This window comes from Lagopus leucura, unplaced genomic scaffold (assembly GCF_019238085.1).
Source record: "Lagopus leucura isolate 7727_CA_CO unplaced genomic scaffold, USGS_WTPT01 Super-Scaffold_100015, whole genome shotgun sequence".
Lineage (NCBI taxonomy): Eukaryota > Metazoa > Chordata > Aves > Galliformes > Phasianidae > Lagopus > Lagopus leucura.
The window spans coordinates 9,907,086-10,050,709 of record NW_024962269.1 but is presented as its reverse complement, the minus strand read 5'-3'; the positions used below and the strand labels follow the sequence as shown (position 1 = coordinate 10,050,709).

The 143,624-nt window shown below is 43.8% G+C and overlaps 3 protein-coding genes and 2 long non-coding RNA genes across 8 annotated transcripts in view; 3 read left to right on the top strand and 2 right to left on the bottom strand.

Annotated features, from left to right (window-relative positions):
* The first annotated feature begins 37,590 nt into the window (after positions 1–37,590).
* LOC122182607 lies at positions 37,591–43,669 on the top strand. Its single transcript, XR_006179882.1, has 2 exons — positions 37,591–37,658; positions 43,070–43,669. It is a non-coding gene; the product is annotated as an uncharacterized LOC122182607 (long non-coding RNA).
* A 7,809-nt stretch (positions 43,670–51,478) lies between these two features.
* Positions 51,479–64,146, top strand: LOC122182751. The gene is made up of 4 exons (XR_006179976.1): positions 51,479–51,553; positions 51,643–52,239; positions 62,983–63,094; positions 63,765–64,146. It is a non-coding gene; the product is annotated as an uncharacterized LOC122182751 (long non-coding RNA).
* Positions 64,147–77,439: 13,293 nt separating this feature from the next.
* On the bottom strand, positions 77,440–97,480 carry MTHFS (methenyltetrahydrofolate synthetase). Of its 2 annotated transcripts, none has more exons than XM_042875958.1 (3): positions 97,322–97,480; positions 93,881–94,145; positions 77,440–78,164 (listed from the first exon to the last, which is right to left on the bottom strand). In XM_042875958.1, exons 1-3 carry the CDS (start codon positions 97,463–97,465, stop codon positions 77,941–77,943), a joined length of 633 nt encoding a protein of 210 aa, XP_042731892.1. In that variant the 5' UTR covers positions 97,466–97,480; the 3' UTR covers positions 77,440–77,940. The 2 variants fall into 2 exon arrangements, with proteins under 2 accessions (XP_042731892.1, XP_042731894.1); XM_042875960.1 differs by lacking the exon at positions 97,322–97,480 and adding an exon at positions 94,921–95,066.
* Positions 97,481–99,939: 2,459 nt separating this feature from the next.
* BCL2A1 (BCL2 related protein A1) lies at positions 99,940–102,408 on the bottom strand. Its single transcript, XM_042876123.1, has 2 exons — positions 101,940–102,408; positions 99,940–100,450 (listed from the first exon to the last, which is right to left on the bottom strand). The coding sequence occupies exons 1-2, from the start codon at positions 102,357–102,359 to the stop codon at positions 100,346–100,348; spliced, it is 525 nt and encodes a 174-aa protein (XP_042732057.1). The 5' UTR covers positions 102,360–102,408; the 3' UTR covers positions 99,940–100,345.
* A 23,299-nt stretch (positions 102,409–125,707) lies between these two features.
* The window catches only part of ZFAND6 (zinc finger AN1-type containing 6), a 33,994-nt gene continuing 16,077 nt past the window's right edge, over positions 125,708–143,624 (top strand). Inside the window, exons 1-2 of one of the 3 annotated variants that reach the window (XM_042875915.1) lie at positions 125,708–125,813; positions 127,798–127,892. The gene's annotated coding sequence lies outside the window, so the exon portion shown is untranslated. Of the gene's footprint in view, positions 125,814–127,797; positions 127,893–131,601; positions 131,691–143,624 lie in introns of those variants that run through there. The other 2 variants (XM_042875917.1, XM_042875916.1) reach the window with 2 other exon arrangements.

The window sequence follows — 143,624 nt, the reverse complement described above, 5'->3', positions numbered from 1 at the left end:
AAGAGAATGATTCAGGTAGGGCCAGGTTGTTGTTCTGCAATTGCAGCATTGCACTGCTGTGTTTCAAGAAGAAAAGGGGAGAATGATTTTTGCATTTGAAGCCATATAAAGGGACTGAGGCAGACAGCGTATAATTACCTTTGCTGGAGCAGTGCCAGGGGAAAGGATCTGTAGCTCCCCATCTGCACCCTCATTTTTAGCACTTCAAATGAGAGATTGCATGGGATGCATCAAACTGAATGAAGCAAAGTTTGTTTCTATTTGGACATCTCCTTCATCACACCCTCATTAGGCACAGACAGCTGGTCAATATGGCTTGCGCCGTGCTGCTCTTCCAAGGCTCGTCTTGCAAACTCCAATGAGGGCAAGCAACCTTTCCCATTCATTCAGGTGAGTTGTGAAGCAGGCCGTGAATGTGCTCGTGTTCCAACAAAGGCAAAATACGTTGTTGAGGCAGACAATTTCTACCTGTGACTTTCCCTCTTATATTAGAAACCGTGGCCTTAATCCAGAAGAGCACTTTAGTGGGTGCTTAACTGGAAACTTGTAGCGGCGCTGCTGATTTCAGGGGATCAGCTCTCCTGCTTGCGGTTAAACATGAGGGGTGGGAGATGGCAGCTGGGTGGATGAACACGATTGCCCAGGGCCTCTGTCTTATTGTGTGTGATTATACAGGCTTAGCGTTTGGCTGGATCTGGGCCCGTTGGAACAAAGCAGCAGGATTAGCAGGCGTGCAAATAGGGAGCAAAGCCAGAGGGGTCCGGCAGTATCGAACACAACTTTGTTACTCTGACAGAATGTATAAAAGTGAATGAAAAGGCTGTATGATTGCTGTTGCCATCCCGTTAATTAGGCTGAACTCATGCTTCATTAGTGCTACAATATGCTTCCATCTTAACAAAGCCCTGTTGGGTGTATGAAGCCACTTTACTATTAGTAATGTGAGCCCTTATCAGAAAGCCCTGTAATTCATTTCGTAAGACATGTCATGACATATATTGTACTGAAATTTCACTGGAGAGACAGATTACTTGCTTAACACTCGCTTTCCTAATGAACAGGAAAAGATATTTTCCAAACCAAGTTGTTTATTGTGTTGGGAGCTCCTCTGACCTCATGCCTAATTATGTCTCACAGTCCTGCAGCAGGGTTTCAAGTACTTAATAAATAACACAAATTGAACTGAGCTGCTTTTCCTCTTGCACATTCTCTCAGTGGCACTGTGAAAACACAGCCAAGCATTTAAATCCCTGTTTGTTGCTGTCATTGTGGGGAAAAGAGGTTTTTGTGTTTAACGAGTGCAATATCCCTGCAATAGGAATGCAGCAGAGACGTTAGCACAACCCACATTCCCACACTGCCTGCTTGCAGCAGCACTGACTAAGCAGCATAGTGAAAACTTGGCACAGAAGCCAAGGAGGTTGTGGATGCCCAATCCCTGGAGGCATTCAAAGGAAGGCTGGATGTGGCTCTGAACAGCCTCTAGTGGTTGGCAGCCCTGCACACAGCAAGGGGCTTGAAACTAGATGATCATTACGGTCCTTTTCAACCCAGGTGATTCTGTATGATTCACTGCCTCCAAGAAGACAATGCACTCTCATGACACAACTCTATTGTGGGCAGAGGGTGTTGTAGTGGTGTTGGGATGGATACTGAACTGGCAGTGGCTTTCCTATGGGCTCCCTATGCAGGGAAAGCAGCCTGGATTGAACCAGAGCTTGGGTCAGCATCAACCTCAACTGAGGAGCTGACTTGAGTCAGCCCTGCTCTATCAACCACCATTTCTCAGCAATGCCGGTGAGTTTCTGTGGCTGCCTTTGACACCAGATTTGTGCTGACTAGAGTATGTAAGGGCTAACACCCTCAAAAATTCTCACTGAGTTTTTGCTGACCTTGCTTATTCTACCTATCCACACAATATTGCATACGGAAGCTCTCAGCAGTGTGGTCAGTACCACTGGATCACAATTGTCATGCATGGGGAGAGAAAGAGCAAACGGGGAAGAAAGTGGATGTAAGGAGGAGTGACATCTACCACTGAGCACATAACAGTGGAATAACGTAGTCAGTTGGGAACTGAAAGTGGATTCTCAGAAGGAATACTGCTTAGTGGCTAAGTAGAAATCTTTCATGGAAAATGCTGAACTATAGTAAATTCAGAAGATCCTGAAATATTTTATCCCAAGAGGGAATAATGCCTTTTTTGATGCCTTAGGGCCATCATCACTGTAAGCCACACTTCTTGAGTGTTGCCAGGTTGGTTTAAATTCTTCTGGTGGAAGAAACTGCTTTCATTGGCTTCAAGCAATCATGGAATTGTGGTATGAGACAAGTAGTTGTCTCATACCAATCAATGCTGCTTATGTTGAAGGATGGACCTACAGCTATTTGGTGACTTAATCATGTGGTTTCCTAAGCTCGTTTTCATAAAGGTTACTCATATAAGTGAAAGGGAATAAAGAAAACAGCAAGAAACTGCCAACTGCCAGCTGATGCTTGTGTTTTTTTCTCTACATAAGCCATAAGACCATCTAATTCTCCATTCTTGTCTGGTTTTGTAAATGAATATAAAATAAATGATCCATTATTAATGCATTCCCACAGAAACTACTTAACAGTAGTACAAGCCGTGCAGTTCATTTGCAAATACTTAATCCATTGTTGTGTTTTTTGAGTTAGCAGCTGTAAGGTGAAATAGATGCAATTTCAAAGGCGATGATCAAAGTGTAACGTACTGATAAGCACAGAATGCTCTGCCTCCATCACTAAGCTTGTGATCTCAGTTTGCAAGGATGGTGGTTGCTATGTGTACATATTTGGCTTCAGCTGTCCTATGCCTTAATTTGCCACCATGTTTTGCATCTGGGTCAGTATTTTTATCAAGCATTAACATGCAGGAGGGATCTCCAGCACTTTATAAAAATGCTCCCGAAAGCTGCGTTCTTCCACCTCTTTACTGAAGCGGATTATATTGTGTTTGAGCTGAAGGTACACTCGTGTGAAAACTGTTTTATTCATAACCCACGCCCAAGCAATAACAAAGAGCTCAGTTAATGAAAATCAGTCAAAGGGAATCACTGCTCACCCCTCCCAAGATCTATTAGGAAGATAATTCTAGCTTCCCCAGTGCTGCCACACTGCTGCTGTAGTGTGCAACTCCTCTTCAGAAGGCTGAGGTAGGAATCCTGAGAATATTGTGTGATGAACAGCGCTGAAAAAACGGAAAAAAAAGAAAAGATTTATTATGCTATTATCACCGAATTCCCATGGCAAGAGACGATGCTTGGATGGTTTAAATAGGTAATTCCCCTGAGGCATGCTTTGAACCGAACACAAGGCTGGAAGGGTTGGGACTAAGAGCTGCTGCCCAGAGGTGGATAGGAGCATTGGGATGGCTTTTTCAGACAAAGGCCAGCAGAATTATTTCCCACAGGATACCTTGAAGTGTACCTTGGTGTGGCATCCTAGTCCTCAGTAGATCAGGGATAAGATGGAACAGAGAAGAAAAGTTCCTTTCTGGCAACACATCAGAAAATTTGGATTTTGGCTTCGGCACAGTAAGACCACAAAAAGTGGAGTAACCACTGGATATCAGGGAAAATTTCTTGTCAGAAAGAGCGTTGAGGCACTGGCACAGCTACACGGGGAGGTGGCGGAGTCACCATCCCTGGAGGTGCTCAAGAACTGTAGAGACGTGGCACTGAGGGATGTGGTCAGTGGGCATGGTGAGGGTGGGCTGGCGGTTGGTGTGGCTGATCTTAGAGCTCTTTCCAAACGTAATGATTCTATGATTTTAAGAAATACTTTGGGTAGAGAGAGGAATCTGTGCCTGTAAGCACTGCAGCACAGGCAGACCCATGGCTGCTGTGACATGGTGATACTTTAGTGGATTCAAGAGACATAGGGCAAACTACACCAGCTGAGAGCCTGGCTTTGTTGTTGCCATCCTAGTTTTTAAGTGCGTTTGTCCTGCTTTCCTCTTTCCTCACTTCTTACATCTTGAAAGCAACCGATTTTTCTCAGGGATTTATTTTCCCCACCGCATTGGAAAATGACCTGAGCTTGAACAATGCAGAGCTGAACAGTAGAGCTTCTTAATCATTGGCAAAGGTCTGCAAATGTGAGACTCTCACGTTTATTGATAATGAGAAACTGCCAGAACCGTTCTGAATATTTGTCTGATATTAATTGGTCTGCCAATTTTTTAACAATGTGAAAAATTAGCATGGCCAAAACATTATTTTTGTTGCAAAAATGCACCAGCCCTTGAAACAGCGTTAAAGAATTTAATTAATTGACTTACGCAAATGAAAAATGTTCATAATCATTTTAGTAAATATTTCATTTAGTGTAAGCACAGATCCATTTTGTACTGCAAACATATGTAAAGGTAAGATTTATTTCAAAGAGTACACAGCACAAAGAGCCTCTGCATTTTTTGAGTGAGCCTAACTTCTGGAAGCTAGAAAGGAGGAGGGAGAAGAAAACTGACCTTTTTTCCAATGGTCAGGACTAATTTGCTGAATAACTGCTTTTTGCTTATTACAGCCTTGTTTTAGCATGCAGCACAATTCACATACCACACTTCTAAGGGAAAAATGCCCCAACCCAAATAGCTAGGAAGAGAGAATGGAAATGCTAATCTAAGTACTCCTGTGTTTAAATGAGAGGATCTGTGGAGCGCAGCAGGAAAAAGGGAGGCCTGGGTTGCCTCTGAGCTAAGCCCTCCCTCCTTGCTCTCTCAACACACAATTCAGCCCGACACATTAAGATGCATTAGTTTGGCCATGCTAATTCCTTTGAAATATGTTTCAGCCCATTGTATTCCCCAAATCACAAAACGGTTGATTTAGCTTTACGTGCTTACGGTGTTGGAAAGATACGGCGTTTCTTATTTGCCTTTGTAACGTTTGCTAATCACATACTTCAATTTTCTTGTCTGAGCTGTTAATAAAAGCTTATGAACTTCTGGCTTGTGATTACAATCAGGAAATGTCTTTTTTAAACACAGAGGGTGCTTGGTTTTGTCACGCCAGAAGGGGAAACTTCCAATAATTCCCTCCAATGATAATTTTTATCTTTGCTTTGCTTGCTGCTTACGGCCACCTCCGTCAAAGAGTAAGCAGACCACTTCTGCCTGCAGAATGCTAATGAGTGCTCTGTGCTCTCACTGGCTGGAAATGGATTTACACCCTCATTGCTGTCCGTGGCTGTCGATTCCACCTCAGCCAGACAGGAGTCGTAACCGAATGGGATGTGGCAGTTATGGGCAGGGGCTGCCCTGTGCCAGCACCTTGAGCTGCCCCATTGCCATGCTGAGCCACAGGGTGCTTTGGGGAGTTTGCGGCCCTCTTCACCACGCTACATCCATTTGCCCACACTCTCTTGTCCTTCTCCTACTCCAGCATTTCATTTCCCATGTGCTTGTTTGTAAGAACCTAATCTCCTGGAGGGATACAAACAGGATCCATCATCCCCAGCACAGCCCCCTTGGGATTCTACTCTCCCATCTAGAAAAAGCATGGTGGTCTTGCTCTTTACTGTTGTGGTTAAAAGCTCACTGAAATCTATAGGCATCATCAAGATTTTCAACAAAATATTTGTTTTTCCCAAAGGAAACTGGTCAAAGTTCTCAATGAACTGTATTCTTGGTCACTCTTCTGGTAGTACCATCAGCCAGCTACAGAAATAACCAGAAAAGTTTCATTCCTCAGATGATGGGTAGTGGTGGTACATCCTGGAGAGGGGGTAGATGTGAAGAGGTGTGGGGAAGGTGACCTAGGCTTGCTGCCTATTGAAGTCAAATGCACTGGTAGGCTGTCCATGGATTTCAGAAATAAAAAGCAAAGTAGAAGCTCAGCCGACACCTGGGATTGTTAAAACTCATGTTAATAGCACGTTAACTCATTTTGTCTTGGAAAATCATTTGTGAGGGTTTCAGATCTTGTTGGAGTCCCCTTGCTCTTTCAGAAAACTAAGTGCAAGTGTACAGAAAAGTGCATCCTGGGAATGGATAACTCACCACACTTTGATTAATCCTGGGCATTGAAATGGCATGATCAATACATGGTTAATTCTCAATAACCACACACAGTGAAAATCCAATCTTCCAGCTGGGTCTGAAGCAATGAACAATGACGACAGCAGCGCTTGTCCCAGCCACTGAGCCAGCAGCCCTCACCCTGTGCCTGGCCACGATAAACCCAACTGCACACAGAACCTCCTGCAAAACCTGATGGCTGACATGAACTGCCCAGGAGATGTCAAAACTCTTGGGGATTTTAAGGAACTTCTACAGTTGTGCGTTCATAAGAATAGATCAAGGTTTATCTCTGCAGTGTCAGAAATATTGGGAAACCTGAAACTGCAGGAAACTCCCTTGGGTTTGCTCTCTCTCATATGAAATCTAACCTTTGACTCAGCTGCCAAGACACTGTTTGGATTTTACAGTAGTTTACCTTGTAATTGGATGAAGCTCAGCAGTTTTGGCTGAGTTTCTGGGTTCAATCAAATCTTCACAGATATGAACTCAGAAACTTAATGTGAAGCACCTACTGGGAATTCACACTGCAACCCCAAATGCAGTAAAGCATTCTCAGGAGGAGTGTTGAATTGGCACCTTGCACAACTGCCGGGAGGAAACTCTTAAATCTCTTCTGCTACTTCTGATGTGGTGCAGCTCTTTCATCCTTGTCCCTCTGTCTAGATCTCAGGTTTGGATTGGAGCATCTCAGGAACACCATGTATTTGCAGGAAAAGCTTGTTACTCAGTTACAGGACTCAGCTGGGAAAGGACCTCGTGAAGCCCCAGCCCAACCTCCTGCTCAAAGTGGGATCAGCTGCAAGCTGAGGGTTTGATCCACTTTCCTCAAGCAGAGCAGTAATTTGCTTTCCTCATCAAAAGCTACGTGAGTATCCTTGTATTCATGTGCTTGAATTACCTCTCCTTGTTTATTATTCTGCTTAATGAGCGTAAGAGGAACAGCAGGATGTGTATCCCCAAAAACCTCCAGTTTTCAATAGCATCTTTCCTATGTCTCAAGCAAACCTGCCTCGGGCCTGCCCTGCATTTAATTTCTGCATGGTTTCCTCATGTGTGTGGGTCATCTGAGGAGCTCTGGTGAAGGGAAATACGTTAAATTTTTCAAACTTGCAATTGAGTTTTTAAGAATCACACTGTAGTCTGTCAGGAAGCAGTTGCTATTTATGTTGCACTGTTTGTTATTCAAATGTTCCTACAGAAGCTTTTAGTCATCTTTTTTTTTTTTTTTTTCTTTTCTTTTTTTTTCTACTCAGTTTTAAAAAAAAGGAATTGAAAAATATCTCTGGGTCAAATATTGTTTTCACACTTGGACTCTGTGATGGTGATAAGGCATTTCAGTATTTGCATTGCTTGCTTGCAGCTAATGCTGTGCCCCTGGATGTTCTCTGAGTGGAAAGAACATTTTCCATGCAGGAGCTGTATGTGTGGAGAAGATAAGATTTGCAATTGCATATGTATTTTTTTAAACAAACTAACAAAAGGAGAAAACAAGCAAGCAGAAACCCAACCCAACAACACATGGGTTGGTCTAACTCCTGTGTTAGTGAGCTTCCTTGTGACCAGACTCAGCTTGCTGTGTTTATGGAAGCATGGCAGCTCTGGTGATTGAACTGCTATTGAATGATCAGCAGGAAATATCTCAGGTGAGAGGCAGGAGGCACAGGAAAACCTTGGAAGTTTATTGAGTGCAGTGAGATTTTTCTGATTATTTTTGCCCCAAAGAAAAGATTTTGCAGGCAGTGTTAATTTTTTTCTGAAAGTTTTAGATGAGTCACTGTGTTTTATTTTGGTAAAGGACATTAGAAAGCTGCTCTGGCTCTGTTCTCACCCTTCTTTTCCATGCTCGGAGCCATGAGTGCAGTGACCCAGGAGCCTGCAGCACCTCCCACCTGAGCACTGGGGATGTTGCAGGCTGTGACCTTGGGATGCTCAAGGTGAGATCTGCTTGCTGGCTGTGTTTGCTATAGCAGCGCCTGCCATTAAGGGTGGCTCCATCTTGAAATTACTATTTCACGTGTCACCAGTCAGGTTGCAAAGGCAAAACGGTTCATGGACTGAGTGAGGTTTTCTGCACAGCAGCTTCTCCTGAATCACTGGAGTTGAGCCATGGCAGATGAGGAGGCTGAGCTGCCTGGGGGTGCGCCATTTGGCACTGCTGTTTGCAACGCAAAAGCACAACGAGTGCTTGAGACTGTATGTGGTGATATGAGCTGGGCTGAAGTTTCCAGCTCGTGTTGTGAGTTTGAATTACCCAAGCAAAATAAGTGGTAACCACAGGTTCAGCTCTCTGAAAGGGCATCTGAAAATCGTGACATGCAAGGTTGCTGGGGGACGGATTTATGTGTTTTCATTGCATGCCCCATTCCTCTTCCACTGTCCTTTGGCCAGCTCATTTTCTGAGATTGCTCTGATTTAGGATACAGATTGTGTGCTCCCCTCCCAGTCACTCCCCCACTGACAGTGACATGCTTCTTGAGAGAATACCTGGGAACACAAATCCATCAGGAATTTCAATGAGAGTGGCTTGTTTGGAAGCAGCAGCTCTGAGTTTTGTACATCTGCCTCTCCATTGCGTGCACACTTCCATGGGTACAAAAGGCAATGCTTCCTTGGGGAGGAGTCCTTGCAGATAGCTTGCTCCTCTGAGCTCTACAACAAGCAGGGTGAAATTCCCAGATCTTACAAGTCAATGAGTATCTGTGTTAACACTTCATTTCTACTTAATTTCTACTTTATTTCCACTGTCCTTTATTCAGGTCAGTATGATGGTAATACTTTTGTGGTGCCTTGTCTGAAATCTGTTTCCTGCTTTTCCATCTCGGGGCCTCAATGCTGTGAGGTTGCTTCTCATTTTCACAGATGAGAACAGCTAGATGTACACTGAAGTATATATATATACATATTTTTTAATAAATTCAGAAAATCAATCCATGCAGTGGTCAAGGACTATTAGATACCCCAGGCTCTGCATGCAAGCAGTGAATCCATCTTTGTATCCTCGGTGTTCTGCATAGCATCTCCTGAGCCATAGCAACGGGCAGGGAATGGATAAGGAAGGGTTCCCTTGGGTTTCCCATATGCCTAGAGAAACCCATAGAAAATGCTGGAGAGAGATATTTCTGGTCTCTTCTTATGCCTCAAGTCCCTAATCTGGGGTGCTTATCTGGTTCTCCTCCCAATCTCAGAGTGATGGTTCATTGCCACTTCCCAAATAACTTGTATCATAGAATCATTAAGGCTGGAAAAGACCTCTAAGGTCACCCAGACCGACCATCAACCCACTCCACCGTGCCCACTGACCACATCCCTCAGTGCCACATCCCCACAGTTCTTGAGCACCTCCAGGGACAGTGACCCCACCACCTCCCTGAGCAGCTGTGCCACTGCATCACTGCTCATCACCACTTTGCTAACAAAAACGTGTTCATTGAGGCTAGTTTTGAGAGCAGTCACTCTGAACTCAGGAGACAAAACCTTGAGCTCTCAATCCCTTTAATTGGTGTATCCTTCAGGATGGCAAGGGAAGAGGTGTGCTGCTAAATACCATGCTCATCCTCCACGAGAAATGAGAAATGAAGTATGGTTTGGAGAATTTCTCCCTTAATTTTGGTTAACAGGGAAAAAGAGCTGGCACAGCTTGAAAAGTGCAACCTGTGTAATGTGGGAAAGACCGAAGTTGCTGTGGGAAGAGTTAAACTGCACTAAGTTGGTCTTGTTAATGTGATTTATTGTGAGCAAAGGCTCTCCAAGTAAAACAGCCGTCTCGTAGATTTTTGTAAGAGATCTGACAACTGTTTTGCAGGCATCTGATAACATTTAAGAATATTTAAAAAGCATATATAATTGCCTCCTTAGAGAGGCATTTGTTCTGTAGAAGTCTAGACAGTAAAAAGTGGCAGATTTGATGAATAACAGTAGAGAAAAGCTGAACTCTCAGAAATGACATTTTGAAAGTGATGCCTGAAGACTATTTCCACACTGGCAAAACTTTACACAAATATTTAGGGAGTAAATCACTTGTTTTGAAACTCAGAGACAACATTTCTCCAGCAAATAGATGCACAAATCTCTCTGTTTTGTAGCAAGTCCTGGACCTTTCTCCCTTATTAGGACTCAGGGGCAGGGAAACAATCAGATCTTAATATCAGAGATGGGGGAACAGAGTTGGACAGTGGTTTTATTTATTTAAGTCTACTTTATCCTGAAATTTCACAGAAGCTTAATTTGACGTTAAAGAATGTTATGATCAGGGTGCATCTGTTTTATATCCCATCCTTGTGTTCCATGTGGAGTCGGGGCAGGGGTGTGGGGAGCACCTGCACATAGCACAGCCCGCTTTGTGTGCTGCATCCCAGCCCTCCTTCACTCAGCTCTGGCACCAGCCTTAGGAAAAAGGAGAAGGAAGACAAGGAGAGCATGACTGAGTGCCTGCCAGAAAGATATCAAGTGAGAGAGGGCCATTTTTTATGTCACTGCTTTGCAGAGGAAAGTCACCTTTTCCAGCAGCTTTGGAGGCAGGCAGGCAGGCTTCTTTATGGAGGCTTGGGTTATGTGTGCTGCACTAGCACCTGCTGAGGGCAACCAGAGGGGAGGACAAACCTTCTGTCCTCATCTCCTTGTTTTTGGAGGCATGCAAAATGTTCAGCTGGGAGGTGAAGCTGTGGGGGCTGTCACACAACGTCTGCTGCCTTGGCCCATTGGGAATTCTTGCCAAAAGCTGGGATTGCACCTGCAAGGCAGCCCCAGCCTCAGATGGCACTTCCCAAAGTGAGACAAAGATGAGTGCAGACTGGAAGGTGCTATGTTGGGCTTTGCTTTAGGTCTGATGGCAGCAGGGTGTCCTTGGGACACAGATTGTGGTGAACTTAGATCCATAGAATCATTAAGGTTGGAAAGACCACTAAGTTCATTCAGTCCAACCTTGAACCAGCTATTGTAGGGTTTGAGCAGATCCACCACACCTGAAATGGGAGATGCCTGAGGTCCTTCCTTGGAGCTGTTAGCCCCAAAGGGGGTCTGCACAATAACCTGACACCAGCTCATTTTTTTCCCCTAACAGTTAATATATGCAGTTTCTCACCCATTGAATTTCAGAATCCACTTACTGCCAAGGTTCTGGTGTGTGCTAATTTTTCTTGAGCCTTGAGGCTAAATAGGCCACTCTGTCAGCACCACATGGATCTGCTGGATGAACGCATTGAATCCCTATAGCAGTTGTTTACTGAGCAGCTGAGGCTGTTGAGTAGTTGTTGGTTTGTTTTTGTTTAGAATGTTTTCCTGCAAAGTATGTCTTTTCCTGTTGAAATTTTGAAATTCTGTACTTTTCCATATAGAAGGAAGCATGAGTACTTGCTTTGTCATCACCTTGGTCCTTTCGTAGTATCATAGAATCTTGAAGATTGGAAAAGGCCTCTGACATCGTCTACTCCAATCGTCAACCCATGACACCATATCCTGTGACCACATCCCTCAGTGCCACATCTGCCCTTTTCCTGAAAAATCTGAAAGGCTTTTCAGATCCAGGTTCTTCAGGTGCAGAACTCAGCTGCAGGAGCCTTAGTTCATCTTCTGCTTTATTTTCTGACATGAGATAACTTCAAGAGCCACCACACCAGACCCACTGCACCAGTGCTGCAGAGCAGCACCACCTCCCGGCACTCATTGCCCAATAACATGCTCGGAGTATTATGGGAATTATCTTTCCCTCTAAGGCTGGGAGAATTAAGAAATAGTTATTCCTATATGTCTTTGGGAAATAGTTATTCCTATGCACTGAAACTCCAGTTCCCATAGGGCAGTGAGTAGTGCAGGGCACAGAGATGCTCAGCAGTGGGGACTATCACTGCTGCAAGACCCATGGATAAGCAAGGCAAGCTCTGCTGAGCCAGGGACAATACCCAAAATTGGACTTTCGCTCATAAATTTATAATACATCATTTGGGAAGCAGAAATAGAAATATTTAAAGGTTACACAGAAGCTGAAATTCCACTCTGGGATATTACTTTTTTTCTTTCTCCTTTTAAATTTCTTTCTTTTCTTTTTCTTTCTACTTTTTTACCTCATTTGGGGACAGACTCCTCACTGGTGTGACTTTGTGAAGCTGCACTGACTGAGAGAGCAGCAGAGAATTCATCCCTCATGTTATGTTTAAAATATTCACACAATTAAACAGTTCTTTGAAGTTCTCTGAAGCCGGATACACTCTGCTTTACTTTGGGTGGTCAGGAGATGAAAATGGAAATGTTTTAATTGGATTTGGTCCTACAAAACTGTGCCACGTCCTTGTTGGGATTTCCTTTCTGCACGGTGCTGCAGCCGCTCGGCGCAGCTCGGCCCAATGCAGTGGGACTGTGATAAATGGCCGGATTTAATCAGCTCCACTTTGGAGTGGATTAGGAAGGAGGGTCACGTTTGTGTTCACTGAGCTATATTTAACTCTCAGAAAAGGGCCTGAATCAAGGAGAGAACTCAAATGCACGCTTACTGTTTCGAGCTTGTCTGCTTCCTTGCTTCATTGCTTTTTTTTTTCCACAATGAAATCCATTTGCTCCAACACTGTACAGATGCACAATGAGTTGTTGCTTTCTGATGGATGATACACAAAGGTCACACAAAGCCTTGCTGCTATAATTCGTGCCTTATGCATATGCAGTGTGCACAAGAATTTCCTTTCTCCATCCTGCACCAAAGCAGCCCAGGCCAGGTGGGAGCTGCGTGCAGAAGATGGGGCTGTGGCGTGCTCCTTATGGGGAAGCACCTTCCAGGAATGTCATTACTTGTGACAGCAATGAATTTTCAGGTCTGTTGTACAGTTGGTGGATGTTTTTTTGACACAGAATAGCCTGGGTTGAAAAGGACCTCAAAGATCATGTAGTTTCAACCCTTCTGCCATGGGTAGGGTTGCCAACCATCAGACCAGGCTGCCCAGAGCCATATCCGGCCTGGCTGTGAATGCCTGCAGGGATGGAGCATCCACAACCTCTCTGGACAATGTGTGCCTGTCTCACTTTGCGTTCGTTTACAAATCTTTCAGCCTCTGTTTTTGTAAAACTTTTGCTCAGTTGTGTTGTCCTCATGTTTTGGTGGGTAACATTTTTTGGTGATGTGCCTCTGGCACAGATAGGAAGGAACAGGTGAAATGAACATAGCTTTTGATTACTGACAACAGCAAACACTGTTATCTTCACAAAACCTTTTTGTTGTTTTTTTTTTTCCCTTTCCTGGAGCTGTGAAAAGAACTGTATAAGTATGTCTTTACAAACATGCATATGTTTACATAAATTTATCTTTATGTACACAAACATAGTATAGTATACACGTATATTTAAGTAAAATTACATACATAGACTGAAATCAACATGAGTGTATATGTATATCTGTACGTGGCCATATTTCTGGTAGGTAAGATGCCAGTGTAATCATTCAGAAGTTTACTTCTGCAAAAGTTTATGTTGAAAATCTGCAGGCAGTGTTACATCCACTGATTTTAGCCCCCAAAAGGAGTTGCCCCTCCAGTGCGTATTTCTGTGGCTCTCCTTCCACGACAGATCTGTTTTCTAATTTTATTTTCCTCTTTCATCTTCCAGCTGCTTATCTGTCCTTCCAGATTCCGTACCTCTCTGTTCCTTTATCCTTACTTCCTTTCTTCTCCTGCTGTGTTTCCATTTTTAAATGACTTATGTTTTATTTTATAATGTTTTTATCTGCAGAACAAACCAGTTCTATGACCCCCCCCAAAACGAGTTGTGTAATTAATTTTCCTCCCCACGTTGTTGCTCAGTGCTGTTGAACCACCTCTTGCAGGCAGTGAAACGCAGGGGCAGGATTTTAAGTGCAGCTCTTCTGAGTCAGGCCAGTCGCTCTTCTGTCCCCAGTCCTTCCTTTGGCAGCAGCATGCAGCAGATCTAGCAGGAATATGAGCAGGATTGTAATGCATGCTTTGTCCTTAAGCATCCACCTCCTCCTTCATGTCCTCATTCATAGCAATCAGAATCAGGTAATTCCTAAGCAGAGGCTGCACTTCAGTCATCCCATTCATCCCTGCTTTGTCTTCCAGAAGTTTGCCATCTATGAATATACTTATCCCTTCAGTCTCCACGACCCTGTGGCAGAGAGTTGCTCATCTTAATTATGTACTGAGGGAAGTTATTTCCTCCTGCATGTAGGTGTGTGGTGGTTTATTTCTCGGTGTTGTGTTGTTTTTTTCTCTCTCTTTTTTTAATATATATATATTTATCCTTTAAACCTGTGGCTGCTGGGTCCCTCTTAGTTCTTGAAGTGTAGGAAAAGGCCAGGAACCCACAGTGCTGAGTTTATGGTGGGTTATGAGCCTAAGTTCAGCACTGAGACTCTTCATCTCCTCTGCAAAGCCAAGTCATCTTGCTGTCAGCTGAAAACTGAAGTCCATAAATGCATGAGCATTAGCGAAAGGTTGCATAAATGCTACTGGAGGTGCATAAATCAAGCAAGGTATTTTAAATAATGTCTCACTGCATCCATTCCCCTGAGTTTGTTCCTCAGCCTCTCCATGCATTCTGACATTCAGGTTTAATCATAGCTCCCAGTTAAAGCACAAAGCCATCCTGGAGGAAGGGTGCAGCTCCCCTGGGTGCAGGCTGATGCTGGGCATGGCTGAAGTAGACCATAAAGCATACACCAATCATTTCCCATCTGCCTGCTCCCAGTTGGCACTGTTAGGAGGGTTTTTGCCCATCCAGTTCCATGCATCTTCCGTGTAAAATGTAGGTGATTCTATTAAGCACTTTAGTGATTCAGGGACAGTCTGGAGAAAATACTGCATGGTGGTGGATCCTGCCGAGGTCAGGGAGGAAGCAGCATTTTCTCAACATGCATTTCTGACTCCTAGTCTGAGCTTTTGGGAATTGTTTCCTCAAGTGACTGAGAATGGTTTGATTCTGAAGCTGGATCCAACTGCTGCTGTTAGAACACAGTGGATCACATCTTGTCCCTGTGTTTGGGTTCCATCTGAGGGTCGGTCTGCCTGCCTGCCTTCCTTTCTCCCAGCCGCTGTGACACTGCCTGATAGCGGGAGCACAATGTGCATCTCCCATTTGATTATCCATCAACATTCAGCTCTGCTGCCAGGAGCATGAAAGAGAGACAGTGGAAAGAGCAGCGGGAGGCAGGCAGTGCGCTCGCTTTCAATTTACCCATAAAAGAGGAACAGAAAGAGAAGGATGATGAGGTGGCCCGCAGTGCTTTGTGGAAAGGAACATCTTTTTCAATTACCCACGTCTTCATTGTGCAAGGTATCAGGAGTCCTAGTGCGTTCTCCCCAATATCCCACTTCTGTCAACATAGATCAGCTTAATGCACGGAAATGATACGTGATATGAACAGCTTATTCGACACTGGAGGTAATTGCTGGGCGCCCCATGCAACCATATGCTGGGAGGCCTTAATACTTCAGCTGTGATCCTCAGGAGTGCTTTTTTTTAGTATTTTTTTTAACTTGTAAACTCCTTTGTCTCCTCCTGCACTTCAGGGATAATAATTATTCTAGGAGTGACTCAGGCTAAAGATCCACCCTGTCAATTTATGGTGAGGAAAGCACCAGGGCTGGGTGACCATTTCAGAAAGCTGGGATGATGCAGAGAAATGCTGTGCATGATACTGTGTAAAACCTTTTCCTTCAGAGTCGCTCTCCACCCTCTGCAGTCCTGGTCTGACCCAAACCTGCAGCTCTCTGCGTAGGAGTCCTGCAATTTCCTTCTTGCAAAGTCCTTGTGGAGATGAGCATCCTCAGAGCTTTTAATAAAGGGGTCTTTGGCAGGGACAAATCACTCATGATTCTTCCCTCCCCTTCCCATGCTGCCTCTTGATTATACCGATGTACACTGCAAATAAGACAGAAAGTTCCTCTTAGCATCAAGGACACCATCTCCCTAGCAATCCAGTACTTGCCAGTCTGAGAATCTATGCCAGATGTGCTTTGTTGCTCTTGAAGTACCAAAAAAAAGCACTGACTACAGGGTTATTCAGTGATGAAAGTTGTCCATCCACTAAGAACCATAAATAATCCTCGACAGCATCTCTGCCTGACTCTGCATCCCATCTCCCCTGCTTATGTTGATTCACAGCCAGATGAGATTCCTCTCCTCTCAGCTGGGCAGCACAGTATTGTGGGTGAAAATGTGATGGGCTCAGCTGGAACCACCTGCTGCCTCTTTGGTTCTTGCTAGTCCTATGCTGTTCTTGGCATTGAACTTGACAATCTTTCCTAGGAGAAAGAGAGAACAGAAAGCTCTGGCTGCAGTGTGAGAGCATTGCCATATTCCTCAGGACAGCAGCCAGAGGCACGTTGGCACTGATGGGAGATCTCAATGTTGCACCAGTATGGGTTATGGGCTGGCTGTGGTTTGTGAGCTTACAGCAAAGGGCATGTGTGCCTTGATGTTCTGGATGAAGTTCCTGCCACCTGGTGATTCAGGTGCCGTGGAGTTTTGCTGCAGTCCTTCTGCTGGGGCAGGAATGCCTGTGCCACCCCCATCCCACAGCTCTGGCTCTGGTTTCTGAGGGCTGATAATGGCTTACAATCATTCAGCTTGAGAGGGATGAAGGGAGAAGAGGGGAAAATAAAAACAGGGCTATAATGGCTTGGAAAGATGTTGTACCCACATTTAATTTCTGCTTGTCTCTGCTAAAACAGTTATGTTAGAAATAGTTTGCCTGGTTCTGACTCAGCTGCAGCTCCGTTTTCACGCCTGATGCTCAAAAAAAGTCTTTGCTTGCCTACATACATATGCATCTGTTCAGATGGCACAAAGCCTACTTACATGTCAGCAACATGCCTGTTGCACAGGGGGAAGTGCCTCTTTACACTTAATTAATCTCAATGAGGAAAAATGCCAAAATGGGCAGAAACAGAGCCAGGGTCTCAATTTTTCCTGTGCTTATCTGATCTCCTGCTTAAATGGAAAGACTTGTAAAGATTGCTGCAAAAGGGAATAGAATAATCTTTTCTTTAGGATGAAGAGATGGCTTAACCTACAGCAAGGAGAAGTCAGACTTAAAGGGAGCTAAAACCTTGTAATGGTAAGGATGAAGGATTCCTGGGGAGGCCACAGCGATTCTACAGCTGGAACTTCTTCAGGAAGAGGCTGGATAAATATTTATCAGGACTGTTACAGCCCTGCTTGAGTTTTCATAGGGGAAGGGAGCAGAGAAAGTAAACTGCCTTTCCAGTCTTTTGATTCCATAAAATAAGCAAGAAAATTTAATTTAGAAAAGAATAAAACTCTTCCACTCCTGCTGCTCCTCAAGGGTGCAGAATCAGGATATGAATTACCTATGCTGGGAAATGGAAGCTGGAGAGAACTAAGATGGGTGCTTGTACTCCACCAGCCAGTGGTTGCAGCATTTCAGACTGGACCAGTTGCAGCTTCTGAGTTCCTTTGCCAAACAAAGCAACAGGGGACTCAGTGAGAGCAGAAATCCAGATCTTTGCGTTCATGCATATCTTCATCTGCCGTTGCCTTAGCTTTCTGGGATAGTTGGTTATTTGGTGATTTGGTTACATTCTGAATTTGCCTTTTGCTTCTCTGTACTTTTGCAAACTCTTCATTTGGTTGCTACAAGCCCTATGTGCATCCTCTTGGACTGTTTGCATCTTATTTCCTGCCACATCTTGTATTCTGCATGGGCAGCTGCTGTGTTTGACTGAGCTGAAATAAGGGCATTCACACCATGTTTCTGTGCTTTGCCTGGCCAAGAAGTCTGAGACTTGTGATGGCACTGATGCTACAATACAACCTTCACATTACTGTGCATAATTGGTGTTGGCTGGCTGGCAAGAGAGGGCAGCCTTTTGGGTATAAACACGCACCCCACTGCACAGACAGCCCAAGTCACTCCTTGCTGAGCACTCCTCTCCATGAATGCATCAGATGTTTTGTTTGCAGGGAGTCAGCACGAAAGGAGCCTGTGGAAATTCACTTAGCAATCAGTGCTTGTTTCTGGCTATGGCTGTTACTGTAGCAGATGAGGTTTATATGACCCCAAGACCATCCATCTTTTTGAATAGAGGAGATGCTGTGAGCACAGGGTGAGGTTGTTTTTTTTTTTCTTCCATTACTTTCCACAGCCCCAGCTGCTTGCCAATGGCTGTCTCTGTCTCAGTTGGAGCCAACTGCTTCACATCCAGCTCTTGTTTCCCCTGGAGGATGGCACTTTCTAGGTAAATCTGTGCCACTGAGGAGAAGAGATGTGCTCCCTGAGGTCGGAAAAGCGCTGACAACTGTTGTGTTTTACAGATTGTCCTTTAAACTGACAAACCACTCATGCAGGTGTTGTCACTGCTGCAGGTCATGAATGTATCATGTGTCTGGTTAGGTAACAGCCAGCCAGGGATACTGATTTGGGAACAAAATAACCTTAGTTTTCTGGCTATTTTCTGGGTGTGATTGTACACCTGTGTCCAAAAAGTCCATTAGCAGGGAGAAGTACAGCCTAAAATGTCTGGAGGGAATGAAACCGCGGCTTCAGGAGGAAATACCAGGACTCTTCTTCTGGAGAGTAGAGGATATGGGGGAGTGGAGCAGAGTCTGATAAATCCAAAGATCCAGTGGCTGAAGTGAACTTGGGATAGTTTTTCACCAAACCCCTGCCACACAGGATCTGGGCAGCGGCTGACAAGGAGTTGGACTCAATGATCCTTAAGGGTCCCTTCCAACTCAGGACATTCTGTGGTTCATTCTACGGTAAAAGCAGTACAGTTTGTACTGTGTGGACGTGGAAATTCAGAACCCAAATCTCAAGGAGGGGAGCCTCCAGGTCGTGCTGTGCTCATGTGGTCCTGGAAGTCAAGTGTTCATAAACAAACCTACTGCACTGTGAGTGGGTCCTGTATTTGATGGGATAGGTGAGGGCAGTGCAAGGTGACGTGGATGGGAATGGTCAGTCTGTGCCAACATGTCTATAAAGCCGATCTCGAGCCTGTTCTTAATTCTGCAGCAGGGAGACCGCAGGTTTTAGTTGAACATTCATCAGATTAATGTGCCAGCAGCACCATGGTACAGCTAATGGGTGAATTCCATGCAGTCAATAGCACTATCACTTCAATGGGAAAAAGATACAGATTTGGGGTTATGATGTGTCACAAAGCTCTCCTGCTTTAATATTCACTCCCCGAACTGCTCTGTTGGATGTGTTAATTCCACATGCCTTTATCTGCTGCTCTGCTTTCCTCTCACAAAACCAGGAAAGAATAAATAGCAGTGTAATGCAATGTGTGACAGTATAAATGCCCTCCGAAGAACGACTGCTGAGACTGTTGACATGAGCGTTTGTAAGAGAGACAAAAGGAAATATGCTGATTCTGCTGGTTTGCAGCCTAGCACATGCTGTGCCTGACTAAATGTTATGTCAGAGCTCTGAGGCTTGTGGTTTTCTGGTGCTTTGCTGAGAAATAAGTGTCATTGTTTAAGCTATACTGTTAAATCTCAAGTGCAGGGTAGGAGGACTCGCCTCTCTCCTATCTATCAGCTGCTGGTCTAAACACCCTTTTATGAAATGCAGACATTATATAAGAAATGTGATTTGTTTCCCAATATTCTGTAATTATTAAGAGGAAGAGAATGAAACACAAACCACCCCTGCCTGCAGCACAGAGTAACATCTCCCACCTACCTGCTGTGCTGTTCAGCATCACCCTGTGGGTGCAAAGCCACTGCTGGAGGCAGATACTGAGCTGCATTCTTGCCTGATGGGAGCTGGGCTAGGACCAATGGAGGTTGGTTGGAGACACAGGGAAGGGTTTAATCCATGCTCATACAGAGGGGGTGGCACAGGTATTAGGTGTGGAGTCCAGGTTTGAGCAAGTCTTGTTACAATAAAGCAAAGATGCTCCCAAGTTTTCCATAAGGCAAGGAGCCAGAAGTCTTACAGTCACCTCTTCTTGCACACCCTGTTCTAGAAGACTTATTCATTCATGTAGCATTGCAGAGGAAAATGGTCAGTGCCCTGATGGGATAAGTCCTAGGGGACCCTTGTTTAAAAGACAGAGCAGCTGTATGGTACAGGCTGTGGCAAGGATAATGTGTTAATCCACTTTGGAAATGCTCTCTCATGCTGGCCATGAGACCTGTCTTTTCTGGGCTCTGCAAACTCTTCAGATCTGGAATGCTGAAGGTAGTGGATAACAATTGTAGTAAAGCAGAAATAATTCCCTCACAATTAATGTCAGTGGATGAATAAAATTTGGCTGAAGCAAGGAATTCAAGGTGTGTAAAATTGGAGAGGGGAAGGTATTCCATGAGGCCTCATACCTTGTTCCTTTCCCCAGGTATTCTCTGCTGATCCATGGTGTCTGCAGTCTGTCCCTGGGCAGGGATTTGCAGCCCTCAGGTAGTGAGCTGCCACCCTTTGCCATGAGGGAGATGGACCATATCTGCAGCTCTGGTGGTTGCAAGCTCCATCTCAGCCATCACACCTGGGGGACTCCACAAGGGGCTGCAGGACGCAGTGCCACTTTGCCCCTTTCGCCTGTTTGCTGGGGCCCATGGTCTTTGTTTTCTTTTACACATTTTTGTCTTCCCAGCTAATTATCTAACATGTGAAGCAAGGCTTAACTCCAGAGATAGTGGTAATAATAACTTAGCATTTATCCAGCACTGTCCCGTGGGGAAACGCTGTGCTGATCTTCGGTGCTTATTGATAGTTTTCCCTCATGTATCAGTCTGGGGACTTATCAGGGAGAAAAAGCATTCAATCAATAATCCCCACTTAAACCCCTGTTGTGGGGAAGCATGTTAATTGGATGCAGGCAGCCAGACCAAGGGGCATGGCAGAACTAAACAGAGGCCTTGGGCTCACAGGCTGTTCCCAAGGCAAAATATTTATGAAGATGTGTTGCCCCATCCCCTGAGGTGCTCAAGAGCAGGCTGAATGGGGCCCTAAGCAACCAGATCTAGTGCCTGATATCATGGCTGGCTGACCTGCCCACAGCTGGGAGTCTGGAATTAGGGACCACCTTTGGATGGTGGAGGTTCCTGATTAGCCCCAAAGTAGACTGATAACATCTGACCCTGCAACAGGCTTCCAGAGTCCCTGTGGCAGCTGAATTAATTGCACAAAGCTACTGACAACAGCAGCACCTGCACACGTAAAACTGACTGGCAATTCTAGTTAACAGCATCTGGCAATTTCAATAGAAGTGCCAACAGCCCATGCAAAGGTTATTGGAATTAAAGTGAATTACAGAATTGGTTTTAAAAACTTAATAATCTTGTGAGCACTGAAGGCTGCTTACAGGCTCTGGTTTTAAAGCTGCTCTAGCACATCCTTCTGGCAAAGGTTATCTCTTTGATCTGTGAATATTGAACCATGGATATAAGGCCGTTGGCAACCTTTCATTCCACTATTTCTTTCCTAAAGCAATGCTGTGCACAAGCTCTGTATGAAGAGAAGCACATCACCAGTGTGAAAAGGGGTAGGGATGAATATATGATATATCAAATGCAAAAGCTCAGATCTCTTCAAGTCGTGGGAATTTTGCCATGAGTTTCAGGAACTAGACAAAACTTTTCCTTGAGAATTCCACCTATAAAGTGTAATGTAACGTCAAAAACAGTGGCAGTTTTTCAGTGGGTTTCATTTTTGGATCAGGCCCTGGACAAGAAGCCTAACACCACTGAACTTGTGGAGGCTTTTGCTTATGATATGAGCAGGATTTCATCTGCTTGACCTCATGCTGGCTCTGAACAAGATTCTGCAAACTTTCCATCAGCCAAGATGGTCTTAGTCACCAAATTATCCCATTTCATTCAGAAGGACACGAAAATGACTAAGGGCTACTCGGGAATGGAGAAACACTCTGATTCATCCCATGCGCTTCCAAGCCAGGCATCATCACTCATAGTTCTGTCCATTAAATACTCATCACGTCATTGCAATACCTGCAGAGGAAGTGCTGATGATTCTGGGTCAATGAAGCCGCTGGAGGTTTGCCAGCAGGGTGAAAGTGAAATGCCTTCTTTCTAACATGATGGTGATGATGTATCCTCGTATCTGAGCATCTCACCTCTAAGCCAGCATCTGTTTCCTACCAGTAACCCTTCTGACTGCTGCAAACAGACTGTAATGCAGATGTGATATTTGTAAGCTCAAAGCGTGTGCAAACAAGGCACAGTGTTGTACTTGAAGTCTTCAACACAAAATGCAAACCATTCTTGATTACAAGAGAGGTGTGTTCCTTAGTGAATGACTGCCTGGTAATGAAGGGGTGTGCATTTGGCAGACTCCAAATCAGCATATCACACTGTTGTATCTCAGGATTCCATCATAAGACTGCCTATGTCAAATGAAGAATAAATTTAGGGGTAAATAGGCAAAAAAAAAGTCAAAGTAATGGAAATTAATTGCCATCCTTCATTAGCTCACTCCCCTGGTCCTTCATGCAGACATGAAATGTGCCAGCGTATAATCTTTGTTGCTTTATGTGCTTGCTTCAGGACATCATCTGCAAGCATCCCCTTTAGTGTTTCCCTCTGTAAGCTGAGTTGCTGAAACTTAAATTAGCATTTCTGACAGATGCTGCATGCAATGAAATGCCAGACTGGCTGGTGAGGGAAGAAATGCCTCTTTCACCTGGGCAGCAGTGCGTTGGTTGTTGGAAGGGAGATGAACATGGACTGCTGGCTTCTGCCTGTGCTTTGACCCTTGCGTGCTGTGTATCCCAAGCCACAGCACTCCACGTGCATTTATTTACAGAACCTCTCTGCCACGTCTGGTGTAGGTAAAGTAATTCCCAGAACACAAAGGAATATGGGTTTTCTCTGAATCTCTATTCTCTGGCAGTTCTTCTGGGCACTGTTGCAGCTGGTCACTCTGAGGGTCAGCAGGTAAAGGGCTCCAGAGGGATGTCTGTAGAGTAAATCATGCCACCTTAGGAGTAAAAAGAATTTGGTCCAAAGCACTTTTGTATCACACATCAGTTCTAATAATTTCTGCACAAGATTTGAAATAATCCCTGCAAGGACTACCTGGATTAATAAGGTTTATGATAGTAGTAATTACAGGTTTGTATTTCTCCCAGAGATATATCTTACCTACTTAAATAAGAACATCTCAAGTGTCTGCTTGCAAATAGGCAGCACAAACAGTAAGAATACCCCAACTGAATGCATATTTTCCCTAATATTGCCAGAAATAGGGCACCCATGACATTCAGAATGCTGGAAGCAGGGAGTTACTTCAACGAGGTGAGGGTGCTCACTTTGAGTTTAACCACATACTTCTGAGAACAAAACTGATTGACTTGGACACCTGATAACCGTACAGTTTGTAAAGTTTCTCAGCATTAGCAGAGCCAGAGGAGGAAGGGCAAAATGGCATATCTGTAACCTGTACATTGCTGCTTTCACAGCAAACTCTTCCTTAAGATACTGAAGAGCTAGCCTTGTTTAATAGGGAAAAAGAGAAAACTCTTATTTCCCTTAAAAAAATTCTGATTCTTTCTGAAAAATGCATGGAAAAAACAAACATTGCAAGAATTCCTGTAATCTGTGCCCTTCCTCTCACCAATTGCTCATTGATAGGAACAGCAGTAGGCATAGAGTAAACTATATCCATCCCTGGCAGCATTTTCAATGACTTTTTGAATGCTCAGAGTTGGAATAATGTCATCACCATGTAATGTTGCCAGATTCTCTGATCTCCACAAAAATACAAACTGTATCCATAACACGAGAGAACGTTTTCCATTTGCAAAACATTTGCATTCCTAAGATGTTCCTTAGAAAGGCAGAATGCTGACGTTCAGAGCCAGCTGAAGGGAGAGAGCAGGGCTGCGGGACACAAGAACACACTCACAAATGCTGCTTCCCTAAAAGCCTAAAAACAAATAAGTAGAGGAAAAAAAAGTAGAGAAAAAAGCTCTTTTGGGAAAGTTTCAAGGGCACTGCAAAACGAATGCAGTAAGAGCATCTTTGGGCCACTGGAAGATGTTAGTGCTGGAGCCATGGTCAGCTATGTTGTTCTGCTGCTCAGCAGTGGTGTGGCCTGCATAAGGCATCATTGCTGTCTTCTGCCCAGGAACCTCACTGACTCTGACTCTGACTGCTCTGACTCCTGTCCTCAGACTTCTGTCCTCAGAGGGAGGAGATCGTTGGGATCTTGGCCAGATGATGAATTCAGTATGTGGGAGCTGCAGGGTTGAGGAATGCCATGGAGAGCTTCTATTGGCTTGGATCATTGCATTCATTCTGTGCTTGCGTTCTGAGTCTGCTATGATATTGGGGCACTTATCGAGATTACTGTAGGCTGCTTAGTAAGCCTTCTGGCAAATAATAAGTTTTCAGCTGCACTGCTGCAAAACATATGTTTGTTTTTCTAAGTCAAGCTAATAAATGCAAAACAGATGGGTTGGTGTCCTTCTAGCCTAGGAGAGGCAATTCCACCACTGCTGGTGGGCACAGCAGGGAGCAGCTTGTGTGTCGGGCAGGAGTGTCAGTGTAATCTCACACCTTCTGGACCTGGGGGACAAGATGGGCAAACCTTATCTACTCCATGAATTGAAATCTAGGGACCAAGAAAGTGGAAGGAAGTATCTGAGATGAACTTCGGTTGTTTCATTCTCAAGGACAAACAAAACTAATTTTTCTTTCAGGCTCAGACTGCCTTTTTTACCCCCTTTTTCCAGCACAGACAACATTTAAAAAAAAAGTTACTTGAAGCAGAAGTTTTAATGAGTCCTCGCCACCATGCCATACCCCTGGATTTGCATCATTTGAACCATATTTTTGAGGCAATTTTTCAAAGTGGCTCTCAGCACTTTATCTGCATGAATACCTTTGCATGAGTGATTCATGCTTCTAAACTTTGGATGTATGAAAGGGTCCAGGCGTTTGAACAAAAAAGCACCACATTTTTCTTCTGTTTCCTATGGTTTATTTGGGAAAGGTCAGCATCAGTCCATTAGAAGAAAATTACACTACTTTCATCTTCTCGTGGGGTAAGAATCCCTTGAAGCATTCCCATCTTTAAGCTTCCATCTGTGCAGCAGAAGGGATGCTCTGGCACATGCAGGATGCAGGCAGTGGCTGAGGGATGTGTGGATTGAAACATGGAATCATCAAAGTTGGAAAAAACCTCTCAGATCATCTAGACCGATCGTCCAACCAACACCAGTGTTGCCCACTGCTGCAAGGTCCTCAGCTCACACTCTGTCCAGGTGCTTTCTTTATGTTACGAGTCTACAGCAGATCCAGTGGATGGAGGGTATTGGACAGAGATCTGCTCTTCCCTCTATTCCCCTTCTGGGCTGTGCCCACGAACTCGAGTTTGTTCCAAACAAAAGGGAAATTGAGGATAGCAAAGGGAGATTTCATTCACCATGTAATCATGTCCTAAAAGAAAATAGCCCTCTTGTCCTGGAAATGGATACATCAAATAACTCTGCAATGTTCTCAGTTTGGTGTTCAGCTGGAGCATTTAACACAACCTTTAACACAACCAGGGAAGCCATCTGATTTTACTGTGTCAGTAATGATGCCGCAGCTTTGAGAAATTAATTTCTCCCCCACTGCATGCTCCGTTTGAGAAATGATATCACATTGTGAGAGTCTGCACCAAGCTTCACAGATCACATTGCATAACAGGATGCTGGCTAATGATCCAGGATAACAGAAGGCAAAAGCTGAATACATTTTTAAAAATCACCACTTGCTACGAAATAATGTCACAACTGTGCAGGAGAAGAGATACTCTTCTAAATGTGCTGCCGAGATACTCTGCTGGGGAGAATAAGCTAAATCAGAATGATCTATTTCAGTTTTTCAGCGAGGGAATCAATTGAACACCTCGGGCTGGATGCTCAGCAGGTGTAGATCAGCAGAACTCCATTGGAGTCAATGGATCATTATTTCCTACTGCGGGAGCAGGAAGCTCCGAACAGACCCAATCAGCAGTTGGTAAGTTCTGTAGTCTCAAGTAAGCAGGACTTGCAATACAGGCATCATTAACATCAAGCAGAAACCTGCCCTCATTGTAGATTAATAGCAATATTCCCATCAAAGCTCCCAAATACCGACTGCAATGACATCCAGCCGGCATCAGTTAGCATTAGTTAAATCAAACAGCCAGGGCTGATTAAGAAGGTGAAGCTCTGCAACAAGGACGCTGCGGCTGTGTAAGCGCTGACGCACCGCCCCGACCTTGCTTTGAAGCTGGTGTTGCCAGCTGACAGTGCTGGCAAACTCCAGTGCAGATCCAAAATTATGTGGGAACCCTGCGACCACCTGCATTCCAATGTCTGGTGATCATCTGTCTTTCACAGGACTGAATGTGTTGTGAAAAATCACAGAATCACAGAAGTGTTTGAGTTGGAAGGGACCCTTCGAGGCCATCTGGTCCAACTGCCCTGCACTGAACAGGAACACCTACAGCAGATCAGGTGCTCAGAGCCCCGTCCAGCCTGACCTGCAGTGTCTGCAGGGATGGGGAACCCACCACCTTTCTGGGCAATCTGTGGCAGCGCCTCACCAAACTGTAGTGAGAGGACAAGGAGTGGAATTGCACTGCTCAATAAAGCAGCCCAGTCTATTTTTTGCCCCCATGCAGTTTGTTACTCACAGCTCCTTATCTGTTTGGGTTTTTTTTTCCCCATTCAGAATAAGCTTGCTCAGCTTTCCTCTGGAAAAAAAATACCAGCGTCATTAGGAAGCGGAAAGAATACATATGGCCAGACATATAGCAGGCATAATAATCAGGAACAGCAGGGGAAGAAAGTCAGGCTCTGCAGTGTGAGACTTTCAGGCTTGTTTGGAAACCTTGTGTCCAAACAGCATCTGGTCAATTATAAGAAATGCATTAAATGAAATTCAAACTCATTCAGGAGTGAATTGAGACCAGAGGAAATGGGAAATATTTGCAAAGAATATCATCGCAGCGGATAATTCAGATGACCCTACTCTATATCTTCAAAATGCTGAGCCAATATTTCCTTTGATTTCAAGTGCGCAGTGCTGCCATGGTACCCATCCTCTGTGGATCCTCACATGGCTCAGTGGTGACTTAATCCAGGTGGGAAACACAGCCCAGGCTGAGGGTATCATCGTGTCACCTCGAGGTGTCTAAGCATATTCATGTGTGCAGGAGCTGTTGGGTAGCATGCAGATATCCAACGGAGCAACTGAAGGCAGCAAACAGCCTGGATGGAGATAGTTCTTAATGAGGTTCTGAGTCAAAAACACAGCTGCCCCTGCCATTCACCTACCCCATCTGCACTTCTGCAGGTCTTTGAACTCTGCAAAAACCAGAAGCCCATGCTTAAAATTGAACATGCAGCTGAGCAACATTCTGCACCCATTCTGTTCTCCCTCAGCGTGGAATGAGACATCCATCACCGATGAGGAGAGAGAGACACTCAGCAAATCAGCACTCAGTTATAATATTTCCTCCAGTACCTCTTTCTCTGTCTCTCTGGGGTCAAGTGCAGAACCATGTCCCCTGCTCTGCCAGCTCATTAGCTTTATTTCATCTCTTCAAGGGGTGGGCATGGATCCTGACATTTTGCAAGGAGGAGCAGAACTCCAGCACCAACCTTGAGATTAATTGTTGACATTTCTCTCGCCTTACCCTTTTGATGTGCATGAAAAAAAATTAATATATATTCTTGCATCCATTAAGGGGAGGTGAGCAGAAGAAGAGCAGCCCAGCTGGAGGACAGCCTGGAGATGCAGAGCACCACTCCAGAGCATCAGCAGCCTGCAGATTGTTCCTAATGAGAGAGTGAAAAGCAAGGTGAGAACCACAAAGCCCTTCAGAGTGCAAGAGGCATCAAAAAAGTCCTTCATCTTGCATTTCCCTCTCCTTCTCTCTGATATATGAGGTCTGCATGGTGTGCACATGCATGGAGCCAACACAAGTAAGCAGCAACATACAGCCTTCCTTATTTCAATTTCTACATTGCCTCCTGCTAATCTGAGTGATGCAAAAGGGACCGCTGGGGGTGCTGAGGCTATTTTTGATGTTTGCAGCAGTGTAAATGAGTATTTGCATGGTTTTTTAACAGTAGGCAAGAGCCAATTGCAGCTCACAAACCGAAGAACAACTACAATGTTTTCATCGCTTCAGTCACCTGCACCACACTTAGGCAAATTAATGAGCCAGCATAGCCTGAAAGCCTCGCCCTGCTGAAGTCGAGATCAAGGCAGCTCACCTCCAACAGGTTCAGGGTTTCTCTAGGAGTAAGACCCATCTGCTTGCTTAATAGCAACTCCAGTTCACAGCCCTGTGCTCAAACCCAGTAAACCTTAAGTAGACCAGTGTGCAGCCCACCCAGACCCAGTAGGACCCTCAGCCCTGGCCATCTCCTGATGAGCAGAACTCAGTGCCTCTTGACTGTAAGCAGGCTGAGCTCTGTAAATCCTTTATCCCCAGGGATGGAGGAAACTCCATCTCCTGAGGCATGAGCACATTTCTAAGCAGTGTTCTGCCAGAAGGACTTGGCAGGGGTGCCCAGGGCTGGCTGAGGAGCAAGCCAGGTAGGAGACAGCACTCTGATTTCTAAAGGGGAGCTTGAAATAGTACAGCATTCCCCCAAGGAGGCAGAAAGAGCAGGACATATTACTTAATGGCAAGTCTGTAATTAAGATTTTTCCCCGCTATGCATCCTGCTGAGTCCCATCCTGCCCACTGTGTCCTCCCAGCACAACCCCAAGCTGCCCATGGTTTGCTGCCGCGTGGCATTGGCAGCTTGAAAGTCAAATGGTGCCTTTGACACAGCATTACTCCCAGGAAAAATTTGCCACGTGCAGACAGCAGAGCCAGGTGTGATCTTTCCCTGATAAAACTTTATTTATAAGGATTTGATGTTCCCTAGAATGGAAAAACTCAAAACGTTGCTAGAGGAACTGAGTACCTAAATCTTCTAATGAGCAAAAAATTTATCAGTGCTGCTACTACGGCAGGCAGGAAGACATCGTCAGACAGTAAATCTGTCATGGTGGTTATTGCCATTTAATATTGAGTCAATATAAGTAATGTCTTGGAGTCTTTACACATAAACTGATAAAGCAGCCAGGTCTTGGGCTGCTCTCCAACAGTGAGTAGTTTAACTTGAGATTTCTGCAATAATTTTTCTCACTCAGTGCTGAGGAAGAAAGGGGATATACAGGCTAAGAAATTAACTGGAGGATAGGGTTTGAGTCTTGGCTTTCTGTATGACCTCGGGCAAGACTTTTAATGGAACTGGATTGCTGTACAAGGTAGATGGCATTTCTGCCACCCTCAGTGAACGCGTATTGGTTATCTGGGGTCTCTTACTATGGCTTGTATGATTCCAGCGTGGTCTGCAATTGTATGCATGGAATGGAGCATAGGAGATCTTTTGGGTTTCTTATGGATAATTCCACAGAATTCCATTCACAAGAATTGTTCAACAGAGACCTCAGTCTTGAGCCAATTCAGAAAAATCTGGCAGGAGACTTGATAATGGAGGAATTTTATGTAGTTGTCCACACAGTTCTAAGGAATCCATTTAAACACTCTAGCATGCTGTGATGCATATCCCAGGTTCACTCCTCAGTCCTGAGTACTCATCCCAGATCAAATCATGTACCTCTTGTGAGAGGTGATAGCCTAAAGTTACACCAGGGGAAATTCTGGTTGGCTATTGGAAATAATTTCTTCTTACATAGAGCAGTGATGCAGGCACAGCTGCACAGGTAGGTGGTGGAGTCACCATCCCTGGAGGTGCTCAAGAACCGTGGGGATGTGGCACTGAGGGATGTGGGCAGTGGGCACGGTTGGGTGGGTTGAGGTGATCTTAGTGGATTTTTCTAACATTAATAGTTCTATGATTCTACAGGTATGGGCTGTAACCACCCACATCCCTCTTCTCTGTGAATTTGTGCGTGGATGATTTTCACTTCTATTTTCCAGCTCTTCTCCCCTGCAGAAAAGGAGGGAGGGCAGTCAAATCCCCTCCTGCTCCCTGCCCAGATCTGTGGGTGATACCAGGATGCTACCTAAGTTCCTGCAGCTCACCATGAGTGGTGAAGGGGGCAGGCTGAGATATTTCTTTCCTAGATTCACAGATTCATAGAATTGTTTGAGTTGAGAGGAACCCTTAAAGGCCATGTGGTCCAACTCCCCTGCAGTAAACAGGGACACCCATAGCTGATCAGGCACACGTAACTCCATCCAGCCTGACCTGATAGAGCATCCACTACATCTCTGGGCAATATGTTTCACAGTAGACTCTGCTAAGAGTGTCCCCCTCTTTCTTACAGCCCTTTTAGATACTGAGAGGCCTCTCTCAGGTCTCCTTGGAGCCTTCTCTCCTCCAGGCTGCACAGCCCCATCTCTCAGCCTGTCCTCATAGGGGGTTTGTTGCCTTAAAAGTATTTGTACTTTTCTTTGCTCTAAATGTATTCTGACTCAATACAACAAAGAGCACTAATAGGGTAAACATGGCAAAGCACCCAGATAAAACTGTCCCAAAGGGAAATCAGTCTGAATTTGGCTGGTTTGAAAAAACCTCAGTCAAAGCTTTTTGCTGAGATACTGAATTGATGTAGCAGTTTAGAAGTTATTTAATATTTATATATTCATGCCTTGCATTCAAATAGGTCAGGGCCCTGTTGTGCAGTGGGCTTAATCCACATGCACAGTGTCTCCAGTGTACTCTGAAACCATCCCTGTTACCTCTCTAGCTGCAAACACAGGTGTTCAGGTTGTGTTCACGCTTCTGTACACAGCATGCATCAGGAGCTACACAGACTGCTGTGTTTGTGCACAGACCTGAATAATGCTGGGCTTTGAATATCTGGATGCCAATATGTCTGGACATTAGCAGCTTGGACCTTCTTGGCCTTTGGGTCGCAGGAGACAGATTCTGCCCAAAGGGAGCTGGAAGCATGCAAAAAATCCTGGCTGAGGGGAAAGGGAGAAAAATGAAAAGAAAATGCCTCTGGTGGCAGCCCCTCTGCTTGCAGTACAGCAGATGGTGGAAAGTTATGAGACAGCAGCTCCTTGAGGCATAGCATAAGCCCAGAAACAATAAAAGGAAGAGAGGAGGGAAAGAAAAGAGAATTTAAACGTATTGTTGTGCCACTTTTCTATTCCTGCCACCTCAGCAGTAAGTTAATCACAAAATGTCTTGTAAAGCAAAGCTGACCAATCTCATCCAAAAATGGCTCTGCCTTGAGGGCATGTGTGAACCAAACCTCAGAGAAGTGATGGGGCAGCAGGAGAGCAGCTCACACAGACAGCAATCAGGCTTGGGTCCATACCATCAATGTATCTGAGAAGTGGGAAAAAAGAAAAGAAAAAAAAAAGTGCTGCAAAGCCAATACAAGGAGATGCAGCTCCCCTAAGGTGAGTTGGCTCTTGCTGGGGCAGGCTGTAAGGGAAGGGGACCAGTCCGACGGAGCTGTGAGTCAGTGGCACCTCAGTTTCACAGGGCAGCAAATGGACCGTTCTCTTAATTGCAGATTTACAGCCAAGACGGGTACAGAGGAGTCCATATTTCTTCTTAGGAGTTGGATGACCATGGAGAGAAGGCTCCCCGGAGAGACATCTGGGACGTGGATGGACGTTACACATAAATACAGTGAAATAAGTTTCCCATTAGACTTAAACCCAGCAAGGCAGCATGAATCACCTTTAACATGCATAGCTCTCCCTTATATATCACCGCCACTGAAGCATTAATTAGGCAATAACAACCATCCCCAGACACTCAGAGATTTCACTCTTCAGTCTATGCCTGCGTAACGGCTGGAGGAACAAAGTAAAGGTTTCCAGGTCAGACCACAGCTTTTGTGCTTGGCTCTGAGAAAAGCTGCAGTGAGTGCCCTGCTCCTCACTGGGAAACAGCCAAGGACTCTTGAGGCTACGTGGCCCAGGTGATGGGATGCCTTTGGAGTTGTTTGGCTCCTTGTACTATCCATATGTGCCTTGCCTTGGTGATGCTACATCTGATGACAGTATCTGGTAAGATAAGGAGACCTACTCAGAGTATGGACCTCTTCCTTTTTTATTTACTGGTGTTATACAACTCTACCAAAGGAAAAAAAGAGGAAAAGAAAAATCACATTAGCTTGCACAGATTGGTTTGAACTGGGCTTGCAATCAGAGAAAGGCAGCAGAAGGAGCCAAGCAAAACAAATAAAGAAAAGGTACAAAGCAAATAAAAGGGCTATTTAAGATGGCTGCATCCCCAACTGGAGTTCCTGGTATTTGTGCCTGTGCCAGTAGAAATGGAAGCCAAAAAACAGAGAAAGAAAGAGAGCTAAGTGGAAAAGAGATATTAATCCTGAAGTAACTGGGAACAGGTGCTTCATTTGGGCACTTGGATGTGAATGTGCTGCAGTTGGTTGCTCTATTGACTGGGGAATTCAATAACTGAGGCTGGTGCTCTGGTGACAGAGCTCAAAGAATGAAAACCCATGTAAATTAACTGTCATCCACCAGCCCACGCTTTATTAAAAAGCACAACTTGTCAAGGCACTGCCTTGAAGGTCACTGCTCCAGGAGCTTGGGCAAAAGAATTAAAACCTGAACCTCCTAAATGCCTTGTGCAGCTCGAGGGGTCTGAGTTGCAAACCTGTACTTTCCTTCTGCTGGCAGGAGGCTGATACCTGACCGACTCACTTCTGCAATGGAAATGTGTTTGCAGGGCTGTGGCAAGGAATGGAGGCAACGTCCACTCCACTTTCTGCATCAAAAGGAATGGCCTTGCCCAGGTGGCTCTTTCACCCTCTGCATGGTGTCCAGAGGGAGATGTGTCACTGCATGGTTGATGTCTGCTGCTGCACAGCACAATGTCTTGGCATCCTGACTCTGTCTGATGTTTCAGAGAAGAGCTGAGAGCATCGTGTCAAATATAATTATGAGACAATAACAGCCTGTTAGTTCCAGTGCCTAATTTTAAACCTCAGACTGTCTAAAAATCCTCAGTCTGCTTTTAGAAGGGCTGTCAGCTCCCCAAGGTATAAATAAGAAGCATAGAGAATGGATAATCTCTGCCTGTCTTAAGGTCAAATGCCATCTTCCAGAAAAGGTAAAATTCCCATTTCACCATTTACTCATTGAGACTTTTCTTTCTTGTTAAATGTGTGCAGTTCCCTTTGGAATGAGCAGACTAACAAAAGGGATTTATCTGCTTTGCTTCTGATCCGTTGTAGTTCCTGGGAAGAGAAGCAACATCGTGGAGGTGGAGCATCCTCCCAGCATTGCAACGTACTCCTCAGTTATTCCCAATCCAACTTGTTCCTCTCTCCTTAGAATCACCTCATCTCACTGCTCGTTCCCCTCCATTTTCCTGCCCTCACGCCAACTCTGGTTATCTGCATTCAGACTCAGATCAGAACATTCGTACTGAGACATCCTGGGTAATTTGCAGGTCAAATTATCTGCAGAGGAAAAGCTATCATGTGGCCGTGAGCTGATACAAAGCTTTTATTGCTTGAAAATCTTTAATGTTATACATATGCAAATAGTACCTTTCAGTTTTAGGGCACTGTTTGGGTTACAGTTATAAATTGCTACACAAAGCATCCCCCGCTCCCCACTCTGTGATGTAGAGTTGATTATCTTCTGTATGAATGATGCATCAAAAGTACCTTGTATACTGAGTCAGGGTATCTTCCACTAATGAAGTCCCTAAAGAAATGCAGCATAGACCTGAGCTGCAATATTCTGATGGCTTGGATATATCAGAGATAGCTAAAATAGCATTAGATATAAGATCTTCCTAGCAAAATTTGCCAAAGAAGCACATAAACATCAAAGAGTCTTAACTCTTAAGTCCTACAAAATATTCTTCTATTTGGATTGATAAGAAAGTAGGGTAATGCCCTAGATGCATAGCTATGAGGATGAGTGTGGCTCTGGCACTGCTGTGGCAACTTCTTTTAAAAAATTATAAGCATTATAAAGATTCATAATGCTCAAAGTTTGTGTATTAAATTGGACTGAAAAGTGACTGCTTTTAACTCCCTCAATATATCCCTGGCTGCCTGGTGTAGTTAACTGTTGGTTCCATTTGCATGAGTGAAACAAGATAATTCTTTATCAGATCTTATCTGTTGCAAATAGACATTGTCACAGTCTATTCCACACGATAAAATCATAAACTCTTCATTTCCTATCGTGAAATAATTAGAATATTTCAGTTCTACACTCTGAGTCATAAACAATGATAAATAGTTAATTCAATTAGAAAACTGATTCTTTTTCTAATGAGACACTATATATTGTGATATCCACACTTAGTGCTAAAAAGAAAATATTTACTTGCCAGTAATTCTATTGAGCTCTCTTGAAAATACTGACTGCCTGATGGCTTGATACCTCAAGTGTTGCTGCTGGACGATGGGCTCCTGCTTTTCAGGAGGCTGAAGGTTACGTATGCAAGTTAAATCTGGGAACTGGGAATTGGGTATGCATGAAAAGATGTTTCAGTAGCAGCCTCCTCTTTCTGGGTACTTTGCAAAACAGTTCTGCATGTCAAAACTGATGAAAGCTTTGGATGTCTTCCATGTCATCTCATGGGGCAGCCACATGCTACCATGTGCCAAGAAGACCTCTGCCCCCAAGCCTTTCTCCCAAGAAGCAATGCGATCGCTGCCCAAGCATGGCTGCTCTGGGTATCTCCTCTCTCCCCAGATCTGCCATGCAGCAAGGAGGTATGGATATACCATTCAAGAAATGTGTAGATGAAGCACTGACAGACACGGCTTAGTGGGCATAGTGGTGACAGATCAGCAGTTGGACCTCAGTAGTCTTTCCAGCCTTAATGATTCTATGATTCTATGAAATGCCACAGGGACTGTTCTGCTGTCTCACTGCTGCAGAGTCCTCATCGCTGTGCTTTAGCACATGGATGGCACTTGAAAACGTAGTTATCAGAATAAGCCTTTTAGCTATAAATTGCACATATTAAAGATCCATGTGATAATTGTCTTATCTGGCTCCAAATGTGCTTATGATGCTGAGAGAGAGCAGATTGGATTACGCCTGAAATAGGCGTATTTTCATAAATCACACAGGAACGCAGCGAGGGCTCAGAAATGCAGATGCCTTGTTTTCAACTGACTGTGATTTTGCTGAAGGATCTCGTGGAAGGGAACAAGCAAACAAACAAACCGAGAAAGGTCTTTTTAAGAGGGAGGGATAGAGAGCTAAAAAACAAAAACAGGAACCAACCCTTCCAAAAAGCAGCAGTGCTACAACAGAGGAGTGAGGGGAATATTAAGTGACACTTACACACAGCTCCAACCCAGGACAAATGTTGGGATCTTTTCTCTGCCAAGCCCCACAGTGTCACACTGTCTACATTCAAGTTTTCTGTCTGGTTCTTTGGTAGGACAGTGGCACCTCCTTTCTTTGCCCTCTGCAATGGGGAAGCCTCTGTGTGCCCCAGGTACAGCATGACACTTTGATGGCAAATCTCTTGAACACTGATGTTCTCACACTGGTCTTTGGCTGCCTGGGACCAGCAGGAACTATTGCTTTCACTTCCATCCTCTGAAAGTCATTAGGAGCCAAAGTCTTGGTGGCACAGAACATACACTATTTTATATGCTTAATTCTAGCTGGTTAGAGGCAAATGGGAACAAAAGCATGAGAAGATCTGAATGGTGTTTTAATCCAGGGAAGCTCTTCCAAAATACAGCAAAGTACAACATAGCTGTAATAAACATGAAAGCTTTGTGGGCTCTGGTGTACATTAAATCTTGAGTGTTTGCTCAGTGCTGTCTGTCATATTCCCAACACAGATGATTTTTTCATTTCCACATCTTTCTTTCAGACTCAATCCTCTGTTTGGAGGAAGAAAAGCTAAAATATTTATTTTAGAGCAAGTTGTTGAATTTGTAAAATATGTTTTAAGATTTCTCTGCTCTTGTCAGCTCTTTGTAAAAACCACTTGGTAAGTTCTTTGGAGATCCTATGTGGATTTTCCTGCTATTGGGTTGCTCCCAGTGCTCATTGCTGAAAATTACTGCAGTCTACAGAAAAAGGTAACAAGGCTCCAGCAGCAGCCAATCTGGATCTGTAGATGGAAAAGCAGCTCTGGGGAACTGCAGGTGTGGTCCTGGAGGTGGACTTTACAAACCAGGATCCTTTTGCAGTGGTCTTGGGAAGATTAGAGCTATGGTTGCACTTTTCTGAGGAGCAAGTATTGCAGAAAAAACTCTTGCTTGTCCAGTATTGACAGGTATCCTGGAGAGCCTTATCAGGTCAGGCTGGTACCAAGCCACCAGCAGCTAGAAGGTGTGGGGCAAGGCATGAACGCACTGATGCCCCTTCTGCTCGCACTCCTGCTCGTGAGAAGGGAAGCCAAGCTAATGTGCAGCATTGAAATTTTACTGTCTTCAAGGCTGATCCTCCTAAAGCCAACTGCCTTCATTTTAGGGCAGTAAACTGCCGGCAGCGAAGAATAAAGAGACTGAACTTTCTTTACTAATCTAAATTTTCTTTATGGCTCTGCCAAAGAGCTGTTTTTTTTTTTTTCCATTTGGTTCTGTCTCTCTCATTACAGTATTAGGCAAAACCTCTTTTCCCACATCATTCAGGATTACCAGTGTCTTGGCATATGCCCTTCTTGTAACAGTGGTGTCTGCCCACATTTTGTAGAGAACTCTGGAGTGACCAGTGACTCCCAGTCCAACCCAGTCCAATCAAGTGGGAGAATAAGACCAAAGGAAAGGGGCCACAGAACTGCTAAAGGACACAAAACCAGCAGTAAGAGGGTACAGTGGTTAATCTTTGCATGTTTCCCTCATTCTTTCCTCCTAAGGCAACATCTTTATTGTGGTCTTTGCTCCTACACAAGCCCACACATCATTATAGTTGTTTACATACCATCACTAGCAATAATAATGATAGCTAACTAATAATTCTTCATTGAATGTGATGAACGGCTGCATCTCTCAGTAAAAATAAATACGTGGGGAAAGGGAAAATACATCATTGTTACTATAAAATGAGGCATAGTGTGAGAAATTAAAATATTTGGCTTATGGAAAAGCAAGAGAAAACAACTTTGTAAAAAGTTAAACCAATAGGGGTAAGGATCATTTATTGAATGTAAGAGAAATTAGCAAGAAAAAGGGATAATTAAGAAAGATATAAATGTTTGCTGAAGTTCTGTATAACTGAATACCAGCAGGCATAAAATTAGAGCTCAAATAAGAACACAGATTAGAGCTGCACACTTCAGCTGACACAAACAATTTATACAGTTTATAATTTTACTTTTTTATTCTGACATTTTAAAGGCTAAAACACATCCAGGCAAGGCAAACCCCACAAGTTCCCCCACACTTAAGTGCCTAGCTCAGTAATGGAGCGGATGAAGCTAAATTTCTCTTTCATGCAGCAAGACACCCTGTAGCAGCCATCCAACCCTTGCAGCACCCTATCTGCCCGCCAGGCTCCTCCATACAACACACAGTGCTTTTAGACAACGTGCTGAGCAGGCAAAGCCTGAAATTCAGGGATTAGTTTCTTGCTAAAGTTCAAGGGCAGCTCAGGGAAATACTCCCAGGTGAGATCTGATAGGGCAAAGCTGTGCCTGCTTAAACATGAGGCTTTAAAAGGAAAGAAGAGCGAGGGGAGTGGTGTGAAGAAGACATGAAGCTTAAGGTGGGTTATGGTTTGCAGGGCTGGATCTTATGTCTTTTAGCATTTTGATTTTGATTCTGTATTTCCAGGTATGTCATAGTCATGCAGTGACTAAAGTGGCACCTTTTTGCTTAGGCTGTGAGTCTGGGGCTCTTTAGTTCTCTCAGTGAAGTGGTGAGGGTGGGTTGATGGTTGGACTGGGGATCTTTGTGGTCTTTTGCAACCTTAAAGCCTCTATGACTCTAGAAATGTAGGAAGTTAAACACTCTCCTTCACTCTTGTTTTCAGCCCTCAAAGATTTAGGTTTTATTTGGTAATGTGTTGAAGTTTGGCTTGCTCTCTGAAGATAAAGTCATGAATCCAATTGTTTTGATAGAGCTTTCTGCACCAGCAAAGGGGGAAAGCAAATAGATTGGAAATATTCATTTAATAGCACTTTAAAGCAGTTTGTCCACAGACTGCTGCACATCCAGAACATGCAGCAGTGAGGGGGCATAATGTTTCAACCTCTCTTAAAAATGACTTACAAGCTCACGCTGAAGAACTCTCACACTTGTGCTCTTCAGTATAAATATGCCAATATTAAACTCATGTTGCTGTTATACTTCTAAGTGTTTTTCTATATAGAGGCAGCAGAATGATTCCACCAGCATCTGTCTTTGATTGCTGCAATTCAGTGCGATGTGAAGCAGAGCCCCAAGACTGGTCTCATTAAGGGCAGCCTGCTGCTTTGCTTCATGATTTTCTTCCTCTCCTGACATATTTACAGATGGCTCTTCAGTCCCTGGTCTCTGTCAACGTGTTCCAAACACAAAGGCTTCAGTGATGCTTCTTTCTTTCTGTCCTAAGTCCTTCTGCCACTACGATAGAAATGAGCTGCACTACTTTAGAATGAAAGACTAGGAATGGAACAGGCATGAAAGCAGGTGGTACCAATTAGGAGATTCTGCTCATCTTTGAGGTGTAGAGGGCTATCTGGCATTTGGTCAGCTGTTCCAAGCCCTGCTCATCCACAGAAAGGCTGGTGGCAAGGCAGAGCACCATGTTCTGTCCATTCACAGAAAACTGGGAATTGCAGAGGCTAATGAGGTGAGTTCCACATAAGCTTTCCAAGCTCACCTCTGCAAACCTGTGAAGCTTCTCCAGAGCTTGTATGATGAATTGCATTATCATTAACAGTTATCATGTATGTACATATATCCATACTGGAAAAAGGCTCAGGTTTGTGTTGTGGTCAAGTAAGGGAATCAACATCTGTATTTAATGAAGTGACGTGGTATTCTTACTGCTCTCTTTCTGGGATATTTTAGTATTAGTTTCCTTTTATATCAGAGGGTGAGAAGTCTCCAAGTATGCCCATAATTAATCATGAGGCCTGAGTATGTTATTTCAGTTTTGCAGAGATTCAGGCTGTCCGTGTTCATTAAAGTCTAGTTCACCCTTTTATTTCCTAATGATTAACGTCGCTACTGTCACAGAGGACTTTACCCCCACAGTGGTGGAAAGGCTGGGAGCTGGCTACCATTGTAATTCTGCTCTCGTGGCATCCTCTATCATCATATGCTGATTTCTGGCCAAAGCACTTTTGTTAGGACAATACAGGAAAAGTTGGCCATTGTGGTTTCCTAAAGGCAAAGGCATCACAGCAGAAAAATGAAGCCTTTTTAATATTACAGTGAGAGGAAATATGAGATACAAGGGGGTCAAGATGTGCAATGAAAACAATGCAAAAAGTTCAGGAATTTTTTTTTTTTTTTTTTTGAGTAGAACAAAATGCAGTCTTTCTCTTTCAGAGACTAGAAAGGATTCATGTTATGGGCAAATGTGCCACAAACGTTATAAAAGCCAATGGCGGACACTTCCAGGTGGGTAAGCAGCATGTTGGCTCCAGTCTCTCCCATACTGAGATATCAGCTGTCCCACTTAGCATGGGATTTCCTGCAGTACATTCACAAATCCCATGCCCCTCATTAGGTGGCATAACCTGTACTCCAGCAAGAGTGATGTACGCAAACTGATCCAGCCTGCTACGTACAGTTGACAAAGGGCATTGTTACTCTATAGGCCTTATTGGTCATAGAGTGTGTAGGACTTCCCGTTGTGATTTCTGCCCCTTTGAAGCTTCTGTGCTCCTGTTTGTGGTCTCTCCCCCTCCTTCCTGGCTTTCACAGCCCTCTTGTCACTGGTCAGTGGAGGTAAAGGTCCAGTGGTAGTTGTCAGAGCTGGCCGAGGCACGTGTTGTGCTCACCAATGGTCTAAATGACATAGCACATGCTTTAAATCAGGCAACCCTATTCTGGCTGAAGTCAGAAAACATAAATACAGGAACCCATTTTTTTTCTACTGCATCTTCCTTTGCTCATTGGGTCTGCAAAATGTTGTCATTTTGCTCCTTTTCTCTCCAGTTCTACAAGGCAGAACTTTCAGTGAAGTTGATGAGGATGTGGAGATTTAGCTTTAAGGAATAAGAAGGTTAGACCATCTTAATTTTCTCCAAGGGCTCAATAACCTCAAATTGAAGTGTGGCTTATTAGCAAAGGTCACGGAAGAGAGAAAACCTAGGAGAAAAAAGGGTTTGCAATTAGGAGCAAGTAACTGGAATAATACTTCAATTTCCATGGATGATGAGATGAATCTGTCCTGGCAGAGCTAGCGTGAAGAGAGGATGCGTTGTAGCATGAGTTAGTGAAATGTTTCTGTTATCCACAAGGAGAGAAAAAGCTATTTGTATAGCAGCATGTAAGGCAGTGCTTCCATGCTTGATGTGTTTTCTGAAAGTGGCTGGGTATGGCTGTGTTGAGATCCTGATGGGGGACCCACATCAGGTTTAGACCTCAATGATGTCAATAAATAAACAAGCTCAGAACTGCTCAAAGCAGAGGGTCTTGCAGTAATTTAAGATGGAGCGAAAATGTATGGAAACTCTTGTAAAACAACTGCACCATGATTGAGAGTGGTGATTCAACAGGAGAAATGCAGCATGTGTCTCTTGGTTGGGATGCTATTGAAATGGCACAAAGGAAAACAGTCCGGAATTCACAGAACAAAGGTCTTCAGCTTCAGAGCTCATCTTGAAGACTGGTGAGCACCTCTGGGATGTTCCCACTGTCCTCTGTGCTTAGCAGTATCAGGACAGTCACTTTGGAGTTTCTCCTTGTTCCAAGAGGACAGCAAACGTTCAAATTCAAAGCAAAATGAGATTGGCTATTTTTGAATTTAACATCTGAACTATGAGCCCTTTCTGCTCACAGAGTCCAAACTGTGCTTGCTTTTATCGCTTCTGAGAGCCCATTTGTACTCCTGTAAGGTGTAGCATCCCAGACTTTTAGGTTGAAAGATTATCTCTGGGAACAGTTTACTCTTTGCCAGTGGATCCTAAGGTATAGGATCAGCCATGAGGCATTGCACTAAACAGGGCACGTCTCCCACTGACCTGTTGGTGGAACACTAGTAGATTTGCCAAGGAGCTTGGAAATCAGTGGAGACAGAAGGAAAGGCAGTGCAGGGCCTCTGGCTGAACCATTCATTTTGATGTAAAGAGTATGCAGTGACAGTAGTTAGGGAGACAGCCTGGGATTTAGGAAAGCTGTGCTCAATTCCCTGCCTCGCTAAGTGTGACGCTGCACCTCTGTGCCACAGCTCCAAATCTATGTAATGGGACAACTGTATTTTCCTCTTTCATGGGGCTCTTGGGAAAATAAAAGCCTTTAAAACTATGAAGTGTTCTGTTAACCCGACAATGAGATCGTAGAAGAGCATTACACAGATATGGCAGAATCCAATGAAGACGGTTTTGAAATAATATTAGCATCTATTATCTTGAGTTCAGTTCTCTAAGAAGAGACCGTTCTGTATCTGTGTTTCAGGCTATTAATCATATTGCTGATCCATTGATCATTCAGGACATTCCCTGGCCCTGAAAACCTAGAAGAGCTTTGACATGAAGTGTTTATCAGAATAAACATTTCCTCTATTGGACAGGAAGCTGGGATCTGACATTTTCATACGTATCTCTTATTTTCTTATAAACTAGCAGGAGTCAATAAGATGCAGTGATGGTTTTTCCAGGGTGTCCTGTAACTCAGAGGAGTAGCTCGCAGATTTTAACTTTGCTCAGCTTTCTAGATATCTTGCCTGGGCTCTAGAGATAGGCCAGTTCAATGATTAAGGAGTTCTGTTAGTATCAGCACTGTTCAGAGTTCAGGCTGCTTTATCTCTGTCTTGCTCCTAGTCCCAGCTGAAATCAAGAGGTAGAAAGGCAAATTGAGTGAGAGTGATTATTATTAATTACAAGACAAAGTTAAAAAGTTATCCAAACTTTTTTGGTGTCTCAAAAAACAAACAAACAAAAAAAAACCAACAGGTATGTGGAGTCTTAAGATTGTCATACAAGTTGGTGTCCTTTTTTTTTTTTTTTTTTAATCTGAGTCCATTCAAGCATACCACATGTTTGATATGGGCCTCGTGTAGCTTTATCTGAATCAGTTCTCCCAAAGTCTTAAACTCTATAATTAAGCTCTTTTTAGTGACTGGAAAACTGCCACTAAATTTGAAATCTGTCATGGTAATTTCAAGGCTAAAGGAATTAAATTTAACAAGAGATATTATTCCTAATTATTACCCTATCTCCAGCCCTTCGTTCTTGCCTAAACTCTCTTAAAGTTTCGTTCGTTCCATAGCCACCTGATCACCAGAATTTTAATTAATGCTAATCAAGATGTCTGAGCCATGACTGCCCATAGATTATTCTCTTTGACTTAATGGTAGGTGTTCATCTCAAAGCCCCATCTTATTTGCTGCTTGGGGTGACATAGCTTTCATCATTTCCTGTTCTGATACAGCTTTACCTGAAATTGTTTGAATTGAATGAGCTGAATTTAATTTGTAAATTTCAGACTAAATTACCACTTCTGTGCATTATGGCTGTCTTGCAGCAGGTAAATCCTTTCTGGAACTGTGCTGTTGTCACTGATACCGTATTTAGATGCAGGGTCTGATTTTCCTATCCCAAAGTGGTATAGATGAACTGCTTATACTGGCAATGTTTTTGTTAGTAATTTAGATTATTGATTTCAGCAAATGTCTTTATGGATTCCCTATAATTGCTGGCATAATGTTTTCCAGTGGTATTTAATAAACCCTTCTAGAATTCTTAATTGGATGAGTATTACTAAAATAAGGTAACTTTACATATGTGAAGGAGAGGAGGATCAGTCCTCCCAGGGGTAGATGCCTATTGAAGACCAGTATTTGCACATCCATCCTATGAATGAAGAGGAAAGGAAAGGTTGGCTGGAAGAAGTTGTTCAGCTTGTTGCCATGCATGAAATTGTTGTTTGTCCTTAGTTTTCCTGTGGCCAATTTTTGACTTCAGAGCCATTGATTTCTCTTGATTATTTTTTTTCCTGTTCAGTAAATGATGTCTCTTACAGAACATGGCAATAGCCGTACTGGATGAAAAAGCTGACTGCCTCTGGAAACAGCTGAGAAAAGACTGGAAGCCCAAGGCAAAGACAGCAGCAAATTCTGGTGTTTTCCCAACACTTTCTCCCAGCTCTCAGTAATCAGAAGACCTGGAACTTTCTGAGCTTTCCCAGGAGTGGTGTGGTGAGCTTACAGGCTGCTGGAGTTGTTGCAAAAGCCCCGATTCACCAAAGTGGTGATCCCCACCGATTTTTGACGGCAGTACAGGGAGCGATGGCTCTTCATGAAGGAGGAATGATCTGCTATGATTGCACAGGTCAGTGCAGCAGGATGCCACGGGGCCCTGTGCCACGTTCACTGAGGATGCAGTGAGCACTTCAGTACTGTGACTGCTCTTTGTGAAACTCGGGCAAACGCATGACCCATTGCCAACACAGCAGGTGATTTGAGACTAAACAAGGAAGCAGTGATGCTACCAGATTTCCATTAACAAGCAAGAAACATGCGAGTCCAAAGTTTCATCTGCATCTCCACTTGTGACCATCGCATATAAACACAATGGCATTCAGTGAAGCGCTAGAAGTAAAGCAGTTGTGTTTGTTCTCAGACAGGCTTAAATACTTTCATCTGGATACTTCTTTTTAAATAGCGTGTCCTTCTGTGAAGACGTGGAGCTTTTTTTTTATGTGGAGACTTAATTGAAGCAGTGTTATTTATAGCAGTGAATATTCATTCTTGTTAAAGGTGGTTCTGAGGGAGGCTAATAAATGTTCTTGTTTTCCTTTGCATCAGCTAACGATCTGGAAAACAAATATACTGCCATTCCTGGGGAAACATATCATGCAGTGCTGGATCACAGTGGTTAAATGTTGTATTTTACCGTCAATTTATTTACCCTTCACTTCCCTCCAGTGCTTAAAGCTCCTACTGCCATGCATCAAGCAGAGCTGGTGGGCAGTGCACATCCCAGAGCTGGCCACATAAGTCTGAGAAGTGAGACAATAGATGGAGCCAGAGAGACAAAGAAATAACAGGAGTAATTAGACCAGATCCATCAGTGTAACTGGGCCTGGTCTGGGTGCGTTAACGTTGTGGCACTGGTGTGAGGAGTGTCCTGTGATGTGTATGTGATACAGTGCTGAAATATCGTTCCTGGTGACTTATTCAAAGAATTCAATTTGCAGAGGGAACCATTTCCAACTCTTGCAGGTTATGTTGAGCTCAGAGAGAAACAGCTTTAGCAGGTCATGAACAGACCCACGGTGAGATGAAAACGCTCTGAACTGCAGAAGCAGCCTCACTCACACCTTCACCAGTTCTCATTTTGTAAAAGTTAATCCCTCTGTGAGCTTTTGCAATGGCATCTCGCTATCCATTGACAATAAAGGAAGAGAAGGCATAAATTAGAAGCATGAATCATATCTCAATTTAGCCTGTCTCTTCTGCTAATAAAAAGCATAGGCTTCCCAGATACTCCTCTGCGATCAGGCTAGGGAGGAGGGTGGCAGGAGGAACAGGAGAAAGATGATGGCTTTCACAGTGGACTGGTTTCTATTTTCCTTTAAATAACTGAATTATCAATTAGAGAATTTTATTTTGTCTTTGTTTTGTGCCAAGAATATACTTAAGCTGGTTCTCTATTTCTAAGTGGGAGGAAAACTTGCTGGTGAAGTATCCATGTTGTCTCAGTGAATCCTGTGGCTCTGATGCAGATTTTGATAGAGATAATTTTATGTAATAAACAGTATTTTACAGATGAGGAAATAGGGATAGCGTTTGCGGAATGGGCTGTACATAACCATTGCATCAGCAGGGGAATAGCCTATAGGCCATGCTAGTTCCTCCTAGCCCTGAACTTTACATCTCATGAGATTGACAAGTGTGTTAATGTTTGTGAGGGTTTCAGACACCATAATGATGCAACAAGTAATCAGAACAGAAGACGCCGTTAGACATCCAGTAAGAATCTAGGAATTGAAACAACAGCAGCTCCATGTTTCTTTTCTTACAGCAGAGAGAATGTGGGTTAGGATTAGGTGGCAGTGCTCAGTTGACAATAGGAAGCCAATGCTTGTGAGAAGGCACAGATGTCTTTTAAGTAAATCACATTTTAAAAAAAAGTGATGATATCTTCAGTAGAAATGAAATAACCCAGCTAGGATGTGGGCACAGAACACAAAAGTTTATTTTTTCAAGAGAAATGATTTATTTTACTGCAGTGGTTCTGACAAGCTTTCTGTAGCGTTGCAATATGTTTATGGCAACATGTTTTTCAGTGTAATATCCTTAATACTTTAGTTTACTTAGCCAAGCACTACTTTTTTTTTTTACCTTATAGAAAGCCGCAGAATTGAAACAGGCCGAGCTTATTTCACAGGGGAAAAAACAACCACTGTAAAAACCCTCCCACAGACTAGTGAAAACAAATGTGTGCTAACACAACAAATATTGATGACTTCCAAAATTCCACATGGTAGTGGAACAACCGTTGGTACTCAGACAAAATAACAGGGTTACTTGTTTTGCAACTTAGCAAAAAACTCAATGAAGATCTTCTGTAAGAAGACTTCGCACTGTGTCAGCTAACTGTTGTGCTGCTATGTTATCGTTTCTTTTCATGGGAGAAAGAAAAGCAAGGCAGTACAGAGTGTGCTTGTTGGACTGCTCTGTTGGGGATGATGAGGCACTGGCACACGTTGCCCAGAGAGGTGCTGGATGCTCCAGCCCTGCAGGTGCTCCAGGTCAGGCTGGATGGGGCTCTGAGCACCAGATCAGCTGTAGGTGTCCCTGTTCAGTGCAGGGGAGTTGGACCAGATTACCTTCAAAGGTCCCTTTCAGCTTGAATGGTTCTATGGTTCTTGTAAGGTGCTGCTAACATATTAGCAGAAGAAACTCTCATCTGAGTTTGTACTAAAAGTAAGCCTCTGGAAAAATGTATCTCGGTACAACTCATTGCATTACAGAATCCAGCGACCCCAAATTCTGCCTGGGATGTGGTCACTGGTGTGCAGTGAGCTGGCTGGGGGTACAGCAGGAAGAAAAGTAATGCAAGTAGAATTGTTTTCCCCTGTCTTTCCAGCAAATTTAGCTGAAGAGCCAGCAGTGTCCTGCCTGACAAGACTGTGACAAAGCAGCAATATTTGCCAGGAATAAGAAATGAAACTTGAGTAAGAGTTCTGAGTTATAAGTAGCAGTGTTTTGTGAAAGTGTCTGCATGCTTCCCCAAAGGCCAAAGCAGTTCTGCTGTTCTGAGGCGGGCAAAAATTAGCAAACCAAGAAAAGTGGCATTTTGTCCTCTAATGCTACTTCTGCACAGGAAATATAGGAAGTAACAAAGAAAGGACAGCTTCTGGCTAGCAAAAGGGCACCCTGCTCTGGTATTCTCCAGCTGTGTAAACATCAGCCACAGCCTCAGCTGCTGCTGTGAGGAAAGGACATGGAGCTGCAGGAGCTGGGGGATCCTCCAGCATCTTTCCTTGTCCTGTGTTTTCTGGAATCACTCTCTTTGACTCCATCTGTCCTTGGATTCTGCCTCCTGCGTGTCCCAGTGACTTCCAGAGCCTCAGCAGAGTAGTAGCACTGAGGAATAAGCCTTTCTTACTACACCACAGGCAGAAGAGGATAATATCTGCAGGGTAGTAACAAGCAGAACCACTCAGATTGTGTCCACAAACCCATGTGATGAATGTAGCTCAGGCCAGCAGCAAAAGATAATGAAGGCTGTTATATAAAACACAGCCCTTATTTTGGAAGCTAATATTCATCTTAAGTTCTTTCTGTGAAAACAGTAAATGCTCTGTCCTTTCCTGTGCCATTTCAGGCCTGCTGCACAGAGCATATCATGCATTGGTATTTAAGATTTTGGTCCATTTTATACCCAAGCGGCCGAGTCCTCACTTCTAATTTGCTAAAGCCTGCCCACTGCTGGGGGTGAGATGCCAGCGAAAGCTTTCTGGGCATTTGTGTAACAGAATGCTGGCACTGATTGTGCAAGGAGATTTTTAGGAAAGAGCTAGAGAAGTGTGTCAGAGTAGTTTTGGTAGTACTGCCATGGGGTAGCTGCTCTCTGAGGAGGCTTGTGCTTTCCTTTGTTCTCCTTTCAGTTCTTGTATTGGAGGCTCAGTGTATTCTTTCCTTTTGTTCCACTTATTAGAAGCAAGCACTTGACCTTCATTGTTTTTGGGACCTTGCATTGCTGCACAAGCAGCCCTGCAGCCCTGGGGTTTGTCCTGCTGTGCAAAATCATGGCTTAGGTTGGAGGGGGTCTTAAAGAACACCCAGATCCTACCCCCTGCTATGGGCTGGTTGTCTCTCACTAGATGAGGCTGCCCTGGGCCTCATCCAACCTGGCCCTGGAGCACTTCCAGGGATGGGGAGAACTCCTGTGGGCTGCTGACATGTGAAAAGATTTCCTTTTCTACCTATGTTTATGGGAAAGAAGGGCACAAAACCCAAATGTTCATATCAAAATAAGAAAGGAGAAGTTTGTTATAAAATTAAGAGGGAAAAAATGGCAATAATAATTTGGCCACTGATGCTGGGGACCGTGAGCAAATACTGAGAGATGGATGTTCTATCTGTGCATGCCCTGGGGGTTGTTCATCTGCTAAGAATTATTTTCTCCTGCATGATGGAAATGATTTGAAATGCCTTCAGGAATGCAGCCAGCTCCCACCTCATACTGTTCCTCCATAGGAGAGATGTGAAAGGAGGGAAAGCTGCTTCTGAGACCCCAGACACAGTGTTAGTGCTGGCTCCATGGAATGTACTCTGGTTTCTACCATCAAAACCTCTTGCTTGCTGCATCTGTTGGCAAGATGTTCATATTGCTGTTAGTAACCTTGAAGGAAAATCTGAATGTTTTCACTCAGTACCAGACTGATCAAGTGTCCAACACTAAGCAGGTGGGAAGAGAAAGGAGAGAAGACCTAAAAGATTGATATGGATGTCCTCTAATCCAGAATTTCTTTGTGGCTGGACTGGCACAGAAACTTGAAATCAGACAGAGATCTTAACCATCTTTCCATTGAGGTGGGGTTGACCTCATCTCCCAGGTAACAGCAATAGAATAGGAGGGAATGGCCTCAGGTTGTGCCAGGGGAGGTTCAGGTTGGGTATTAGGAAAAACTTATTCTCCAAAAGAGTGGTGATGCATTGGCACAAGTGCCCAGGGAGGTGGTCATTGGAGGTGTTCTATAACTATGGGCATGTTGTACAGAGGAACGTGGTTATTGGGCACTACTGGTGGTAGGTAGAAGGTTGGACTAGATGATCTTAGTGATCTTTTTCAATCTTAATCATTCTGTGATCTCAGACATTGCTGAGGTGGCAGCTCTACTTGTGTTTTAAAGGGAAGGCGGACAGTGGTGCAGAAACTAAGGGTCCAGTGAGTCTCCTTAGCAGGCTTCACAGAACAAAGGCATTTAAAGCAAACTGAGGGTTGCTCTGTTTTGTACCAAGGGCAGATTTGGCCTTTAGCCTGTGATGGGATCCGGAAGAGAGGGAAAACATCTCTGACTGGTCTGTGCCTTCCTACAGTATCCACGCTGAACACGTTCTTTACTCTGTTAAATCCAATTTCCTCAGTACTATTTCTGGTATAAAAGTAAAGGGTCATTGAAGTTACCCTGATTACAAAACCAGAGTAAAAGAGAGGAAAATTAAGCCTCCTCGTCTCTTAGCCAGTGTGTAATTTTTAGCTGGAGTGAACATATTGCCACAAACTTGTCAGCAAACAAAATGAATGGTGATCAGAACTACCTGGGGAGAGTGTGCTTACTGGGGTGTGAAATGCCTCGGCTGTCACTCCAGCAATCCTTGCAGCTCCAAGGACAAATGAACAGCATCTGTGCTCAGGCTTTTGCGTCTCAGGACTCCAGTTGTGGGTTGGACCTTCAGCACTCTTCCCTTTCCATCTCACTGATAGCACGTGTAGAGATCTGTACCTTCCCGAAGGTGCCAGGATGGGTGTTTTTCCCCCTTCACCCTGCACAGCCTCAGGCCAAGTAAATCTCAAGCCAAGAGTAACGTAATTTCAATTGCTGTAAACCAAGGTTAGATGCTTCATGCTGTAATCAGAACTGGCAGCTTCCAGTGAGTTTTTTATTACTTAAAAGCAGAATTGATTGTATGGTAGCAAAGCTGAAATCACGAAAGAGCAATTTGTCTTGTAATGACCCATCTGGGGTACGTAGCTGACCTGCTCCCTAAGCTCTAATTTTAAAATGGTAGGACAGGCATTTAAGCCTATGACTAAAGCTTGAAGGAATTTCTAGGATCCTCCTGACCCCCCCTCCAGCACAGATTAAAGAGCCCCATCAAATGAGCTTCTGGATGTGCAATTCTGGCACTCAGAACTTTGCCTGTTCTGTTAGCAGATGTTTTGCGTTGTTTGCAGTCTGCATTCATCTGTCTCTACTACCTTCTCTCATCTATAATCAAGTTCTTGAGCTACAAATGAGCTGCTCAACAATGCACAACCTTATGTTTGTAACATAACCCGCTAAAGCTGGCACATTTTGTAGAAAGGTTCTATTTCTAGAAGAGTGGATAGAGTTAATAGATGTTGCCTAGGCACAAACACCTTTTGTTAAAGCTGGTAGCAATCACTGAAGATGTTATGAGTAGCAATAAGCCATAGTTATGAGCAGCATATTGACCTGTCAGACTGTATATCAATCTATAACATTTGATCATCCATTTCTTGAATTAACTATTAATCGTTCATTAGTTCTTTATGAAGTATTTATATATTCATCTTTCATCTGAAGTATGACTGTAATGCTAAAGTCTAGTACTTCACCATTGTGTTCAAATGACCACACAATCAGTAAGAAACAGGTTTTGGGAGCGTTCCCACCTCTTTGGCTGATATTGCACATCAGTATCTGGTCCCAGATTTAGCCAGATGTGGGGGATTCATTTTCCTTGTCTATATACTGCACATCTTGCTGAAGCTGTATTCCCTCTTCTGTTAGAGGAGAGACCATGGCACTATTAGAGCAAAATAGATTGAATCCATCCATTTCAGACCTCACAGAGTGGCTGAGGGTATTTAGATGTCCACATGTGGCATGAGTAGCTTAGATGCTAGCATAGGACACTCATCTTTATCATATCAGGAGGTCAAAGGAGGGTTAAAATTTCAGCAGGACATTCAGTTCATGGCACACAGTCTTTTATCTTTGGCTGCAGCAACTTTTACACTCTTTCTGGCTCTTAACTAATAATAGCAAAGCTAACTGATACTCATGAAAGCATTTTGTACAGCTTCCAAGCTGGGCACTGCACTCTTTTTGGTGTATTTACACTCCAGTTATCCTCCTTCATTATCTCCATGTCCTACATCATCAGGCAGCAATGTGTCAAAAGATCACGCATCACAAAACTAAGCCTCACCACAAAGAGTGCTGAGCTGGGAATGTGCAAGAAGAATATTTTGGCAAACTCTATGGGGAAAAGAAAAGAACAGCAGATGTTTCAAATAGGCAAAAGCTTCCAGTTTGGCTTTGAGTCTGTACTCCGGACCAATCTCTAGATAACATCCTCCATCACTGTGCCAAAGGGAACAGTGAAATCATTCTGGTACATCTTTTGATCCCGGTGCTGTTCTGGTATCTGCAAACTCTGGTACTTCGAACATCATCCAAAGATGCCCAAAGATTTCATTATTCTCTGTCCCTGACACTCCATGGCAATCATCCAACACCTCCATTTGAGCCACTGGAGGCAAAGATCCAAAATATTCTCAAGGGGAATGGAGTGGTGAGAAGGTGAGAAATGATCTGCTGTGATATAGGGAGGACGATTCCCTATGAGTGTCTGAGCAAACGCGCATAGGTAGCAAGTTGGATGGTGGTTATAGCGGATCAATAGGCTTGTAGTTGCTGTGGCATGGCCGCCTTCATTCTTTATTTAAAACAAAGGTTTTCAGCCTGGATTACAGTTCTCTGCTTGTCTGCTCAGTTGGGATCAAGCTGATGGGGTGTTGTTCATCGAGGGTGTATCAAGCCCAGGCAGAGGCCTCACTGGTTCCTCCTTTATGTCCCAAACTGCCAGCCCATCTCCATCCTGCCCATCTGCAGCCTACCGGCCCGTTCCGTGCTGGCACCTTGAGCCAGGCGCTCAGGCCAAGGTCTGCTCTTGTGCCAAGGCCTCAGCTGCTGCTCTCAGCATGGTCCTGCTGCAAGGCTGCAGCTTGGCACATGGAACAGGGATCCCGTGTCTCCTTTGGGGATGCCTTTGACATGGCTTCTAAGCAGGGGACAGACAACCTCAGGGGTGGGGGAAGAGGGCTGAACTTCTGCCCTTTGCTGGGTGCCGTGGGCAGGCTCGCACAACGCCAGCAGCGCAGCCACAAGGAGGGAGAATGCTCTAACTGCTGCTTTTAATTTGTACGCTTCTTTGTTTCATCCAACAGCTTGCCTGTGTGTCGCCTTTCAAGTGATTTCCCTTGCTGCTTTCGCTAACACGACTTTATCCCTGCCGGAGAGGTGAGCCGGGGATATGTTGAATACAAAAAGAGAGAGGCAGGATAATCAAACACCTGCTCCCACTAAAACAAAGCCTTTCCTCTTCACAGGCTGTTGAGCACTGATGGGGAGAGGTGAAGGCCTGCACCAGCCCTCGCCCGGAGCTGGGCCCAACCATTGGAGCAAGGTTGTAAAAGCAGAAAAATGACCGTGCATTGCACTTAGGCTGCAGTCATTCTGCCTAAACTGGGGAACATTCTGCAAATATTTCAAGTCAAATACTGCTGGTGCTGTCACTGCTGCCTCGCAGTCACTAGGCTACAGCAGCCGTAGGTTTGCCTCGGTGACTCCAGCTGGGCAGCCTCCCGTTCGGACAAGCAAGACTACCATAAGACTGCAAATTGGCCCTGTGAATATGCTCATGGCCACGTACAGGAGTGGGGAGCTCTGCCTGGCTGCCTCCTGGCTGCAGAAGCATTGCAAATCTGCTCGCAATACAACCATCTTCTGATCAAGTACACAGCAGATGTGCCTCAATCTACAAGGGCATGGATGGGTGGATGGATGGATGGGCAGTGGCTGTACTGCCAGCCTTCTCCCAGAACATTCTGTTTTTCTCTTGGTTCTCACACAGCTCTGTGGCAGTCACAGCTTCCAAACAGGACCATGGGCATTCCTTGCTCTCCTGAAGGACTTATCTCATGCAGGTATTCAGAACTTCACTGGTAATCACTCTGACTTAACCTTAGTAATTTCAGAGACACCTGTATGTGGTGGCAGTAAAGTGTCCTATGTTTCTCTCTAACACAGAATTTTCCATGTGGGAGGGTCATTTCTCTTGCTATGAACAGGAGCATCTGGCCCTCTGGCCATTGCCTTCATCAGGCCCACAGCTCAGAAGAAGAATTTTCTCCATATCGGTTACTAGGACCAGCTGCTCCAGAAATAAGATTATAGATCATATGGAGCACAGTGGCATCAGCTCTCTCCCATCTCAGAAACCTAGAAATCCCATCTGATCTTGACTGCTCTGAATCAATAGGGGCAAAGAAGTGTATATTTCAGACAGGAAAGTTCCAAAGCAAATCTATGCAAGTCTCTAAGGGCTACTATTACTTGAATGGTAACCAAAAGGAAATAGGCAAAGGAAAAGGAAATGCAACAGGGCTCAGAGAGGGTTTGCATGTATTTGTTTCATAGACTCACCTGCATGGCAAGTGCTTTGCACCATCTATTGCACTGCTCTCCTATACACCCATTTTTCATTATAGAGTTGCCATTTCTGAACATGTAAAACTAGGATGTGCTGGCATGGTTTAAATGGTGCTACGAGCACTGCAGAGAGGCACAGCGATAGCTGTGTGGGAAATGAGAGAAGAGAGGAATTCTCCTGAGCAAAGAGCAATATCAAGCAAATGCTGAACTGACAACCTCTGCTGCTGAGACCGAAATGCTCTGGCAAAAAGCCACCAGCACGTATATCCATACAGCAGTGAACAGCCCCTCAGCGGAGAGCGCATCGGGAATGCATTCAGCACATAAAGCATCAGCTGTGTGAAAAACTGCAGACAAGATAATCCTGCTGTTTCATCTATTGTGCAAAGTTAGGTTTGGATTTGAAGGGCAACTTTCCAGGGCTTTTCAACTTGTGAGTTCAAAGGCAAATGGGCGTACACTGGTGCTGGTCTCACACCTCTCTCAGGTCAAGGATTCAAGACAACTGAGAGGGAAGTCTCCAGGGCTGGGTTTCTGAATATGCTGTTTTCTCTCCACTGCAGTGTGGTGCAATATTCAAGGGCTACCAAGACACCAACATTTCAGCATGGCTATGCTCCGTGCCTGGTATGCCCTGTGAGCTCCCATTTGGTCTTGGCATTAATTGTATGGCCCTCGTGGTGGTTTGGGGAAAATCTCTTTATCAGTGCCCTGATGGAATAAAGATCGTGTGTAGCCTGAAGAAAAGAAAGTAAGGAAAAAAATGGGTTAGAGGTGACACTGGAGACTTGTTTGCCAGGATTTAATACATATTGGATAATTGGCAGCTGGCTTTCCATTGCCAGATTTTCCATCTCAAATCTTTTTATTTCCTTAGGCAACATTTACTTCTGCTTTTTAAACAAAGCACTCTCAGAGACAGAAAATCACAGTGCAGACTGACTGACTGCATTCAGACAGCTCTCCAAACCTCCTAAATGCATTAAACCACCCTTCTAAGTAGCTCTTTGTGATTTCAGTGGAAATAAGGATGCTGCTCTACCAGGAAGCTTTAGTGAAAACATGATCATTCACAAGAGCTGCTCAGTATTTCTGGGCTGAAATTATCCACAACAGTATTTTTGTAATTCCATTTTTAATCTCTCATAGTGGGAGGAGGAGATGTTGTTCCAGCTCACCATCTAACATGGTAATATATATTTCCAGTGTTGAGAAGCAGTTAATGAAACACAAGAAGCTGAGGCCAACTCTAAATCTCAGCATCACAGAAGGATGCTACTGATGTGGGACTGGGACATGGTCAAACCATTACTGTCTGCATAGACCCACAGCCTGTTTTTAACACTGCCAGACTCCTCAGCAGTAGCACATGTTGGATTTATCAGCCCTTATGAGATATGGCACTGCAGAAATTGGTCTGAGACTGCCGGACTATTTACTACTGCTCTACCAGAATAATTCTTATGCTTATTCCCTGTTCTGAATACATCCAAAACTGAACCTCCCAGGTGAAGTTGCACTGATTTAAATCCAGCCATAAATCTGTTGCCCCTTACTGAGCCACTCATTTCTTTTTTACTATTTTTGAAGGGCAGGGAACAAGAATCTATCGGTGCAGAGAAAATGAAAGCAGTTTTCCAAACTCCTCAGCAAGAGAGAAAAATATTTTCACATGTTTGTCCTTTGTCCATATGCACCAAGCAAATCTCCAGACATTTCACACTGTGCCATCCCCTCATCTGGCTCTGTTTTCTGTTTGGTTTTCTCTCTCAAAGGTTTCTTGTTTCTCCCCTGTCTTCTCTTAAATTTTCTCCCCAGTCTCTTGCATAAGGATGAGAAGGAGCCTGGTTTACTTATTCCCTCCTAAGCGGCGAAAGCAAACAAAACAAAGCCAAGTCCCCATGCATCCCAGTGATCAGAATGTTCCATCAGTGCACCTGGCTCCGATGTCTGCCTCACACTCTATCCTTGGGCTGCTGCATTCAGAGCTGATTTTTTTCTCCTTTGGGACATAGGGAGGAGAAATAATTCCCCAGCATGATGATGGCCAGATTTTGGAAAGCCTTCCTGAGTCATTTTAAACTTGTTTTAGGCTCCCACAGTTTTCACATTAAGGTTTTTTTTTTTTGGTAATTCCCTTCCGTGAATAGGAGTCGGTGTCATCCAGTGCTCCACTTCTTCACAGCTTCCATTCTCTCAGCCTTTGGACAGTGAAAATAATAGGCTTTTGGTAACCAGCATGTAGAAATCTCTACATTCATTTTGCTGGTTTATGGCAATAGAAAAGAGGTTTTCATACTGTAAGTGTGCTAAAATATTCTGATTAGCCTGAACAGCGGTAGGAGGAGATAAGATAAGCTCTCAATGTATTTCAGAAGTAAACAGCAACGTGTTAAATTGGTTCAACAACTTTTGTATGAGTTTAAATGAGGCGTCTTTTTTTTTTTTTTTTTTTTTTTTTTTTAAATAACATACCAAGAAAAAAGTAGCCCTTTGGTTTTTTAATGACACATTCACTTATATCACTTAATGTTCCATCCTACTTCATCTACAGGCATTGCTGTGCAAAATGTTGGCATGATTGCAATCTAAATTAAATAACTACTTCGTTAGCCATTCTGCTGATAAGCTGATTTTAAGAATGCAGATTTTAATGATGAAATTCTCAGCTGGGCACCACAACAGCAAAGTTTTTTCTGTAGCTCCAAGCGTGGTGGCTCATGACTACATATTAGTGACAATAATGTTCAGATCACCCAGATCGGAATAGTTTTTCTCAAGGTAGATCATCTGGGGATGCTTGGATCTTCAATCCCTGAACCATTTGCTCGAGGGCTTTGGACACTGAAGACAGCAGATGGAATGACGTCGCCTATTTTGTCCACTTCTTCCAGTTATCAGCCTTTCTTTAGATTAGGCAAGCATTTCTGCAAAGCTACTGAGAAGGTTGGCTCAGTGGGCCATAGAGGTGGGCTGGGACTTGGGTTTCACTGTGGGTACTGCAGAACCAGAGCAGGTTGAACCCCACATCCAGGCACGCACTGCCCACATCCTCTGGTTTCTGTGGTGTGCAATGAACAAAACAAACCTCCACAACACAGACACACCGGGTTAGAGATGCCCCTGCGTGAGGGAGTGTGAGGGAACTGTGTGTGGGTTCTGAGAATTGCCAAGATCTCTCCTGAGGAGATACGTGGTCTGAATATTTTCCTCAACCATCGTTTTACAGAGCAAGCCAGAATTTTTAAGGAATATTGAAGTTGGGAGAAAGTAATCTTGTTATTTATTTATTTACTTATTTATTCTTGGGGTATAGGCTGATAAGAAAGCAATTGGATGAATAACTGTATTTTCCCCTGTTTTCCCTTAAATGTCTGTTAGAAGATAGGAGTTTTTTTCCATGCCTTTTAGGAGACTATTTCACAGAGATTTTGTCCTGTTTATGAGCTCAGGCTTTCGCTTCTGTCATTTCTATCATGCTTCCCTCAGCATCACATTTTGTTACACACAAAATAATTCTTTTCTCTCTGCCTGAACATAGTAACCGTAGCTCTAGTCATTACCCAGTGAAGCTATATATACTTAGTTCATCATCTTTCCTCATAAATCAATCTTTTCAACCCCGAAATCATTTTAGCTGCTCTTTGAATTGTCTCCAGCTTGTCTGTTTTTGCCTGGTAATGATGTGGCCCAGAACTGAATGCTGCATTCAGGGTAGGCTGCCACCGAAGTAATGGGAACCAGGATGATTTCCACTATCTGCCGTTTGACACAAAACTTATTGCGAATATATTGCAAGAAAAGGTCTGCTCTTACAAATGTAGCAGAGCTGGAAACAAACCAGAGGCTGATTCACCTCAGTTCCCTCCAGCTGTCCTGAGCTGTGCTGATCCCAGCAGGGCAGATGGATGGGGCATCTCCCTACAGCAATGCACACATTTTTCTGCAGGGATTGGGAGGCCAGGGGGTCCCTGCCTGGTGCAGACTCTGCTTGCACCATGACAGTGCATGTGCAAGTATGTTGGTTGCTCCAAAAGTAATGTTTCCTAATTATTTCCGTGGAAACTACAGCAGTTACAAAGAGCACAATAACACTATCTGACAGAGCAAATTCTCAGCTTAAAAAAAACACAATTTTTCAACATAGTCACTTATGAACCTATCCCTGTTTTGTTGTCTGCGTTAACAGGGTGTTGTGTCACTGTTTGCAGAGCATGAGTGTTTGTTACAGTGAAGGCCTGGACTCAGGATTGCAACACTTTCCTGGAAGTCTGGCTTTGCATTCCTCGCCTGGCTTTCTCTTAGTGACATGCACTGGAGTGCAGGGTGCATTGTCCTCCTCCTAGCACTGCCTCCCGGGAGGCTGCAATTCCAGCTTCTGCAACAGCAGCTCTGGTTTAGAGTGCCAGGATACAATGATTTGTGCCCTCTGTATTCCCATATCTAGCTGCTTGGCTGCACTGGGACATCCAGACCAGGGATGAAGTGCTCCAGCTCAGCAGCCAGGCACAGAGCAGCTTTGCTGCTGAAAAGCAATATGTGTAAAGCCACACCATAAGGATGATCTTTTAGGACTAGCGCATCCTAGAATATGTAGGATGAAGCCATGACTTATTTCCTGCAGCATGTTGTCAGTAAGACTGAGAAAAGAAGTTGCAAAGTGCAGATGAAAACCACTGTGACATTTCAAACTCACCTCAGGCGCTTTGCAGAATAAAGAATCATAGAATCAGAGAAGGGGTTGGGTTGGAAGGGACCTGAGATCAGCCAGCTTCAACTCTCTGCCACAGGCTGGTTGCTCCCACCGGCTCAGGCTGCCCAGGGCCCCATCCAACCTGGCCTTGAACACCTCCAGGGATGGAGCACCCACTTCTTCTTCAGGCAGCCTGAAAGGCAGAACTGAGTCCTGTTCCTGACACCTTGCAGGTCTCAAGTTTTCTTCTGCGTTATCCAGCAGTCCTCTTCCTCCTTGTCCTCCTAGAAATGAATCTCTCAGGTTCTGAAATATCTCCTCAGCTCCAGCTCAGGTCAGGCTGTGGGGCTGAACTCAAACCAAGCTTTCTGTTCAAAGCATTTATTGATCCATTTTTATGGCGCAGCCATCACTTAAATACAGCACCAACTTCTCCTTATGGCCAGTGGGGACTTTGTAGCCAGTCTAAAAGCCCTCTTATTTTGATGTTAAATCGAGCAGCATGATTAGAACAAAAGCAACATCAAAACTTGAGCAAAGCAAGGTTCCCCCCACCACTCACTAACAGGATTTCTGGAAGCGATTTCCTTCCATCAAGTTGGCTTGCAATATGCTGGCATGGCGCATCGCATCAGTAATGGGAAAGGGAAAATCGATAGCAGGGAGGGAGGATCAATGTGAAAAGAAAAGGCAAGTTTTGTTTTAAAAGATTTTGGCGGAGGGGTTTTTAAAAAAATGATGTCATCTGTGGTATTTCTCTACATCAACAGCACGGGTTGTGGATTGCACCAATCCCACATCAATAACATCTGCAAATGCCGCTTTCTGAGAGGTACAATCAATCCTGCCCAGTGGGCCTCAAGGTACAAAAGTGAGCTCACAAACTATGCCTGCCATCTGCAGTTCACCCCCTGCATCTGAAGCCTGGCATCCTCACCCAGTGTGCTGATGAGGCACACTTGACAGTCTGAGTCCAAGAATTCCCTGCAGTGATGCCAAAATCCATTGGTTGCTTTGTTTTGCAGCTTTTTGGTCTTGAAAAAAGCCACCAGCTCCCCACGAGCAGCTCTGCATGGCTGTGCCCAGTTGGGATAACGTCGTTGCATGGTTGCATGCCCCATGTGCCCCCATGGGGGCTGTCCCCTGGGATTCTGTCTGGTCTTGGGTGAAGGGTTGAGACAGAATCATGGAATCGTTAATGTTGGAGAAGATCTTTAAGATCACCAAATCCAAACATCGACCCACCCCCACTATGCCTACTGACCACATCCCTCAGTGCCATATCCCAAAAGTTTTTGAACAGGAATGGTGACTCTGCCACCTCCCTGGGCAGCCTGTGCCGCTGCATCACCTCTCTTTCAGAAAAGAAATATTTCCTAACATCCAATCTGAATGTTGGCATGTTGATGTTGGAATTAGCAGCCCTGCAGCCAGCAGCACAAAACACTGAGAACATCCATGGGTGCAGAAGCAAAAAAAAAAAAAAAGGTGAAAACATACATTTGACACAGAATCACAATATACAGAAGAACTGCCTTCCCTGCTGGTCTCATTCAACATCCCTACAGAACCACCGTGCTGAGGTGCTAGGGCAGAACCATAAAGCACTCGTGGAAGAAGATATTTCACCCTGAGTGAAGGGAATGGCTTCTCCCCAGAGGCTGAAACGTGTTTGCCAAAAAGTATTACGTTTTTGAAAAAAGATTTTGCTTTTTGAAGGTGGCACAAAATAGGAATTTCACTTCTACATCCATTTATAGCCACTGTGATCTTTTATTGCTTTTCCTCTACACATTGATAAAGCAAATGCTCCCTTCAGAGTTGTTTACCCTCAATAGTGCAGAGCCAAGCAGTTGTTTTAATTACAAGGTTTTCTGTAGAAAAGGGCATTTCCCTAATACTGTTCTTGCCTGAAGACCAAATAGATTGGGAACTTTAGTGCAGAAATGACTGTGAGTCATCAGTGAAAACAAAACCAGCCCAAAATAAATAGAAATGTGGCCGATACCTGACCCAGATCACAAGTGCCCTATCGCTGTTGCTGATCAACAGAGTCATAAATGGCAACCTATCCATCCACCTCACCGAAGCACTCTGTATATCTCCAGCCATAGCATCACAACAGCATTGGCAAGGCAGGTTTGGTAAGTTGGAAGCATGTCCAAGTTAAAAAGATATGCATGACCTTAACAGTCGTACTACCATGAAGCCCCTTTGGGCACTTATAGAACTTTGGGGAAATGGAGGAAAAGGGAAACGGAAAATGATATGATAAACTCAGCTAGATAAAATTTCATTTGTCAAAGAACGGTTGAGGAAAACGGCTGATGCATTCCAGGCTGTTGTGTAGTGTATTACAGAAGCAATCTATTTTTGTTCTGCTATTATGCCATGGAGAATTCATCTCTCTGCAACAGTAGAAGCGATAAAGGAAAAATTGGTCCTCCTCCTGTAAATCAACTCCAGTGCTTTGGGGGAGGCTGCTCTTGCTTTCTTTACGGCTGAGTGTGAGCCTGCACATTCCCAAAGGAGCTCAGCAGTGGAAGCCAAGGTGCTCTTGAAGATCAAGGGCAAAACCTGGGACAAGAGAACAAGTCTCAAAAATAATCTGCCTGATCTGGCATCTGAACCACAAAGTAAATCAAGCACTTGGAGACCTCAGAAGTTCAAAAGACTTTAGGAAAGATCAAGTCGCTTGCCATTGAGCTTCTTCTTCTGAGTCTTTTTTTGTTTTGTTTTGTTTTTCTAATGCAAGTCAGTATTTCCTGGGAGCTTTTGCCCTCAGTTAAGTGCTCTGCAAATTCAATGTCGTTGTCTGGAACAAGAGAGACCAAAATGCTTATTGTGAGAGGAGCACTGATCCTCTAGATACTGATACGAGGCCTCTGAGGACAGCCCAGACAAGGACACCTCAGACTCTGAGACTGCTGTCTATGCATATGAGTCTTGGCCACGGGTATGGCCCGGATGCTGAACACAATGACTTGTGGTGGCCAAAAGGCTTTAGCCACCTTCTGCTGGCCAACAGCTTCTGGTGTTTCAATATACCTGCCCTGGGATTCAGGGAGCCTCAGGTACTGGCTCTTTGGGTGAGTAATGCAAAGACAGAGTAGGACTATGGCAGCTTTGCAGATGTCACTGGCTCTCACTGCTGGGAGTGACTCCCAGGAGACACAACAGACTGAGGCCTCTCTCTCTCCTACGTTCTGCTAGAAAACAACTCTCCCCCAGGATAACACAGCTCATAGCGGGTCAGCGTGGACAGACAGGCAGGGGAACAGAGAAAAATAATAAGGTTTGGGTAAGAGTGCAAAACAGTGATATCAACACCCCAGCTCTCCAACCATCGCAGTCTGTAGGTGTGCAAGGCAGTATCTAAACAAAGAGCCTGCAGCCTCCAGAAGGTCAGCCAGAAACCACGCTTGGTTGCCAACAGCAAGGAAGTATTTGGGGCCAACCAGGTAGCAAATACCATCCAAACAGGCTCTTACTAACTGGGAGGCAGAGAGGAGCACGCAAGCCCCACTATGGTACTGGTGATGGTGGTGATGATAGGCAAGGCTGAGGTGAAAGTCCCAAACCATGAGTCAGAGGGATGGGGAGAATCTGCCCCAAGCAGCTGCAGCCCTCAGACACATGTGGGCTGAGTGCTTCTTGATTACAGATAATTCAATTCATGTGGGGATGAAGAGGGAAAAACAATAAAATGAGTTTCAGAAAGGGTTAGGTTTCTATGTTCTGGTCTTGTAGCTGGTGGCCTGGGAGATGCTTTGGGTGCTGGAAGGTAGGGCTGCTTCTGGCACCTCTGTAGGTACACGAAAATATTTTTCCTAGTTGGTTGGGTTTTAGAATCCCAATTTGCATTGCAAGCACTTCTACTTTGTGGGGTTTTTTTTTGTGTGTGGGTTTTTGGTTTTCTTTGTTTTTTGCTTTTTGCCTCCAAGCATCCTGAGGAATGAAAATGGGTGTTTTTGAGCTGCGCTAATTTTAGTCGAATTTCAGACAGATTGGTAAAGTAAGGTCAGAGTTGCGTCTATGACAGTTCTAATGAAAATAAAGGTACAGACAACAAAAGGTTACGGAGCTGGATAAGGCTTTTTGACTGCTGCCATTACAGTTGATAGTTATATTCAGTCACTGCAAATTCTATTGATTTATCTTTTCCCAAGCACTCCACCCTAAACTTATTTCTCATTTCAAGAAATCAATGCTACGGATGCTTTGACACAAGGCATGCAGCATTCTGCCACCGTGTGTATTCCATGATGGGAGGAGCTGCATGATTTTTCTTTTTCTCAGTTCGTTCATCTTGAAAACAAACCAAAAAATCTCAGTTCCTTATAAAAGTACAGATCTGGGAAAAACTTCCTGCCCTTGATTTTTCCGCATTGTATCATCTGTGCTGATGCCTGATTTACTCTGGAGAATTTTTTCCCCAAAATGCTTCTGTTGGTGAGCAGCAGTTATGAATGTGCTTTCAGGCTCACCTAACGAATGGAATTTTTTTCTTATTTTTTCTTCCTATTCTGCCTTTCTGGTGCAGGTGGAAAATTCTATTTTGCCATTTTGTCCAGGGAATGAAAGCACAGGTTTAGCATGGGCAAAGGCTCTGCTCTGTGTCACTGTTACCACAGCTGAGGTGGGGACAGATGTGCTGAGGTGACTCTGCACCAATAAAGTCTGCTCTGGGGCCATATGTGAGTGGGTGTAGAACGTCCTGCCCTTTGCAGCCCTGCTGTGCCTCTGATGGGCACTTCTGCTCTTTCTGTTTGATTGGTGAGGGTCAGATATCCAGCTCCTGAGTTTCAATGCCTCCGTGCTGTTAGTGTGTAATTGTCAAAGACTCATCTGTGCTTGAATAATGCCACTGCATTCCTCTGTCAAGAAAGCTCAAGGGAGAAGAAAAAGCAAGGTCAAATCCCTTCCCAACCCAATGGAGATAACCCTTCTGGGAAGCTGAGGTGCTTGGGAACACCCTGGCATTGTGGATCCTGCAGTCTTTCTGGCTGATAAATAATTTAGGATTGGGTATTATGAATCCCTGGCTTTTTATGAGTAGAGAAATTTATTACAAGTACAGAAAGTCTCACCTTTATAAATAATTAAACTTGGTTACACACAGTGACTGTAGTGAATGATCTGGAACCGAAGTCAAAGAATGGAGCATTTGTCCCTCTTTTTTGAAAGCAGGAAGAAGGGAGACAAGGGAGCAATAACAGTGTGAGTGTATACAGAGGGGTGAGTGGACTACATCACTGCTCTACATATCTCCCTGACCCAATGGATTTGTGACTACAGGTCTGTAATTGTGAGGTAAATTATTTCAGCTCAGGAGCAGGAGGGGAGGAGTGAAGCCTGCAGACAGCATCTATATGGGTGCAACAGGTGCAAAAAGACTATTCACAGCCTTATCTCATTACAACCACCACTAAAACAGGATGCCATTAGCAGTTGTGGCACAACAGAGAACGGGAGGGCAGATAAAGAAAGGGGGGAAAAAAATACTCAGGATTTATGTTCTCCTGTATTTGTTATCTTCCAGAAAACAGTGGCAGAATACAAATCAACACACCCCATGCACAGACGGCTGGGATCCTTTGAGACTCTTGTTTTATGGATGAAATAAATTCAGCCAATGAGGAATGAAAGGCATTGTAAGTGGGGGGGGGGGGGGGAACCCAAAAAACCTTTTGCATATTATTTTCTCCAGTTAAGAGCTTACAAAACAGAGTCATGCGAAGGGAGGTACTAGCTGGCTCAGTGATGGTGGTTACAGCTTTCCTCTTATCAGAAGAAATGTACAGATAAATTCTCTCCAAGGCAAAGCATTCCTGGACAGGTCAGTAAAATAGCACATAAGGAACTTATGTGGAGTTTAGGAGACCAGGTTAAAATTTTTGTTTAAATTAGCCCGAGATACAAGATCATTGAAATGCAATAGTTTCTCTTGATTTCCCAGCTCTCTCTCACATATCCTTGCCCAAGGAGGCTGTGGATGCCCCATCCCTGCAGGCATTCAAGGCCAGGCTGGATGTGGCTCCGGGCAGCCTGGTCTGGTGGTTGGCGACCCTGCATGTAGCAGGGGGTTGAAACTGGATTATCATTGTGGTCCTTTCCAACCCTGGCCATTCTATGATCTTCTATGAACTATGACTCATTTAGGGGTGGAAATGAACTGGCTAAGGAAAAGTATGTGAGCAAAAGATATGTCCTGCAAGTTTCAGCAGTGGCTGCTGATCCTCTGCTTCCCAGCCTGCAGTTCTCTTCCTGAAGACAGGGTTGTATGTGCTACAGGCAAAACTGACATCTATTCCTCTCCTGAAGGATTTGGTGTCTCCATGAGAATGAGAAAAACACAGGGAGCACCGGACTGGACAGATGAGCCCCTGTTCTCACTGCTGTCTCCTGATCAGTGAGAGCGGCGTTGCAAAGCTAATCCCCACACTGTGCTACACCTGGCAAGAAAGAGACAGCTATCAGCTGGACACAGCAGCAAGAGCTGAAATGTGGTGGAAAAGATACCTCAAATATTCCCTTTTTTTTGGTATTCCTTTTAGTTGGGTGTTAGTTGGATGACTTTTCATGCCTTTTGCTAGAATACACTGGTCTGCAAGGTGCTGCCAAGAAATTGGCCACTATAATGATATATGATATAATGGTGAGCTCCCAGCCCCAGGGCAGCAGTGATTCTTAAGGTTCCAAAACACGTTGTGTCCAGAGTGTGAGTTCTCCATGTAGCTGAGCCCCAGTGTCAACCAAAGGGCGCTTTTCAGACTGGTGATGGAATTCTTAATTATGCAGCATCAAATGCAGCAGTTCTAAGGAGAAGCAAATTCTCTCACAAATTATGCACATACATCAAAACCACCCTCTGTTCCAGAGACAAATGCCCAATCAGTCCGATCTGTTTTGCCATCTACAGCAGACGCTACATCAGGCTGTTTGATCGGTTTTAATTCGTCTTTCCTCACTGTACTCAGTTAACTTGTGGTTATCCAGACCGTGGGGAGGGAGCAGGACAATCTCAAATGAAGTGGAGCACCGTTGAACAAAGCCACAACAAACTAATCAGATAGTTAAAATAAATATTTTTCTGCATTAGTCTTAGTAAAAACTGGAGCTAAGAGGTAGGAAAAGGTCAAAGACAGGAATGAAAACGTTTTATTTATGGTGTAGCACAGTTCATTTGCATCTGGATAGTCTGCCCATGCATAACGAAATGCAGATGGTGTCTGTACTGTGAGCTAGGTGAGATTCAGGGGAAAAGCAAAGCTGATTTTGTCTCAGTGTTTGCGAGGATTCCCCTGCATTTGCAGGTGATGGATTCAGAGGGAGCTGTAATTTACAGCCTTGTCTCCTGGACAGCACTTCAGGAGGAAGGAGAACAAGCATCTAGCCTCGGCTCATGGTAAAACTTGCTTCCAAAACATGAGAGGCAGAGCCACAGAGGGGATTCTCAGCAGAACCAGCTGTGAGAGGAGGATCAGTTGCAAAGCTTAAAGCAAAGCCACAGCCATCTGAGTTCAGATGGTGCCTGGCTTACAGGACACAGCAAAGGCAGTGCTCCCATCACAGTACTGGGGCTCCTCCAGTGCTCTGTGCACACTGAGGAGAGAGATAATGGCTGAAAGAAATTCTGTGTCTTCAATAATCTTTACAGAGATCTGATTCTCTATTACGTTGCTCTGAGTTATGTGATGCACAGAAGAAAGATTGGGTTCCCTCACTCTTCTATGCCTCCAAACCCAGCTGAAATGGTTTGTTTTTTTTTTCCCCTCTTTGCTTAATGGAAAAGGTGCTTAACAGTAGTTTCAAGATTAGAAAGGAAATAAGTATTTAAAAAAGAAACGTATTCCTCTTGGGTCACTACTAAAAGCTGTTTCATTATTGCCTAAAACCAATGGAAAGAAAGCCAGCATGTCCTCAGACTCCTAATACAGCATCAGATCTAATTGAATCTTTTGCATCTATTTTTAATGAGCAGCTCGTTTGTTTAATGTGATGGCTACATGGTTATGAGTTTGTTCCCTACTTAGGACATACAGCTTCTAATGCAGTGATATTTAATTTTTATCTCTCAAGGAATTATGCGAAACAAGCTGCCGAGATTGAAAAAACAATGATTTATTCCTGGTCAAACAGATTGCAGAGCAGCACAGGCCCTGTCTACCTTGGTGATGTTCCCATTGCTGCAGTGTGAAGCCCTCAGGAGCTCACTGATTGCTTCAGCACTGAGTCCTGCCTGCTCCACTCCTGGGCTGTGGCAGTGACGAGCAGAGTGGCTGGGGAACAGCATCACACTGTTGATGTGAATTACTGGAGAATTACCATTATTTCCAGCACAGCTACAGTGTAATCCCCACAAATAACTGTACAGCTGATTCACATAAACCCTGTTATTGTCCTTCAGATGTTTTCTGGCTGTGGTTGTGAGGAGTTCTGTAGGTGTGCATCAAGAAAATTAAAGCTTTATGTTTAGCCAAAGTCAGAAATCCCACTGATACCACTGATCCAACCCTTGCTGGTTTATTCACAAGACAGACTCCATTTAAGAGAAAGCACAAATGGGTAAGAAGCCTTTAGCCACTGAAATTCCAGGGGGTGCACAGGGCTTCAGCCTTCCCATGGGCAGAGTGGGGCAGGATCCTGAGGGACATCCAGAATGCTCATACAGGAGAACAGAGACCACACCAAGCTAGATGGAGTGTCTGTGTAACTGTCTAGTGGGAAATAGGAACAACAAAAGCCACTTCTACTGTCCTCATGATTTGCTCCAGTGAATGATGCTGAAAAGGACTTATCTGGTTTTCAAGGTGCATGTTCTGTCCTTCCACCTACCTACCAGTAAGGCACAACAGGGTAACTCAGCCCAAAACTCTGGCTTGGACTGGAGGTAAAACATCACACTCTGTTGCTTGAATAACCCACAGTGAAGATTAGAGAAATGAACTATAAAACTGTTCCAGCTTGTCCCCAACGGATAGGAAAGTAATGAAAATATCATGAAAGACAAATGGTAAAGTTAGTTTAAAACTGATTTAATGAAAATAACAGAGGATGAGTGTTCGTTGCGCACTACTGATTTATATTTTCTATATTTCAGCCTTCATAACCAAATTCTGTCTCATTAGCCATTAGAAGTTTAATACAGGGTTATGCATTCTATCACAATCCAAGCAGCTTTCAATACTTTGAAGGAGCACAGCGCTGCATTTTGAAAGATTAGCAAGGGCGTCCTTGGCTGGATTCTTGCATATTAAAATGTGATCTTCAAACCCAAGTTTTTCTTGTGGGATGAGGAGATGGGGAATAATTCAAACCCTCTCTCCCTTTTTTTCTTTCATTGAACTTGGCTTGACGTAAAACTACACCAAACTTGGAACAAAAGGGATAACGGTTTACAAAGAATTAGCTGTGAAATGAGTGGATCTTGTGAAGATGAAACTTTCCAAAATTAGCTGAGGTTGGTTTTTTTGTTTTTTTTTTTTCTTTTGTTAATTCTATATTCTTTGTCTTTCAGCTGCTTGCGGATTCTAGAAAGAACGAGATAATTTTTCCCACTTCTTCCTCTCAATGTTTTCCATAGCATAAATAATACATAGCAATAGCAATATTGGTTTTATTTGAAGGAAAAAAAAAGAAAGAAATGGAATCTGCCTTGGAGTCAGAGCCAGGCTGGAGGCAGCCACAATGAGGATGAGGGTGATGCACCACAATGAAGGCCTCATGTTCCATAGTGAGAACCACAAAGCGGCCACACCATCCTCGGCCAGACGTGCTGGAGGAACACCAGTTAAGAAATACACGTGGATGCACAACCTTCTAGGTGAGCAAAAATAAGCAGAAGTCCTTTGTAAAACAGGAGGTGTAACACAAACACAGCCCTGAGCTGCTCAGAATGTCTTTGCAGTGACTCAGCACCGAAACTGAGCCTTTCGGACCAGATAGCTCAGTCTCCTGTGACTCATCCCCAAAACAACAGTGAGGCTGCCAGATGCAAAGGGGCATTGCGACAAAGGTTCTAGGCAGCAGTGAGGAGCCTGAGACCAATCCTCCCTCTCTTCAGAGGGAAAGGCAGCAATTTTAGGTCCCCAAAACTAACGTGGGCTGCATACGCACCTGGAAAAGTGCGTGACTTTGTTTCTGAGGGGTTGCTGCAATGGTCAACCAGGGCTAAGTGCAGCTAGCTAGTAATTTAGAGCACTAGAGCACCTGATTGCAGTGACAGAGTATGGATTCAGAGCCCTGGCGGTTGACAGCAATGTCCTCAATCTTTTTAGCTGCATAAATAAGTAAACAGACAATGCTTTCCTCCAAAACTGAACGGACATTTTCAACACATGGTCAAGGAACAGACCCCGTCTCAAAGTTATTTCCCATCCACGTGTTCAGGACTCCCAAGTACCACAGGATCCTGCTCCTCATGTCTCTGCATCTTCTCTTCCACTTCTGTTGCCATAAAGCAGCTGCAAGCACTAAGTGATGTTCTGCACCACTGGTCTTCTCATGAGCAATGTGGATTTGCCTGTCCTCAGCAACTGGAGATGTGGTCTGACTTCAGTCAATTGATTTTTGATGAGGATCGCAGCCACTTACCCAGGCTGGAATTGGATGCGCTGGGAGTGTCTTGGTCCGTGAATGAACAATTGGACTAACAGTAAGGACACAAAGGCAGCAGATTCTGGGCTGTTGCAGGTAGCAGGAGCAGTCAATCACCTGCATGAAGGGTTTGTGCTACAGTAAATCCTCCTGTGCTGTGGAGTGAAACCATGCTGCTCCCAGCCCCAGCAGTAACTTGTTTCCTGATGAAACTCCACTGGCCTCTGGTTTCCCATGGGAAACCATTGCACTGTAGCTCTGTAATCTGTGATCAAAATGAAGGAACGCAACCTTGGCAAAGGGAGTGCTTTGGGATGTAAACTCCCCCAGTGCCCACTTGCTGTTCTGCACTCTTATTCTGATGTATGAGCATTTAAAAAACAGACTCTTTTTGCTGGTCAGTAGCAGCTCAAAGTCTCATAGAATCACAGGATCATAGAATGGCTGAGATTGGAAGGGATCTTAGAGATCACCCCTATCATGGACAGAGTTGCCAACCACTAGATCAGGCTGCCCAGGGCCCCATCCAGAGATGGGGCATCCACAACTTCCTTGGGCAGCTTTTTCCAGTGCTTCACCACCTTTATCGCCAAAAGCTTTTCCTTACACCCAATCTCAATCTTCCCTCTTTTAGTTTGAAGCCATTTCCCTTGTCCTATCACAACAGACCTCGCTAAAGAGTCTGGCCTTCTCTTTCTTACAGCCCCTTTAGGTACTGAAAGGCCACTCTCAGAGGCCTGTCTAGATCTCTGGGTGGCATTCTGTCCCTTGACACAACACACAGCTTGGTGTCACCCACAAACTTGCTGTGAGTGTGCTCAATCCCACTGTTGATGTCACTGACGAAGATGTTAAAAGTATTTGTCCCAGTAATGACTCCCAGAGGACTCCACTCATCGCTGATCTCCACCTGAACACTGAGCCATTGAGCACTACTCTCTGGGTACCATCTCACCACCGGTTCCTTGATCACAGAATGGTCCATCCATGACCATTATCCAAGACCTTGGTTCCATTGCAAACCCACTGGCAGAGGAGCCCCTAGAACAAAGCACCGTATGCCATAAATGCCATAAGGGTGATTCCTGTCCTATGATGTTTGTGCCATGCTAGCAGAAGAGTCTGGGCACAGCACACTCCAGATGATCATAGACATGGAGAAATTGGCTGCATCTGTCCTGCTGCCCTGTGATGGGGTTTTGGCCCCTTTTAACCCCAAAGCCAGTGGGTGCAACCAGCATGATCTCACAAATGACAAGCAGGGCAGGACAGATGGGTGCCTTTTCATAGCCTTCACTAGCACTGTGGGTAGTCCACCCTGGTGGAGGAGGGGCAAACATACTGCCTACCATGGCAAATAGCAGACAAATAAACACAGGCACTTTTCAGGCTCTGATGAGTAGGGCTCATCCTCTCCAGAGAATAATCTCCCAGAAATCGACACATAACATCAAAAGACAAATGAGAATGAAAAGGCCTCTCAAATTTAATAGCCTCCATGAATTACACTGCCTTTTGTCTATATGAGCTGTCACTCTTTCCATTAAAGAGTCACTGTAATCAGTAATCCATTTTAAGATTTATAGACGTGGAGATTTATAGACTTACTGTTCTTATCTGCTTTTTTTTTCTTTTCTATTTTTTTTTCCCCCATGCATCTCTGTGGACTCCCAAAGGATGAGATTCTGTCCTAAAACCCTGCTCTGCATCTGGAGAAATAAAATGGTGCTGGGGTGGAGGCCTCTGAACTGGAGGCCAACAAAAGCAATAATGCTGATAAAGACAGCAGGAATGATAATATGGAGTTGAGGAAGAACAAGAAAGAAAGGATAAAAGATGAGCAGGAGAAAATTAGAAAGAAGAATCCAGGTTTCACAGATTCTCACTATATAAGTTCCACGAGTCCTTGAAAGAAAGGAAATAATTAGGTTACTTTACCTATTCGTTCATTTTTATCTTGAAACAAGAACCCTGTATCCTTGAAGTGAACATATTCAGATCCAGCATTCACGTACAAGAAGGCCACTTTACTCTGCTCACAATAAAGAATGTACTCAGGTGGGAGTATGCTGACATTACAAAGTCTCTTCAAACAGCCGAAGGAATTTCAGTATAAATGAGCCTCAAGCCACCTGCTTTGCATACTTTTATCTGATTCTGGTGCAGTTGAACAGTTTGCTCTGATAGTAATTGAATATCCTTATGTGGATTAATACCTCCAGCACAGAATTTGAATATGTTCGTGCTGCTTGAAACCAGTCTGCATGTGCAACCTGATTCTGGGTAAAATTGCAAATGCTTACGTGACTTAGAAATCAGAGCACTATTCAAAAGCTTCTAACTCATTCCGAGTCCAGTTTTGGCAAGTCTGTGTGAGAAACAGATTTACTCACCCTCTAGATATCACACTGACAGCAGGTAATATTTGAGACAACTCTGTCAAAGTAGCATTGTACGAAATTCCTTAGGTAACCTCTAACGCTCCTGCTATGTATTGCTTGGTATTTTTGTACCTGCTTGTCTCTAAGGAGAACTAGGACAAAGCCTCTTCTGAGTCTTGTTCCCATGCTGAAGAAAGCTGCTGTATTTGGTGAGCTACGGAAGAAAATGCTTTGGTACAAATGGGTATGGTGTATCACAATGGAAATCTATACGCAACATTGTCCCTGTGTATCAAATATAAGGCTCTCTTCAGAAATGCAGATTTTCTTACGTAACGGAGAACTGTAGGGACTGGCTGTGTAATGCATTCTAATTAGCCATTCACATCGTATTGGAAACTGTCTGTGCCAATCCTTCACAACAGGCACATGTGATGGCTGTCAAAATAATTATTGGCACAAACTTGTATTTTCCAGTTTGAGACAGTGAGAAACTTCAGTGGTGGATTAATTTTTCTGTGCTCTTGGGAAAAGCAGAAGAGCACTGAGACTCATTTTAAATTGATCCTACTCAAGCTGTTCAGTAGATAGGGTTATGACCTGTGAATTCAAGGGCTGCTTTCCTGTGCTCTCATGTATTACGCAGGAAGGAAACCACGAATTCAAATGTTACAGTCTCCTCCTTGAACAGTTTCCTAAATAAGTGCCCTGGGTTCATTGCCTTTGATAATCCTTTGGCTGGATGTCATTAATGAGTCTGTATTTTTCTCCCAGCAGCATTGCTCTCCTGTGAAATAATTTCCATAATCTCAGAATCTTAGGATCATAGAATCATTAATTCTATGTTGGAATTAATGGTTGGAAATGACCATTAATGGTATTCCAATGGTTGGAAAAGACCTCTAACGTCCAACCTCCTTCCTACCACCAATACTGCCCACTAGGCCAAGACCCTCAGTGCCACGTCTGTTCTTTCCTTTAACACATTCCACCACCTCCCTGGGCAGCCTGTGCTAATGCATCACCGCTCTTACTGAGAAGAAATTCTTCCTAGTATCCAACCGTTACCACATTTTGAGCATCCAGAGGATGTTTGCGTTGTTTTGTGGCGTAAGGACTAATAGGAAAACAGCGTACAGTTTGCACGTTGGTCCAATGTCCCTTTTGTGTCAGGAGGGCTGTACGTGGCAGCTGCATGGCTCTGCAGTGGAATTGCCAGGTCATGGCCCAAATCAATGGCTGAGCACCAACTGTGACTAACCCAGGGAGCTCAGGTGCAAGCAATGCATCTGAGTGATTGATACGGCTGGAGCTTAGATCCACCCCTCCTCTCACTCATTTAAGGACTAGAAGCTGGGAGAGTGGCATCTCTTTGTGGCTGTGCTCCTTTTGAGCTGTTGCTGGTCATTGGAAGGGGTGAGTCAGTTCTTATTTTGTTGTTCTGTTCTATAGTACTTGCATCCCAGGAAAAGGCTCTGTTATTGTCTTTGTTTGCCCACAGGCTTCCACTCAGATCCACAGCAGATGAGGGCAGGTCTTGGCAAATGATCTCTCTGCTTTCCTATTTGTTGTAGAATCTTTAGTGTTGGAAGGGGCTCTGAAAGGTCACCTAGTTATCCTGCTTTGGGTGCTTGAAGTCTGTGAACAGGCCTAGTTGCTTTGGTGGCCTGCATAAGAGCAGTGACCAGGTATTAAATACATCTGCAATCAAAACAGATCTCAGAAAATGCCATTTCACAGCCTTCTGGTGCAGTCACCACGCTGACAGGGACCAGGGTGGTGTCAGGCAGCGGCAGAGCCCCCAACTCATCTTTTACACACACATCCCCACTATTTTAGGCAGTGATCTAGAGATCAGAGGAAGGAGTTGGCAGTTTAATATTTAAACAATTTGTTTCATGTTCGGAGCATCATGTTAACGATCTGTGTGTCACCACAATAATCAAGAGGGGTGGAAACTCGCTTGCAATTAGCCGTGCCTCCTGTCACAGCCCACACGATGCTAATGGTGCTATGGGCGCTAATTTTAGCTAAATGCTTTCTTTAAAATGTAATTTGCATTTGGTTTCCCTCCACGGACCCCACAAATGCTCATGTTCTCCAGGGCTCCGCCTGCAGGTTTCCTTCCTCATACTCACAGGGGATGGTTGGTGTTAGGCCCAGCTGCAGAGCTTGGCCCTTTCTTCCTCTGCTGGCATTGTACTTCACAGTTCCTTGTTCCCCATCCTTGATGCCCAGATGGATGCAGTCCTCTACCCCATTTAAGCTTTTTGCACTCAAATACTCTCCTCTTGCCTCTTTATCCTCCTCCTTCAATAATCTGTTGTGCTGGTATTAATCCCAGCCAGAGGACTGTTGTGCTGGAGACCGAGCACAAAGCCAAGGCTGGTGCCCTAAAGAGCTTAAAACCTCACTCTATTTTGGGGGCAAATTATGCAAAACAAAGCATTCACAGCATTGTTCAACAAGCTGGGGAATTTATTGAGAAATTTGTATTACGTTGAACAATTGAGCTGGACTCTTAAATAAAAGCAGGAATGATAATCCTGCTGCTAACGGCAGCGCTTATCAAGAGTAACTTGAATCATTTGACTGATTGCCTTGCTGTGTATCGAAGCCCAGCACTGTTGTGGTTGAGACCCAAGGAGCGATATCCACAGCAATGTGCTGCTGTGCCTCTGGAACATCTTTATTAATGGTGTACAGCAGAGCCCCTGCTGCTCCTGGCTCTTACCTCCAGATTTATGGCTCACTTCCACGGCCTTTCCCACTACTCTTAATATATTATAACAGCACTGTTCATACATGAGCTTTTCCTGTTAGGGAGACAGCAGCACGCTGGTAGAATTGCAGCAGACGAAGTCCCAGGGGAAGGCATTGGTGGCAGGTACAGTTTATCTGCAATCTGCAATTTTTCCAGCTGTATCCAGAATGAAGAAGTCATGCATAATTTAATATCATCTGATAACAATCATTTCATGAATCTACACTATTTAATAGCAAGTGGTCCCTTCCAGTGTGTGTGTGTGTGTGTGTGTGTGTGTATATATATATATATATATATATATTTAGCCAATCTGATGGAATTTCTTTATTAGTAAGTTCTTATTAAATTTGACAAGGTGATAACAAAAGCCTATAGAAAAGTATTATGTTTTATTATAGTCTATAGTAGTTTTCCACAAAGGTTAACATGGACTCACCATTCCTAATAATTAAACGGCAATACTTCTGCTGTGAATGGCCAAACCTCACAGTCTTGCCCTTTCAAGAACAATCCTTCACTTTATATTTATACTCCGCTTTTATTCTATGGTTTTCCTTACACTTGCAGAAATTTAGCTGTTTCATTTTTCCTCTCCAAGTAGTACTGATACGTTATAGTAAAATACAAAATAAAATCGACTGATCGAGACAATTCTAAAGCTGTCAACATATTTTGTTCCCTAACTATACATCCCAATCATCTCCAAGGTATTGTAGTTGTCTCTTGGAGTTGATAAGCCATTTAATGTATTATTCTGGTGACAGAAAAGATGGCATTTGCTACAAGCGTTTTTATGATTCAGTAGTTTTTATAGAGACTAGAAAACTAAGCAGCAGATTTACACTATAACAAAATAAAAGCTGAGATCTCATCTGCCTGATGAATGACTAAAGCAGCTTTCATCCACAGATTTTCAGCTGATCTGCCTGAAGGTGGAGAACTTATTGTTCAGGACGTTATAGCAGTACCTTGAGGCTATAATCAAATGGTGAGTTGAAGACTGCATGCATACAGGGGGTAGAAATACTGCTAACTGTGGGCCAGTTTCCATCTAAGCCAGATGGGTTAAGTCAATAAATTCAAAAGAAAAAGGAGGCACAAGGTAAAGAGAAGTTCTATATGCTTGAACACGGAGTGATGCACCAGAGCTGCTGCTCTGCTCAGCCTGTTGGCTGCTTGCTCAGGGTGTCACAGCAGAGGCTTTTTTCATTTTCAAAAGGAAGTAAATGCAAGGACAAAGGCAGTTTAGAAGGGCTGTTACATAGAAAAGATTTGGCATCAACAGACAGGCAGAGGATTACTGGCTGCCTTACTCCTTAGCAGACATATTAGCTAATTCCCTCCTCTGCCAAGCAGTGAGTCAGTGGTTGAAATGAGAGGAGGGCTCCAGCCTCTTGACTTCCCTACTCCACATCTGATCTGGGATTGCTCCAGCTGTCTTCCAGCAAAGGTCAGCTTCAGAGACCAACTTCAGTAGCAAATGCTTAAAGCATATTTGATGTGGGAGGACAAGCAAGTCAGGCTTCCCTGTGCTTCTGAAAAGGAGGGAAGCACTTATGGTACCTTCCACCAAGGGTTAACCAGGCTGTTTGGAGCCCACAAGTGTCAGCTGCTCAAATAGCCGTGAGGATGTGAAGCAGCATCAGATCTGAGCCCGTGGAGTACACAGAAAGTCCTCTGAGGCCAGTGGAAACTCTGGACAATCCCAATGACTGCATTTCTATGCATGGGCATTTTGGTGCTTTCCATATGTCTTTTAAGCTGTATGCAATGCCAGCTTCCAATGATTTGCCCTATATTTGAACTTTACTTGCAGCCTCCCACTTGCTTAGCTGTAAATGTGATTGTAACAAATCCATTTCAACCCCTTAGTTAATTTGTTTCTGAAGCCTTTCTCTTTCAGAGTGTGTAATTAAACTAAAAGAACCTGGAAAAGCCCCTTACAGTAAATAATTTACAAGTTCCTCCCAGGGGACATTTTTTAATTGTGACTCCTCTGGTCAGATCTTACTGAATACTCTGAGATAGCATTCCCTGCTGAGATCCTAAAGTGTAATTAACTTCTTCCTTTGCTCACCGTACTTTTCCTTAAACTATCCATTTCTTATGCAGGGCAGGCAGACTTGTTTATAAACAAAGTAGAGCCTGATAGACACTTTGTCATGAGAATAGCAATAATGACATTCGCTGCAACAGACAGGGGCACATCCATTTGGGGAAAGATGATACTGTTTGGAAGCAATTTTTATAAATCCTACCCTGACAATCCAGCCCTGATACAAGAGAGCAACCAGGCAGCCTAGACTCCTCTCCTTCTTGGCAGCCTGCCTTGTTCCCCAAGTGCCATTTTATGCATAGCAAACGTAAATAATTCTGACGCACCTACCAACCCCCTAACCTTTGTGCTTCAGAAACACTGTTATATACCATCAAACTGACAGTGATTTCATGTTATGTGGCAAAAAGAAAAACCCAGAGCGACAGCAGCAAGCTTCGGGTGCCAAATGAAAGCTGTCACATTTATTTAGCTCTGATTCTCAGGACAATATACATAAATATTGTTTTACTGTCCCTACCAGCCAAATGTTAAGGGCTATCTCCATCAGCCAGGGTCCTGTGGCCAATGAGGCTGTGATGATCTCCTCCTGATTCAGGAGTGGCTGGCAAGAAACACTGTGCCAGCATCTCTTGCTACCAATGATGCAGTGTATTAAATAGCTCCCTAGTTATTTCTCATTGCATTCTAATCAAACACGGTAAAAAAAACAAGAACAAAAAATAAAACAGCTTCAGAACCAACCATCACAGCTTATGGAATCACAGAACCACAGAATCATTTGAGTTGGAAAGGACCCTTCAAGGCCATCTGGTCCTACTGCCCCGCACTGAACAGGAACACCTACAGCTATCAGGTGCTCAGAGCCCCGTCCAGCCTGACTGCAGGGATGGGGCACCCAGCACCTCTCTGGGCAACCTGTGCCAGTGCCTCACTGCCCCTATTGTAAGATTTTCTCTCTTATGTTTAGTTTAAGTCTCCTTTCTTTTAGTTTGAAACCATTTCCCCTTGATTTAAGCTTCTCCTCAGCTTGAATGTTACAGCAGGAGGTCATTAGCATCTAGTTATGCTCTTTTCTGCTGATGTGGTCTCCTGATTTGTGCCAGAATTGGTGTAGCGTTCATGCAGTTGTGCTTAGAGTCATACTACCAAAACCATGGAACCATGCCTCAGGGTCAGTGCTAAGCCTCCAGGGTTAGACCTTGAGGAAGGACACCAGTAAAAGCACACTGATTTTGGTGGGCTAAAAGAATGTAGCTGCTTGAATAGGGCTGGACTTAATGCATGCATTTAAAACATTTATCAGAATTGGGATCCAGGTTTCTGCTGTGAAAAATGCTGGCATCAGCGTGGGTTTGTTGATGTCCAAGGCAGATAGTGCCATACGGCACAGGGCTCATCCTAATGTGATCAGTGAACTCTAACAGCCCTGCAGACAGACCTGTTATGCACGAAACCTGCCCCATCTTTTCTCTCTTCCTCTCCTTATGTCAAGAGAAGTTCAGAAATGAAGAAGGGATTAAAGCTCTGCCAGGACAGAAACTGTGAGAAAACAACAAAACCAGTCCAATTTTCTCATCACATTTATTCCCCTAAGGTCTTGAACTGTAAGAGCCTGCCTGCCTCCTGTAAGGCAGTGCAGCTGACAGCACTGAAGAGCTGAGAGGAGCTGGAGGCTGCTCTGCTCCATGCACCAACACTGTCATCCCAACCCATGAACACCTCTCACTCTGCATAGTTTGCAGCACACCAAGTGAGAAAATGCTTCTTTCATTTGGTGGGATGAGCTACTTTGATACAGAACCAACAGACGGCCAAGTCTGATCACCATCACTTTACTAAACAGCCCACAGTGCAAACTGCTCTCAGCTCTGTGCTCAGGTTGCAGCTTTTCTTTAAACATTGGTGGGAAGCCCAGCAGGTCAATATTAAAGGTGGGCCAGGCTCTTTCACCCCATCATCACTCTCAAGGTATTGCACTCACAGCGCCTTTTGTCTGCACAGGGGCAAGTTAAAACCTCCATCCAACCCAAAGGGATACTCTGAATGGCTCATACAAAATTACATAGGTTGAAGTAACACTGAATATTACTTTACCAAAATAATTGAGAATGCACTGATCACATCTGAGACAACATGACAAATTTACATTGAGAGAAAAGAAACAAACATATGCAGAAGTCATAAACACGAAACTTTTGTTATTAGCAGATACTCCTTTTATTGTGAGACCACTCTAAAGAGCCAAGCAAACAACCAGTGTTATTTGAATACAGAAAAATCAGCTCAGACTTTTTTGGAATCACCTTTTTCAGCCCAGCTTGCTGTAGGTCTTCTCTACAGCAGCAGGCAGTTCACTTGGAAACTGGAATAATAAAACTGTGAGTGCCACGTAGCTTGTTCCTCACAAGTATGATGACAAGAAATGACTCCTAGTTACTAAAGAGTCACATACTCTTATTTCTATCGGTTCTAGAATAAGAATTCACTACAGGTATTCATTAATTAGAAACAAATCAATGCAATTTGCATTACCGTTACCACATTTACATCGTTGTATTTTGTTGTTGTTGTTGTTCTTGCAGCTCAGAGGCAAATATGCCCCCAGCATCACATATGACTATTAGCAAAGTTCTGACTGATGGACATGTAGTCTTTGGTTGGTCACTCTGAAGGCAGGATGGTACCAAGGCACTTCTAGCAGTCTTCATAAAGGATTTCATCTACTTGGACATCATTTTCTGTCACAGGTACAGATTCACAGATCTGTTCCCTAAATGCCAAGGCAATCGTGTAAGGCTTTCCACTGGGATGTTTCATACATCTTCCAAGATAGGTATCATAATATCCTTTCCCTCTTCCCAATCTGTTGCCTTTTTTGTCAAACCCTAGGCCTGGCATGAAGATAAGGTCAAGACCGCCTGTAGAAAAACAAAATACACATTAATGGATGAGATGTGGATTTCCTGATGGCTGGACTACATCCAGATAATTTTATGCACAGCAAAAATGCTAGCTTTGTGTTTTGCAGAATGCTTCCCTTTCTTTGATCAGATGAAAAATACCTTGAATGCTAAGCCTGTGAATTTACATTTTCATCTTATCAACTGAATACTAGCTCAGCTGTAAAATAATCAGACCTTGAAAAGCTAGAAAGAAAAAAACCTACCTTATAACAAATTTATTTTATCACTTTAACCTCACACTTGCAAATACAAATGATTATGACTATAAATCTAGACAGAGATTGAACTCAGAGAAATTAAATTCAGGAAGAATCAGAAAATTAAATGAACTTCAACATTTGCCACAAACATTGAAAAAGAATAAAGAAGGAGAGAAGAAAGATTATGCTCTCTCTCGCATAAGTGAGAAAGAGCACCTTCTGGACACAGCTGTTAAGATGTCACAAACCTTTGAACACTCATCTTCCCAAAACCAAAGAGGCACAAAGACAATATATTCTGAAAGTTCTTCTTTGCCAGGTATGTAAAGGGATTGAGTTGACACAACATCCATCCACCACGCACAGTCGCAGCCACTCTGATGCTTCCCATCCCTTACACAAAGATTGTTCTTTTGGCATTAGAAATCTTGCAAGACATTCTCTGAACAAATGAATTTGGCTGCCTTGGTACTGACTGCTGAACTCAGAACACACCACTTACTAGTTTCACAGTGCAAATAAAATCCTGCATTACTTGCTGCTGCAGCAGATGGACACTTAAGGAAAGAAGGTGAGGAATGGAAGGGGAAAGCTAGCATGAACGAAAGCACAGCTAATATGAGCCTGGAAAGAAAGCAAATGCTGCATCTCCATCCTCTGTTTCTTCCTTATAGGAATAGTAATACCTTAAGAAGCACGTTCCTAATTACCTTCTGCTTCGTTACCAGAGCTGGGATGCATCAGGTATTTTTCTGCTTTTCCTACATCCAAACCAAGTTTCTGCTGCCATTTTGGACTGCACAGCTCTCACCACTTTCAGTTGAAGAACACAACTCAGCATTCAAGGAGAAACATGGAAGCATGTACTGAAAGAACCAGAGCTGAGCAGAGCTTTTCAGTTTCCAGGGAACCCCAAGTGAGATCAAGTATCAACTCTGAACTCAACTTGGAAGAGTAGACTAAAAGTGCACAGAAGACCAACTCATTTGCACATGCTTCTCAAGCTCCTGGAGATTGTCTTCCACTGCTCATCATTCAGAGAGGAGTCACTGATGTGAACAACTATCCATCATGATCTGACCAAATTAGAACACGGATATAAAATATGCAAGGCAATGCAGTAAGAGACCCTTAGAGAAGATTAATCTTATAAAGCTGGCATCGTGCAGTTAGCAAGAGTGGTTTTTTTAAAAAAAAAGGTCAAGGAAATACAAAGAGGGAATAAGCCAAAGGAGAGGCTACATAGTAATACTGTAAAAGGGAGCCCAAGTGATTCACCACAGTGCAGTCAACCTTTGTTTCATAAGAAAGACAATTGGTGAATAACAAACAAAGAAGAAAAGAGGCAACAGAGAGGAAATACAGTGTCCCCTGAAGACAGATGCTGTTTTTATGATATTACCACACAGACCATGATGCACCATGACAAACCTCAGTTTGTGAGTAAAAACCGACATTTGCCAATTGTCAGATCTATGGACTAAAATGTAAGAACCAACTGGTCTTTCCTGGTTATCATGATCAGTAATGGAGATTATGCATGCCAAGCCCTCCTGCAATTAATACTATGCTTACTCCTTGTTCTACCCATCACTTGCCTCACGCTAGCAAACCAGAGGCATTCAGGTGGCCCAGGAACCTGTATGTACCAAGCATCAATCATACTTAGAAAGAAACTCATTCTAGCATACAATTGTTTCAAGCTTTTTCACTCCATGTGACTCTCATGGCAAAAGGAAGAAAACATTTGCAGTTGCTACTGCTAGTAGGTAGGACTGTACACAAGAGGCAAATTTGCTAGGCAAAAAGGTGCCATTTCTCTTTACATCTACATCACAGACAGAAGAAAAGCAAGCCAAGGGAAGCACTAAGGGAAGGAGGAATTGGCAAGAACAGTGCTGGGAAGAAATATATTTTCTGTGTCGCTTAACTGATAGCACAGGGCATACTTGAGTGAACGTAGATGCATTAAAGCACTGTTTTCTTCTGGGTTCTCTGGAGAAATGGAGTCTGTTTTAATGACTCAGCTTCCTCTATAATCATGGAATTTTTATGCCAAATAACTCAAACAAGCTTGTGCAAATCTCACTATGAAAAACAATGCTGTAAATGCTTTAACAGCTACCCTCATTTATTTTTTTTCCATTGGAGCACTGTGATACTAAATGCCTTTACTCTGACTCACAACACACTGATTGATATCCACACAACTCACGCTGCACAAGATTTAAGTAAAATACCAAGCTAGACTGTCAGTAGAAAAATGACACAGCTGCCCTGCACCGAGCCTGAAGGCACTTCAAGAATTTGCCCCAAAATCCAACTCTGGGAGCTAGACTGAACGGCAGAAAGCTGCATGCAGAAAACACTTCCCCTCCGCACAACCTGGGGAGCAACAAAACCTCTTGTGGTGCCTGCGGCGGCGTGGGGGAAGAGCCGTCACAGGATGAGAGGTGACACACAGATGAGACCAAGATTGCAGACGTGTAAGATTACTATCAGTGGCAAGTAGACATCAACAGGATGGCAAGGGAGGGAAAGGACATCTTACTCCTAAAGGCACGTGCCCTCCTCACGCTGACCAGCCTTCCAGCCCTGCAGGATCACGAGTTGCCACTCAGGATACCCTGCAAGTTTGCTCCTTTCCCACATCCTACTTCTCTCACTTTCACTCTGTGGAATGGTATCATTGTCCCTGACACCCCATCAGTTTTTATAGGCACTGTAAATGAGGCCTTGTGATCTTCACCTACTTCTGCCCCTCTCCTTGTTATGTTTCTCTCCCCCGCGTGCCTTCAGTCCTTAACTAAAGGCTTGTGGATCCCTGTAACAATACACCAGGAGCCCAGGGGAGAAAACCAACACTCACAGTACGCTCACTGTCAAGAGGTCTTTTGCTGCAGGTAATCTGCACTCCTCCTGCAGTACTTACAGAATGTCTGCAGAATGCTAAGGGCTGAACACAGTCTCAGGCAGCAATACACTGCACTAGCCCAGCTCTCCTATGAAGAGAATACTAATGCTTCTTATAAACTTTAATTAAGCTACAGGGTATCCAAGTAAGGTTGGCAATTACAATGACAATCACCTAATACTCGCTGTATCTGTGACATGAGCTCTTGTGGCCACAGCTCCTTCTACTGTGTAGCGCTGTGTGTGAAATAATATACGCTGACTTATCAATGTGGGCATGCAGCCATGCTGACATGGCCACACAGCTTTCATTTATACAGCTAAATAAAGCAGGGCCAGAAAGCAAATTCATTTGTAAGATCACAGCTCGTCCATACCACTCAAGTAGCAGCACACTGCCTGGCACTATGAGAGACCAAAAGAGATGAGACAGGCCAAGTTCTCCATAGTGGGGACAGGGCTGCTCTGTGCCACTTGGTCTTGCTTTATTTAGCAGTATGCAGTCACAGCTTCAGAACCTGCCATGTGGCTGTGCAGGCACACTTTGTACACACATCCATGTAGACAAACCTTATGTCACAGAAAAGTGAAATGACTGGCCCAAGGACTCAGGAAATGTGTGGCAAAACCACATGCAACAGGCAGGTGTGCACACTGCGCGTCCCCCACTTAACCAGCAGACCAAAATTTTAGTACCCTCTCTCTGCTGTTTTAAATAGGGAATACAAAGTTTCATTTCCTCTAGGCAGCTGGTGAATTTCCTCCCTTCAGCAATGCATTTCTCATTACCCTTTATGATGATATCAGGTTTGATTTGTTCCCCAGGGAAAGATTTGCTCCTTGCACCTGATTACTTCTCCTCTCCTTATTCTGATGTTCCTATTTGAAATGCCAAGAGGCATTTTCTGAAGCACTCTTGACAATGGTTAATTACAGCAGGGTCCATCAGAGTGCACAGGTATGGGTCACGGAAGGGCTGCCGGGGCCTTGTCCCAGGCAAGGCAGCCAGCACGACCTCCTGTATCTGAGTCAGCCTCACCTGCCTGCTGCCTGGTGTGGGTCATGCATATCCCCTGCACAGCCAGACAGTCCTAACGGAGATGGAACAGCAGCACTGCCATCCCAGGGACACAGTAACCACAGGCTGCATCTGTGAAGTAAACATTAACTTGAGCACTGAATCCTAATATTGGAAGTACCAGTCTTGGCGACATGCAGGGTATGGGCCAATGAGTTGTAATAACTGAGAAAGTTCTAATTAATAGCAGAATCATTACTGTAACTTTAATTACCATCAGCACAGTTATGCCTTATCTCTTGGGTAGGTGCTAGCTTCTCAATGTACACTGCAGGGCACAGATCATCATCTGGTTCTGTATCTGCAGAGCACCTAACTCACTGTGGTCTAGGTTAATCACTAGATCTCATGGGAAACAATTCCACAGAAGCAAATATTTCAATTATGCTACAGGAAAACAAATTCCTTTCTTTTCATGACTAGCATTAAGCCTTCCCCTATAGAATGCCCGGAGTGCCCCTTGCACCACTGCTGAGATTGCTAACCTCCCAGTCCTTCCTTCCAGATGAAAGTGGGAAAATATTGCCTTTCATTTCAAACACATCATCTCTCTGCTACACACCTCCCTTACTCAACATTTTATCTAACTCCATGCACAACTATGACGCACCCAGCAATGTCTTTTGCACACATACATTCACCCTATCTGCTGTGCCATCTATGTGCCGCAGGTAATTGGTCTATTAGCACGACTTGGGACAGCTTTCGTTATTACTGCGATAAAATATTTTGCAGAAAATAGAGCCATCAGCAGAATCTACAAACAAGCACCGAGCAACTCAGCACTTATTTGTCTACTCATCCATTCTGTGTTTTGTGTCAGCATGAAACATCGGTCTCACAGTTCACACTTGCCCTCCTGAACTACAGCATGATAAAATATTTATACTTCTCCTTGAGAAGCCACATTCTAGCCATCACTCATACAGGTTTAAAACAATGGAGCGGCAGCTACTCTCTTGTTATTAGACTTGCAAAACACACTAATAATTCCTTCTGATCAGCTTCTGTGCTATGAAGCTGCAGTCAAGTAAACACCCTCCTTCTATTCTGAACTCATTTAAAACAAAATTTAGCACCAAGGCATTTGAGAGGTTAAGGGCACTGCACAGATTCACAAACAAACCTGCTCTGCTCCCAACTATTTCTTCATGTGTCATCAGTGATGCTACTGTATAAGGCTAAGACTTGCAAATTCTAGCTGGGCTCCCACTGTGGGAAGGCTATGTGAGGCTACAACCATCACACTCATTTCCCCTGAGGTTTAAGTCGCAGTCAGCTGAGGTCTATGTCTCATTTTCAACATTTGCCAAATGTCTACCCAAAAGAAAATTTGATCAAGTACTTTTCTATTTCACTATTATTCATCAAGCTGGTTTAAGCACAGTAAATTAACCGTAATTACCCAATGCCTCCTACAAAAATGCCTGGTCTTGCAAATTCAGAGTAAAGGAAATCATTGCCTAGAAATGTTTGAGTTACCGGCCTGTGAAAAATTACTTACCTATTCCTGACATTCAGATACTTGAGCACAGTTAGAATGATTTGATTGGGAAAGCATGGGAAACAAACAATTTTTGGTCCTAAGGGTTGGTCGCACCTGGGTTCTCCTTTGTTTGTAAAGCATCACAATGCTCTGAAGCCAGATGTACAAAGGAGCAACTCCAAGGGAAGACAAAGTGCCTTACAGCTTCTTTAGAGCACATCAACACATCTTGTTAAACCAGTGAATGCCAACTGCAGTGCTACTCCTTCAGAGAAACTGGCAAGGCATTGTTTATGCTGGCACTGGAACTCTGCTAAAACATGAGAATCTTTGTGTATCTCAATATGTATTTATGTGAGATTCTTCAAGATTTTATCAGCTACTTTCAACATAATGATTATCTAAGGACTTATTTAAATATTTTAAACACTTCCAATTGACACGTGCACATGTGCACTTCATTTCTTCACTCTTGTTCTTCTTTTGCTTTCTGCTGTCTGGCTATTTTTAAATCAAAATATGTCAGAAGTGAATCATTTGGGGATTTTTTTTCTCAACACATCATGTATCACTATCAATATTTCCAACCTCTTTGACTCAGTCAGCAGATAGTCTTTCAAAACATACTCCAAACTGCTTGTTAAATACAAACAGTTAAGACATCAGCTGTGTAGAAACCTGCAAGGAGCTACACCACTTGACAGAAACATTAGGCATGCTTACTGGCAGGGTTTGCTGAGCAGGGAGAGTCAGCTGGTTTGTAGATAATGGCACCTTCACTGTTAGTGTCAAACATGTTGACATCACAGCAGCTGAGAAATCCGCCTTCTTCCATCACAAGATTTTGGGTTTTTTAAGCTTGCACAGCTTAAAAGATACCACCAACATCCCTGGAATTCTCTATCTCCCTCACTCCAGATGCCTTGATTATCCAGAGATGTTGGTTTGGAGCACTTGCTCTCTCCTATGTGTGTGACAATGCAGGGATGAGACTTCAATTATAGGAAAACAGCCTAAATGTCATCAGTGCTCCACAGTAAATCTATGGAATACTGACACCTGCCGGCAAAGGACTTCACATTACTCCTGGACAGCAATTTGCCCTCCATCTACACCCAAAAGCTGATTCCCGTCCCACGAGCGCTAATGCCACCACAAGCAGGAAATGAGCACAGTAAGGATGCCAAAATGAAGACCAAGAGTTATCCTCATACTGTGAAACAGCTGCAAGGAACTCCTGCCCCCTAGAAGCCAGTGGCTCCCTGCCAGCTCCGTGGGATTTCCCACTGCACTGGGAGTTGACGGTGTGTTTTGAATCTCAGCAAAGAGAGCAGGAATTACCTGTGCCAGGAAGACAATTTTTTTGTAACTGACAAAATGCTGACCTGGCTTCAGAGCCCAACAAGCTGGCAGAAAACCAATCCTAGGGAAAAAAGAAGAAATAGTAATCCTGTGCCGCTTTCATGAGCTGAATCTGCTCAGCAGTGAGTACCAGAGATGAGAACAGAGCTGGGAGGACGAGGGCAGAACAGAGCTGGAAGCAAGACTAAGGCAGCAGGACTAGCACCAGCCAGCAGGCTCAGCTCTCTCACCAAACTGCACCTACAATCCACGTGGGCAAATACACAGGTGACCAGCAGGAAAAGGTTTCCTCCAAATTATTCAGATGACGTGCACCAAGGCACAGAGATAAGGTTGGTGTCCCCTCCTCCTTTCCAAAAAGGAAAATAAAGGGAGACAAAAAATCTGTCTGGGTTAGTCCATGCAGCTAAAGATACCTCCATCTTCGTGTTTCCCCTGTACTAATTTATTGCACGGACTCATGCCACACTCCACAAAACAACCCAATCTCTTATTTGCTTTTGAAAGACTCTTGTATCCAGGAGACAGGATAAAGAAAATTACAATGCTACTATTCACTCTGTAGCAAAATTAGCACTCCAAAACAAAACACTTTCGAGTCACTCACAGTGAATTTAAAGCCTGTGCCTATGTTGACTTTAGTTCTGTATCAACTTTAATTGATTACAGGAGTTATCTTTTTAGTTGTTTTCCTGAGTGCAAGGAGAATGTTTTCTGCAAGAAGGCAAATGTGGATGTGACAATTAAAATTACAAAGAAAAGCACTTTTAAAGCCTTAATGAACTTTACATAAGCAAAAAGCTGTAGGTAATAGAACTCTCAGGCCTCCAGGTTCACTGCAGGATACCCTGCATAGACATAGTGTTAAAATTAAACCACAGTGTTCATGGTTTAGTTTACACGAGAGAAATTCAGGATGAAAGGATACCAAAGGACGTTACAAAGTGATGACACAGAGACACATCAACTTTCCCATCTTAGAGTTTTTTTTTCCCAAAATCTTTCAAAGACAGAGACTCTTTGTAATCATACCATGCAGAGAATCATAGAATCATTAAGGTTGAAAAGACCACTGAGATCATTAAGTCCAACCCCAGCCCACCCCACCATGTCCTTCAGTGCAACGTCCCCACAGAACACCTCCAGCTGACAGCTTCTGCAGGAGAATTCTGCAGGTGAATTTCCAATAGAAGAAATGGGAGAAGTTCAACTAAAACTATGGGTGTTCAAGTAGCAAATTGGGTGTGGAGTGCTGCAGGGCAGTCTCAAGAGAGCTGTGGCAGCTGTGCAGCACCAGAGGAAGGGAAGGCATCACTGCAGGGAAGAGGGGTCCAGCGCTGGGGATGGCACCGCACATCTTGCAGCTGAAGGCTGAAACGCACAGAAACCTTGGGGGAGCAGTTGCTGCCACAGCTGGGTCCAAACCTTGAAATAGTTATTTTTCCAAGCAAGTCTTTTCCTAGTGCTTCTTGTTAGGGAACACACTATGCAGAATAATTTAAGATTACCTCTGGTCTATTTTACAGAGCTGGAATAACGTAACAGGCATCTGTGTAAAAACTTGTGCTTGTGGGTTACCTGTGTGGAAACCACCAAAAAAGGCCTACCCAGCTAGCTGATTTGAAAGCAGTGATATGGTATGTACAGAAAGAATTAACTAATACGCTGTCTTTACACCTATTTCACACTGTTTAATCGCCTAGGCATAAAATGGTATCTCGGACATCTTTTCTCCAAAATAACATAGAGAAATCACAAAGGTTGACAGAGCTGTGGGTGGAACTGCTACAGATGTAGGAAAGCCTTCATATGAGAATAAGAAAACAGAAAATACTTGGCAAAGAAAAAAATGCTATTGTTATAATACAGGCTTAACTAAGCAATGAATAATAACAAGAAAGTAAATCAAACATCCTTATTTACTTCTCATCACAGAAGAATGAGGTATCACTTGAAATGAAAGCAGCGAATTTAAATTGAATACAAGGAACACAGTATTTCACATAACATAGGAACATAGTACAATATTAACGTAACAGGGAACATAATGTTTCATATTATGACTGACTACAACTCACTGCTGTCAGAAGGCTGCAGAGCCAAGGGCTTAATACAAATAACAGTAGCTGCTTATAGGCACGACCAGAGTGCACACAGCTAAAGCAGAAAAGAGAACTTGTTTGTAAGGGAGTAAGTCAGGACCTGCATGTACAGAGGTAGGAAGAAATTTCAGTTACTGCTATAGAGGTACAAGTTGTGAGATTTCCTGCACCTCGTAAAACTCCTGATGCTGGACTGAATGCCCAGAGCTGTGACCCAGCACTGAATTTGTTCTCCTAATGCGTATCAAAATACTATGGCTCATTGTCTCCATGCAGAAGTTCTTCCAAACCACGGATCATTTCATTAAAAAATAGATTACATTAAGAACTAAGCCTTGATTTTCCATTTTGTTTCGTCCTATGGTTTCAGATTTTCTTTTTCATGACCAGTGCAAAGAGACTTTAAATTATAATCTAACTCTTGACATATACTGTAGTGCATGTTTTAATCAGGACTCCCAGAGGAAAGGAAAATCTAACACTATCCTCAATCACTTTACAATTTTGATTAGTGTTTTGATTTTTTCTTACTAAACAGCAATATTTATCATGCCTGCTTTCCACAAAGCCATATTTCATTTATTCCAGATATGCACATTGAGATGTCTATCACTTAAGTATGTCACAGTTACCCCTGAGTATTATTTACTACCTGCCTTTTTTCAGAATGATTAACAGCATGTTGCATACTCCCATTAAACCTCCACGTACAACACCACCACCTCTAATGGATCTGAAGTAGCTTATTAGACCTCTGTGCTTCAAGGCAAGGCATTTTCTCCTCATACTGCCTTTTGATTCTCAGCTCCCATAAATCTCATCTTTCAAAATCCTCTCACTTTTGGTGCTTTCTGTTTTGGGCAGGAGAGGGCTCCTAGCCCATTACTTATCTTTTAACATCCCATTTTACCTGTATGTCAAACCTCTTCTTCTTAAGATTGTATTCTCACTGCTTCTAAAGAACTTTGCTAAAATTTGGAACAATTAACAATACCGACAGCATCACAAGGCAGACCATCAGTCCTGGCAACACACGCAGCTCTCTGAATGTATGACTCAATAGTGGCATTCAGTGACAAGTGAAACCCAGCTTTTGAGGGCTAACACATTTCTGCAGGGCAGATCCTAATGGAAAAGTTTAAAATAGAGCTAATCAACATTCTGGAATCATTTTGAACCACATGAGGTTGCCTGGAATGGCAGTCTAGAGGAAGTCAGTGTTTCCTTGTGAGGATAAGTAGCTGTTGTACACCACACTTCCCAGCTACCAGCATGTTGTGGCATTTATGTTGCAGCAAGGCTCAAAGTATTCTGCAAGTTGTAAGGACAGCAAAATATAACTAACGTAGCATACAAGGCTTATGTGAAAACAAAGCAGCTGTAAATCATTGCTAGATGTATGTTAGCATTTCCTCACTTCGTTTGAACTTTGGATTTTTCCTTATTATTAATAAATAACATACTTTCCAAATTGTGGGTTGTCTAGTGTCTAATCTCACTGATTATTCTGAAGGTACAACACAAATACTGCAATCAGGAGGTCACCAAATTTCCAGTACTGAAAATTCTGGAAGTCTCTAAATTAAATTACAAGTTCAGTTCTTTATACATTCATTTCTGGGAGCAAAAATACTTATGTTTCAGGAGAGTAGCTGCAGCTTATTCAGCATGGCCCATTATCACAAAATGCTATATTTTCAAATGACATTTTCCAGCCTGGGTATTTCTGCCAAACCGAGGTTGTTTTGTTCTTTTTTTTTTTTTAATTTCAGACAAAACGGTTCATCGGTTTCTGAGAACAAAGCTAGCAAAAAATGTCCAGGAAAGCTCTGCAGCTCCGCATTTTCAGGCAAGAAATCTCGATCAGAGTAGCCTTTGTGTCAACAACGTGGCTATAACCCTTTCAAAGTCCATTTGAGTCAGTCTTATAAAATGCTGTTAAAACCTGCTGTTTGCACGGGCTCAGGAAAGATCTGTCAGGGTTAATGCTGGGCCTCTCCAGTTGTCACCGTCTCCAAACCGCACATGGACAGCCCCACAACTTTCCAGGAACCAGTGCCAGTTTACATGGGACATTCCCTCCATTCTGCCTGCCCCACAGCCACATGGCAAACTTAATCCAGTCACTTATCTGAGTTAAAAGATCCCAACCCAAACAGGCAGACAGGAAGAAAATACTCTTCATCCAGTTTACGATGGGGAGGCCAAGGTAAGAGCGTGCTGCAATCACAGGGAAGGAACGTTCCTAAAGCCAGCAGAGAGCTGGAGCTGCAAGCTCAGGCCTTCCAGCCTCCATACTCCAAGCCATGGGCAGCCAGGAGGGCCCCATCACAAAGCCTGTCAAACTGGAGCAAGACTGGGAAGTGAAACAAGGAAGGAAATGACTGAAGTTTCACTAGCATTTCTTCTGGCGAGCCACCAGTTTACACAACTCTTCATCACCAGCTCCCTACCAAGCCTGTAGTTGCAGCAGTCCAAATGGCACATGGCCCTGTCTAAGAGGAGAGCCTTTTACTGGTGGTGGGCTGGTTCTAACCTAGACTAGGTTTCCAGTACAGATACCTGTACTGCTCCACAGAGGAGGGATGGGGACAGTGAGAAAGAAAGTAAAGAGGAGAGGGCAGCAGCTTATACACTGCAATGATCCACAAAAACTATCACCAAACTATGCTTGAGAAGCAATTCTGCATTGCTTAGCGGAAGAAAATGAAAATTTAACAGAAAGTGAACTCTTCCAAGTCAATGAAGAAGAAGCCAGCCCAGTGGGGAAGGAAATGAGTATACTGGGACTAGGAATCTTGTATGTCTGGGCTCAGACAAGTGAAAGAAGAAAAAGCACATGATGTCCTTTCCGGTGGAGGGAAGCTATTTATGTTGGCCCAGCTGCCCACGAAATGGCAGCCTATGGCTGGGAGGAAGAGGAAAGAGGGAGTTGGCTCAGAAGGGATGCTTGGAAATGGAGACTTGGACTGTTGGGCAAAGAACTGGAGGGCTGGAGGCAGACATTAAGTTCACAGAGAAATTATCAGTTTGAAAAGGGGCTGTATGGGAATGAACCAATGACTGAGCACCTGGTGAAGGTACACAGCCAGCCCAGGGAGCACAGGTGAAAACAATTCACCGGTGTGACTGGAACCAGGTTCCACCTCTCCCTAAGCCTCATTTAAGGGGTGGCTGCCCCAAGGGAAGGATCTGTACCTGGAGATCCTTCCTTTTGGTGTATGTGTAAGACCTGATCCTGGGGGTTGGTAAGTAATGCTTTCTTTCTTAAACTGGATTGTGACCATCAACTTTTTGGGGGGCAATTTAGGCTATCTGCCGTTGCTTTACCTTATAGGGGCATTTTATCATATGGATGTGTTGAATCCAGTTACTGTTTTCAAGACCCAAGAAGAATAATCTATTCTTACAAGTACTAATTTAGTTGGTTTTTTTTTTTTTTTTTTTTTTTTTTTTTTTTTTTTTTCCTATAGTACTCAAGGCAAATTAAAATAATAATACATGATAATACAAGTAAGGAAACCCACGTCCACCCTGCTGAACCACACCGCCTCTTTAAACCATGCTGAGATGAGAGCTGCTGGTGAAGTACCCTTCAAATCTCTGTAAGAATCATTGAAAAAGCAAACAGGGAGCATGGTTTTATCTGATTTACTCCTTCCAAAGTTGTGCAAGGTGTCTATACTCCCACAAACAGTTACTGTGATGAGATTTTTTTTTTAATCAAAAGCACCATTTTAGCAAACACTATACTAGTATGTATTTATGCTTTAGGTGGGCAAGGATATAATAAATGAAAGGGCATATATTGAGAAATTGAGAGGTTGCTGAGAATTTTTCAGCAGATGTAACTAGAAATCAACTGAGTAATGCACATATATACATCCATATCCCATACCAAATATCTTGGCTTTTCCCACATTTGTTACTTGTTACCATGTCCATTTAGCCTGAAGGAAAGAACTCTTCATATGAAAACTAGTTATCAGTGCACGGTAGAGAAGACAGCAGACTATCTACTACAAAACCTGCAGCAGCATTTGCTGTGCCAGCAATGTGTAACACCATGTGCTGCCAAGATGAGAACAGGTAAACCCTGATTCAACAAAAAAAAGACTTTCTTCAAAAGGTAGCGTTGGTGCCTGGTACTCACAGCCTGTGAGTGCTACTGAAGACTAGGAAAGCTGATATGAAATTTACTTAGCCTTACATTTGAGCTATTCTTCACAACAACCATAAGCGTAAAAAGTAAAGAAGTTTTAAGGGCTATCTGAATTCAAGCTTTTTGTCATGCAAAATGAATACACTCAGTAGTGACATGACTTATTTATGTACCTGCAGGGTATTCCTTAGAAATTACATAGCAACTTATGAAAGCAATGGGAACATTACTAATATAACACCATGTCATCTCCTGATATCAGTGTAAATGTCTTGGATCACCACAGTATTTGATAACATCACAAAGATAAATGTTTCATCCATGCATAATTCCAACAGTGGAGGATGAATGTGGTAGCAAGACAATTTGCATTCCTGCAAACGTACCAAAGCTCAATGGATATAACTGTAAAAATGTAGAAGTATTTTAGAGAAGCACTGAAAGTCGGTGTCTGTTTCTGAGGAGAAGGATTGAGGTGAGTGTGTCCAACCATGCCATAAAGAAAAAACCAAACTTCATAGTTTTCAAAACCTATCCAGGGAGAAAGGATTATGGTTTGACTTCCGATCCACAGTGAATTAATTACTTGTTTGTTACTGAGTACAAAAGATTAAACTGAAGCTTTAGGCAGAGCAAGTCTGATGCGGCTGTGCATCAGTGATTTCAACTGCTGGTCATAGAAACAAAGTACCATTTTAAAAGTTACCAAGCTTTCTTGGTGTTGTTCTATGCCCATCACTGGATCCAGGTGCAGCAGCTCCAGAGATAAACAGGTACCGCAGCTTGCTCCTGCATTCTCCATCTTCGCAGCCCCATACAAGTCATCCCCAAGAAGTCCATTCCTATGTACTCTATACCAGGTAATTCTTGCTCTCATTACAATTAAAACTGTGTGCTTACTCTGTGATCTCTGCAAGAGACTTATTAAAGTCAACTAACAGCAGCTCTTTGGCAGTACAAAAGCTTGTTTCGAGTACCTAAAGCAGGCCCAGTCAACAGAACCCTGGACTTTTTATGGGTTACCTTCAAAAGCTCTGAGATACCACTGATACCTGCAAATTCATGATGAAAAACCAATAGGAAAACAAGTAACAGTACTAAATATTAAATGCAAAGAGCACAGCTGTATGAAGCAGTTGAATCCCTTGCTAGCTATACTGCAGACATGGACAGACAGGATCGTGGATTAAGGAAGAGGTAATGATAAATAAAAGAGAAGAGAATCAAACACAGTGAAAATGCTGATAATTGAAGACTGTGTACTAGAGCTAATGCTTTCAGCAATGTTTGTCTAAAGCACAGTGTTCAGGGAAAGTGCATTAGCATCCCAAAACAAATGCAAAGCCCAGTTCAACCAAACAGCTTCATATAAATTTTATGTTTCTGCATTGAACATTCAAAAGCTGTGAGGTGTGGAAGCTGTCTGCATGGTAAATTTCCGTCTAGAGAAAATTTCCCCAGACTGAGGTTTCAAGCACAAATGCAACATGTTTTCCATTAATACCACTAAAAAATTCTGCAGATGTTTCAGGATGATGTTATTGTTTATAAAAAGTGACAATAATGCAGACAAAGAAAAGGTAAGATTGTTCACAGTTCTTTAGAAACTGGGGAATTTCATGGTAAAATACAGAGGTTAATTTGGGATCAATGCAGACCTACATGAACTTTTCAACGCTATGAAGAATCTGAGGCACCACTGTAAGACCAGAATTAAAAAAAAAAAAAAAAAAAAAAAAAGGTAAGGGAACAACAATGATTGAAAAGAGTTTGATATTTATCCAATCCTACAAGCAAGTTACTTTATTTTCAGTCTAAGGTCTCAGTCCAGAAAACTGTTCTGCATGGGCAGCACTGTGCTTCACCCATGCAATACAATTTGCAGGATCAAAGATTTCAGAAAATTCTCATGTCAGCCTATAGGCATCATCTGAAAAGTTTTGCACTTTTCATGCAGTGGAAATCAAAGTTCTCAAAGTGTATCTGAAAACTGTGAATCCCCGTGACTTTCAATGGCATCTCAAGAGACTCCTGGCAAGCTCCTGCCCCCTCTGTGAGCCTCTATGCTGTGCTTGCCAAGATTGCATTGAGCCTGTCCCTGGAACAGGACCAGGGAGATGATTTATCTGGAGCGATGGACTTATTTCAGTTGGATCGACTGTCCAGTCTTGCTCTTGCCAGCTCTGCTGAGCGGTGGCAGAGAGCAGTGAAAAACAGGCAAGAGAAAGTAACACCTGCTAACGTTGACCTCAGCATCTCTACCAAAGCATGTAAGACCAAAGCAAAGCACTTAATTCTTGTGATCAGGTTATTTCCCGCCAGGCTGCTCCTGCTCAACAACCCTATGATGTACGACGAAATTACTCACCGCCAGCAAGAGCTTCCTCTCTTGTGCTGTCACCATCACTAGGCTGAAGAATATTCCAGGATGTCAAAGTGAGTGAAGCCATGTCTTCAGCTGATGACAACTTCAGCATGTCCATGTGATTGCTGTGAGGTTTGTAACGTGGGATGAAACACTCTTTGCCTTGCTTAAAAATGTCCTTGATGATTTCTTCTGTCTGGATTTCATCTGGCATGCTCAGAAAAATTGCAATTCTTTTGGATTCTTGGTACTTGGAATGCCCAATCACCTATAAAGGAAACTGCCATCATCAGTTCAGGAAGAGTTCACAAAAAGACTGACTTTATTTTAATTAAAAACACCACTGGAGGAAAATACCCATTGGAGTATTGTAGAAATATAAGTAGAAATACAAATTACCATAAAGAGAATAAATTGACTTTGTTTCCTGTTCCAACACTTCTACCATCAACAAAATCAAAATAAGCAAATTTTTGTACCCAGATAAAAAATAAAACAGGTTGAGACTAACAACAAAACAATTTTGGAGTCAGTCCGGACCCTTCAAGTACTTATGCCATACAGCACCAGTATCCTTAAATACCCAACATCACTGGGGACAAACACAGCAGGTCAGAACTGCCAGCTTATACATGAGGTTTTTGCATTCCTTTAATTCCATCTTCTTTATATGCTGTGCTTCATAACTGGACCTGGCCACAACGAGAAGTGCATTGATTACAACATTGATTACAATAACCCAAAAGAAGATATGCATCAGAGCAGTTGACTGCAGAGCTCAAAGTCTTAGAAGATCAGGCCTTTCTTTTGTTAATCTGGGATGCCTTTCCAAAAGCAAATTTAGATATACAGCTACAAACATCACCTGCTTTTGATGAGCAATCTTATTACTGTCTGTTTTTCAGAGGTTGAAGGAAAGATGGACTTGCACGTTTTTGATTTTCAGGAGGTTGTCTGTGCTGGACTTAGGAAAGATAGAATGTGGGAAGGAAAACAAAAAGCAGTGAATGTGGTTTAAAAAAGCCAAATTAACAGATACATACCTTGCTGTGTCTCTGCCCAATTCCAGATTAAATCCCGTATTATGATTTGTGAGGATTTTTTTTAAAGGCCTATCTTCTCCTTTTCTAGTTTATTACAAAACAAATACAAATGGGTCCCTTGTGAATTAAATGGGATTTATAATTGTTCTACACGCTTCCAGACATCTCTCAAAAATTGAGAAATGGGGCTTAACAATGAACAGAGAACAGCAAATCCTCTGTGTTTGCCTAACTTCGGGGTAACTGCCCTTCTGAGCTTTAGCCCTTGCACTTGTTGGAGAAAGATATGCTAATATCTGAGTTTCAAATTGGTTCTCATTCCTTTTTGTCCTTTCTTTCTAGCACCCCAGTTACAAACCCAGTATCAAAAGACGGATACCTTTTTGGAAGGTAAGATATAATGAGGTACTCCAGCCCTAATTATGGTAATGTTCTGCTTGACAATAGAAGCACCTAGCAACTCCAAAGTGCATTTTATTTCTCTTTGTAATTTACCCAACCTTACCCACAGACTCTTCCAACTAAGTTATTAAGTTTTTGAACAACAGAATCTCCATGCTAGCCTTTGTTTGAAAGAATTGACTACTGAGTCGAATCACAGCACTGTCTGGAGCCTGCAATTCATGTTACTGAAGGGTTCCCTCACCTTCTCGTGGCTTCAGAGAACAGAGAAACTGAAACACACAGCTCTCTTCTTTCAAAGTGGTGCTCTGGGCACCATACAGGCCAAATGTGTTCTGACATGTCCAACAACACATTGATTATGCAGTACAGAAAGAAATGAGGTTGGAGATGTAAAACCACAAGCTACCAGGAAGACAAAATTAGTGATGTTTTCTGAAACGTGAAGATGAAGCTGCTTTGAGTAGTTTCTGAGAAGAGTAAAAAAATTTCCACGCTTAAAAAATATTATGTGCCCTCTGCTCACCCGCTGATGGCTATTACTGCAGAATCAGAGCATGCAAACAGCATGACTTCAATCATGGATGTGCACATTAAAGAAGAATAGTCATCCAGTAGCTAATTAAACACCAGTGGCTAGGCCAGCTAGCGTAGCAATTTCAGTTTGAACTTAAAGATCGTTTTGAGAAGAGATTTTGCTTCTAAAAATATTGTTCAGGTGCTATAAAATAATGTGCTTGCTTTTATTAGCTGCCGTTTCTGGTGTGTATTATAAAGCTGCACTTTAAGCCTCATGCTGTTCCAAGTATTTTCTCAGCACTCTCAGAAACTTCATGTCTATTGCATCGCTTTCCCATGAGGAAGTTGACTGCTTTCTGTCATTGCAGAATGCCACCCTGTCTGAAGAAAGCTCTAGACTTTCAACTTGTGTCATACTAGCAAAATGTCATGGTGGCATGAATTTGTCATATCTCCCCAGCCTTCCTTTAAGTAAAACAAAAGCTTTACCTTTTAGCACGTTCTTACTACCAACAATAAATGTGTTGCTGCTGAGTGTATCAGCTGTGGTCAGACCAAAGGCTGAGGGCTCCAACTATTATGCACTACGTGGCCTGGGTGCTTATAAGGTTGGCCGAGGACTGTGCATTTTTGGACAGTGTTCCAAAAAACTGGAATTTAAGGATAGGATGGGAAATTACTACAGTGCAAACATATTTTAGTAGGACATTATATATATAAAAGGGGAAAGAAAGAATGAAACATTCCAAATTAAAAAAAAAAAAAAAGCATACATGAGTTCTAGTTCAACCTCTGTCCTAAAGTTTCTGTGCTGCTATGTCATGAAGTGGCTGCACATCACTATTAAGTTTATAAAATGATTTTAGGTCCTTTTGCAGGAAAATAACTACAGAAATGCAGATCACCTACATGCACACGCTGGCGCTGCAAAAAAAAAATGAAAATAGAGCTGTGTTCTATTACGCGCAGTGACTGCAAAATATCTTTTTATTGTGTTTATTAAAATGATAAAATACAGCAATATAAAAATTCAATCACCCAAATGCAAACAGAAATTCCAAAAAGCACGGCTGAGGTGAGCCCTGCCCGGTAGCTTTAAAGCATGGAAATTACATTAGGAACAGAACTGCACGGAAGAAGCACACTGAAAGGCACGAACGGGAAACGGCAGCCGAAAGGCCGCAACCAGTCAGTCGCGAAGTTTTCAGAGGCGCTTTGCTGGGCGCACAGCGAGAGCGATGCGACAAACGCAAGCCGAACGCCTGCCGCAAAACCCCGCCGCTTTGGGCTCTGTCGCAAAGCTCGCCTCCGGCCTCACCGCCTCCCGGCACGCAGCGCTTCCCGCCGCGGCCTACAATCCCGGCCGCCGGCTGAAGGAAGGGAAGAGCTCGTTCCTCGCAGCGCCCCAGGAGCGGGGCGTCCTGCAATGCCCGCAGCCCTCCCCCCGCCTCCGGGTTCCGCTCTTCCTGGAAGCACCCACCTTGCGACTCAGCAGCCGGGACTGCCGCTGCTTCTCCGCCGCGCCCAGGGCCCGCAGTCTGTGCCGCAGCTCCGCTCGCAGCGCCCGCTTGGCGGCCCCCAGCGCCGCCGCCATTTCGCCGCCGCTCTCCGCCGGGGGCTCCATGCGGGCCGCGGCACCGCCTCGCCCCTGGCAGAGCTGACGGGCCGGGCACCCCCGCGGTTTCCAGTGCGACGGGGAGGGGACTGCGGGGCGGCGGGCCGGCCGGGGGTGCTCGGTGGCCTCTGAGGGGAGTTCATCCTCTGTCCACGCTCGGTCGGTCACCTCCGCTCAGCGCTGCCTGCAGGGAGCTGGGCGGTCCCGTGGTTTCGGGCCAGGGAAAGCTCCGGTGGGCTCTGGGCACGGTTTGTGTTTCATTTGGCCGCTAAGCTGTGAGGGTGCAGAGTCACCAAATCTTCACGGTTGGAAAAGAGCGCTACGATCACCCGGTTCAACCCCAGCCCACCCCACCGTGCCTCATGTCCCCCAGTGCCACATCCCCACGGTTCTTGAGCACCTCCAGGAACGGTGACCACAGCACCTCTCTGTGCAGCCTGTGCCGCTGCATCACCACTCTTTTGGAGACGTTTTTCCTAATATCCAACCTGAACCTCCCCTGCTGCAACTTGAGGCCATTCTCTCTCACCCTATCGCTGTTACTGGGAACAGAGGCTGACCCCTGCCTCAGCACAACCTCCCTTCATGCAGTTGCAGAGAGCAATAAGGTTTCCCTGAGCCTCCTCTTCTCTAGACCGAATCATCCCCGCTTTCTCAGCTGCTGCCTGTAAGATTTGTGTGTCCAGGCCCTTTGCAGCTTCACTGTCCTTCTCTGGGCATGCAGAAGGGTGAGACCAGTGCCATGCCAAAACATCTTCAAGGCCTGTCATTTCTTTTTTCAGTCTAGCATCGATTGCAAAGAATTTCCCCTTTCTTAATTTTGTTGTAGAAAGGGAAATTACACTTCAGCAGGATATTTGACCACTGCCTGCCAGATAGTTTCACATCCCTACAGGCCCTGGTGATGGCTAGAGGACCTGGAATGCGGATGAGATTTCGTGGGCTGCGAGGAACAGAAAGCGCTGCACCCACAGCAGCTTCACTCCCCCTGTGTGCAGGCCTGGGTGATGGGCTCAGAAGGGAGATACTGCCAGTGTCCTTTGGTTTCCTCATTATTAGGGAAGTGGAAACAGGCACTGTCATGCATCTGCTCTAGGTGTTCATAGAATTGTTGGGAGGGACCCTTGAAGACCATCTGGTTCTACTTCCCTGCACTGAACAGGGACACCTACAGCTGATCAGGTGCTCAGAGCCCCGTCCAGCCTGACCTTGGGTGTCTCTAGGGACGGGGCACCCAGCACCTCTCTGGGCAACCTGTGCCAGTGCCTCACCATCTTTATTGTAAAAAAAAATCTTTGCTTATATCCAATCTAAATCTCCCTTCTTTTAGTTTGAAACCATTTCCTCTTGTCCAACACACATTTCCTCTTGTCACAACAGACCCTGCTAAAGAGTCTGTCTCCTTTCTTACACTCCATCTTTAGATACTGAAAAGGAGGTCAGCTGAAGTCCAGCAATGAATGCTAAATCATCTCTCTTGCTTTCATGGAAGAGGAAGCGATACAGTTTCTGGCAGATGTTAACATCTGTGTGTGTAGTTAAAGCCACCAAGTTGGCTGGAGAACCCATTACCAGAAGAAGGCTGCTTCATTCTGCCAGTGTCATAAAGCCTTGGTGATACAGAGGATTTATTTCAGAATGTTGCTGCTGTGAGCCACAGGCCCAGTGCTACCTTGGTTCCCAACTGCAGTACAGTCAGTACAGCTAAAGAACACCCTTCTAGAATGAATTGGTGAGAAACTACTGTTTAAAGTTTCAAATCAAATGGTTCTTGAGTCCAAATAGTAGTTGCCCCAGACTATAAAAGTCTGGAAATCTGTTAGGGCTACTTGTGAATTTGCTGACTTGGCAGTGTAACCCAAAACACTCATTTCTGTCATCAAAGTTGATTCAGATCATTTATTTTATGAAAACTAGTCTATTTCTTTTATAAACTACCAAATCATAATGGAGCACTACAGCAAATGTAGTACTGACATACTTGGTCTTCTAACCCATGTATTTCTTAGGTTGTCCAGTAGCTCTCTAACAGCTTTCTTGAGTTACCTTAACCAGGTAGATCTTCCTCCCTTCTCCCATCCAACAATTTTTTTCTGAAAGAGATGAGGCCCACCATAAGATTTGAAAATGCATATTTTATTTTTTTCCCCAAAAATATTAGTGTAGCTACACTGTAACAAATTAGAACAATTTGTACTTCTCTCTTTAAAAAATTTCGTTTTAAAAAGTCCAGCCAGGTGACTACATTACAAAACTTTGAAAGAACAGTCAGTATAGATATGAGCAATTAAAAATAGAACAAAGAAACACATACCATTGCATTAACAGTAAGTGAGTGTACATTTATAAATCGCTAGCTTCCACAAGTTGTTCTTCCCATTAAGATTGCTTTGTCTGGATCAGTAACTTGTGCCCACTTTTACACTGCAATTTGCATTTCCTTTTTCTCCACAGAACCCCCCCCCCCCCCCCTTTTGCTTATACAAATGTTGCAATAAAAATGCACTACAGTAGTATTTCATTTACAAAACAAATGAGATTAAAACTTGTTTCCTAACCCATTGGATTGTATTTCAGTAAGACAATGTCCTTTCATTGGAGGTGCAACAGAAATTCCAAGAGCTGTGTGGATGCAAAGGACTCTCTCTCTCTCGAAGCAGTTGTGCCTGGAAAGGTTGGCTTGCGCTGCTGCACATGCAGCGTTGATTCCTCTTTAGAAGCATCTTTTCTTTAGGTTTGACAATTAGGAGAGTGTGTTAGACATTGCATTAGTCAAAATAAATAGAAATAAATTAAAAACAAATTATGCAGGGAAGTTATTTTCTAGTTGATACTGCTTGGAGGAAAACTTAGCAATGAAGCTTGTTGCAGCAAGCAGGTCCATTTATTTCAGTAGTACTCTCTGAACAAGGAAAAAACAGCTGCAAACATGTCTGTAATTGTAGAGAAAGATAGTGGTGATCTTCTTTCAAACTTTGTTAGGAAACCGTTTTCCTGTAGGAAAGAATATGCACAGTTAGGGCCAGCTTAGGATGTGCAGGAGAAATGCACTGCTTTGTGCCAGTATCAGTGACACTGCTACACCTTGGTGCATAGAGAGGCAGCTCTTCACAGCTCTACCTCCACCAGATGAATAGGGCTTCAAAATGAGTAGCTGAAAATAGCGGCCCCTTGCTGAATGTTTGTTTTATCTCCAAGTAAAGACTGTGCCCTGGCTATGTGAAGAGAAAATGAGTGTGAACTGCATCATCTGAGCCCACACCTTAGAGGAAGATACAGGTACTGTGTTTCTGATGTGATAATATGCTTGTAAATGTCTTCCTTGAACATCCTTATTCTGTTGCGATAAGGCACATATTATGACAGAATGCTGCCTGCAGTTAATACTTCTCCTCAATAAAAATAACTCTATATTTGCAAGGGATGCAGAGAGGATCATTACAACAAATCTGATGCATCAAGGGTCGTGACTCACTGCCTCCTTTTTTAATGTTATCAGAGAAGGATAAAAACAAGCAGAATAAAGGGAAACACTAGAAAACAAGTGAAGGAAAAAAAAAGAAATAGCAAAGAGGAAATATAAGAGAAGTGAGACTGGAGAGGAGTGGAAAGAGAAAGTAGCATTTACAAATAGGTAGAAGGAAAAAAGTACCAGGGAAATAACTGCCTCTGATGTCACTGATACTCAGCCTCCCCCGAAGAGCAATAGTGAAAGGTACTGTCAGGATGAAACTATGCAAAGCAAAAGGGACCTTGCCTCTGCTAGCAGAAGGGAATTTCAGCAGCTTGATGAACTCATCCGCATATTGACAAATGCTTTGCTCTGCTCTGACCACTGATGTATGCAAGTCCTAGGATTATCTCAGTCCAAACAAATAAAAAAGATTGGACCCCATTGTGCTTACCTGCAAATTTGTTTAAGTAAACTGATTTGGAGGATTAAATAATAGCTTCATGAGATCCACAGCAAAAGTACTGACTAGACTGTAAGAATGAGACTTGTGTATTCTTTCCTTTCCTTGAACATCAGTGTTTTTGGACCAGCTTGCTTCTGTGGAAGCAGAATTGCTGCTCTAACCATAGGATGCATTCACTTTTAAATTCAGTAATAAGAAGTGTGATGGAATGTCTTATTTAATGCGCTTTGAGCACAGGGTTGAATTAGATGGTTTCCTAACATCTCTCTCAGCCCGTATTATTGTACTATCATATGATTCAAGTCTTACTCTGGGGTTTTGGCTGTTAACAGAAAGTGCCTTTCTCAAAAGAAAGATGTCTTTTAACCTTGTTCTATTTAAAGCAGAAGCAAAGTTTTCACTGTAAGTCTGAAGCAGACATTGCAGACATCATAAATTAAGTCACCAAATAAAACCCTGGATAAAATGTTTTTGTAAGTGTCTGTAACAAAACTTTCCCTTAATTAAGACAAATCTTTGAATCTACACTGTGGTGGAAAATGAGAAGACACGCAATTGTAGCTTACCCAGCCACCATTTGCATCTATCCATGCGGCTTTGTTATTTATGATGTACTCTGTGATGAAATAAGAAATCTGCTCCTTCTCCTCTCCGGTGAGCTGAACTCCATGCTCTTGAAGCTTCTTGGTGAGAAGACCTCCAAAAGTAAATATGGTCGTAATTCGTCCCCAGTTAGTATTTCCGTCAGCAAACTTTTCTTCCATGACTCCATTGAAAATTCTCTTGGCAACATCTACAGAGGTAATATCGATCCTGTCCAAGATGGGTCTGAGTGCCTCCTCTGTCTGATCTTGGAGTGAGGACGCGATGTTTCGCAAGACGTGAGCAACTCTGGTTTGGGCTGGTCCAAGATGTGATTCCTGAAGCACATATTGCAGATAATCTTGAGCTAAATAATAAACATAATAGAACTCAGCAGTTTCCATTTAGTACGAAGCTCAGAGAGCAGTGTGCTGCTCTTAATCAGGCTCAATAGTGAGCAGCCACAGGACATGCACACAGCTTTGTATCTTCTGGTTTTGATGGAATTTTTTGGTTTTACCACAAAGTTCCTGTTCAAATGTAATGACTTAATGTGTAGGCTGTGAATATGTCATAGCGGAAACGAAAGACAAATGTCTGCTCCAGGGAGAAAACAAGTCTTGTTGAGTGATTTATTATTTTTACAGACAGTATGACTCTAAAACTGAATCTGCCATCTTTTACCATGTTCTTCAGCAGTATAAGTTTGCATTTCCTAGGGTCTTTTGCTATGTAACACTGGAAGAGATTCAGCTTTAAAAAATGTCTTGAAAAGTGCATGCTATAGGAATATGCAGTCTGCTCTTAACCCCCAACATCCTGCACCCCAAATCTCTTCATTACCACAGGTTAAAGCTGCAGTCTGCATTGCAGACCCACTGCATGTGGGTCAGTTCTACGTCACAAATTTTGGAAGAATCTGGTAGAAGTTTGCAGCATGGAGAAATGGACAAAGCTTTTCCATCAAGCAGGGAGCTTCATGTAACGACTGGCAGAGGAAGCTCAGCAGTGGTAAAAGTATGGAAAGCAAAAGGGGAAAACCAACTTTATAGCATGATCTCCTTCTCCAAACTTTCTCACACTCTGTGAGTGCTCTTCAAGGTCCTTCTTTGAAGATTTGAATGGATGGCTTCAAAGATTTCTTTCCCCCACAGGGAATTTGGTATGAAAAACAATTTGAGTATAAAAGACAATGCTAATGCAGTCAGTGTGTCAGAACATGAAGTAGAAAATACGGGGTGAAGCTGGTGATGTGTGATACCATCTGATTCTTTCTTGACAAATAACAAAATTAGCATGATACCTGCAGTGGCAACTCTTCAATTCTGTGTTTTGATCAGGCAGTTTTTTGAGGGGATAAGAGGCAGAGATGTCAAACCCACTCTTTCTTGACAAACCCAGATCTGACTTTCCTAAAGGGTGAAACTGTGGCGAGAGCTTCACCCCACTGCAAAGACTTCAGAGCAGCTGATCACGCTGGAGCAAAGCCTAACTAGAGCTGTGACACAAATGTGCTGTATTTATAGGTCTGGTTTATCCCCCCCAGGTTGTGGATGCTGCTGCTCTGACTTCAGTTTTGCAGAAAGCCATTGATTAGAAAAGCATACTTTCCACTTCCTTCTCAGGGTTTTTCTTTGTATGTGGCGAACCTGGCTCAGAGTGACACAGTAATTTTCCATGTGCAGCGAGGTTTGAAACCTCAAGCCATCATCATCAGTGTAGCCCAGACATCAATGACTTTGGTTACAAGGAAAATATTTGACTCACTTTCTGTTGGAAGCAGAGCTGGCTGATGCCGTGTTCACTGTGTTCAGAATGGGTTTGGGTGGGAGGTAAGCTGGAAAAACTCACGTGTTGGATGCTGCCCAGTGGCAGCATCAGGTTGGGGTGGGAAGCTTGCTGTCTCCTTCACACACACTGTCTTACCAACCAGAGCTCACTTTGAAGGTTCAGAAGTGTTCTCCATCCCATACGTCCAGCTGCTGCTTTGGCAGATTGGCTTTGCTTCTGTTATGCTCAGCGATGTCAGCAAACTGCCAACAGTTTTTTTTTGGGGGGGGAGGAAGGGGTGGTGGGAGGGGGGTAATGCAAATAGAAGAAAAAAAAAAGGAAAAAAATAAAAATATGATGGTTCTTAATTCTTCCAATTCAACTCAACCTGGGCAAAAATTTCTGGGATGGGGTAGCATGGCTCTGCTCAGCTCCTCTCCTGTCACGTGCTTGCTGCAAACAGGGCTGCAAGAAGTACTCGAGGAAAAATCATGAGAACCCTTCTTCTATATTGCACATTCTGTGAGGTTATAAATCACTCTTGACTCTCTCAATAATCGATTAATGAAAAGCTTGTTGTATTCATTCTGAATACAAGTAATCCTTGAATATGGGGACACTGAGCAGTACTTGAGGAGACAGGTTTTGTTTTTTTCACCATCTACAGCATCAGAACACAGGCAGAGGCTGATATTTCTTCATTAGTGGAGCATTTAGGATTCTGAAGGGAGTGATCAGATAAGGCTATGAATATGTCACCACTGCTGAAAGAAATCCATGTTAATTCCTTGGCAATTTGGGTGCAAATGCTGCACTTCCAGCCCCTTGATCTCTTGCAGGGCTGAAGGGTGAAGCTCAGTGCTCAGCTTCTACAAGAGGGATGGCAGCTCTCAGCAGACACCTTTAGCAGCAAGGTGTGACACTTGTGGCCAGAATTCGGGATGTAGCTGTAGAAGCTGCCCCAAGCCTGTTGACCTCAATGTTAGACACGTTTTCTTTTCAGTAGCATGCTGTGCAGGGTGTGATTCCAAGTGCTGGATGTTTAGTAGCTGTGACAGTTGCTATGTCTTAATATGTGTATATATGTGTGTGTGTGTGTATGTATATATGTGCATTTATAAGGTTAGACCAGAGTACATAGCTCTACCTTCCCAAGCTCTACTGTTCAGCTCTGAGCACTGTAAGAAGTCAGCTTTAGGTCTCTTACCTGCATTGTAGTGCTCTGATTCTCATTATCTACACTAGGCAGTGCCTTCCTTTATCCTACCAGATCTCATTCACGTTTTGTAGTTATAAGCAAATACCTTTAACATAATGTGTCTCCATTCTTCTTTCCACCTGCTCTATCCCCTCAGTGCTGCATATTGTGCACTCTTGCTGCTTCCTTCTTTTCCTCTTGCCTGTATGTTCTTTCTCTTTTATACATGATGAATGTTGACAATACCATTGAAATAGAAACCTGCCTGACTTGGAAGCTCAAATTCAAACCCACTCCTTGCTTGCTGGCATAGCAAGGGACTTCAGATACTTTAATTTAAATCTGTGCTCTGTGGATTTGACTCCACATCCTCACCTGACCTGAAAAGGCTTATTTTCCAGCACAGATGGGAAGTGAGTTGACAGTTTCTCATAAAATTGACTGGTAAGAGATGATGGTACCTTATCTTGTTTCAAACAAAACTAAGCCAAAATGACAGCTCCTTGGAACTGTTTACGTTGCATCTGCCTTGCCAGAGCTGTTCCAGTTCCAGGTGAATTTGGGAACTGTGAACTCTTCTAAGACAGCCAGGCTTTGTCTGGAGGAACAGTGAGTTTTTGAGAAAGCTCTTACAGATTTGTTCTGTTTTTCTTCCCTTTCTGATGTCCAAATCAGGACTTTGTGCGTGAGTGTGTGTGGCATTGAGCTTCATTGCAAAAGAGCTGCTCAGTTCACTTCTAACATTCCAGCTGTCCTGCACAGCCCTGATGTAAGGGAGGGTTTGGTCACTTCTGCTCCACTCCATTTTCCTACAGATTGGGATATGCAATCTGACTTTCTTTCCAGTTGCCGTTGGCTGTCGCTGAAGTCCCGGCTCGGTTTGCCCAGTGGAGTGCTGCCACCTAGTCGCAGCCGTCTTGGCTGCAGGCTCAGCTCCTCGTCCCTCTTGGGTGCCCACATCCAAGGCAGCGCTCTGGGATTCTGTGCAGCACAGAGACGCAGCGCTGCAGCGGTGAGACTCCTGAGGATCCTAAATCTCAAATTGTGTGGCAACTAAAAGGCTTGGAGCCAGTTTGTGTGCTGTGTATCTCAGGAGATGCTGACAGAGCACACAAAATGAGCTCCGGGGTGGAAAGGAGGGTGCAGATATATTTGCATCTGTTTGGCCAGCTGAGATATTCTAGGCCAGTTGGAAAGCAGGAGCAGTCCCCAGCATACACGAACCAAGGAGCCTTCTGCTGAGCTGCAGGGCGGTGCAGAATAGCCCTGGTGTGCTGAGCAATACAGCACAAGCTCTCTCCCATTCCCCAAATACCACACAGCAATTTGGCTGTGTTATTCAGGGTCCAACCAGTGCCCTGTGACTTCCTCTGGTAACTCAGCTCAGAACTTGGCTTCTTGTGGATCCAAGCCTCTCTCATCATCATGAGTCAAGGAAGCAGCCAAGCACACTGCTCCACCGCTCGTCTGCCACGTGTCATCGTGCGCATGTGCATGGACACGTGTTGTGCTCGAAGTTCTCACAAGCCTTTCCAAATGTTTATCCGGGATTAGGATAATTTGAACAAGGAGTCATAGAGTGTTGGCAGCGAGCCATGGAAAAGTAAGGCTACCTTACCTTCACAAAAGTATGGCTTACTTCTTACTTACCTTCAGCCAGTTTTGGTTGAAGCTTAACAAGACCTTGCAGATCCCAGTGGAAAATTTCAGGCTGAATCCAGCTTCATTGCTGAAAATACTTGTTCCTGGACATGGAAAAAGGAAAAAAGAAAAAAAAAAAAAAAGGAAAAAAAAAATCTGATTGTAAATATCCATGAAATAAGTCAAGATATGTCAATATGCTCATAGCTCAACATGATAGCCAAGATTTTGTGATCTCCACTGCCATAAGGCAAGAGTGCTCTTGACTTTTGGCTCATTCCATTATAGAGTCCAATGTCAACATGTGCAAGGTCCATTTGTATTTTAATGTGCAGTTTTCATTTTGATCTGAATCTCTGGATGCAATGCTATCAGGAGAGACAGGCATTCAACATCAGCTGCATCAGTGCTTTAAAGATACTCTAAATTGTGGTGACATTTAAAATGTGGTGGCAGACATCTGAGACAGCTGTGGCCTCAGCCCTCCAGGAGTATGCTTGCTTCCATGCTTCTCCCTCATTTAGATCAAGCCTGCATCTGCTCCTGATAATACCAGAAACCTTTGCACTGGCTGGGTTGGTGATTCATAGATTAAATATGTTGCCTTTAGAAGGTAGTGTATCTTTCAAACAAATCACTTTAGCCCCTTTTCATGATATCTGTTCATTATTGTATAAAAGAGAGTTGTAGCAGCACTGGTATTTCTATACCATTAATCACCCTTCAGGGAGGTGCGTAACTCACCAGTAGTTTGTTTTACATGCAGGGTCCACTCTGAGAGTGCATTTATTTTTATTCCCCTTTCAAATTGTCTGGAATTATTTTAAATTATATTTAAAGAATTCAACGGCGTGCAGATATTTTTGTCTGTTATAATCAATCTGGATCTGCTTTGATTAGGAATTATGTTTAGGACATGAATGTGTAACATGAATTTAGCAAGTTTCATATGCTCAAAATAAATATTCATGTTAAAACATTTCTGAACCCTAATTCAATAATTTTTTACCTCCTCAATTGTGTATTTGCATGAAATTGTTGCGGTGCTTAGAGCCTAGGCTTTATCACATTTCTGGATTCTTTCTTTAAGTCCTTCAGCTAACATAGCAGGAAGGCTCAGACTACACTGCAGTTTGGTAAGACTTTCAAAGAGTCTAAAATTTGGTATTAAATTAATTCCATCCACTTACACCCTAAGATATGGGACTGTTTATTGTAGAATAAAATGTCCTGCATTGGCCCAGGAAGAGCTCAGAAACCTAATGTCCCACTGTGTCAGTATATCGAGCTCTTGGTCCATGCAGGGAATGTAGTACAGAAGCTGCAAGTGTGTTAGTCCTGATGCTGATAATGGAGCCTGCTCACACCCCCAAATGATGGGGTCTTTAGCAAGATGAGCTCTTCTGCACACTTTCGGTTAATCTCAATGCAAAGTATTTGCTGTTTGTGCTGAATGTTCTGGACGGTAAAGCAATACCTGGGTGCCCCAACTGGAAGCATGGATTGCCTTGTGCTGGCTGTTTGACCTCTGAAACTCAGGAGCAGTCTCCTGCCTCGGCTCATGAGTGCTGGGAGAAGTGCTGAGCCTACTCAAAGCACCAGGCTGCCTTCCCAAAGAAGCAGATGCAGGACTGTGGTCATCTTTGTTGCAATCAGTGAGGCATTTCAATAGCTATCAGTAGCACGAGCAACTGAACTCTGCACCAGCAGTCCAGCATACATCATCTGGAGTTTTCACAGTAAAACCCCAGAACACCCGTTTGTCCTTAGTAGACTTGCCTTTGTGTCAATTTGGGACTAGATTCTTGGCATGCCAGGGAATTATGCATCGTAATGACTTAATCAAGGGCTTTCGTAGTTTGTTCTAGAGCAGAGAAACCTTTTAAAACCCAAATGCAGATGGAAGCTTGGACCCAGCAGCAAGTGCTTTGCTCATGAAATCAGAGGAGCACTGCACAGACTGACCCCTTGTGCCTCAGCAAAGCTCTATTGATTTCAGTAACTTCATCCGTGCAGAGACGTGAATCTACCTACGGGAAGCTAAATGAAGCCTGAAGTTATTGATTTTCAAGGGGAAGGAACTTTATTTAAAAGATCTCTTCCTTTATTTTTTTTTAATTATTCCTGATTTTGAAATATGACATCACAGCAGACTAACAATACAAAAGAGTGACAGCAAATAAAACAGGCAGTTTCACATGGTTTATTGCAGCAAGGCCAGAGAGAATGGGACTGAGTTAGACAAGGCTGTTAATTGCTCTTTGTGCTGGATAACTGTTAATCTCTCTATGAGCAATGCATTTCCAGTGGCCAGTGCTCAAGCAATGTAAACGGTAGCAGCATCCTTGCTTATCCTTTCCCTTAATCTCCTTCTGGAGGCTTGACAATAAGCAGCCAGTCCCAATCTATTTTGCAACTTTGAACTCAGATCCAAAAAGCCCCCATCAAAAGTAATTAGTTTGCTTTACATTCATTCACCCTTTATATTCTTGAGTTAATAAATGGCTCTTACAACTCAAAGGGGAGTTCATTTTTCTGGCTGCCTATGAGGGACTGAGGAACTGTTGTCTCTGGTCAGCACAGCTCAGTTGTTAGCTGAATGCCTTGGCAGGGACCAGCAATCTCCACAAAAGGTAGCAAACCACAAAACGTACAGCCTTTATACTCTGTAGAAAAGCTGGTGTTTGTATGGTCTAGCAGAGCCCTTTAGCTCTTTTAATTTCTGTTTCCCCATCTGTGAGAGACTTGCTCCAAAAGATTCGTTGATTCAGCAAATATTTTCAACTTATGCCACAGCTTTGACCTTGAGAAAGCAACTAGCCTCTCTGTGAGTCACTTCCCTACTTCTAACATAGAGGAAATTAGAGAATTGCAGTCAGGTGGCTGCCTTTTGCCTGTATTTAGCAGCCTTTCCAGGAAGGTGTGTTGGGTTTGTTGGCAGTGAGTTTGTAGGCATGTATCCAGTAGAGCTGTAGCAGGTAAGAGCTGACTCAGAGCTGTATCATTCTAGCTCTTTGCTAGCTGTGTGTGAATCAGGGCCCTAATTTTTTTTTTTTCTGTTCCTTGTCTGAAGTCAGTGATGCTGTTTAGTTGTCTCTCACTGAGATCCTGATCTCTGCTGACAAAGCTCATGATATTTTTAATAACATAGCCTAATGTCGTATGCTATAGGGTGAGCTGTTGGGTTGGGTATCTATATTGCTGTTTGTTTATTGGATCCCATTCTTCTCCTTTGTGGCACTGTGGATAGCTGATGAATCTTCCTTAAAAGTGCCAGAGCTGCAGAACTTGTAATTCTCCAGACATGTTTTAGAGAAGTTACCAAAGTCTGAGTGCTGGTTATGCAATCTGAAGGATGGTTTGATCCAGTCCATCTCTTCCAATTACTTCTTTCTTTACAGTAAGCTTTGCTGGCTGTAAGATTATTCTGTTAAACTGCTGCTGGTGTCTGAGTCAATTCATTTTCCTACGTGTTTATCTTTGATATGAGCTCCTTGCTCCTGAAAACACTCTTCCTTTTTAACTGTTGTATAGAAGCTACTCTTCCAAGAGAGTCAGTTTGAGAGGGTTCCTATTCAGTCATGGGAAGATTCTTTACTAAGTGCTTAGTGTACTAAATTAACTTGTGTGGTTCTCCAAAGTAGTTTAAAATGGTAGATTTCATGAAAGGGTAAAATCTCATTTTTAAGTGAAGAAATAGTTCTGTCAGTATGTAATGTTGTGCAAATGGAAAATTGGAAGTAATTGCAATAGCGATAAACCACATTTATAGTTAATTAACTTGTAATCTAATAGAAGCTAATATCTCTTAGATGGTAGAAGCACAACATGCTTGCATGATGTAGCCCAGTTTTCTGTTACTGGCATCCAGCTGGATGCCCAACAAAGAAAATACTGGGTTTTATTGTATTGCCTTGCCAAGCAAGGCTGTCTGCATTAACTGTGGCCTCTGAAATCAGTAGGAGATCTAGGTACATTGAGTCTCATGCTATTACATCTCTTTGAGAAACTGGTGTCTTCATCCTAAAACATTCTCTTGAGTGTTTTTCTTCTATTCTGCAGATTCAAGTCCTGGCCTTGCAGCCTCTTATATGTGTTTTACTGTCAGTATGTCCTCCTGAGAGGAGGGAGGCAGGGCCTCTAAAGATGCTCTCTCCATCCTAAAAAGCTGTGAATACTTCTATTGTCTTCTGAGGAAACAGCAGGACAACAAAGTCTGAAATAGGGCTTAGGTTCAGCAGACCTCTTCCCTGACTTTTGGTAACGCTAACAAGATAGGAGTGCTGAGGCAAATGTTTACAACCCTAATAATACACTGCAAGTGGTGTTCTGCTGTGACAAGTGACTCAGTAAAAATGTCACTTCCAAGCTGAAGGATTATTGGCTTTCAGTGAGGCCAGACCAAATGCGCTCAGTTTACAAGCAGAAGTACAAGATTTATTTATTAGCCACCAGCCGTAAAAAGGGGTTGTACTCCCACTCTGCTGCCCTATGCCATGTGTTGTCATCTCTCTGAAGTAGTGTTGCAGTTATGGCTTGGTTGTGGTTTGCTTCTGCTTTGCATTTACATCAACCATGTTGCAACTGGGTGTGAATAAAGTCCAGATAGATTCCTTCTGATAAGTATTTATTTTTAAAAGTGTATACTTGAAACAAACTGTCTAGTCTGCCCTATTTGCTAATACAAACCACAGAATTTCAATTAGTACCTCCTTATGTATAGCTCATAATTTCCAGCTAAGACAGTTCTGCTAGCTAGATGAATCCCCCACAGCTTTACAATTTCATTCCTTTTAATGGTTTCACAGAGCTAACAATGCAGAATGGGGGCTCTGATTCATGCCTGTTGATGCCTTGTAAAACTGCTGTGGTTCCTATTCTCTCCCTCCTCTCTCTTCTTCCATCCTGTCCCTGCTGTGGAGACAGCTCAACTTCTTGTGAAGCAGAATCTGAACTGCTCCAGCTTGATAGATCAAGGTGGACAATGCCAGTTTAAACTCTTCTTGATATCCTGAGTATAGGTGATACTTGCACATGATTTTTTTTTTTTTTTTTTTTGAGCTGTCTGAATGGTGGTGCAGTGGGATTAGAGGCAGGGATGTTGTAATCCATCTTCACACCTTGAAATACCTGTTTAGTACTGACTGAAAGCTTGTCCTCTGCTGCTGATGCCAGGGTATGTTTTGCAGCAGGTTCAGTTGTTAAACAACCAAAATGATAAACAAGAAGTTAACTGTTAAAGCTCAGCACCTGCAGTGGTGTTATCTGTCAATGTTCCTGCACTGTGTGTGTGTTGGGATGTGGTGCCAAGGTGTCTGTAATAGTTTACGAAGACTAATGCTGAGGTCTCTCCAATCGCCACCCTTTAATGAAGTTTGGGATTTTGGTGCCTTCCAATGTATTTAAACTAGGAAGGATGCTGAGTCAGTGCAGGCTGACTTGTTATTGTGGGGGAATTATTGCAGCAGTCACTGTTGCCTCTTAAGGAATTTGTACAAATTTATTTTGAGGAGAGCAGTTGGGTTATCAGCTTACAAAGCGCAGATCGATACCAATCAGTTCCAGTTATTATGTTGCTTTTAATTTGGCACATTCCCTTTTTGTCATACAGCATTACAGGGTTTCTTCTGGTTAGAGGAATATGAAGCAAGGGAGTATTGACTTTTGACTGATTAAAATCTGTAAAGCTTTACCTTCGCTTTGTCTACAGCATCTCTGTATAGACAAAACAAACTACTGAGAAGATTATTAAGGCAATACTGTGCAGGGAGATCTTAGTGCAGAGGTTTAGCTGTGCATGTCTGGCCATATTAATGGAAATCCCACTGCTAAAATCCCTGTACGCCCTGCTAAATAATTTGCCTAATGATTTTGGTTAAGCACGCATAACAAGCACCATCTGAAATAGCATTTGACACAATGGGAACCGGAGAGAAGATTCAGTAATGTGGATGCCTTGTTCCCAGGGCTGTGAGCAAGGGGAGGAGACTGGCGTGAAAATAGAGATGTCCTGGGATGTGAATGCTGTCTGTGGTGGATACTGGAGTATCAAGGATGGTCTGGTCAGTGATCTTCCCTTGTACTGCTGGGCTGGGTTATATAGGTGGCATGATGTGGTCAGTCTGTCGAGAGCTATCTGCTCATAACTAAATATAGTGAATGCAGAAAATGACAAAATAGAAGAATTGCTCACCTTCCCTGTGTTTTACTCTGATCTCCCCGTCTTTCAATAATGTGTCATAGCCATTCCTGAAGCAGAAGATAGAGCAGACTGAGGGAATGCACTGATGATGCATCTCTAAGTCCAGTAGGTAGCTATAGATCCTCCTACCACATCTAGGGAGGATTCATTGTGCGTTAAGTAGTCCGCTATATCTGCATTACAACTCAGACATCACAAAGTGCCTACGCCTCTCTGGCTGAAGGCTGCCTGTCATGCACCTTCCCACGCATTATCGTGTGTGGACTGCAGTGAGTAAAGCTGTTATGCTGAAGTTCTCCTAAGCCAAAGAGAGTTGGGCTTCACAAGTCACCAGACTGCTTAGGGAACTTTCTACAGAAAATTATGTGATGTTAGAAGTGAAGTTTTCACTGTCCAAGTCACATTACTGTCCCTGAGTTCAGTTGGGAATGGTGTGATGGTGGGGAACCCGATGCTGGTGGAACAGCCATCACTCTTAGCGATGAAACTTGGCCCACAAACACTGTGGGACATCTACAAGGAGCAGTGTGTCATGTCTTCATCAAACTCCAACTGAAGCAATTAACTTGCAGTATTGTTCTTTGCTTTGTTACCTTCTACACTCTGTAATACTGCAGGATTGTCACCTTTCCTCCAGCTTAGCAGCAGCTACCTTTTACCAAAGAGCCTCCACAGCACCGCGGTTCTCTTCAGGATAAATGATGTAATATAAATGTAGAGGATTATTTAAAAACCCATTGTGAACGTTCCTGGCATATTAGCCATAGTAATGGTCTGAGTGTTTTATTTGGCAGTAACCCAGCTCCTTAAGATATGGTACTTGGTGCATGTCCTCGTAGGCTCATAAAATAGCAGGATGGTAGAATTATCAAGAGAAACAATGATGTGTTTTTATGTTGCTGTAAGTTATGGATATGTAATAAAAGGGGGGGTGTGAAGTTGTTGAGCTAGTGAGCATAAAGTTGAGGGTTTTATTGCAGCTTTAAGTTCTGAAGCATTTAATACACAATGATGTTTAGCTGCCCGGCCTTTTTATTTATTTTTTTTTTTTTTGCACTGAAGTAATGACAATAAGTGTAAATCAGGTAATATAGGAATTGGGAGATCTAACAAGGCAATGTTTTCTTTGAGATCACTGAGAAAAGGAAAACAATGTAAATATTTACCAGTCAGAAATGTAAACACAAGGGCCTTCATAAGAGCACTAATGAAACGTTGGCCTGAATTCATTTTGCATATAGTTGTTTGAAATCTGAGGAGGTATCAGCAGTTCTCCTCTTGTATTTGAACAGCACAGGCACAATCCAACAACTATAACAAATCCTAGTTTCTATGGAGCTTACTTTCTAAATCTAGGGTCTGTCAACTGATCTGCAACTGTTTGGATGCAGTGTCTCGGATTTGAGGATGAGGACTTTCAGGACCATCTCCAGAAAGATATTGGGAATTCCTCACCTTTTCTACTCCTGCTTCAGGTATGGAAGGGGTGCTCCATGATTCTTGGTCACCTCACCCCAGCTATGATGGATGAGGACTCATTGGGCTCTCAAACTGATCAAATCTGAGCTCCAAACCTGTTTCTGTTCATTTGCCCATTTATTCATTTATCCCAGTAGTAACTGATCCCTTCATCCACATGTGGCTCAGCTAATTAAGAAATGCATTAGGCATAGACCTAATGAGAGAAGCTTCAGAGCATCTTTGTGCTGAAGATGCATCATATCTCCTTGTTTCTGCAGCAATTCTCATTCACGTTTTTTGGGGCTTCTTACTTCATAAATAGTTTCACCAGGGAAGAAAGTATTATTCAACATGAGTAAATGTGACAGCATCTGGGTCTACAGTTAAGTCAAACCCACTCTGAAGTGAGAAGTGAAGAAGCCTAATGCTGCTCTGTGAGTCACTGGCAAAATCAGAAAGAAACCAAGAATCTCTTGTTACCAGCTCTGCAATACAAACTCTGTTGTCCCAACCTTTCATTAACACATTGATAGCTCTTAGAGATTCAGTCTGTTTTTTCTCAGGATAAACTTTCACCTATCTTTGCACTAGGCAGGAATTCCTTGCCTCTTCTTGCTCTTTGTTAACTTTCTCTGTTCCCATAAACACCAGGAGTGCTGGGCTCCAACTGCCAGGTGTGGGCATGAAACTGCAAACACTGGCAAATGCCGAGTGTTTGTTGCCTACCGGGCTGCCCTGAGCCTCTCTCACCTGGGTAGGCATCTCCCTACAGCTCTTGCAGTTGTTTTCATTTTTTGTGGGATGCTGCAACCCAATATGAGCATATTAGAATGCTGTGAGTCAGGCCTCCTAGAAAAGTCATGCATGACTTAAAATCACAAGGATGATCAAAAACAATAAAATGCATGCTTTCTATTTGCCTTTGGGCTTTCTAAAGTTAAGGCACACCCACGAAGGCTAGAAACTCAGGGCACCTATTTTTTCATGAGCTACACGCAGTGCCTTTTTTCTTCTTTCTTTTTTCTTTAGTTATTTACTGAAACACTTACAGTAAAATGACCAGAATGGCCAACACTGGTTCTGTTGCTGAAAGCACTCAGTGAAACCAAGTGAGTGATTTACCTTTTCCATCCAAAACGCGGGGTTTGATTTTTCACGACAACGAAATAACTCCATGTTTGGATATATAGGACTTCTTTAAGAAAACATAGATAGCTTTTGCTAACTTTGTTTTTTAGAATGTGTCAGTGGATTGGTGTTGGACAAAAGTCACAATAGGGCTGAATGTCCCCCTGAGTCTGTGCCTTCAGCATGTGGCTGAATGTGCCAAGGGTTTGGCTTTGGCTTGGCACATTCGTCTCTTTTTGCCTTTACTTGGCTTGGTGCAATTAGGTTGATTGCATTTTAAGAATCATAGAATGGTTTGGGTTGGAAGGGACCTTTAAGATCATCTATTTCCAACCCCTGTGCTGTACGCAGGGACACCTCCCACTAGACCAGGTTCTTAATGTTGTTCTTCCAAGCTTTCTCTAATTTTCCTTCCCTTGATGAAATCTGAGCCTTATAGCAAGATGCTAGAAAGGCTGAGCTTGGCATACCTCACTATTCAGACTAATTAACGGGCTGGCAGCCATGCTCTTGGCCAAACAAGATGCTGCAAAATGAGTGTGCAGCTCAGCCAGGTGGGTGAAAGACTCCATCCAAGTCTCCAAGAGTAGTAATTCATTCCCTTGGGAACTTATTGCTGTCTCAAACATCACCACTCTGAGCTTCCTGTGCTGGATGCAGTTCCTAGAGTTTAGAGCTCTTCATATCCAAAAATACAATGGTATCTGCCAAGGCATGCAATCCTTCCCTTGGAAAGAAAAAAAAATATATGGGAAAACAAACTACATATGATGGATGTTAGTCATGGTGCTTATAGCACTCTTGGCACAATCTCCACCTGGGACTCCTCTACTTACATTCAGGAATTAGGATGAATCAGACATCCTGTGTGTATGTATGTATGAGCTGAGCGTATGCAGAATGTAGTGGGGACTTCTTGATGTCCCAGCCTGCTTTTACTTCCCTTTGTGCTGCAAGATGTCTGTAAATCTTAAGCTAAGAGTCCTTTTTCTCTGACACAAGGTTGGTGGATGGGAAAACAGTGTGCTTATGGGGAACTTCATGTATGGAAACATCACTTCATTTGTGAATGGTGCCAAAATGTGTAGTTCTACTGCAGGACGTGTGGCTTGGTGGTGATTTTCTGGAATCTGTGTTCTGGAGTTTTTATCACCTAAGAATTTCAACCAACCAAAGTTTCCAGCCTCCATGCTTATAAAACAAGGCTGATAACAGATGATTTCCCAGCATATCGAGAAGTGTAGACAAATAAGAACATACTGAACCTGTATTTTGGAGACCAACTGTGTGGCTTTGAACATGTTGTGTTGGCAACTTCGTAATCTTCCCTTAATAGCTATTATGTCTATGCTTGTGCAGCTTGGCTTGCAACACCTTCTGTAAAACAGGTATCAATGTCCTTTTGTATATATTAAACTTTATTTCTCCTTTTAGGTCTTGAGTCACTGACAGAAGAGAACGTTATATGCTAGGCAGTTCAGGCATTGTGAGACCAAAAGATGAAAAACATTTCCCTGGGAAGTAAAGTTCTGAGGCCTTTCCACACATTTGAAAGGAATGGAAGCTTAAACTCTGCCGAGTTTCTTGCTTCTAGCGAAGTAATTTTCTTTCTTTCTGGAAAGCAGGAAGGTTGTTAGATACAAGGATTCAAAATAGGAAGGCAAAAAAACCTTTGAGCTCAAGTAATGTGTTGATGGGAAAATGTTTGCTTGCCTTTAGCTGTAGTGCCTCGCTTCCTTGCGGCTGTTTTACTGCAGGCAAAACACAACAACATCGCAATGAATAAAATATTAAATACTGTTGAGGCTTTTATAAGGACATTTTTATAGTTCTTCCAGGTGCAGTGGCATCCTTTTAATTACCCTGACATGACAAAGAGTGCTGCAAAGCTGAAGTGTTGATTCTCTGGTGTACTCAAGGCCATAAAAGTAGCAGCCAGGGAAGGGATCAACTGCAGCTGGAAGGTTCGTGTCTGTGCACAGAACTGGTCAGTGTTATTTGTTCAGATCTGTCCTTAGTCATCACCCTGCCAGTAGGAGGAAATCATGCATAAAAAAAACCATCCATAAAAAAGCATCACTTGATACTTGACTTAGCCAGCAAAGCATTGGTGTCTTCCTAAATTCCACTGCTCTCCAGTGCTTCCCTCTGGCCTTATTTTATTTAACATGTGCGATACAGTAAGGAATAATGTGCCCAGCCAGTGCTCCCCGTCTTTGTCCATCTTTGTAGCTCTGTATTAGACCCTTCACATCAAAACCCCATCCTTCCACAACCCATGTGTGTCTGATAACTGCTCTGCTTTGCTAGAAGAGTAATGCTCATGTGCAGTTACTCCTTGTTGTCAAGTCTCTCACAGGATCTGAATCTTACTCTTATATTCTTGGAATATAAGAGTAGAAATCTTACTCAAATGTTCCCCCAGATGTTAGCAGGATCCCATTTCTCAGGAGCAGAATCAATCCTGATCCCACTGAAATACTTCTTACATGTGACGCCAATGCAAACAATCAAATTTCCTGCAGAATATTAAGAGTGTAAATACTTGCCCTTGTATTAAACCTGCCCCAAGTGTGTTAGGAAAGGCTTACTATGTACTGTGGTGAGGTTATGCCTCTTTTATCCTGTGGCATCTATAAATCATATGCTATACAGGAAAAGGTAACTTTTGTTGTTAGATATGGACCAATACACAGGTCTTCAAGGTTTATGACTTTCTGTTTTGCTTGTTGCTTTGCTGTCTCTGATTTACCTGTGACTTAATATTGATTCTGAACTACACTGGGACGTTTTGTTATCAAATAGCTTTCTGTTTTATGGCTGGTAATTCTCCCAGTTCCTCCCTTCCAAGAGCAAGGGCTCCAGCACGTTTCATTGTGGTGCTTCCAATGATCAGTGCTTCCCCCAGTGTTTTTTGCTGGACATTATTGACACCATCATAAAAGTAGCACAAAAGGTTGAGTGTCTCATACTGCAGTACATAGCTCAGCATCTCAGACCCCAGCACATCTCTGCCAGCACTGTAAATGGGCCCATCTTGATTCTGAGCTGGGTGACCATCCCTTCCTCCCAACTGCTTACTGGTAGCATTCTGGTTTTGTAACCCAGGGCTTGGCACAGGCTGGGAACTCAGATATTTATGGGGTTATTCTGACTGGTTTTACAGTCCGTGTGGCTCGGTGTGGCTAAGCTGGTAGCAGTGCCTGAGCTTCATTTAAAGGTAGCTTGGGTGCTTCTGTGTTGTTTAACAGCCACATCAATGTCTGTCAGGTAGATATAACTTAATGCTGGATGTATTCAGTTGTATAATTAGGTATGCCAGCAAATTAACTGCAGTATGTTAACCATAATCCACAGCGAGTGCTAGTGAACTCGATGTGGTGTGTATAAATATTATTTTGTACTAGTAAGGACAAGAAAACAGGTGAGGTGAATATTGCCACGCAGGTTCCTGAGAGCACTACATAAGAGAGCAAAGCACAATGTAAGGTAGGTTTTATAAAGCAATAGTTGTGAAAAATATGAATTACTTGCACATTCCAGCTTCCTCATGACTGAGATCTGTACTGCGGTGCCTTGCCCTCTTTCTGCAGGATTAGTTTGTTGTGGCAACTCTGATAATTAGCAGTTTCCAGAAGGAAGGAGAATTTTGCAAGCCTGTAAAATGTCAGAATATTGTCAATTGGCCATTACTGCAAAAATAAGACCATAGCATGAAGTCATTATGAAGACTGAAGGACTGAGGAGGAACACACGGCACAAATATCTCACAAACTTTAGAGATGGTTAAAAAAGGGGATAAAATCCTCCTCCCCTATTTTTAAACAGAAAGCTATGAAATGCATTTGAGCAAACCGAAAAGTTATGATGTCTATGATCAGCACAAGAAGCTCTGTGTCACAAAATTCTGTGCATACGAAACTCATGCCGACACACAGTGATGCATTTTGTCAGTGTGCACACAGTGTGATGTATATTTTGACTAACATGTCCACAGGAGGCAAAGGGAAAAATGTAAGCAGGGAAGCAGTGATGCCACAGGAGAGGCTGGGAGAATGCGTGTGTTCTAATGGTCTGACTTTCCTCTTTGTCTTATGAGGGGGAAAAAAGCAGAAAAGGCTGAATGGATGTGATGGAGTGCTCTGATGTCATAATCTTCTGGATTATTGGTAAGTCATAATCCCACTACCCAGCAGTAAACACTCTGCAGGGCAGCAGGAGAGGGGGAAGCGAGCAGCAGAGAGGGAGAAAGATGGACAGAGAACGAATTGTGGGAAAGAAAGCAGGAATCACAGATGGCTGAAGCTTCCCATTGACGGCCGCAAGTTAAGAAGCATTAGCTGAGCTGTCTATAGGTAGTGTGAGTGTTCTTGGGAGAGTGATGTTAAGCCAAAGCCTCTCTTCACCTTTTGACTCATCCGTGATCCAAATCCCCAACCTTCTGCTCTGGAAGAGCATCCGGGCACTTTCTGTGTAACGCTGGTAAGTTGCTGGTATGTGTTTTTAGTTTGTTCTGTACAGTGCACAAGATGTTAAGAGGTAAGAAAGGGAACTGGGCACCAGAATTTCTTCAGATCAAAGTAAATTTAACATTAAGGGAGTGACCCAGATCTAGTTTTACAAAATGTAGCAGGGATAGGAATGAGGTGGAAAGGTCTCTAGTATTGTGACTCTCTAGTTGTGTCCTCACATGGGCTACAGCTGCAATATGCCAAGTCCACGGGCTTCTTTCCTCAGGTAGGACACCAGCACAGCAGCCATCCCCTTCACATTTGATGTCCTCTGCCAAAGTCTGAGGCAGCTCCAAGCTGACTGTGGCAAAATACCTGGCTGCTCCAGGACGAACTGCCTGCTCTAGGTGTATTAAGGGTTTCAGCTCCAAATTTTCTCAGGAAAAGATACAAATGTCAAACGCATTCGAAACATCCCTGAAGCCATGGAAATGTCCTGTTTTATTACTTTCTCCAATAAAACATTTTGTTGTTCTTAAATCCAGCAAAATCTGATGACATTTTGACAGAAAAGATTAATTATTGCACTTAGGAAGCACTGATCAGCTCTGCTTTGCTGTAAAATTTTTTTATTGGTTGCAAATTTCAAGTCATTCCAGCTATCCAAGGCTGCTTTGGAATAAGACTTGAGGCATTATAGTTTTACAAGAAGTGAATAACAGCTCGGAGATTTCTGCAAAACAAATGGCTTCCTTCCGAGCAATCAAAGCACCGGTTTAGTTTCTCTAATGAGATATTTCCATCAAGAAGCTGGAGGATACTGACACCAGATATTCCCTCTGTTGTTGCGGCAGATTTCTCTGGCACTGACAAATAGCCTGTCTGGTACAGCAAGGTCAGATGGACAGGAACAGAACAAACAAGAGTGTCAGCCCTGCTGTAGGCTGGTGCTCCTGGCATTCCTGAACAGGCAGGTAGATGGATGGACAGACACTTCTGTCATTTGTACCACTTGTATCTAGATCCTTGACAGCCATGTCAAATGTGCTGTTTGCTTTCCAGATGCCCCTCTGTGGCCAAGCACCAAAGCTATTTGCACAGAGCAGACCAGCCACTTCTTTGTCTCTAAATCCAGAAGTCCAGTGACACATGATTAGCTAAGAGCTCTGCTATGTGAAGCGAAGGCAAACAAAAATTGCAAAAGCAAAAATTGGCCAAGTGCAGCCCCAGGGATGCACTCATCTCTGCCGACTTTAAATGCTTCGAAGGGATCAGCAGCTTTGCTCCCCTTGAATTGTGAGGACCAGAACTGAGGCAGGCAGCTTTCTTGTGTGCATGGAGGCTTTTGATTCCTGGTGGTTGAAGGAATGCTGCTGCCCTGCTAGAGGAGCTCTTTAAACTGACAGCTTAGTGCTGGGCTGCTAGAGCAATGGCTAGCCCATAGGGCATCCTGTCCAGTCACCTGTTTGGGCAAGGGTTTAGCAATCATGGAATATGGATAATTTAGCATTACAGAATTTAGGGCTCCAGATTTGAAGTTTAAATAGTGATTAATAATAAAATGCTGTAGAACAGTGGGGTGAAAGTCAAGCCTACGCAGAAGCCCTTGGGTTGAGAGGCTGCTGCTGGTGAAGGGAGGACTGAGGAGCACAGAGGAAGCTGGTGCTTGCTGTGTTAAGGACAAGTCCCTCCCTCAAAGACTGCACTATGCACAGACAAAGCAGGAGGAGAAAAAGCACGGAGGTACCAAATAATTTCTTTGTGTAGAAGTTACTCGTTAGCCAAGAATGGCCCACTGTTCTCCTGAATACCAGGACACGCTCAGTGATCTATTTAATGTGGATATTAAAAGCTTAACCAGGGAGTTGCTAAGTCTTTAAAAGGCCCCAGCCCAGATTTCCAAACAGGACTATCTAGAAGGAGGCTCCCAGATTTGTAATGGTGTGGCAAAACAATCTGCCTCACTTTGGAAAATGCTGAGCACACAGGGCTCCGTGCAGCATCTCCATCCTCTGCTGTGCCCTGTTCAAGTAAGGTGCTCAGCAGTCACTTTGCTGCAAGGTCCCCTCCACAGCTCCAAGTGCCAGTAGGCAGCTGGCTCTGAGGCAGTGCTGTGATGGCAGATGTGCTGCCCTGGCTGCCTGGCAGTCGGATGGGCTTTGCTGGGCATCCCACCTACCTGCTTTCACAGGTTTGCTCCATTCTTGCTCAGTCTTTACCTTTGTTTCCTCCTGTAGTCCTTTGTGGCCATTCAGCTTTCCCCACAGTGTGTTTTCTGCTCCCGCCCCTTGAGAGGCACAAAAACATGAAGATTTTTCAGGGAGGGAATCCGATTGGGAAACCAGCACACAGAGAATGAAAGCACAGCATTTAACTTTTTTTACATTATTAGATTGATTTCCTACTGACCATTTAATCACAGGTTGGATGAGTAAGACTCCAGAATGCCGTAGAGAAATGCCAAGGAATGGGATTTTCATTTCTGCATTTTCCTGGTGAGAAATAATCTCTGGGTTGTTGTGGAAAACGCACACTGAAAGATGGAAATCCTAATGGTAATCAGTGTTGGTTTTAATTTTTTTTAATTCTTATATGTGCATCTTTCTTGCAAACTATGTAACATCAGCAGAGTAAATACCCTTTATGTAATATAAAAGTGAAATGCAGCATAAAGTTTGCTCTTAGTTCTTGATGATAACACCATATAAACAGAAGCATGAGGGAATCTGAAAATCTTGGGCCAATTTTGGCTGTTAGCTAAGCTCCTGCAACCCCCTTGAAGTCAATGGCATTCTGGGCTTGCAAATACAAGCAGGATTTGGACTCGAATTCTACAAATCTCTGAATGTGTGCATTCAAAGAGGGAGCTGGCATTGCTGCTGATTAAAGAACGCTGCCAAAGGACCATAGGACCAAATTTCCAGTAGGTTTGGATAACAAACTCCAACTCATCCCATTAGTGTATGGAATGGAACAGAGGTCAGGGTGACCGCGGAAAGATAATCATCGAGATTCAGAATGAAATCAAATCTCATTTGAGACTCAGCTGTTCAAGAAAGTTTGGGGGTTATTTATTTTGGATTTGTATAGGCTGTCTCTCAGGAAGCAGAGGCTGATTCCTCTCTCATTAATGCCACAGTGAAATTCTCAGCAGTCTCAGGGGCTGCATGCTGGGCCCCGAACAACTAGGTTATAAGAACTGAAATGATGTTAACGCTGAACACCTGATCCAAAGCCCACTGAACTGAAGAAGAGACTTTCTGTTTATTGCCTCTGAAGAATCTCAAAATGAATACGTTACTAAGATTCCTCAAGTAATTCCCAAAATTTTAGCAAAAGAAGAAATAACAAGCTGCTATAGCAGAAGGATACATAACAGGAACCAAAGGAAAAGGTCCTATATGCTGGTGGATAGATTGAATATAATGGGAAGAAGGAAGTAAAAGTTAGAAGAAACTTATTTCAGAATTTTTTTTGCATATGTTTTCTAGAGAGGCAGATGGCCCTTAAGAATATGGAAATAAATTGTGCCAAAGTATCAAGGTAACAGGAACCTTAAAATGCAACAAACATCTAAATAATGCAGGCCAAGGAGATCAAACGCTGTTTCAGCTGTGACACTGTAAATGAGGTAATAATGTTCATGGGTTGTTCCACCTTCCCATACATCATCAAATCACCACAGACCTGAGAACCCTTCACACCCATCTTTGGCGTTTCAGCTTGCACTAAGAAGCCCCACTTGAAAGTGTGGAGCCTGGAGCTTCTTTTTGACTATTCTTTCACAGCAAAATCATGTCTGGTAGAATGAGGTTGTTGGGATGTTCATCTCCATGCACTGCCTATCAAGCTCCACGTGCTTTTAGTGACCCTATGTCCTGCTAACACTTGTGTACTCTTCAAAATCAAAGTTATTGCTATCATCAACTTGAGGAGGATAAATAGCCTTTAACTTCTTTTCTGTGCTCTGTAGAAAACAGTCTTTTGTTTTCATTTACTGGCCACTTTAACCCTCCATCCTCTTTAGCTGATTTCTGATGCCTTCCAAATCCAGGAGGTCTTTCTCTGCTTTACTCATTTCTCTGATCAGATGCTTCCCTCTTTCCAAACAACGCTTATTTTTTTGGCCTTGCAATCTTGAGGTCTTCAAATGAGAAAATTGAACTCTATTTCATTAATACATCTTCTACTCGCAGTTGCTCAAGATTCACTTTTTAACCTGCATCCCATTACCCAATTATCTCAGCCACCTTCTTCATTATTTTTCTTTCTCAGACACAGTTTGACTACAGCCCCTTCTGCAGATGACACGCGACTCTCTGTTCCCTATTTTCTACTTGTTTGCCTGTTTTGAGTTGTGGCTTCTGACCACACCAAACATACCAATTCTGAACGTTTCAAGAAATCCACTTACTCCAGCATTTCTGTGACTAAGCCTTCTCATTCTGGCACATCAGAAAATCAACGAGCTTCATTCGCAATCAAGCAAGATCGCATCTGAACATTCTGCTGCTCCCCCTTGACATTTGATGCCATAACTTAACATTTGTTCCACCATGTGTTGCTGGTCAATATCTCCTGGCAGGAGGCATCCATCTCATTCACTGTCTGCATTTCCCTTTTTATTCCCTGCCAGCTGTTGTGTTGGTTGCTCACAACTGCAGAAGAATCAGCTGGCCTTTCCCTAAGCAGACAGAGCGTGTTCTATCCTTCTAGTAAGCCTCTGTATCTCTAACAGTGAGATGAAACCTGGCACAAATAAAGTAGTTTCAGATGAACCCAAGGGGTTTTATGTTTTCTTTATAAGAAAACTATATAAAAGAGGCGACCACGGAGAGGCTTGGAGGAATGTGATCATCACTCCCCACAGCTCCTTGTGATTACTGCCAAGGCCATGAAAGCACTCCAAATAATGCTGTGGGGAATGCTGTGATACCCACACGAGATGCAGGTCATCTTCTGCTCGTGCAACCTGCCGCTTGGAAGACGCATTGCATCAGCAAAGGCAGCCAAGTGAGCCAAAGTGAGCCAAGAGTGAATAATCTCTACCAAAATAGCTATAAAGCTATGTTAGCATTTCCACGCTGGTCGCAGAAGCATTTTCTGGAGTTGATCCAAATTCAGATATTAAAAAAACAATAATTAAGGGTCTTCTTGCCATTCAGTGCTTTGCTAGGTTTACGGGTCTGCCTGCTGGGCTCACACTGTAGGCAGTGAGAAGCTCATACCGATGGAATGTCTCTTCTGAGACTTTCTTTTTGCTGACACCCTGTGTTCTCCTGCAATGCCTATCTTAGAATAGCCTCAAATTCCTCTGCCCTAAAACAAGCATGCATTCCATAACATTGTTATAACATTAAATATCCTGATAAGAAATGGAAATGTTTTGCCCATCTCCCTGCCCTGTCTCACTCCCTGGAGCTTCACAACAGCTGGATTTCTCCTCCCAGACTCGGCTCACCTGCTGCTCTGACCTCCCTTACAGCTCCCCCGGTCTCGGCCCAACAGATAAAATTCCTCTTTTATTTGCTTTGTTTCATCCCTCTGGAATCCCGTCCTCCCCCCCCCCCCCGCCTGCTAACAGCCACCGAGTCGCTCATCGCCCTTCAATGTCACCCCACGACCCCGTCTCAGGTGCAGCAATGTCAGGCTGTAGTGCAGGTGCAATACGTGAGCTGCGGTATTGCCACACAGAAAGCACTATCGTGTGACGTATCGTAGGTCGTGACAGAACCTAAAGCGGAGGCTCAGCGCCCCAGGCAGCTCACAAGGACACAGCGCATGGGATGGGCCGCGGTCCCTTTAAACACCATTCTGCGGTTCACGTCGCCGCCGTCTCCTTGCGCTAATTAGCGGCGGGCCCGGCTCCGCCCCCTTTCCTCCAGGCCTTCCTTCGGCGGCTCCTCCAATCAGCGCCCGCCCGCGTCACTCTCGGGGCAAGGAAACACGGAGAAAGGGGAGAAAAAGTTTGGCGAGGAGCGAGCGGGGCCGGGAGCAGCAGCAGCAGGTGAGAGCGGGGCGGCGGGACTGGCGGCGGCGGCGGCTGTGGGTGGCGGTTCGGCGCTGAGCTGCTGCGTTCTGTTCTGTTTCCCCGCCGTGCTCGGGGCTGCTTTTCTGCCTTTTTTGGTCGTTCCTTCCTCCCCCGCCCCTCCTGCGGCCGCCGGGCTGCGTGCGCAGAGCCGACCCGGGGCAGAGGTGTTTGTACGCGTGTCCTTGGGCGGATAAGGGAGCTGCCCCGAGGTGCGCCGTGCCGTTCTGAAGTCCGTTCCCTGGGTGGCTGTCCGGGCTTGTCCCGCACGGGGGGGCATTGCATAAGAGTTACTGGAGTTAAGAGGTTTTTCTGAGGCTCGGCGCTCCATCAGCTGTGCCAAAGCGTGTGCGCTGCGCGGAAGGGTGCAGCGCTGTCAGCTGCCCTATGAACTTTAAGGAGGAGGAGGGGGGGGAAGCAGCTGCTCGTTTCCTCCTCCTGCTCCCAAGCAAGTGATTTGGCTTGATGTCCTCTGAAACGATTCCTTTTGCAGAAAGCTGGTCCTCCTCTGTTGATAATGGTAACTCAGCAGCTGGGGGAAGCGAATTTGCCAGTTCCTTCCTTGCTGTCTTTCCTGTGTCTGCTTTAACTTCTGTTACTTTGCTCTTTGAGTTCTGCCTGGTTCTTCTATGTGCTGTTTGCAGTGCGTACACCTGTTCTTCATATTAATTACTGCCTAGCCGAACAAGGGGCCTGGTTCTGGCCTCATCCATAATATATTTATTCTGGCCAAAATAACAGCGTGTTCCTGCTTGGTTTTTTTTTTTTGTTCCTTGTGATGCTGAGTACCAAAGCTGACACATCAGTGGCAGCACTCCTTGATTTTACTGCTTTCCTGATAGAGTCTTAAGCAGGGAAGGATTTCCTCTATCCTGCGTGTGCTTCTGAGGATACCTCTTAAAATAGCTTTTGCCTTACAAAACAAGGAATCATTAAAATAATAACAGATTAAAATCAACTTACCTAATCGTGTGTTGTTGACACGGATGACAAACATTGTGTTTCATAATACACCTTGGAGAGAGTGATCTAAGAACACAAGTTTACATTTCAGCTTCTTGTTATTTCACGGTCTCGGATGGTGCATACAAAACCTTGTACAAATAGCCTGAAAGAGATAGCAGCAAGTTATCAGGAGAGCAGCACTGACATAAACTAGTGAAAAGTTGCCATGGTTACAGATAAAGGTAATCCCTGTTTCTGTAAGAGTGTGTCCTTCTGTAACAGCTGTATTAATCAGTTTGATTTCGGAGGGGATTAGAAGTACCCAAACTCCTGGCTCCATTTTCTTTTCAGCTAATAGTTGTGCAGCTCCCTTTTTAATTAAGTACTGAATAGACTCGGACTTGTGCTCAACATACTCAATTTAAGCTGCAGAGAGTATTATAGATTATGTACAGATGCAGGTGAAGCATGCTGAATTAAGTGGAAACTGGCTTTATTATTTTTTTTTTCCCACCCGAGAGTTACCTGACGGCAAGGAAAAATCTTTCCAAATCCTTTTTGGATCATTTCTCAGGTACTCTGAAATGAGTTCTGTGGCATCTCATGCTGCAGCCTTCAGCTGTGCGTCCGTACAAGATGTAATTCCTTGTTATGATCTTAAAAAAATATTAAAAAAAAAACTTAATAATATCAGCTTGGCAGCTGCTGGGTGATTGAGAACAATTGTGGCTGTGCAGCTTGTATATGAGGAGACAAGAGGAGCAAAAGGGAAAGAGAAGCAAAAACATTAAAAAAAAATAATAATCAAAGCTGTTCACTTACTGGCTTGTTCCCTAGACAGGAGGAAGCAGTTGGAGTGTAACATGTGGATAAACTTCAGTAAGTTCTCATGGTAGCTCACCTGTGAGTGATCTGAAATAGCTATTTGAACTGCAAGGTCTGTGACTGTCCAGGCAGCTACTGCCCCGCTCTGCTGGAGGCCTGATATTTACCATGTGCACCTCTCTGTTCCTTCCAGGTTTGATTATTGCTGTGCAGTGGTACATCTTGGATTGAAAGCAGCAAGGGAAACCTCAGAAAGTTCTTCAAGACTGCTGCAATCTCATCAGTCTGGTATGTTGTGCTCCATAGGCTCCTGAGGTACCAAGTTGCATTCTTTGTATGCATGGGCCTCCTTAGTTACTGCTTAGGACAGTGAAGTTTCTAGGACTTTGGCTTGCTATCAGCAACATTATTCTCAGCTACCAAGAGCTATGGAGCTTTATATTGCTGGGGTAGTGCAGGAGATCACTTTCAGTAGTGTTATTCATACCAGGGCAATGAACCTGCGCTCCAGAACCTTCAGTCAACATACACTCTGAACCTGCTTTCATCTTGCCCATCCTGCCTTGCATTTCCAGGCATTTCTGCAAGCTCTTTAAACTAAAACCAAGTTGGAAAGAAGCTATCCCTGACTGCCTGACTCTCTAGAGGCTGCACAATGGTTTGCTGAAGAATGCATAAGAACATGAAAAAGAGTGTTTTTCATCATGCAGGGGTGTTTTTTTCAGGTCCTTATGTAGACGTGTTGTTTAGGTTTAGTAATACTGCTAACTTTTGAAATCATCCCTCAAATGCCAAAGTTCTGAAATTCCTATGCTTGTGTGCTTTTAAACTGATGTATTTGCAAAGACCTCTTATACAGCAAGTTTGAGAACTGCAGCTTACAAACAAGTATTATAACAACTTTTTAATCTTAAAAGTATCTCAAATAAAACTAAAAGACAGCTATGGTTGTTTTTACAACATCAGCGCGTGCTGTAACACTGACACAGTTGACAACAGGAGGGTAAAGTCCTCTTTTACAATTCAAGCTCAGTGTGTCAAAGCTGCACTTCTACTGCTTTGCTACTTATCAACATGTATAAAATCCAGAAGTCCTGGGTATTCATGACCTGTGGAAAACAGGTGCAAAATGTGAGGAAAGTTTCTGTGATGCAGCGATCTGGGAATCGGATAGCAAGTAACCATCTCTGTATCTAATCCCCCCACAGCCTTCGCACGCAGCTTTTGATCACTACTATTCTGGTCTCTCTTGGAACTGGTGACTTAAAGATGGAAGGCTCTGGTGTTGATCTCTTGAGCTGTCAAGTCCTCCAAACTTACTGTCTTCTGTATATTTAAGATTACAGAACAAATGGGCTTTTAGCCGTTCCGTGATTACAGTAGTCAAATGAGAGTCAGGTGCTTTCTTCTTGTTGTCCTCAGAGCAAAGTTCAGTGGCAGCAAACCAAATCTCTTTTACAGTGCTGTCAAAGCTTCCCTGTTTAGTGTACTTGCAGCTGCAATCTGCTGGTTTATTTTTTTCTGCATTACTACAGATGCTGTAAGAGTAACGAAGGCTTAACTTCAGCCTAGACCTTAAAATGATGTCTCTGCACTTCCTGTGTAGTGTCTTGAGTTTGAAGAGGAAATAGATTGTGTTCAGAAACTGAGCTTATAAATTGGGCTTTTTAATGGTGAGTTCCACTAGATTTCAGCACAAGAAATAACTAGAGTAGCAATTTATTTAAAATGTGGACTTCCAACATCTAAATACAGATGTGTTGTATCCATGATTTCCAGTTTGATGAGACAGGGCCAACTGTGAACCTAGTTTTGATTTTACTTTTTTTCCCCGTTTCACAGATTTTTTTTTGGAGTGTTCTATTACTTCTGTGCTGATAGCAAATTACTCCTGGGGCATTCTTAGTGAGATAGTAGAACGTTGTTTGTTTGCTTTAAAATGAAATTAGGTGAGCAAATTGAGGAGGTCAGTTCTGAACAGAGGAGAAGCTGCTTTGCCATTCCCCCATGCCGTGGTGAGCCACGCTCTGGCTTATCAGGAGGTGAGCAAACTTCTGCCAGATCAGTGAGCCAGAGGTGCACAGAAGGGGCTGATGAGCACCAGAGCTGTGGTGAGGGAGTAGGCCAGGCTGTGTGGCTGGGAGGGGAAAGATGGGGAGAAAGGAGGAAGAAACTGGTCCTTTGTGCTGCGATAAGGAGCTACTGGCTGCCTGGTTAACAGAAATGTGAGTTCAAGTGCAGGTTGTTTAATGATAAGTGATTTCTCATCACTGTTACAGTTACCAGGTGGTTAGGCTTCTTTAGTTATAGGTTAACATTTTTATTTTCCTCCTGAAAGTCATAAAGCAGTGTTTGCAGTTGTCACGTTCTCTGCTAGCACTGGGCAGTTCTGTTGATAAGATGTGCAACTTCTGCTGCTGTTATTGTTATGGGTCTAAAGTTAATGTGCTCTGAGTTGAAGCTTTCCAGGATTGGTCACTGAGATACTTGGAAGACGCTTTGCTGGTATGCTTTATTTGCATGAAATACATGCTTGGTTTTCATTGCTTTGATAGCTGTGGCCATAAGTGCTGTGTAAGTATGGTCTCCTGGTTGCCCTCAGGGTAACTTGAAGTCCTATGAAGTACTGGATTCAAGCATAAGGGTTAACAGCTGATGCTTCTAGCTCAGATTTTAGGTTCTGTAGGGAAAGTTTGGCAAATCCTATCAAAGGTATCTCCATTCTTGTCATGGTTTGTGCTCCTTAACTAAACAACTGCTCAAACTGCTGCTTTCCAGTTCAGTTTGGACTTGTGGTGTGACAGATCAGCCTGTAATATAAGGTAGCACAAAGCATGTGTGACTGTTTGAAGGGGAATTAGACGTGTTCAGAAGGTGCTTGTGTTCTCTTTGGTAGAGTTTGTGAAACAGCAGCGTGCTGAGCTGTGCTCGACTTGGTTGATGTGCACAGGGGGAGTTAAGGTGGGTGTCTGTGCTGGGGGTGGGGGAGACGTTGCCTGGGGAGAGGTGGGAAGGAGCAGAAAGACGGAACAGCTTTTCCCCTGTACAGCAACAACCCAACCCCGATGTGTTTATGCAGGCAACATGATAGCTTCATCTAGCTTTGTGTTGGTAGCTACCTAGAAATAAGCACTTGAAACTGCTTTATATAAGGCAACTTTGCTGGTGAGGTAGGTATTGTGTAACTGCTGGTACTTGGTGGGTGTGTGAGGGAAGTTGCTGTTCTCTGGCCCACCCCAGGTTTGTTCTCCAATGGGATTTATCAGTGCTTGTGAAATATTTCTTACGCTTTGTTTTTGACTCTTCCTGTATTCATTTGACGGGTAGGAAAATCCTTACAACACCAGCGTCGGCTATTTGCACAGCACGAAGAAGCTGTGCTGTGGGAAAAGCTGCCGGCCGTCGGAGCTCGAGCAGCTCCGTGCAGATGTGGCGAGCCGGGGGAAGGCTGAATAAGCACGAAAAGTTTTGGCAGCGCGCAGCACCTCGCGAGCGGGAGGCAGCCGCTTCCTGCCTGCGCCGTGCTGACTCACGCCTCGAACCGGGAGCGCAGTGTGGAACTGCCCTCTGCGCGTATTTTTAGCCGGGTTACTAATTCGGGCGGCGTGCCGGCTTCCCGGGGCAACTGCGGCGGCCGCCGGGCCCCGAACCCACGGAGCCTCTCGTCTCGCACGGTGCCACGCGTGACGGCGGTCGGGCTCGCCGTAGCGGCGACTCGCCGTGCTCCCGTGTCGCTCAACACCGCCGCGCTGTTCGGAGGGGCGGCGCCGCGCCTCGCGTGGGGGCTCCGGCGGAGCACGCGTGGGGCCGAGCCTCGCGAGGCGCTGCCCCTTTAAGAAGCCGCTCGCCCAGAGTGCTCGGAGCGGGCCAACCTAACGTGCTAGCAAGGAAAAGTTCTTTCTATAATGGATACGCGGCTGGGCCAATCGCCGGGGGTAGCCCTGCCGGGGGAGGCGGGGCCTCCTCGCCTCGCCCAATAGCGGTGTGGTAGGCGGGGCGCCGCGGCCAGGCTCGGTTGCTCCGCATCACAGCTCCAAGTGAAGTTAATCTGGGGTGAAGCGAACAGAAAATTGTGGCGATCCGTGGGTAGGCATTTTCCCCTTCTAATCGCGTCGTGTGGCCGCGCTTCGCCCCCCGGGGCGGCGAAGTGCACGCGCGTGGGGCTTTTCTCCATTGTTTTGCTTCCTAATGATGGCAGAACATTAACATTTCTGCAGGGAAGCAGAACAAAAGGGCTCTTTAGGCAGGAAATCGGGTGCCGGGCTCAAACTTGCCCGAGTTTCTTTTGTCGCCGGGCGCCTCGCAGCGCGTTGCTCTGCCCGGGAAGGTCGAGCCGTGCGGGCAGACCGTGAATTCGGAAATATCGGGGGCGATGCGCTGTGCCGGAGTTACACAATGTTACGGAGAGGGAGAGCTGGGTTTTAGCCCCAACTTCGCTCGTTCTGATCAGATTGGAGCTAACGAACGATGACAGCTGCGATTGGATTATTCAGCGATAGCGTTTGCTCCGAGCCGTGTGTCTCCAATTGTCCATTGTTACAGCACGGGAGACCGCTCTGCTGCCGGCTGTGCTCGGCGAGAGGAATGTCGCTCAGAACAAAGATACGTACAACTCCATGCGAGGCACGGCGATATTTTTTTCCTCTCCTCTTTTTTAATCAGCTTTGCCGAACGGCCGGGGCCGTCGGAGCACGCACGGGCAGGGAGCGTCTCTTGCCCTTCCAGCAGGCTTCCCTTCGGGGCCCTGAGAGCCCTGCACCGCCCGGTGACAGCGGGCGTCTGCTTAGAGGGAGGATTATTTTTAGTCTCTTGTCCCAGACGTGGCGTTAAGGCCCTTCCCAACGCTATTTTTAGCGATACTTCATGCATCGGAGGGACGTTGAGGAGCAGGATGAGCCCAGCTTGCCAGGGTGGCATGGGACAGGGCTGGGAGGGAGGGGAGCAGGAAGTGCGAGCCAGGAAGCCGGGCTACGGCGAGAGCGGGGCCGTGAATCGCCATCCTTCTGGTCTCTCTGACAAGTGTGTTGGATGAGGCCACGTACAGAACAATGCTTCCAAAGGGGTGAGCCTATTTTCTTGCTTCCCTAAATATTTCCTGCCTTTTTTTTTTCCCCTTCTTTTTACAAAACCGCTCGTCTGTATGCAGCTCCTCCTGGGAGTCAGAAAGCGATACGCGTGGCCCTAATACTTGTTGAGCCTCAGTAAAGAGTTTGGTGGGATTTGTATGACTAATCGAGATAAGAGAACGGCTGTGGAAAGCCATAGTTGAATCTTGCGCTGTGCAAAGTGTGGTTATTAAAGCGTCCCTCACACTTTCGGTTTTGCACTGAGCCCTTTTGCTTTCTCCCAAAGCGATGGGTACGGATTGCTTTTTTGAAACTACATCAAAGCATCCTGACGTGGTGGCATCTTGCTGGCTTGAAGGTCTGAATTACCATCTTTTTCTATCTGCTTACAGCAATTTAATGCTGGAGATCATGTTTATACCTTGGGAATACTGTAGAATGAGCAGTGATTGTATGCACTCAAGGGGTGAGCCAGTTCTCTGGTCTAAAGGGAGGTAATTTAGAAAGGGGTATACATAAGTTTGATTAGAATCGTAGAAGATCCCAACTTGGAAGGGGCACATAAGGATCACTGAATCCAACTCCTACCTGGGGTTTGATTAATTTCTTAATTTAAAGCTGATACTAGGCCACGTGGATGGGTTTCATGTCTCAGGTGGGGGCAAGAACAATCAAACAGTTTCCTTCCATCTCTGTAAATGGATGCTGTGTGTAAGTGAGTTAGACTTGTTAAACTGAAGAAAATTCAAGTGTTTGGCCAAATGCTAAGAGTCAGAACAAGGCTGCATCCATCAGGCAGGCTTTTGGCTCATGGTGCTTGGTGTCTGAGGAGCCATTCTTCTCTGGTCCCCTCTACCTCTCAACTTAGTTAGGGAAGGCACGTTCTCTGGGATCAATTTGCTGGATTCATTCAGCATGCGAAGTGCTGGTCTCTCACCACACGTGTGCAGTTCTAATACAGGCTGTTTGTAGAAAGCAAATCTGCCCTGAAGGATCAATGTACTGCTTTGTTGGCACAGCTGTACAGCTTCTGTATTTGGGCTACAGCATTCAGAGCTGGGGCTGGACCTGTGCTGTCCCCACGCTGATTGGTTGCACCAGTGCTCCTTGTTCGTAAAACCTTCCCTTGCACATGCTCCATCTGCACATCTTAAACACTGTGAATGTGCTGTGGGATTTGTCTGTTGCTTGTGCATCCCATTCTGGCTCATCTCTGATGTAAGAGATTCTTAGAGTGATTTTAAACCCGTGTACAAATTGCAGGACCTGTTATCCTGTTGGCAATGCAGAGAGGGACTGTTCTCACCAGTTCCCAATGCTGTGGGGTGGGTGGCTCTCTGCAGGGTCACCCCATGCTCTGCTTCTGGCTAACAACGACTTAGTGAAGGTCGTGTACCTCCCATGGGATGATCTTTGTAAACCAAGCCCTGCAGCCTTAGGGAGGGCAGTGGGCCTGTCCTGCAAACAGCAGCTGGGCTTGGGGTCCCTGCTGAGTGCCTGCTGCTCCCCGGCAGTGTGGTCCTGTGGGTGCTGCTGGCAGAGCCAGCTGCACTCACTTGCTTTGCTTTAAATGAGTGTCCTGAGCCAAGCAGGCTGGCTGTGCTTCCCTCTTCTTCCCCCTATTCCCAGAGTGGTATAGTGATCATTTCTGTTAATTGCTTTGTGCCTAAGGCAGAATGGGGGTGGGAGGGGGGAATAATGTCATCTTAGAACACTTCAGCCCTACGTATAATAAATAAATAAAAAAAAAAGCAATATCTGTCTGTGTTTTCAGGCGTGGGGCTGTGCCCACTCAATAGCTGGCTGCTTCTAGGGAGGCCGTGGAGCTGATAGTTGTGGCTGGGGTGTTGCAGAGAGGGCTGGTGCTGGAGGTGAGGCCCCAGAGTGGTACAGGGCTCCTCAGGACATGATCGGCCTCCTGGGTGGGGCAGCTGATGGGGCTGGCCATGTTTACACTAATAACGTTTTGTGAAAATAAGCAGCTAATTACACATGACCTACAAAGGAATAAAAATAACCGAGGTCTTTTCTTGCTTTTAAATCCATTTAACAGAGGCATGAAAGGTTTGGGCTTTTTTAGACCTGCTTTTTTTTTTTTTTTTTTTTTTTTTCCTTTTAGAAATATCAGGAACATTAAGTCTTTCTTCCCTGTTCTTGTTGGATGTCTCAGATGTGTCATAAGCTTCTCAGCCCTTAATTGAAGGGGTGGGGTGATATATTTTTAACAGATCCCTACTTCCAACTGTGTTTATAGGGCTTTTGAGCTAAATCGATCAGCAAAAACAAAGCTGTGACAGTGTAGAAAACCATTTTTCTCAATGAAGTTGTATTTGCTTGCTTGTTCCGTGGTTGCTGACAGAAGCTCAGGTGTTTGGTTTTTTTCCATCTGGAAAGTAACTTTTCTGGCTATTAAATTATGCATTGAGATTGAGTGAGTGAAATCCTAGCGCAATCCATCTTTTGTTAAATTTAGATCAACTTTAGACGATCATTTGAGTGTTATTTACACTAAATGCAGAAGTTCACTTGCATATTTCATAAAAATAGTTCCTTTTTGAAGCAACAGTTTCATTAAATGCGTGGTTCTTCCTTTAAGTTAATGGTTCAGCAGCCTTGCAGAAGCCGTTGCTGCCTGTGAGCTGCAGACCACCCCTGCTCAGCCATTCTGCCCTGTCAGGATCCATTTGCGTCACAGCACTCTAACCTTCAGGACATGGTATTTGTCAGCCTGAAATGTAATAATCCTGTATCTGTGGCACTGAAGTATAAACAGCACGGCTGCCTTGGCAGGCCCTGACAGCCACCTGAATGCTTCAGCTAGCCCAGGGTTGAAGGCGACGCTTTGCTGGCACGTCCTGTGATTCATGGTGCTGATGTATTCGTAGCCATGGGAGGGATTAGGGAAGAAAACAAACTTGGTTATCAAATGAGCGTGGCAGCCTAATAGCAGTATTTTTGAGGGCAGAAGTAAGGTGCTCTCAGCTTGTTTAAATGTTTTGTGTTGAGTGTTTTGGTCTTCTTGTTTGTTTTTTAAACAATGATTTAACTTCTGGCCATTAGCTTAAACAAGGCAGGAGAGCAGACTGTGTGTGCCATCGACTATAAACACTGAATTGGACTGATGAAAGACAAATATTGCATGAGGAAACAGATATTTTCCACTGAAGACTTGAAAGTTTTGGAAATAGGAGACAAGAACCTAGAGGCAGATAAGAGATTGCAAAGGAAGCTGAATTTGTCTCTATTTCTGCTATGTAAACTTAAGATGCTTTCCAAAAATGATGATGGAATCAAGACCTGTAGTGCAATTAACTGTATCATGAAATAGAACGACTTCTGTGCAGTAGAACCTCGATCAAGGAGCAGAGGAACTCGCTGTGTTCTGTGTGTTTAAAAAAGAGTGGGATGAACAGCATCCCAAAGTTTCCATGTTCAAGTTTTCTGAGGGAACGTCTGCAGACTCCTTGTGTTGGGACCTGACCATCCATATATCGTAACAGTGTGAGGTTCTGTTGGGTCCTGGTGTTAGGTCATTGAGTAAACTGATTCTATAGGAGCTAGTTAGAACTAGTTCTCAACCCAGTGTTGTCATCTTGGTGGAAAGTAACTGTTTTAGTGCTTTTTGATATCACAGTGGTTTCATTTTGCTCCTGCAGAAAACAAGTACTGATATGGAAGGACTTACCTAGATGATGTTTTAGGTAAGAGGCTGGAGAATTGCTCAACTTGTCAATTGCTCAACTGGAGAATTGTTTGGCTATCGGTGTGTGTTGTGGGGGTTGTCTGAAGTATCGTGGAAGAGCAGGAAGGAGGCATTAGTAAGGATGGGTCACGGTGGGTGTGTTCTTAGTTATGTAACCAGCACTGTTGGCTGAGTGTGACCAGCAGAGCTGGGGCTGAGACCAACCCCCAGGTTAAGGAGCATCTGCATTGCTTGCACTGGCCTCACAGCCCTGCGTGGATGTTTTGCCTTCCTAAAAAGTCTCGTCAAGCCTTGGCTTAGTGCTTTGATTCCACCTGAAAGCTCCCGGGTGAAGGAGTAGAACAACTGACTTGCTTTTAAGTTTGTTTTTCTTTTTTGGAGGGGGGGAAGGAAGGGTAAACAACCACACTGCCCCTCCCAAGAAACAGAAGTGCTGAACAACTCTAATTTCACCCTGCAGTCGCTCAGCGGGTGGCTGCCTTCCTGCCCTTGCTTTCTCTAACTTAGTGTCTGTGAAACTTCTGGTTGTTTTGGTCTAACTTATTTTGATCTGTCTCTACTGCAACAATTAGCTTGTTCTTCAAAGTCATGGTGTTAATTTTACACGTGGTTATTTGGTATGTAAATAAATCCCTGATTAGTTGTTACTTATCCTTCTACCTCGGGTCCCCCACTGCACAATCCTGATGCTTCAAGTGTCAGTCTGTTCTGTTGGGGAACGCTTCTGTCCTGCGTGCAGCTGTGACGGTACTTTCTTATACTGCGAAGGCCTGAGGTGAAGAACTTGCTGGAATTTCTTTGCATGGCCTGGTAGCTCTGTCTGGGGAACTTACACAGGGTGGTATATATGGTGTGAAACACATATTGACGTGTTGTTGGATTTCCTTAAGCAGCTTTGGTGTTGTTTGTTACAGTAGGTGAAGATCTTCGCTTAGATTCTCTTCTCTTCCCTGCGTTTGCAGGGTTATGGCATTGAAATTGGTGCTGGTGTTTTGTTTTTGTTTTTTTTAAATGAAAGGGGTAAAAAATATTCTTCAACAGTGGTGGTTGTTTGCGTTCCCTTTGGAAAAGGAGTGTGAAACAGGAGGGACTGCTGGGAGACAGTGCTGGTGCATTGGACTTCTGTTTTTCAAGCTGCAGCAAGCAGGTGGTACTCATGGAATTAGCCTAATGTAAGGCAGCAGCTGAGGCTGTGGTGCGTGTGAATGTGTCTGTAAGTCAAGTTTAAGGACCTTGGTATTGCTGATCTCTGGGTATTTGTAAGCGTATGCCGTAATAAATGGGAATATATTGTCCTCTTTATCCACTGTTTCCTGATAGAAGTCCCATTGGCCAGTGCTTGTCAGTGGAAGGGAGTGAGTGTTGTGATAAAGCCACGCAGCTGGCCAGAATGAGGTTTGGTATCTTGTGAACAGGCTTTGAATCATACTTGGGAATGGATGAAGAGGGAGCAGGCTTTAGTATGCCTAGCAAACTAATTGAAGTGAGGTCTGGCTTGTTTTCCTTGCTTTCCTATTTCTTTATAAGATGAATTTTCCTGTCTCTGCAAGGTCATTTGTTGATGTATTCCACCAGAGAGCACAATCGCTGCGGTAAGAGAAGAAATCAGATGTACTTCAGAAGGAGTTATAGTTCAAAAGTGTTTTTAAAAATGTAATTTTCTTATATGCTTAGGGGGAATCCCAAAGCGCTGCTTAACAGCTCGGTCCTTTTGGATACGAGTCCGTCCCTTAATGCCATTTATGGCTGTATTTTTCTATGTAGAATTGTAGAAAGAACTCTGTACAAAGGTACCATCATAACAAATGGGAGACAGTGGCATCCAGCCATGCTATTTTTAGGCTATTGTGCTCCTAATTTGCTGATCTAAGTGTTCTGGACAGTAAGTGGGAGAGACATTGTACTAGAAATGCACGCTCACGTAGTAAAGTCTTGTCTGAAAACGGAGTGAATAGCAAGCTTGCTTGTCAGAAAAGCAGTTTAGTGTTGTACCCGAAGTGAGTATTAGTAAGTAAAAAGGATGCCCTGGTACTTGCAGTGTAAAGTCTTGCTTGGAAGCTGGCAGTCTGCTCAGGTTGAGGAACTGAAATGCATGTAGTCTCCTCTGTGTGGTCTTAGAAGTATTAATAAAAATAAAGATTGTCTGTTCTGTGATAGCAGTGAGGGAAAATGCCAGGTGTCATCAATTAAGTTTCTTCCACGAATTCTTAAGATTTTCCTAAGCGCTGACAGTCTTTCCATCTGAGCAAACAGTGTAGTTCTAGAAACCTTCAGAAGGGAGAATGCCTTACACTCTGCACATTGCCAGTTGTTCTTTAACTCCTTACGTGTTAATGTGACACTGCTTTGGGCACTTAAGGCTGACACAAGGCAACTTGTACTTTGTTGCCCCTCTGCCCTCTCGTTGCCATGTGCAGCTTATGTTTCTCCTTACACTGTGGCTGGGCAGTGATGTAGAGGTTTGGTTCCCATATAGATTTGATAGTTCTACTTTTTTTGCTGTAGAGCACTGCTTCCTTGGCAGCCCTGGCGCAGAACTGTGGAGCTGCACCAGGAACCAGGTGCAGGAATGGGCCCAGGCTTTTGAAGAGCGAAGTCTTCAAGGCAGATGAGTGCCTGGCACAACAGCATTGTGTCAGAAGCATCTAAAGCTGATATAATACCCCAAATACCTGTATCTTTGCATTGGTCACAGGGAAATATATGTTGGATATACATGTACTGGCTGCACATGGCAGTGTAAGTGACAGCTGAAAGGAAGGTAAGGAAAGACACAGAACTTAATGGCTAGTATGAGTAGTTAGTTGATGTATTCATCCATTTGTTAGTAAATATGGAGTGATAGATAAATACCAGTTGCCCAGCATGATGCTTACTGATCAGTTGTATTCTCCAGCGTTTTCTGTGGGGTGATTGGTTCTGATATTTATGTATTTGGAGACATGTAAGCTGTCTTCTCTTGTGCTTTTTTCCTTAATTATTATTTCAATCACAACAACAACAGAAAGCCTAGAATCACATTAGGGTTAAAGCAAAGTAGCACCTTGGAGTCGTTGGCTAAATTTAACTGCGTTCCAAAAGACCAGGAATGCAGCTTTGCCACAGGGAATATTATACCTCTTTTGCCAAAAAGTTGTCCCTAAATACCCTCTTTGTTTGGTCAGGCTTTTGCTTTAGGTTAAATTCCCCATCGAACCACAGTAAGAGTGTTGTATAATTTTGGACACTTAAATTAGACATAGTGCATAATTCTAAATAGAACAACACGTCGTGCATGGTAATCACAATGTTCTTGGAAGTTAAGCTGAATTCAAGCTGCCCTAGCCAGAAGTGATGATGATCCTTTTATTTATTGACATCCAGGAACCCTGATATTAAAGCAGGACCTCCCTTAGCATTAGGCCCACGTAGAGCTGTAGCATTATAAGCTAATTAAAATTCTACATAGTGCTGTTTACAAAAACAAATTATAATGTGTTTTGTGCTTACTGCCAGTTCTGAGCAACAGGTGTTTTGTTAGCAAGAAGCTGTCTATTTTGGGAAGTTGTGTTAAAGCAGCTTTTATCTCTTCTGGGCTTGATATGCTTAAAATAAGTGAAACATGCTGTATTGAGAAAAGATTACTTCTCTCTGAATCTCAAAGGAAGCGATTACTGAACCCAAGTCTATTCTTTTAATAATTGTATGGGTAATCTTGTAAATGTTTGATCTTCCTTAAGTGTTTTTTATCAGTTTGTGAACCCAGTCCTGTTATAAAATGGCATCAGTGATAGTTTATGAAGCCGCCTTCCGTGTTCATCCCTTAAACTTCCATCTGGTGCCCAAAGGGAATATTGGGAATTCTAGAATCCTCTCATTTTACACATCCACTGACTTCTGAAATGGCAGCAGTACGTGATAGCATGGCAGGCTGCACGTAGCTGTGTCCTGCCTGCTTCAGAGCAGCTTTCTCATCTCTTCCAGGGCATCTTAAAAGGAAGCATTTCTACAGTTTCAAATAAACACTTTATTTATAGGGCTGTGATTGAAAATATAGAGAATAGCTTGAGGACTTGTGCTGTCTTTGGCCTCAGGCACCTCAGTGCCAAAGCTCAGCTGTGAGATAGCCCTCCCTGCAGTTTGTGCTGGGGCAGAGAGGAGCCCATCAGCAGTGCCTGATGCCGTGCAGCTGTGACTTGTGTGAGTTGGGAAGTAATTGCTGAGATGGTTTGCTGTTCTCATGGGTGTAACTCCTGGATCTTTATTGCTTTTGAGCAGAGAGATGCCTGAGCTGCACTACCTAAAATTAATGCTCTTTTCCTAACAGTGGTGTGTTCCATCACCAGTGTAACTTCACGGAAGGTCTCTGTGGCACTCTTGTTGCAGAGCCAGCTTCCCAAAGGGGAAGGCAGACCTGCAGCCTCCCGCCTTTAATCACAGGAGGGCTGAGCTGAGCAGTGCAGCCTTGTGCCTTGGGAGCAAGGAGCTTTCCTCCCTTTGGCCTGCGTGCTGGTGGTGCTGGGCATTCCTTGCGCTGCTTCCTGTGCTTCACCCAGGTTTACCAATGCAAAAGTAGCTCGCAGAAGCATAACATGCTGACGTGCTCTTTTTTGGTTCTCTTTTTCTGGTCGGTAGCTCACTTGAAGGTTGTCTTCACTTTGTGCAAAACAACTGTGTTATTGTATTGCTCTTGGTGCTTTAAATGTTCAACCAGTTCCCTTCATTGGAGGTCCCTGTTGTGTCTCGCTGTAAACAAGTGCATGTCCTGCTCTGAGGGCTTTCTGCTCTTTTTCTCCTCAACCCTAGAAGTGATTTTTGTGGTATGTGGGTTTTTGGTTTTGTTTGTTACTTGCATGCAGTTTGACCTCTCCAGAAAGGGCAGCCTTTCTGATAAGCATCACAGAAGAGCACAGAACACGTGGTGGTGGTGGTGGTGTTTCTGAAAGCCTCTGGATGCTTCTCTGGGCTGGGGTTTCTTGGGGTTGCCTCCAGGTGCATTGTGCTATTGGGAGTAATGTGAAGAAACTCTTGGACTCTCAGCCAGAGAAAAGCTTTCTTTGAATCTCACCAGGTTCGGGTAATGTCATGCACAAGGGCCTGATGCTGGTAATGCTGCACTGGGCTAAACTGGTGAACTAAAGTCCAACTGCACTTGTTTAAAAAATAAAAAATGAAAAAAATACAGTAAGTGATACATAATAAAAAAAGTAGCACTGAAAATATGAACCTTGACATACTTTAGCATCTTGACTTGGGGTGATTGTTTTTCTGCTCTAGGAAGAAAGTTCTTGAAGGTTTTACGCAGAGTTCTGCGTTGAGCCCTTTTGGTGCTGCAGCACTTACCTGATGTTACCTCAGCATCACGCAGCCAAAGCCAACAACTCTGCATGGCAGCTTTCTGGAATTCTGATACTTTCATGAAACTCCTTTTGTCTGTGCTCTGCCTCTTTGAAATCCCATGTAAACAGATTGTGATTCCTCATAGTAGTCAATGGAACATAACTGGTACTGTGCTTGGTATTTTTAAGCTGTGGTAGTGAACATCATGGAATTACCCCTTTACTTGGTATGGTGAAGGTACTAAAGGTTTGGAAACGAAATCAGGAAAATTTGCTTTGGCTTCTGCTGTCTGCTTGTAGGTGCAGTGGTGTCTGCAAGTAACTTGATGCTTTTGTTTGAGGTGAATGAGAGTTTCAAAGGTGCCTTGCTGTACGGAAGCTCTTCTTGGTTCTTGTAATCCCTACTTTACAAAGGTTGAATGTGGCCACAAGTAAGTAAAGTAGCATCTATTAATAGTGCATGCAGACAAGCGTGAGAAGCTGAATCCTCATTATCAGTGATCTTCTTGATACCAGTATAGAGTCTGCGTCTTTATTTTTGCCTAGTAAGAGCAAAGGGATTGTAGTGGAATACTTGTCTTGTTCCTCGTGTAACCTTGAGTACAAGAGCAGACAGCTGGAGTTGACGATATAAACTCTTCCACACTGAGGGCTTTGTCTGTACCAGGTGTTCCTGGCTCCTGCAATGAGGTGACTGGTTTGTTTTCTGGCTCAGATCAGCTGAGAAAGTGACTGATGCTTCTTCCCCTCCTATCACCTTCTGTCCACCTTCCATTTCTGAAGCTGCAGTATGTGTGTTGCTGTGGCTTCTTCCTCCCTGTGTGGTTCTGAGCCATGCAGGCTGTTTGTTTCCCATCTTAAATCTGGGATGTACACTGCGGAGGGGGAGAGGGGGGGGAGGAGGCTTCCTTGAGGGTCCGAACTTTAATTCTTACGGATCTGACCTCACAGCCTACTGAGATGTAGAAGTGGAGGGAAGAGTTCCTGTAACTCTTCAATTCTTCATTTTGTAAAGCTCCTGTTAGGAGCATGTAATAGAAGTGCTTGTTGTTTTTGAGCCTAAAATACATCTATGCATGAAACAAAAATAAAAAGCTGTTCAACAAGAATAGACTGGAGCATAAGTAGATATTAGATGACTTGTCAAATGAGTTGTGAGGACACGTTATGCAAGTCTTTGGTCACTAGTTTGAATATTATGTTTTCAATATGAAGTCATTACATAAATTCTGCTTCGGTAGTTCAAATCGCATCTTAAAGCCACATTCAGCTGCGAGCAGGAAGAGGTTTGGAGGAATCAGCGGAAAGCTTTACGTGCCTGGGATCTCCTGCTGCTGCGGGAGCTGGAGAACTCCTGTGTGCACAAACACGCAGCAGCTGTGTGCTCTGCTGCTACGCAAAGAGGTCACTGCCCTTCCAGATTTGCTTGCATAGTTGGTCCTTAACCATACTCACTTTTTTTTTTTTTTTTTTTTTTTTAACCCAGAGGATTCTGATGAAACTGGGTTAGAGTGTAACTGCACACACAGCTATGCTGGCAAATCTGAACCAGCTGTAGTGTTGCAGGCAGGAATGCCATGCCTACATGTCTGCCTGCAGTCAGTGTGCAGGGCTGGCTGTAAGGACTGAGAGCCCTGCTCAGCCCTGCTAGCTCTCCTTGGGTTTGCAGCAAGTTGCTGGGGCAGGGCAGTGCCTTAAAGCTCCAAGCCACAGCTCAGTGAATGTGAATTGGAACCTCTTGGGAGAGAGCAGTAGGGTAAAAACCGAAACAACAGGGCTATTTTGTAGCTTGCTATTATTCTGTGCTCCTGAGGCTTTGTACCCTGAGCAGAGCCCTGCTTTCAGTGGGGCACCTGAGCAGCTGCTCCCTGTTTCTGTGGCTTGTGCTGTGAAGTGGTGTCCTGTAACAGTCAGTGCTTGGGAGGCTTCTGCA

What these genes read in the sequence shown, in the direction of transcription:
- MTHFS (XM_042875958.1), bottom strand. Translation starts at nt 97,465, where the DNA reads ATGGAGCCCCCGGCGGAGAGCGGCGGCGAAATGGCGGCGGCGCTGGGG. An exon ending in CCCGGCTGCTGAGTCGCAAG is followed by an intron (nt 94,146 to 97,321) that starts GTGGGTGCTTCC and finishes TTTCCTTTATAG; the next exon opens with GTGATTGGGCATTCCAAGTA. An exon ending in AGAGGAAGCTCTTGCTGGCG is followed by an intron (nt 78,165 to 93,880) that starts GTGAGTAATTTC and finishes GTTTTTCTACAG; the next exon opens with GCGGTCTTGACCTTATCTTC.
- BCL2A1 (XM_042876123.1), bottom strand. Translation starts at nt 102,359, where the DNA reads ATGGAAACTGCTGAGTTCTATTATGTTTATTATTTAGCTCAAGATTAT. An exon ending in TAGATGCAAATGGTGGCTGG is followed by an intron (nt 100,451 to 101,939) that starts GTAAGCTACAAT and finishes TCTTTCCTACAG; the next exon opens with GAAAACGGTTTCCTAACAAA.